A 136,369-nucleotide genomic window follows, 5' to 3' on the forward strand; every position below is an offset into this window, starting at 1 on the left:
ATCATAGAGATGTATGGAGAGGACATCCCACATGTGCAAAATGTGGCACCAAAGAAATAAATCATAATTAACAAGAATGCCAGGAGACAAAATGCATTAACTGCCAAGGTGAACTGCCCACTTTTTCAAAAAAAAAAAAAGATGAAAAAGAAATTCTAACCACTAAATACAAACGTAACATCTATCCAGAGGCAAAACAAATAGCACTCACCAAAAACCAAACCTATGCAAAATTACTGCAAAATCAAACACTACCAATCAACTCGACAAATACCTTAAACTTTTTGAAAAACTTATAAACCTAGAATCTAACGAATTGCCTAGTTTCCAAAAGAAACTAAAATTCATTCACAAAAATAGAAAAAAACTAAAACAATATACTTCCACACAAACCCAAACCACCCCTCTTCAAAACCAAAACTTAAAAGAATAAACCTTCCCAAAACCAAAAAACAAACCACCAAATCAAAAAACCGAAATATCCCCCCCCCCCCACACACAAAAAATCAAACTGAACAGGAAGACGAAACGGAACAGAAATCGCAAAACAAGAAACCCCTCATCACTACCCAAACAAAACAATAAACGGGTCCCGTTCAAATTTCAGATCCAGAACCCCAAATAAAGCCAAAATGAAAGACCAAACAGGAGATAAATCAAAAACGGAAAAAACAAAAATTAGAGCCAAACAGAAACCCTCAACAACCTACACATAGATCCCAACTTTCACCAACTTCAAGACTAAAAACCAAATCGAAGTAACAGAAAAAACGATTAGATACTCAAAACGTCAACATAAATGACCCATAAACCAATGGAATAGAGGTAAAAAGGCGAACCTTGATGAACTACACCTTCTCATTGCATCTTATCACCCAGCAGTTATATCCCTCCAAGAAACCTACAGAAAACAATATACCTCATATGACTAAACATAAACAAGGAAATAGGGCATCTGGTGGAGTATCCATTTTAATAAACAATATAACTCCGTGAAATCAAGTTGAATACATCTCTCCGAGCAGTTGCAGTTACCATCAACCAAAAAAATCACTAACAATCTGCTCCCTATATCTACCACCAAATGAAAACCTAAATAAACTAACTCAACAGCTACCCAAGCCATTCATTCTCATGGGCGATTTCAACAGCCACAGTGAACTAACGGGAAATGAAAAAACAAGCAGAAAAGGCCAAATTATTGAAAATTTCTTAGATGAAAACCATTTATGCGTCCTCAATAATGGAGCAAACCCTTATCTACACCCAGCTACTGGAACATCCTCTGCCATCGACCTCACTATATGCTACCCATCCATTTTCCTAGATTTTAACTGGAGTCTGAGGATACGAAAAAAAAACACGCTGGAATATCCATAAAGCTAACTGGGAAAAATTTCAAAAATTATGCTCATCAAAACTAAACCTCGAATCTAATCCCAGTAATGAAGACCATCTTCTCTATTTCACTAAAACCTTAACATCTATAGCAGAGGAATGCATACCTAAATCTTCTCCCTCAACAGAATTTAACAAACCCTGGTTTAATGACCAATGTAAATAAGCTATAAGAGCACAGCGTGCAGCTCTAAGAAAATTCAACTTTCACCCAACCAAAGAAAATTTATATTTCTTCAAAAACTGTAGAACCAAAGCCAGACAAATTATCAAAGAATCCAAAAAAAACTACTTGGAAAAATTATATTTTAAAATTAAATTCAAACACTAAAACTAAAACAATATGGGACATGATCAGAAAGATATCAGGAAAATATGACAGTAATCCAATAAAACACCTCACCATAAACAATGTAAAACTCACAAATAAAAAGGACATTGCAAACCACATAGCAGATACCTTCTCACAAATTTCATCCCCCCCAAAATTTAGAAAGAACTTTCCAAAATATTAAACAAGAAAAAAGAAAAATATCAACTTTCAATCATAATATATGGAAAACTATAACCTGCCTTTTTCGATTACAGAACTCCAAGTCTCACTAGCCAAAACCCATAACACAGCTGCTTGTCCAGATGAAATTCCCTATGAATTTATAAAACAATTGCCAAAATTTTCTCTTACATACCTACTAATATATACAATAATCTATGGATAACTAGCAACATTCTTACACTCTGGAAACAGGCCACTATTATCCCTATTCCAAAACAACAGATCACCCAAACCAAACAAACTTCCGACCAATTGCTTTAACCAGCTGTATTAGCAAAATACTAGAACGTATGATCAATAAAAGATTAACATGGTACCTTGAAACCAACAATCTAATAATCAACCTACAAACAGGATTCAGAAAAGAAAGAGGGACAATTGACCACCTTGTCCGACTCAAAACATACGTGAAACTTTCCTCCAAAAAGAACATCTTACTGCAATTTTCTTTGACCTTGCAAAAGCTTATGATATCACATGGAGATATGGTATAATGAGGGACTTAAAAACACTTGGCTTAAAAGGAAGATTACCCCTGTTTGACAACTTCCTAAAAAAAAAAAAAACAGAACTTTTAGAGTCCTTTTAAATGACGCTTTCTCAGACTCGAAAGAACAAAGAATGGGAGTTCCGCAAGGATGCATCTTTTCTACCACATTATTTAACATTAAAATTAATAACATCACAAAATGTCTTACCCCTGGTATAAAAGGCTCACTATATGTGAATGATTTCTTGATCTGCTATAGATCAAAGCACATCCATACTATAGAAGGTCAACTCCAACAATGCCTAAGCAAATGGACCACAGAAAACGGCTTTAAACTATCAAAAGAAAAAACCAAATGTCTACATTTCTGCCATATACACAAAATGCATAATGACCCAACTCTCAAACGCTATGATACAGAAATCCCAATAGTCAAATAACATAAATTCCTTGGTGTTATATTTGATCATAAACTCTCCTTTATCCCACAAATAAATCACCTGAGGACCAAATGCAACAAAGCCATCTATCTCAAAGACTATAGCCCACACTGAATGGGGAGCCGACAAAAAAACTCATTAAATTTTACCAAACATTAATACGCTCCAAACTAGATTATGCATGTTTCATTTACGGATCAACTAGAAAATCTTACCTACTAAAATTAGATACAATACACCATCAAGGTCTGAGACTCACAACAGGGGCTTTCACTACCTCCCCAGTAGAAAGCTTATATACAGAAACAAATGAGCTCCCACTAAACCTAAGGAAAAAATTGGGAACACTACTATATAAGACTTCCTTCAAACCCCGCTTACAAACTCTTTGAATCCCAATTTAACCTACCCCTCAACATAAAAGAAAACACTATTAAACCTTTCAGCTTTCGCATAAAAGAACTCCTCTCTGAGACACAAATAAACATTACCCACATACACAAAACTGTCACTTCAAAAAAACCCCATGGCTACAAAAATCTCCAACAATTATATTAGACGTCGCTAAACATCCCAAAACTAAAACAAACCCGATCACCCAAGAAAAAACTGAATCCATCATAAATGTTTTTTGTAACTACTTACACATATATGCTGATGGATCCAAAAATAAAGACAAAGTAGGGTGTGTTGCTGTACTTAATAACACACAATTGCAACAACAAATTCCGAACAATGCTTCAATATATAGTGCTGAAATCCTGGCCATCAACTTAGCCCTAGACATCATCACAGCAAACCAATCCAACAAGTTCATCATCTTCTCAGACTCCAAATCAACACTCTTATCCTTATTAAACCAAGAATCGACAAACCCATTAATCATCAAACTCTTACATAGAATAAACCAATTATCCACAAGCAAAACCATCATATTCTGCTGGATACTTAGTCATGTTGGCATCCCCGGCAACGAAAAAGCTGACAAAGCAGCAAAAAAATCACTACACCTAAATATTTCTGATTTCAAAATCCCCCATTCAGACCTCAAACCAACAATCAACAAGTTTGTTGGAAATAAATGGCAAAAAATATGGAACAAACAAGCAAACAACAAACTTCAAAATATCCAACCTAATATCGACGAATGGTATCCAGGATACCAGAAAATAAGGAAAGAAGTAGTACTAACCAAACTCAGAATAGGACATACCCATATTACTCATTCTCATCTCCTAAAAAATGAAGTACCCCCAACATGCATTACCTGTCATGAACCATTTACAGTAAAACACATTTTAATCTACTGCCATGTTTTTAACTCAATTCGATCAAAATACTACCAATCCAAAGACCTGAAAGACTTATTCAACAATACAGACCCAAACAAAATCTTGAAATTCTTAAAAGTAATAAAATTATACAACAAAATTTAAACCTTCCCATCCTATAGAAACATTAATTACTACACCATTGACCAATATTTAATCTAAAACTAAACATATCACCAATAGCCAAACAGAACCCGGCAGTAAATAACCTCTAATGGTTGATATGCCGTTAAACAAACCAATCAATCACTTCTTAGATTCTTTTTAGAAATCTCAAAAATAACTTTCTCTGGTTCACACTCATGATTTGATGTCAATGGGATTAATTTCTCGGCTGGGACATTCTGATGTGCTGTGTTGCTCTTTGGTGAGGAATTAAAAGACTCTGTCTCTCTAGTTTTAGCTGCGTAGCACGTTTTTATACTCGAGTAAGTGGGGTGGTTTGAGCGACCCCCCTCCCTCCATGAAGACCAATCATTGAATTCCACTTCGTCTGTTAGCCCTCAGATAATCCTAATCAAACAGGAGAATTCACCCGTGCAGTACAATTCTTGGAGTCTCCCAACAGGCATGGGGTTATCCTTAACACCAACTTGATGTCATTACATCGACTGTTAATGATAATAATTCTAAGTGCACCTGGTTAGGATTTTTGGCATCATTCAGAATTTCTGCCGATCAGCAATCTATACTCCTATAAGTAGGAGTATAGATATATTATATATATAAAAAAATACGACTTTGTTATATTTGTTGTAAAATTGCATTCATCTGACAAAAGGATCTAGCTAATTTGCATATTCTTTTAAGCATTTTAATTCCCTATTTCTTTGGTTTTCTTATGGGATCATCTTTAGTTAACTATTACATGTAATTATATTCATGCATATATTTTACATGACTTAAACTTGCATAAAGTTTACAGCAAATACAAAACTTTCTATATGTATGTGTATATATTATAAAAAAAAAATTGCCTCAAACTGTCAGTTTTTGATCCACAGACATGAAATGTAATATAGGGTATCCGAGCCCATGTGAAACTTTATATTTGAATTTTAGCTGGGGAAAATTGGTGCAAAAATGAAAATTAAAAACCATGGAATTTGCCAGGTGAAGATCAAATTATAAATATGCATGCATAACGTAATAGCTATTGGTTCATGCTTTAATTTTAGCCTTGCAGCAAACATGTCTTCATAGTTCAGGCATTAACGTCAAATTAAATCATAAGCTAAACGTTTTGGATTCGATTTTTGGTGGTTCTCAAGTCTTAAATTTTTTAAAATATTGGGTCAAATCTGAAGCATATTTTATGACCAGGCAAGGCCAGGCGGCCCGCTAGTTTATAAAAGTAATTGAAAATTGTAAGTTATCTAAGAACAATCCACTAAGTTTAATCTACCAAATGGGGTTGATTTAAAAGTTAATTTGACTTTTATCCATGAATTATTGGTCTACCCTGCTAAATTGAAGTGATTGTCACAAGACCCTAATCACAGCAGCCTCTTGTTTCTCAAATGCAATAGGCATGATTTTTTTTTGTCCTTCAAAACCAACTCTTCTCTGTGAGCTCAACAAGTCCAATAGTGATAAATTAATCTGATCCAACCCCCTCATACACACACACATACACACACACATACTAAAAAAAAAAAAACTCTAATGCCCATATTCATTAAATTTCATAAGAATCTAATGACGTGATTATACCAATGTAATTCTTTGTCAAATTGCACTCTGAAGTGGTTCCTATTTACCTGCCTTCCTTGCAAGAGCAAAATTAAACACAAGATCATTTGGAGAGAATGTTCAGCCACACACAATGCGTATTTAAAAAAAAAAATTTTATACTGCTTCTTCACTCCACCCCCACCAAAAGAAAACCAAGGCACAGTACCACTTGGATGTAAGGGGCAATTGGGAAAATTTGCAGAAATACTAAGTGGGAGTTGAGCAGCAAGATGTCTGTTTACATTGCACTTTAACTTCTGCATGTCAGTACAATTGGAAGGAGGGAATTTCAAAGTAGAAGTTCGAGGGCAGAAACTATTTGAGTAGAAGGCTCTCTGGCATCTAGAAATCTCTAGTGTAGGGTGGGATTCTGCTGCCTTTGGAGGAAGTATAAGGGCTTAGAGTTTCAGAGCACATTCCATTAAAATACTTATATTGCCCCCCCCCCCAGTGCCTATTTTATTCCATCAATATTTACCAAAACTTCATAAGTTTGGGTTTCAATTTAGGCTGATGCACCAAAGTCATATGGATATTTATTTTTAGTCGCGTACAAGCGACTCTATAAGTCACTCCGTCGGTGGGTCGGGCGGTCTGTCCGTAACACTTTTGTGCATGGCCTTTTTGGTTAAGATCAAAGGTCTGTTGTTAATAGCTGATTGTCTGTACTTCCTCTCCCTGCACAACGCCTAACTCGCTTACAAAAGCGCCTCAACTCACTTCTGTGGGACGAGGGTAAGCATTATGTGTGCAGAGAGGTCTGTGTCCAACGCCCGAGCGAGGGAGGCTTGGGTTGTTCGCTAGAGGAGAACACTCCTTGGGTCCTTGTGGTTGAGAACTTGTTTCCCAATCTCAAACCCGACCCCTCAGTAGAAGGTCATCATAAACCGAGGGGGGAGTCCAAGTTCTTTGCCGAATGCTGGACTGCACTTAGAGCTTTGCCGGGGACCAGTGTCCTCGAACAGCCTAGAAAGAGACTTTATCGGGAGTTAGTCGTGGGTACCGCGAAGGATCCTCTTTGTAGGCGGTTAGGTTGGTCGATGGAGGTTATCCGCTCTCAATGGAGTTGGGCGCCGGATCGGGATTTTCTGACAAACTCAGAATTCTCCCTGACCTGGCGACTGATCCAAAAAGCACTGCCACTCTTCGATGAATTCAGCATGTACAAAGAACAAACGAGGGCCTGGTGTCTGCGCTGCGACGAGCACAAGATCGAATGGGTCGAGCATGCGTTTTTCAGTCGCAGCCGGATCCAGGCCCTATCGGAGTACGTCAGAGAGGTAATGGCTCGCATCGATGGCGAGTGGCCGCTCAATCTCGACATAGGATATTTTGTGTACAACATGGAGCTGCCATTCCCCAGGGAGGAAAGAATGGTTTTCCTGGTGATCCTAGGAGTAGCACGTATGGTGATCTGGATCACGCGCTTTAAGTTGGTCCGCGAAGGGACATCTGTTCCAGATTGGGATCTGATTGTTTACTTTAAACATTTGCTTAAAGTAAAGATCAGATGCGATTGGAGGAGGTTGCCTAGAGGGGAGTTTAACAAGAGGTGGGTGCATAGTTTGTGCATCCATCGAGGAGCCAAGTTTGAATACGTGTTCCCTCCTTAAGCATAGCACGGGCTGTGCTGGATCCTTCGGAACCCATCCCGCTTAGGTTTTAGCTAAGAAAAACTTAAGAAGACTTTTGGCTGGTGGTACAAATAAGATCCTGTTCCTATTTTTATTTTCTGGTGCTAGAGAACCTCTGAGTCGGCCCACCCCCTATTACACCACTTGTTTGTTTTTTGAACATCCCCGGTTACTTCCCTACTCAGAGGTCACCTTCCAACCCCCTCCACCCATTGCTTTATTTTCGCCCACTTACACTAAGGCTTCTCCCCAACCCCCCAATAGGGGTCTCCTTGCTTGTTTTCGGTTCCCCGGGGAAACAGTGGGGGGGGGGGGTCTAGTCACTTAGAGGAGCACAGGGGGGTCAATACTAACAACCCAGTAGGTTTTATATTTTATTTTTGAAAAGAACTTTTTTCTCTAGTTTTTTCCCCACTCCACGAATTTTTATACACTTAATTTAAGAACATTTTATTTTCCAATGAAATTGAACATTTTTATCATAATACAAATGCACATACACACATTTAATTTGTTTTTATTTAAAAAAAAAAAAAAATGCATACACAAACATACAGACAAGTTTTTACAAATTGTATAATGTTTTGATTCTTAATGCTGGGGGATTTATTAGTTAGACTAGCGGGGGTACCCGGCGTTGCCAGAGTGTTTGTTTCCGGGACGGGGGGGGGGGTTTAAAAAATGTTATGGTAGGTAAGTAGGAAGGATCAAACCCGGAGTCATGAGTAAAAGTAGGAAAATAAAGTGTGAAAAAAAAACAAAAAAAACATCTGCAACGTTAACAGTTTGGCCACCAAGAAAAGTCCATTCCAGTTGTTTAGGAAAAAAAAAAAAAAAAAAGCGACTACTGTAGGTCGGCGCGAACGTGAAAATATAATGTGAATTGTCCAGCACGCTAACCGCTACGCCACAGAGCACTGCAGCTTAGTTTAGTGATTTTAAATAACTTCACATGAAAGAACTAAGAAGCCAAACCGGTGTTCTCTTCTCAACTGTTCCTTGTGAACGATCCCCAAACGGTGTTAAGTGGTGGCAGGGGGAGGAGGAATTTATTAGAGAGAAAATATTTTACCACTTCCATTGATCTTAACCGATTTTGGCCGTGACTTCTCAGCAGAAAAAGTATAGAAATCTAAGATTATCGAGGAATTTGAGAAATAATAAGCCTATAACACACCTCAGATATTGTTCTGCCGTTTGTGCATATTATATTTGCATGAAATATCTTGATTTTTAATCCTATTAATGTCAAAATCAGACGGGAAAAAATGAGTTCATTTTATTTATATAGAGAAGAGAAGATTAAGATCCATAGAGTGAATGAGGTAAATGTTGCCAGTCAAGAGTAAGACTCCAAAGTCTACATTTATTACTTTTATTTATTTTAGACACAAAGACCCTGCACCCTTCCCCTCCCCAATTTCTTATAGGGCTTTGTGCCTAATTTTGTTGTTAAAAATTTTTTTGTTTGTACGTAATTGTATTTTCAAATTTTTTGAAACAATAAAATATATGAATAGGATCAAAGTGTAGTATCTGTTCTCTGATACATACACCGCACTAGGCAGTGCTGTTCTGGCGACACATTCTCATGCCCGGAACACCTGACGAGCTTGTTGGGTAGCGTTCTGTCCGCACCCCCACTTGGTCTGTCTTTCTCTGCTCCCCCCCCCGTGAGGGGGGGGGGATCCGAGCTGATAATTTACGACCTTCCCACGAGGGAGGGTTGGAAACACTTTTTTTCTTCCCTCCACTAACTTCCCACTCCCTCTCTCAGTTCTATCTCCCCTCTTGCCGCCTTTGGCGCCACTTCTTTTTGGCGCCAAAGTCGACTCCCCACTTTGGACGATGACTCCACGTCACTTATTTTGGCGATTTTCAATACAGGGAAGAGAGCCTTTTTTTAAAAAATGGATACCCCCAGCCCGGGGCCACCAATACAGATACCCCCAGCCAGGGTGCTACCACAGGAAAAACTCCTCCTCAAGAGGACGACTCCCCAACAGAGGGAGCAAAAAGCAATGGGGCATACCGCCACGATAATAAACCAAAGGACGCCCCCTCTCCAGAAGGGAGAAAATTCACCAGCAGCTCCCCAAGAAGGCGACTCCCCACAAAGGGGAGAAAAAGACAATGTTGGACGGGGCATCCTGCTCTGACAACAAAAATCAAGAGGCAGTAGTCCCAAAGGACGATAAGGGGGATAGTGCTCCCCAGGAGGGCTACTGCCCCAAAAGGGGAGTAAATCAAGAAAACGAGGGGGCATACAGCCTGAACCTTCCCAAAACAAAAGGGGCAAAAGCTCCCAAGGACAATAAAGAGAACAATGCTCCCCAGGAGGCCGACTCCCCAAAAAGGGAAGCGTTTCCTGGAAGAAGCATAGAGCAAGGAGAGTCGGTCCCAAAGGAAAGCAGAAAGGGAAATGCCCCCCAAAATAGCAACCCTTCCGCAAAGGAACAGCAAGAACAGTCCAACCCCACCAAAGATTCAACACCAACAAGAGGGTCGGCATGGGGGAAGACTGTAGAGAAGCAACTGTCCCCTCAAGAGTATAGAGACTTGTACTTGATCAAGTACAGACAATACATAGAGGGGGTAGAAATTAAACCAGTGCCAGGCGCTTGGGAGGCAATTGAAGGCAGAGTCCTCTCCCTCATCATCTCCGATATGCCGGAAAACCGCTTCCTAGGGATGAAAAAGGAAGACATGGCAGGGCTCCTACACAAGCTAAACATCCTGGTACTATACCTGTACCAGAGGAGCTACGCCATGTGGGACATCATCCTACCCACCAAGGAAGATGCGGAGAGACTCTTCCTACAAGAAATTAAGCATGGGAGAATAAAACTAAAGCCCGAATACCAGGGCAGGACAAGGACCTGGGTGCAGGTATTCAATGTACCTATGCAAATATCAGCAGAAATCCTGGGATCCTTCTTCACACAGTTCGGCGAGGTGGAAAAAATAACCCCAGTGCGGTCGAAAACCGGTATGTACTTGGGCAGCTACACTGTAGCCATGAGGCTAAAGAAAGGTTTCCAAGCTATACCAGCACAGCTGACATTTAAGGAGGCAACTATGACGGTGGTGGTGGAGGGCTGTCGTCCGTACTGCTGGTTCTGCGAAAAGCAGGGTCACATGGCCAAGAGCTGCCCTCAAAGGTCAACTCCTACTCAAGTGACACCAAAGGCGGTCCCAACCTCTAAGACAGCACTAGTTTCCAAACAGGCTGTCACAACTCGTGCAACCGGAGCACCAACCCCAGCACCGAGGAAACCCAAAACCACGCAGGAGACCAAGGGGAAGGAATGGAGCACGGTAATGAGGCGGAAACGGAAGCCCACAATCCCATCTGCCACCGTCCCACCACCAACCCAACAACCGAGGCAACAACAACAATAGCAGCCTCCACAACAGCCGCAGCAACAGCCATGGCAGCAGACACAGCAGCAGCAGCTGAACCAGCCATTGAACCAGCCGCAGCAACAACATCAGCTGCCGCGGCCAATTCCACAACCAATGCCATGAAAACAGTGGCAACAACAAAAACAACAGCAGCCAAAGCAGCAGCAGCAACAGCCAGAACAGGAGCAGCAGCAACAAAAATGGCTCCAGCAACCAGAGCAGCAACAGCATCAACCGGAGAAACAGCAATTAGAGGAGCAGCAACAACCAACAGTCCCCACACCAATTGAGACGGGGACCAAACGAAGAAAACACTGCTCCTCTGAGGATGAATCCGCTAGTGAGAGGGAGAGGAACTCAACCTCACCACTCCCCGGTTCATTCAAAAGAATAAAAAAGAAAAGCAAAAAAAGGAAAGGGGAAGAAAAGGCAGCCCCCACTCCATGTGAGCATACACCACCCCTAACAACAACACAACCCACTTCCACCCCCAAACCACATACTGCACCAACACTATACACCGCACCAACACCAACACCAGACACCGCACTAACACCAGACACTGCACCAGCACCAACACCAGAAACCACACAGACACTCATCCCCATACCAATGCAAATTGAGCTGCCATTCCAGAAAGAATGAACCCGGGAGGGGGAGAGACCCTTCAGATTCTCCCACTTACGGACTCACTCCAACAGGGACCCTTGCCCTCGAAACGAGGGAGGAACTTTGTTTTGTAGACCCCCTGTCTGTGGCAATGGACTTACCACATCAGCAGAGAAAAAATTTAAAACCTCTGCTGGACTGCCAACAGATAGGGGGAAAAGACGTTAATGTCCCTTCTAATTTCCCGGACGCCCCACGGCTAACAACTTTCATCAGGCTTCCAGAGGCCTGCAAGACCAACATGTGGACAATGCTGGAGGCCGCTGAAGGGGCTGGTCCAGGAATTGAACTGATTAGGAAAAATGACCCTTCCCTTGAGGAACTCACAAAACAATGCAAGGGAAGGGTCCCAGTGTTGGTCCATCCGTCACTCTATAGGGACCTTAAATTGACTTACCCTTTGGACATTGGCGGCATTGTGAGAGAAGGTCAGGATATGAAAAACCTGACCACCTTGAGCATTTCATACAACATCGGTGTCCTTTCCCCAGCTGACTTCAGAGCTGAGTGTAACACACCTTAAGGTAGGTACCATGGCTTTGAATTTGGCTAGTCTGAATGCGAGGGGTTTGAGATCATTGGGCCGGGCGGCTCGCCTCCGTCATGACCTCTCGTCCTTGGGAGTGGATGTGGCTGCGATTCAGGAGACGCATTTCGTTTCTTCTGTGGACTGTCAGGTGCTGGCTCGAGACTTTGAGGTTTTCTCAGCATATGCTGTGAAGGGGAGATCAATTTAGAACAACTTGCACCTGATGCGCATGATCCTAGAGGGAGGGATATATGACGACATGGAAGCCGCACTGATCAACTTAGATCAGTCCAAAGGTTTCAATAGGGTCGACCATCATTTCTTGGCATCTGTCTTAGAGGCCGCTGGTTTTAAACCGGACTTCTGAAAGTAGTCTCCATGATGTATCGACAGTCCACAGCTGTCGTGCAAGTCAACGGAAAGCGCTCAAAACCCTTTGTTATCTCTCAGTCGGTTCGTCAGGGATGTCCGCTGTCACCCCTGCTCTATGTCCTGGCTTTGGAGCCCCTACTCCACAAGCTTAGACGTGGGGAGGCAAATTCGGCCCTGCGTGGAATTGCAATACCCGGTAGCTCAGCTGCCAAGGTATCCGCATTCGCCGATGATGTCACGGTCTTTGTGTCGAGCTTCAGAGACATCGAAATCGTGTCGGAGGCGCTCGCTCAGTATGAAAGAATAACAGGGACCAAGATAAATTGCAGCAAGTCGGTAGGACTGCGGTTAGGTGCCTGGAGTGGCAACGCCAACCTCCCCGCGCCCTTCAGCTGGACGGATGGCCCAGTTCGGATCCTCGGTGTGTGGTTCGGACTGGGTCCCTCGCTTGACAAAATTGGTTGGTGGTATGGTCAAAGGTGGAGGCTGCAGTCAATTCGTGGCTTCCTAGGAAACTTTCCTTAAAGGGTAGAGCTGAGGCGTGCGCCACTTACGTCTTTCCTCTCATCCTTTACCGACTGGTCGTACTTCCCCTGCCTGCACAACACCTAACAGCTCTTGTCGAACTCTTGTCCTCGCTTCTTTGGGACAGAGGAAGACACTGGGTGAGCAGACAGGTCTGTATTCAACATCCATGTGAGAGAGGCTTGGGAATGCCGGACTTGAAGTGTCATCGAGATGCTGAGAGGCTGGCTTTTCTGAGCTACTATATGCAAGATGACCAACCGTGGCACCCCGTGGTTACTGCTGCCTTCCCCGACCTTGTTCTCGACCTTTCTATCAAGAGCCACCGCAGGTCGCCGGGAGAATCTGCCTATATGAAAGAGTGCCGAGCCACACTAAAACGACTACCAAAGTCCAGCGACCTTGTGACTGCTACCCGTAGGGAACTCCACAGGGATCTAGTGAAGGGGGCCGCCGACGACCCGCGTTTGGGTTGGCAGCAGAGTGAGATCTGCGCCGCATGGAGCTGGGTGCCAGGTTCGAGTCATCTGAACAATTCAGAGTTATCTCTGACCTGGCGATTGACCTGAAATGCACTTCCACTCAACAACATACAATGCAATTCTGGGTTTTTGGAGTCGTCTGATTGTCCCCGTTGTAGGACAACGGCCGTAGAAACGACTGTTCATGCTTTCTTCAATTGCTGCAAACTCCGCCAGTACATACACTTACTGCCTGGACCTGTGAATTTTTTTTTACATAGGCATCCCCACTTATCAAGGCCAAGAGGCCACTCGAGGAAAAAGGGCTAAAGAGTGTACAGTAGAAATTGGACAATATAGTAATCGTTAGTAATGGAAATTCAGTAAATTTGTTAACAAGTGGAACGGCTCATCAAGAACTTGTTTACGTTAGACTTGAAGACAACCATATTGTAGTCAGCTGGAAAGCAGGAAAACGGAAGACAATTCCACAGGCGTGCAGTTCTAAGAAAGAAGCTTTGTTTATGGAATTTAGGTTTAGGCACAGATAATGAGTGGGAGGAATTATTGATAGTGTTTTCAGCTAAACGAGTGTTTCTTGTGAAAGTTAGGCGAGGGGGGACCATAGACTGAAGCTCAGTCGAACACTTTCCATGAAAATAACAATACAGTAGAACAAACTCGCAACATCTCTTCCGTGAGACAGAGGTTGCAGGGAAGAGAAAAGGATATCTCCTACGAGGCTACAAAGTCTATTTTGAACTCTATCAAGACAGGACAAGTCCTTTCTAGTAGCTCCTGCCCAGATGTGGCAACAGTATTCCATCCTTGGACGTACCTGGCTCTTATATAAATAGAGAAATTTATATAAACAAAACACGAAATCAGCACGAGCAGTGATAGTGACAACAATGGCGGTGCTAAAACGAACTAAACGATCATACCAAACGCATAGGACAGTATTAAAGCATATTTATTTCTATGTATACGTCAACGGCATAATTTGCAAATCATCCCAGCAAAGAAAACTACTAGAGGAAGCCATTATAAAAAAAAACAACAAAAAAAAAACAAATTCAAAGCATGAACATCAGTTGACGTTCTTCCGGCATGTACAACGACACAAATAATTAACCAATGGAACACTATAAGGGTACAATTCCGACTTGAATACATCCACAACTTAATCCGCTTCAATTTGATCCAGACAAGTGAAAACAATCCCCAGACAGATGACTCCAAGCTGTACGTTAAAACATGAAATCTAACATGAAAATGGCATATTAATGCCGGGAGCAATTCATGTCTACAACTACGTCTGTTGGATGAGTTTAAGTACAGCTGGTTTTTCGACAAGCAGCCAGAACAGGCTAGACCACTGAACAGTAAAGTTCGTTCTGTCAGCAGCAGCCAGTCACTACCGATTCACTTAATACCAGCAGCTTAAGCCAGCAGTAGCCAGCCATCCATCACTGACATCATCCAAGATAGCGTCCATAACAGTTATCAGGACTACCCCTCATTTCCCACCGATTCCCAGAGTTTTGTTTCAAGCAGCTGACCAACGTTCACGTCACTGCTGCCACTATCACCTATTAATTAGATTCAAACCTTAATGTTAATAAATGCTGCCATATTGAAGTAGGTTCTCCTTTCTACTTGTCTACGAGTGAAAGACTAGTAGCAGATGTGGCAACAATACTCCATGCACGGGCAAATGATGGCCTTATAGATGTACAGAATACTTATAGGCATAAATAACTTTCTAATATAGAGGAGAGAGCCTTATTTGCAGCAGCCTTAAGAATACCCTCGATGTATTCGTTCCAATTCATGTTCCCTGTGAATATTAAGCCAGGGAGTTTGAATGAAGAGCTTTCAGGTAGTGTACAATTAAGTATAGCTCTCAGTATCTAATACGAGATATCCAGCATTTGGAGAAAGTTCAAAGACTGGTTATTCTAATGCTGCAGGGTCTATTGCCAACGATTACATGGTGATCTGATTTTGGCCTACAATCTCTTCAATGGGCATTATCATATACTTTATGATATACCTCATTATGATATACTTTATGATATACCTTTTTTTTTTATTTTATTACATTTTCATCCCAAACAAGGCACATTGCCACTTTGATGTAGGGGACTACTATCAGGGACATAAGCTACAGGGGTACTATGTGGGGAGTTGGGCAGCAAGATGTCTGTTCGCGTTACACTTGAAGTTCTGCATGTCAGTACAGTTGAGGAAGCAGGAACCTGGGAGGGAATTTCAAAGTCTAGCAGTTCTGGGGAAGAAACTACTGGAGTAGAATGCTCTCTTACATCTAGGGATCTCTACTGTGAAGGGGTGGGATTTTGCTGCTTGTTGGGTTTGTCGGGGGTATTTATGTCGAGGGGGTACAAGTGCTTGCAGTTCGTCAGAGCATTCACCATTAAAGCACTTATAAAACAAGCAGAGGGATGCAATATTTCGTCGATGGGACAAAGGCTGAAGCTTAGATGACAGTCCATGACTCATCAGGTTGGCAACTCTCTTTTGAACCTTGTCTAAGAGTGAGAGACTAGTAGCAGATGCACCAGCCCAAATATGACAACAATACTCCATACATGGGCAAATGGTGGCCTTATAGAGGTACAGAATACTTTCAGGCGTTAGTAGTTTTCTAGCACGGTAGAGAGAACCTACCTTATTTGCAGCGGTTCTGGCAATGCTTTCAATGTAATTGTTCCAACTCATGTTTCCTGTGAACGTTAGGCCAAGCAGTTTGAAAGATATACTTTCAGATAAAGAGTCTTTGGCCATTGCTATTGGTCGTAAAGAAGGTTTCTTGTAGTTATTGAAGGAAACAAATTTAGTCTTGGCAGCATTGAATGTGACCATCCATTTTTGTCCCCATTCCACTACAGATTGGAGGTCATCCTCTAGTGTTTCTGCTATTTCTCTAGATATGTGTTCATTTGTTTTCCTGACGTGTCTGTTATAGAGCGTGGTGTCATCAGCATATATACCCATCTCACAGACAATTTTGTCAGGGAGGTCACTTATAAATATTAGGAATAATAGAGGTCCAAGGATAGACCCCTGAGGCACTCCCGCATTTATATTGTATTGTTTAGATTTAAGACCATCGAGGACAACCTGAATTTTTCTCTTATCTAAGAAGGATTTAATTATGTTAAGTATTCTTCCAGTGATACCGTATGATCTGATTTTCCTGAGAAGACCTTCATGCCATATCCTGTCAAAAACCTTAGATATATCTAGAGCTACCACTCTACCCTCTCCTGCTTTGTCAAGTAAATGGTATATATGCTCAGAGATTACAGTTAGGATGTCTGCTGTGGAACGGGCTTGCCTAAATCCATATTGTTGGTCGGTCAGAAGTTTAGCATCTGTAAGGTGATGGACTAGAGCTTGGTTAAGGGATTCTGCTTTCCCAACTATACTGACATGCAGAAGTTCAAGTGTAATATGAACAGACATCTTCCAGCTCATCTCCCTTCATAATGTCCCTGCAACTTATTCCCTCTACTTCAAAGTGACACTGTGCCTTGTTTGGGGAGAAAGTTGAATAATAAAAAAAAACAATTCCTCTTCATCATCTTGGAAAACTTTGTCTTGTGTTTAAAAATTCTGGAGATCGATCATCTGCCTGTTAGTACAGACCAATCAGGCTTGTGTGCATCATAAGTTGCTTGAATAGAAAACTAGTCAACTTACTCAGAAAAAACAACCTACTCGGTGATGTGCAATATGGTTTCCATCCTACGAGATCCACAGTTGATGTGCTCACTGTAACATCACACAAGGCTTTTGAAAAGCTATGGCATATTGGGCTATTTCACAAGATTTTCAGTAATATTTTCTGTAATATCTGAAAATGTACTCTCACTATTAACTCCATTCTCTCCGATAGGTTTATTAGGGTAGCATAAATCAAAAGCTTATTGTATTAACGCTGGTGTCGGGTTAGGGTTTTGCTCTGGACTCAACTCTCTTCTTGATCTTTATCAATGATTTCCTAAATTACATTCTGAGATCAATCACAGACATTTATGCAGACAAAACTACAATCTATGGCAACACCTAAAAGGCCAGCAATAACCAAGATTTTTTTTTATTCTGACCTGGAACATGTGGTGCAATAGGGAAAAAGATGGCTGGTTAATTTTAATGCATCCAAAATCAAGCTTCTCAATTTCAATCACCAACACTCTGATCTCCACCTGGCCTCAATTGAAACAAATCTTTGAGCGCTTGAGGAAATACTATGTTTTGACAAGCTTCTGGGACTGACCTTCACTCTTAATTGTAAATGGAATATCACATCCGTTGCTAAAGGTAACCAGAAAACTGCTTGGATCATTCTACTGATCCAGAAAGTATCTCATTCCCAATGCAATTATCTGTATAAAAGCTAAATATGCTCTAAGATGGAGTACTATTCACATCTGGGAAGAGCTGTGCAGAAAACCCTGTTTTGTCTTGACAAGGTACAAACTTCAAAATCTGGTGGGCGATATTCTTTTCTCCTCCCTGCTACTTCATTTTCAAAGAAGAGATGTTGCGAGCCTCTATTGTTAATTTTATGGCAATTACTCGACTGAGCTTCACTCCATGGTTTCTCCTTCTAAACCATTCGTGGCAAACACCAAATTAGCCACAACTACTATCAGCAATTTTTCTTACTCTTCATCTGTGCCTAAAATTAAATGAAAATTTCATGATAAGAGCATTTTTTCAAGAACTGCTCGTTTGTGGAACACAGTACCATGAAAATGCTTCCTGGCTGACTATAACACGACTGTATTTAAGTCCAACGTAAACTCTTAATGTGCCCTCCTCTAAAATAAATGAACTCGTCCATTTTCCATCATCATCGATTATCATGATGTTGTCTCATCTGACACCCAATAAACCTTATCAAGTGGCTATCGGACGTTGATAAGCAGTGACTATAAAAAAGTAGACTTTTTGTCAGCTGGCCTTGTAACCATTCTCTTTCCTATTGCACATTTGAAGAACTTAGTTTTTGGTTAGTCTGTTTTGAGGCAAGCATATTAAATGCTAGCAGTGAACTTTCTTTCAAGCTTGGTTTGTCTTGAAGTGCTTCTATCTTGCTCTCCTTTTGTATTATCATGATTGGCGACAAGTTCCCCCTATGCTATCAATCTGAGTCACTTTGATTCTCTCCAAGCATTTTTTCACACCTTTCTTTACAATTTTCTACAAATTTAGTATCAGACCATGTAGGTAGTACTGTTGTCATATTTGGATCATTGAATCTCTGTTTTTTTAAGGGTTCTTGATAAAGTGCAGAAAGTATCTGTAATTTGATTGGCCCACCACCTTTTCTTCTTCTTTGAAGCCTTTTATCTCACATATGTGATGTTGCTAGTCTCAGTCTTTTCTATAAATACTACTATGGCATGTGTTCTTCAGAATTGTCTTATCTATTTCCTGCTTCCTTTGTTCCAGCTCGTTTTATTCGTTAGTCTAATCGTCTTCATCAATTCATTGTTATGATACCTCGTTTTAATACAGCTTCCTATCTTAGTGGCTTCTTTCAAAGAACTGCAGGCTCCTGGAACTCTTTTCCTGCTGACTGTTTTTCTTCTATCTATAGCATTGGTCATTCATTTCTTGTCTGCGATAATCATCTCTTGCTCTTTTTTTTTTTTTTACATTGGAGTTACCACTTATCAAAGCCCAGAGGCCACTCGAGGATAAGGGCTATTGAGTGTACAGTAGTCAATGGGATAAAATCGTAGTAATCGTTAGTATTGGAAATTTGGTAAATTGGATTACTTAAGGGGACGGTTCATCAAGAATTTGTTTACGTTTACGCAGGCTCCTGGAACTCTTTTCCTGCTGCCTGTTTTCCTCCTACCTATAGCTTTGGTCTTTCATTTCCTGCCTGTGGTAATTATCTCTCGTTCTTGTAAACTCCTTACATCAAGTGGCTTCACGTCTTGTCTGGAATGATTTTCATAAAATAAAGAATTCCAGATAACAGATTGATAATAATTTTGACTGGTTGTATAAACAGGGAGGCTTCTGGAAAATGTGTTTTTTCCTCAAATCTCATATGTGAATTCCATCTGGAGACTCAGCTGCTCTCTGAATGGTTCATCCAGATTTCTTTGATTTGTAGAATGGAAAGTCAAAGTCTTATACTAACATTAATGCAACGACACTATAATAGCGAAATTTGATATCTACTTAATTGGCATGTCAGAAATACTTAAATATTATTACATTATTTAAAAAAAAAACATGAGTTTTTGAGCTTTATCTAAAAAAAAAAAACACTCGCCATGAACTGGAAAACTGTAATTTTTAATTTGTTCAAGTCTTTTTACTCCTCGAGTTTTGAATATTTAGTTTACGCTTTTCCTGACTGTCGTTGGAAGCGAACATTTTATTTTATGAAACGAGGACATTCTTTTTTTTTTTTGTAGCAGGCAAAGAAGCCATTTTTCTGCAGTAAATTCTTGGGAAAAACTCTGCCCCCCCCCCACGTTAGTTTGACTTTAAAGTTTTGTACATGGAAATACTAAGTTGAGATCTGACAGCCTTCTCTCTCTCTCTCTCTCTCTCTCTCTCTCTCTCTCTCTCTCTCTCTCTCTCTCTCTCTAACACACACACAACATTTTTGCCTCCTCGAGATTCTTTTTTTCCCAGTTTCAGAAAAAAAAAAGGTAATTTTTTTTTGTTCGTCTGAGAAGGATATTTAATATGAAGAACTTTTAGGCCATAATCACGCAATTACTAAGGGCGTAAATGGATCACCAGCAAAAGTAGGCGGAAAGTTTTGAAGACAAAATGCAACAACCAGCACAGCGGCAACATATGTTAGAGGAGAAATTGCTTCTTCAACAGAAGGAACAAAACAAGAAAATGCTACTTCAACTGAAGAGACACAGGGAATTGTTTTTAACACATTGATGATAGCACCGCATTTTCTCAAGACACCATATGGAATTCCATCGATATGTTTAACTACCTACTGCTCGGGTAGGTAGTTAAACGTATTCCGAAATTTGTTCCTGGTCATCAATAACAATCTGCACATTGATCGATGATTCCTGTGATTATTATTCTAATTTTTATTGATTATTGTATTAGCAATGGTATGATACATTGACTAACTTGATTTATAGTTGTTACTGTTCCCATTCGATCGACAGTGTAGAGTTTTGTTGAATAAACTTTATGATTAGTCAATTATTTATTTTCACTTGAATTATGTACTACCACTATATGTAAAGCAATCACATGTTCGAACATATAATCTCACCCTTCATTCCTTTTAAAAAGATAAAGATTCAATACAAAAAACAATATTTTTTTAAATCTCATCTAATGTCACTGTTGCGTTGAAGATGAAAATTTATCTAAAATAAACTCTTGGCATTCATACACACAATAACCCTTATCCCCGAGTGGCCATTGGGCCTTGATAAGTGGTGAACTTCATGTAGAAAAAAAAATGCTTGGATCAAAGTTTAGCGCCTGTTTTATCTAGGGTTAGAATAAATATTCGGTACTACTGGAGATATTATGTCTATTTATATAATTATATATAATAGAAAAATGTCAGAAAATCATACAAGAGTCTTTTTAGATAGATCCTCAATTCCATTTACCAGAACAAAATTAATGCTGTTATGTAATAGGTCGAACACAAGAAAGTGTCGATCTATCTATTTAGTTACCTATTTCTGTATCTATCCATCTCGGTCTATCTATCTAATTGGAGAGATGGGTGTGAGATGAATATGAAGAATATTTATAAAATCTGTCAAAATATGGTAAAATTATATTATAGATGAAGTTTACCGGAAGGTCTGGTCAGCTGATCGGATCTGCATATGAGTTATGTGATCAGGTTAGCTGGAGATCATCGGAGAGTTGGAATTTAGACGTTGAGCAGAGCAGACAGTTTAACAGGTAACCCCGCAAGCAAAGACATTCACTTCCATTCTTCTGCGATCGACACCTGGAAAGTGAATAAAAACTATAAAACCAATCATCGTCTTGGAGTCAATGTGTTTCGTCCAAACATGTTCCAGCCCCACCCCCTCCAAGAACAAGATGAATTTCAGATGGACAAGATCAACAATGCATGAAGTTAAGGTATGTCCACATGTATACATGTATCACACACACACACACACACACACACACACACACACACACACACACACACACACACACACACACAAATAATTAGATATGAATATATCATAAATAGACAGCAACAACATAATTCTAGGGTTCAAATAGTGAAGAAGCAACGACAGACACTAAGTGACATGAATATACACATCAGGATGAACCCTTCGTCTCAAGTATGCATATTAACATTTAGACAATTATACAACATATACCGTTTTTGTGCCTTTTTTTAGTACCCCACAATATAACGGCGTTTTTTGGTACACAATAATATAACAATACACTAGTATTTATATATACAAATAATAAGTAAAACATTAATATATCTATATATATATATATATATATATATATATATATATATATATATAGATAGATAGATAGATAGATATACGTTAATATATAGTAATAATTAGTAATAAATAGTGATATTTACAACTAGAAATAAAATAGGTTTAAGGCTCAGTGGTTACATTACTTGGAAAAAATCAATTGTAGAAAGTGATATTTTCCTGAAGGTTTAAGGTTCAATCTTCAGTGTGGGCGACTGAAAAATACAATTGCGAATTACTTAGGACCTCTATTCAGTCATGGCTGACGGAACAAGAGCATGCTACCTCCGGGAAGTAAATAAAGGGTTCCGCTCAAAATTCCGTCCAAATTCCTGAGTTCAAAAGAAACATTCCTGAGTTCGACAAGATACACCTAAAGAAGGTCGGAGGTTACATCGACCAAAACGTTGTGAAAATAAAAAAATAAAAAAAAAGAATTGTGAGAACAGTAGGTCGATGAGTTCAAATAATATGAATAACCAATCCTCATCTCAAAAATTCAGAAACGTATTCTTCACAACAGACTTCCATAGAATAATGATGGAGTTTTGCCTGATGAAGATGACCGTCATCACTTTCTATATCAGCTTCACCACAATTTCTAAACAAAGGTTAAACTTAAGGTTAATATGCAATGATTCTGGTGGGTGTTAAAAAGCTTAGGGGCTAGAAGATATGGTGTACATTTATGTAGACAAATGGTCCTTAATTGACGCAGGGAGATAATTTCCTGATGCCCCCTCCGATGTATGTACTTATGCCGTCATAAAAAGGTCGCATTATTGGTGATGTAATACTAAAAAGAATAAACTTGTTGCATGTGTCTTATTTTTGTTCCTAATCATATTGTTAAAAGTAAAAAACAATGATCTCGCAATAACAATGATAATGTTTAACACAAGTTTAAAAATCTTTTTAAATTTGAAATATTTTTTAAATCAAATTAAAAAAAGACATTTTATTTAACAAAAATACAGATTTATGAATTTAATTAGGAAAAATAGACATCTTTTCAAATTTTCTACGAAATAAAAAATAAAATGTAAAATAGAAAATAAAAAATTACAGTTTTGTGGATTTTATTCATAAAGATACAAATTAAAATATTTTATAAATGTTTATAAGTGTTATAGAAATTAAAATAATCAGTCAAATATTATGCAAATTAAAACGTTTTATAAATGTTTATAAGTGTTATAGAAATTAAAATAATCAGTCAAATATTATGCAAATTAAAACGTTTTATAAATGTTTATAAGTGTTATAGAAATTAAAATAATCAGTCAAATATTATGCAAATTAAAACGTTTTATAAATGTTTATAAGTGTTATAGAAATTAAAATAATCAGTCAAATATTATGCAAATTAAAACGTTTTATAAGTGTTTATAAGTGTTATAGAAATTAAAATAATCAGTCAAATATGCAAATTAGACCAAAAATCTGATAAAATAAATTTGGACGAAAAGTTTTTTATAAAAAGAATAAATTTGTTGCATATTTTCTTATTTCTGTTCCTAATCTTATTGTTAAAATAAAATTAATTTGAAAATCTTTTATTTCAAAGTTAAAATATTTTTTAAATCAAATTAGAAAACATTTTATTTAACAAAAATACAGATTTTACGGATTTCATTAGGAAAAATAGACATCTTTTCAAATTTACTATGGAAATAAAAAAGTATTTTTTTAAAGTCGTACAAATTAAATGTATATTTATATTTACTAGGAATTAAAAAGTATTAAGTTATTATTTTTTAAAGTCATTAAATATGATTTTCAAATTAATTTTTTAAGTCACAAATTGTGCATTTATATTTGACAGAAAAATTTGATAAAATAATAAATGAGAATGACTTTTTAAAGGAATTAAAGAACACATTCTATGGTGTGTGTGTGTGGGGGGTATTGTTTTTGAATAAAAGTTAGTTTGAATCTCAAGCAATATTTTCTCCAAGGCCTGCACAAAGGCAGCAAGCAAAACAGATCAGGATAATCTGAAAAAGCAAAAAAAAAAAAAATTGATCAGCATTTTATTTTAGAAAACAATGTAGAATAAGAAAAAAGTGAAAAGTTTGCATTTTAAATAATTGAAAATTTGTTCTTTTATTATTAGGAAACTTCGAGATGAGTAATTTGTATATTTATTTGCGGACTGTTATCTTCATTTTCATAGTTGTTTCCCAACGTTTCGGCCAACTATTCCTTTTGCCTTCTTCATGTGGTTAACCGGAACAGGATATATATGCCAAGTCTTAACTGTATCCTAATTAATTACTGCCTTCCATAGTTGTCTCCCCACGTTTTTCGTCAACTAATTCTCTGGCCGGCTTTGAGTAGGATTGAAACCGCTATCTTCAGACAATACTCACCTGAAACCGTAGAGATTCAATAGCTCTATCCACTGACGAAGGCCAAAGAATTAATTGGCTAAAACGTCGTGAAACAACTATGAAGATGAGGATAACAGTCCACAAATAAATATGAAAGTTTGTTATAAAAAATTCTTTAAATACAGAACATTTTATAATTGAAAAGGAAAGTCTGAATAGAGAAAGTGTATAAATGTTTTTATTTACCTCAATGATGGCTGTGATTATACCAACTGCCAAGACAACTGGGTAGATTTCCTTGAGAATGTTTTCAATTTTATTATAGCAACCAATTTTTGGTCCCAGCTGAAAAACAAAATATATATTTTTGGTTGTAGCTCAATAGTGCACAACTAGAACTCTTAATTTAACATTATGTCAAACTTTATTGATTTAGAGAACAGCATTGCATATATTCATCCAAAATAAATTTATTTACATACAATTGTTTCAGCCCACCTCAAGAACATACAGTTTTATGATATACAAGATATCTATTTTTCATGATTACGATAATGTTACAGTGATGCATTCCAAACAGGAATTTCAATTAACACATATCCCGGAATCGCATATTTCATTAGTAAAAAAGAAATAATTGTGTATCGGACATGAAATTCACAATAATTATGACACGTGATCACTCATGAGATAACTCAGCATGTTGCACGTTTGGCAAAAGCAGATGAAATGAAAAATGACATAACACCGAGAATTATATATATATATATATATATATATATATATATATATATATTTTTTTTTGCAAGGTGGTCACCACTTATCAAGGCCCGGAAGCCACTCAGGGATAAGGGTTATTGTAAGTACAGTTAGTGTGGATATTTAAAGTGTCTACTTAAGGGGGCGGTTCATCAGGAATTTGTTTACGTTGGACTTGAAGACATCCAAGTTGCAGTCAGGAGGGAAACAGGCAGATGGAACAGAGTTCCACAGGCGTGCAGTTCTAAGAATATATATATATGTTGTGGATTCTCATCGAAGATGATGAATGAGGGTTCAGTATGCAATCTTCAGCAGCTCCTAAGCTCTGTGACACCACATGCATAATTGCAATCCTGTAGACGTCCAGCACACTCTCCACAGATGATGAACCTGCATATGCTTTTCGGTCAAAGATACCTTCTCGAGTGAACGGATAACCCTGCTTTGCTGCGTGCTTTGAAACCACAGTGGCATACATATTAATTTTTAGGTGGATTTTTCTTGTGTTTTGCCTTCATATTGGCATGAAGGGCATCCCTATGATGAAGGTGGTTATGTTCAAATTCTTTGGTCCCTAGGAAACATATCTTCCTCCATTCTCTGCGATCCCCTGCTGCGCTCTCCCAGGAACTCAGAGAAATTTCACAACGTTTCAGGTTGTCTTTTAGTTTATCTTTGTAATGAAGCAGGGGACGCCCTATTGGACGGCAAGAATTTGTCAGTTGCTCATAAAAAAGTTGCTTAGGAACTCTTGAGTCATCCATTCTTACAAGATGACCCCATTTGTATCCTGATCAAAAATGATTCAATACCATTGATTTCACATCTCTCCAATAAGTCACTATTTGGAACACAGTCCTGCCATCCAACATTGCAAATAGAATGCAGGCATCTCATATGGAAGGCATCAAGCAGATTTATATACTTGCAGTACAAGGTCCACATTTCGGCAGCAGACAGAAGAGTAGGCAGAACAACAGATTTGTAGACTGCCACCTTCACTTTTAGAGATACATCGTGGCTGTTCCAGAATCTGTGTCTCAACCTACCAAATGTCTCACTAGCTTTATTAATTTTACTTTGGATGTCCTTTTCAAATTTAGCATCATCATATACAACAGATCCGAGGTATGTAAAAGAAGATACTGTTTTCAAAGCTTTACCTTAACATATACCACTGGTTGTGAAGAGGACGCAGCATTTGGTTTTGGCTGGTGAATAATTTTGGTACTAATTTTAAGACTGAAGGCCTTACATGCACCAGAAAAGCTATTAAGAATGTTCTGCATGTCATCAAGACTATGGGTGACAAGAGCACAGTCATCAGCATAAAGGAGGTCAAGAACAGTCTGCACAGAAGTTTTGGTTTTGGCCTTGAACTGTTGCTGGTTAAATAATCCTCCACTTGATCGATACTCAACACCTATGCCTCCTGAGGCATTCTTGAAAGCTGCCTCAAGCATTACCGAAAAGAAAAGAGCAAATAGGATCGGAGCAAGGACATATCCTTGCTTAATTCCATTTGACACTTCAAATGGTTCACTTTGTTCACAGCCAGATCGTACTGTCACCACCATTCCCCAGTGAAAGGAGACAATCACATTCATCATCTTGTCTGGAATACCAAGCCTCCTCAAAACAGTCCACAGGGCATCCCTAGAGACGATATCAAATGCCTTTGTGAGGTCAATGAATGTAACGAACAAGTCCTTATACTGCTCCCTCGCTTTCTCCTGTAGTTTCCGAAGGCTGAAGATCATGTCCACAGTACCTCTTCCTGCCCTAAAACCACACTGGGTTTCTGGGAGCAGAGTTTTGCAGATTGAACCATTGAGTCTGTTTAAGATTACACGAGCTAGAATCTTGCCAACAACAAATAAAAGAGAAATTCCTCTATGGTTATCACACTCACACTTATTTCCTTTGTGCTTAAACAGGTGAATAATTAACACATCTTTGAACTGTTGTGGCACGGTACCAAGTTCCCATATTAATGAAAACAGGGCACTTAGTTTCCTGATTAACAGCTGACTTCCACATTTGTATACTTCTGCAGGTATGCCGTCATTACCTAGAGCCTTACCATCTGAAAGTTGATTTACAGCCCATTCAATCTCCGACATGGATGGACTATCAGCAAGCAACTAGATGGTTGGCCTCTGAGGAATATCATCAATCACTCCTCGATCCACTGTTGATTCTCTGTTTAAAATATTTGAAAAGCGTTCAGCCTAGCGCTTAGTAATTTCTTTCTTATCAGTGAGGAGAATGTCATCCGACGAAAATATTGGAGATGTCCCCCTTAAAATGGGACCAAACACCCCCTTAAGGTTTTGGTAGAATAATTTAAAATCACACCTATCCGCCACATCTTGTAAGCCCCTAAATTTCTGCTTCCACCAGTTTTATTTCATTTTCCGGGGCTGAGATTGTGTCAACCTTTTGGCCATTCTGAAAGCTTTGTGTTTCACTGAAGAATTTTTGTCAGTAATCCATACTTGATGGGTTTGATGCATGTTATTGGGAAGAGGGACGATAGTTGGATCATTTTCATCAAACCAATCTTGGTTTTTCCTTTGAACATATCCTAATGACTCTTTAGCAGAGTCATACACTGCAGTTTTAAACTCTCTCCAAGATGCCTCAATATCATTCTCACATACAACGGAGGACAGCTTTTCATCAGTAGCCTTTTGAAATGAGTGCATTATCTCCTTAATGTTCAACTTGCCTACATCAATTCTCTTGATGGAAGAATTACGTTGGTTTTGAATAGGGTGCTTGATTTTCATCCTAACTGTGAAGCAGATCAATTTATGGTCTGACCAACATTCCCCGATGCTGTAAGCACGTGTAACATTTATATCTTGTCTATCAGAACGGCGTACAATGACATAATTAATGAGATGATAATGATTAGACCAGGGATGTTTCCAACTGATTTTCTTGCAATTAGGCAGCTGAAACACTGTATTAGTGACAAGAGATCGAATTCACTGCAAAGCGGCAATAAGAGAACACCATTTGAGTTGTCTTTACTAATCCATGACATTTCTCCAATATTGTGTATCACTACCCATGTAACACCAAAGAGAGGCAGCGTGAAATCGTCAGTGGCCATTAACTTTTAGTTAAGACGCAGTAGTATTAGTTGGGAGAACTTCTTTGGTTGTTGAGGACATGGGGCGTCGTCCTCATATTGAGAACTGCCACCCCATGTAGGGGCGAATGTAACACCAAAGAGAGGCAGCGTCAGACCATTAGGGTTGATGTGACGCTTTTATTCAACGTTAATATTTTATCCCGGGCAATATCGGTTAATCGAAAGATAGATGTTAAGATTTTATTCCGGGCAACACCGGTTAACTAAAGGATAAATGTTAATATCTTGTGCCGGGCACTACCAAAGAACCTTGCTGGCTTCAATTCTGCCAAAGTATTTTTTTTTCTATTTTCTTTAAAGCTAAACAATAATAATGATCTAGTCAAAATGGACAGAATGATAATTTCAAAAACATACGTTTTGTTTTCAAGTCGAGCGATGGTGACAAATTCCGATACAGTCATATCCAGTGCAAAAAGGGAAATATTTTTTTCCTTTGATAAAACTGAGGATAAGAGAAATGAATCCAAAATATTAATTGAACCCGAGGTCGATTTCGGTACAACGATGGTGACAAATTCAAGGACACAATTCATGTGTCAGCTAGAAACAACAAAAAGGTAGATTATGTTTTTGCTTTGAACTAAAAAACTGCCTTTGTTGGCGTCACAAAATATATTTGTGACAAGATCAAAACAAAGATAAATAATTTCTTTGGAGTTAAAATTTCACACACGCATTTGTCGGCTTCAAAGAATGTTTTTTCGAATCAAATATTAAATGATTTGGTGTGACTCTGATAAAACCATTTGAACCCAAAATGACCTTCCTAATGTTTTCATTCTCAGGCCGAATCGCAGTTTTGAAATTTAGATCAAGAGATTTTTTTTTGCCACCCGACAATTTTCAATAACATATTTTGTCGAGATGTTAACAGAATAATAAACGGTTTATTTCCTTTGATAATGACAAGTGTCACATCTAAGGGCAGAATTCACGAAGCATTTTTTTTCTGGACACAGTTTTCTTACTTACGCGGTTATCGCGTATTACGCAGTTTCCGAATTATCCAATGAGAGAAAACTGGTTATTTTCCATCAGGCGTTTTTGGTTGATCAGGGAGGAGTTAGAATTATTCTTGGATTGTGGGAGGTGGCCAATTTTTGGTCATCAGTCAAATTATCCAATGAGAGAGAATCAGACGATTTGGTTATTGAGCATTCTGATTGGTCGGGAAGGAATTGGTAATTGTCGCCCCGCCCAGTGCTCTACTATATAAAGACCAAGAAAGTCAGAGCAAAACAGAACAGAAGTCGGAGCAAAACAGAGCGAGTCCGAGAGTCAAGCCACCTCACCTCTCCTCTCTCTCTCCCCCCTCGCCTATTGCCCGATAACTAAAAAGGGTTAAGTTAATAGACTTGTGAATTCCAGCAAGTGGAAGCCCCACTTAGAAGTTTAAATGCTTGCTTACAAATCCATACTCCAAACTGTACATATGTTTGTATATATTGCTTTTATGGTTTTCTTTTAATACATTCTATATAACCCAATCTCTGGAGTCTTTGTTATTCAAAATTCTTTGATGTGCTGATGTTTTCATTATTATTTTTTTTTTACTTGTGAAACTGCTTCCGTCAACGAGCACCCGGTATCTCCGAAGACGAAATCTCTAGACGATCACAGAAGATCCGGCCTTGTGGACATTGCAGCAAAGACGATTCCACCAACGCACTGAAGAAGGGCTTACTGGGTGACGCGATGTACCGGCGCGGTTTCATATCCACACGAGCATTGAAGTCACCAAAGACAAACAGCTTATCCTGCATACAGACCTTGTTAATCTGTTCACATAAAGAGGAGTAAAACCTCTCTTTTAGCTCATCAGATGAATTAAGTGTAGGTGCCCAGCAACTCAAAAATGTAGCATATTTGTCACACAATTACTTGAGGGTGTTGTGTAAAATGGCCATCTACCTTTCACCTGGTCTGTACAGGTGCACACTGTGCCACACGTCAGATGATAAAACGATCGCAGGATTTTCTTGTAAGAGTGTTCCATCTCCTAGATCAGTTATGAGCTAACACTAAAGGGCCTGAACCACCCTGGTAAGCTTTTTGTGCAGCTGGGTACCATACCAGCTATTTCTGGATCCTTGACTCTAACTGCTAGTTCAGTCTAGTGGACACATTGCTTAGCGATGCTGTACCAACATAGTCCTCTCACAAGGTTTGGCAGGCCTGCTGAGACCAGTACCCAGGGTATAGTTCTTGGAACTAGCAAATGAGAGATTTAGATGAGTGAGGACCAGTGATCTCTGTATATATATATATATATATATATATATATATATATATATATACATATAACTACTTAATTTACTCACATAAAATTAATATACAAAAGTATAGATTTATGCGTAAACTTTAAGTATTTACTTCAAAAGTACTCAATACAGCTAGTTAGTAATTTATAAAATATACATGGTGATTAAGCTACACTGAATATTCCGCGTTTCATCCACTCTAGGACTCTTCAGGCTTATCTTATATAAGCCTGAAGAGTCCTAGAGTGGATGAAACATGGAATATTCAGTGTAGCTTAATTGCCATATATATTTTATAAATTACTATATATATATATATATATATATATATATATATATATATATTGATATGTTATGTATAACGCTAAGTAAGCGTTCAACAACCAACCTGCTCTAGTTGGTGTCAGTTTATAAATATGAGCTATCTGCTCATATATAAATTATAGTTAATTTGCATATCACTACATTTCCTATAACAGAGAGGCTTTATGCCACGAGTACTTCTTGTACTTCTTCTTGTGCCTTCCTAAACATCTTCCTTTATCTGTCTCCTTTTCCTTGGAGATCTAGATCTATCATGTCTTTCCCTATGATCGCACTGTTCCTCCTGCATATTCTGATCTTCCTCTTCTGACTTGTCCCATTCTACTTCTTCCTCTTCTAACTCGTCCCTCTCTACTTCTTCCTCTTCTAACTCGTCCCTCTCTACTTCTTCCTCTTCTAACTCGTCCCTCTCTACTTCTTCCTCTTCTAACTCGTCCCTCTCTACTTCTTCCTCTTCTAACTCGTCCCTCTCTACTTCTTCCTCTTCTAACTCGTCCCTCTCTACTTCTTCCTCTTCTAACTCGTCCCTCTCTACTTCTTCCTCTTCTAACTCGTCCCTCTCTACTTCTTCCTCTTCTAATTCGTCCCTCTCTACTTCTTCCTCTTCTAACTCGTCCCTCTCTACTTCTTCCTCTTCTAACTCGTCCCTCTCTACTTCTTCCTCTTCTAACTCGTCCCTCTCTACTTCTTCCTCCATAGTCTCATTCTGCATTAACTCTTCTGTTACGTCAATAATGGGCAGCTTTGAAGGCATTTCCTCATCTGATTGTTCTCCTTTGGATTTTATTTGGTCAGCATAAGCTAGAACACTATTCCCATTTTCTTTATTTAATAAAGTACGTATTTTGTCCTTTCTGCATAATAAATTCTGCTGCCTTGGCTTCCGTATTCCTATTTCTTTTGTACCACATCTTTTGATTTGTGGCATATGACATAGTCAAAGGGGATCTTAATTGTCTGCCCATTAAAGCAGATGAACTTTCTGGCCTGCTTGCATGCGGAATTGTTCTATAACTGAGTAATAGTCTTGGTAGGAAAGCATCGATTTTCTCCTGTTGAAAACATGCTTTTATGCCCTTCTTTACCATCTAAACCATCCTTTCCACTACCCCGTTACTTTGAGGGGTGTAGGGAGGGGTCTTCTAAAATCTGCATCCTATTTTTCTTATCCATTCATGCAAATCAGCATATGCAAATTTTGGTGCATTATCAATCACTAATGTTCTTGGTATCCCATTTCTCGAAAATCTTACTCATAATATATTTTACAGTGGTACTTTTTTTTTATCAGGTACTCTCACCACTTCAGGCCAATCTGAATATGTGTCTACTAATATTAATAATAGTCCTATCCCACTGACATAGGCATGATTCATGTGTACTCTGCTTCATGGTTCTGCTTCTTGGGGTCACACATGTATTTTCTTTTGCTTAAAATTCCTGGGTTCTGTGCATTTTTTACATCTTTTACACAGTCTTCTATGTCTCTTGAGTACCCCGGCCACCATACTTCCAATTTTAATCTTCTTTGCGTAGCTGTCACTCCACAATGTACGTCATCGTGTACACTTTTTATAACCTGTCTCCTCTGTGTTTCTGGGGGAACCACAAAGTCTCCATTACATATTACCCCGTTTTCTATAGTCAGTTTATGTCTTATTTCTTTGAATGGTCTTTCAGCTATTGAACAATTTCCCCAGCGATTCTCTTTTATTCTCAACATTATTCTGTTTAACACTGGATCATTTGTAGTTTCAGTAGTAATTTTATCTACAGGTATTACATCGGTTTCTACAGGGTGCAGGAATGTGTCTTCAAATTCCTCATCGTTTTTGTCCTTATCCTCTCTATAAAACCTCAATCTAGATAAGGCATCATTGTTTCCCTTTAACATACTCAATGTTGAAGTCGAACGCCATCAGTCTAATTGCGCAACGTAATATTCTGGATGTTGTAACTTTCGGTAGTTCTTTTCTTGGGTTGAAAATAAATTCCAGTGGTGTGTGATCACTTTTCAACAAGAATTTTTTTCCTACAAAGAACTGTCTTGTTCTGTCTGTTATCCACACTATGGCTAGTGCCTCCCTTTCTATGTTAGAATAATTGTGTTCAGTCGTTGTTAATTTCCTCGATAAGTACATCACGGGATGACCATCTTGTGACAAAATACCGGATACAGAATACTCACTAGCGTCAGGAGTTAGAGTTATGTCCTTCTTAGGGTAAAAAAATTGTACTATTGGCTTTTTCGCCAAAATCTGTTTTAAGTTTTCAAAGGGTTTCTGTTGGTGTTCTAACCAAATGAACTCCGCATTTTTTTTCTTAACTTCGCAAATGGTTCTCTCAACGCATCATATTTTGGTAATATTTTCTATAAAAATTTACCAAACCTAAGAAGGACTCCAACTCTTTTTTTATTTTTTGGTGTAGCTACTTTTAGAATTTTCTCTATTAGTACTTGGAGAAATCCCTTCCTTTGATATTGAGTAACCCAAAAATGATATTTCATTACTGTTGGTTACACACTTTTTTGTATAGTATCTCTTAGCCGGTTCAGTATATTTTCAATTTTTTTCTTTAAATTATCTTCATTTAAATCTCCAACACATATATCGTCTTGATAACAGATGGTATTTTCAACATTTCCTATTACTTTTTCAATAGCTTTTTGGAAAATTGCACTTGCCGTTTTTATGCCATACGGCATCCTTTTCCACTTTAACAGGCCTATAGGTGTGTTTATGGTTGTCACTTCTTTAAAATTTTCATCTATGTGTATTTGGTGGTAAGCTGATTTTAGGTCTATCTTGGAAAATACTTTCATTCTGACAAGTTTATGTAGAGTTACTTCCACATTTAGAATAGGGTACGAGTTTATGGTTCACCCCTATTTTATAATCTCCACAAATTCTCAAATCACCGTCTTTTTTTTAATACCACAATAAATGATGCCCATTTACTTCCTCCTGAAAGGGTAGGTTCTAATAAATCTTCCTTTATTAACTTTCGCAACTTAGCTATTACTAACGGTAATAAATGCACTGGTATTTTTCTCTTTTCGTAGTAGGAGGGGGGGGGGGAGAACATTTTCTTTTAATTTCAGACTAGCTTCATAATTTTTTAATTTTTCTATTTTTTTCATTTCTATCTCATTAATCAACTTCGTTGAATTCATTTTTAATACGTCATTCCCCAATAGTCCATGCGTTTTTCGGCAATTTCTAACTATAATGGGTACTACTTCATATTTTTCTTTTAGTTCTATTGAACCTTCAAAGTAACCCATAATTGCTATAATCGAGCCATTAAACTGACTTAATTGTACGTTGCTTTTTTTTTAAACAGTTTTCACATTTTTTCACACAAGTTTCTGGGTATTATAGTCACTTTACTGACAGTGTCTATTTGCAGTTCACCAATACAATCGTTGATTTTCAGTTTTATTTTTGTATCTCCGTTATTAGATCCAGTATTTTGTATATTATCCCTCTTTACATTAAAGATTTGTTTATTTTTATCCTCTATTCTTTCCACATTTTTCATTTTACATACTTCATCGAAGTGATTCTCTTTTAAACACTTTGAACATGTTTTTCCAAATGCTAGCCATTTTTTTTTTTCATTTCATGAATTTTTTCACAGTATGTATAATTTTTTCTTTTCCTTTTTACCGTATATGTTTCAGCCATTATTTCTTCGTAGAAGTTATTCTTATTTTGGTTGTAGGTATGTATTAATTCCTGTTGTTGTATAAATGTAGTGAAGTAGAAAAAAAAAAGAAATTAAAAAAAATATATAAGACACAGCTGTTCCTTCCAAAAGGTTGAGCTCTTCAACGTCCAAAAATAATTCACCGTCACAAAAAGAATTCACCGTCACTTCTTCCAACAGTCGTTTCACTCTCTGCACTCTTCAAGCCTGCTTAAAAAAAAGTACCGTTTATATGCTGCCCATTTCTCCACTTATGCAAATTGACTATCAACCAGAGCCATCTAGTTTTCCATTTCTCCAAACAGCCAATTTGCAAAGGGGGACAACTCAAACCACACGCCCCCTTGATCTACACAATTATCACATGTCAACCCATCACGTAGTCGCTCGACCAACATGGCGGCCGTCTCTCTCGCTGCGATCTCCGCGGAGCCTCTTTGTGAACGTTGCTACTTGGCTCGACGTCGCTGTCTTCCTCTGATGACACTACTACCGGCCGCACATCAAGGATGTGTCGAGGGATGCAGTCGATAGATACATTGTTCGGGGACTGGACACTTGTCACAATGCCCCTCCATCAGCGTGTGGTACAGCGAGCATCAGGCGGTTTGATCCACACTTCCTCTCCCACTCGCGCAGTCGCTCGCTTCTCGCCTTCCTCCGCGGGTACCTGTGCAGTTCGGGGATGCCGCCACTCGTACTTGAAGACTGCCCTCTGCGGCACTGACTCCACTTTAAGCCCTGACTTTGGAGCCATATTATACCAGAAGACAGCTTCTGGCGGCGAAATCTGGCCCCTTTCAGCTATAGCCTTAATGGTCCTGTGATGCTGCTCCACAATTCTGTTTCCGCCTGGTCTATATGTAGCCCTGAAATAGTGCCGCACTTCCCACTTATCCAACATATTCTTCATGGCAGCTGAGCGAAAGGCAGTTCCATTGTCCATTAGCACTTCTGTCACAGGATCCCTCTCCAAAAACACCTCTTCCAAGACCTTTGCAAGTTCACCTGCATTTTTCGCCTTGATCTCCCTCCAAATGGCTACTCTTCCTGGTCCACAGTCGACCATTGTCAGATACGGCCTCTGTCGATCGTGCGTTATGTCTATCGCCAACCTGTTCCAGTTCTCTGCCACCTGAACCTCACCAGCTTCGTGTCTACTCGGCGCAGGGTCGATTGATTGACACCGGCTGCATCTCTCAACCACTGTCCTAACGGCCTCCTTTGTGATTCTGGGGTCCACCTTCCTGGCCAAGAACAAGGTTCTATCCACTCCAAAATGGTGCATGTCATGCAAATCCTTCAGAGTGTCTTCATTCAAACAACATATTGCAACAGCCGCCTCATTCGGCACCTTTAGCCAGGTCTTCCGCACCCTCGTCATCACATCTGCTCTGTTCTTCGCTGAAGGAACGATAGTGACCCTAAGTTGAAGATCAACTTCCCTAATCAGCTCCCTTAACATCATCAATCGACAGGCTCTCCAGTCCACACCATACGGCTTAGTTTGCCATATGCCACAAACGGTCCTTCGGTAAATGCTTCCTTCAACTTTTCCTCAATGGTTTCAGCAGACAGTCGATCCTCCTCCCGCATCTCCAGATATAGGGCCAGAGCATCACCATCAAGATACAGCAGTATCAAGCTGGCTACATCCGCGATGTCCCGCAACTTAGCGACAAGTTTAACCTTGGTCAGCCAGGTTATAACATCTCCCTCGCCAGAGAACGTCTTAAGCATTTCACTGCTAATCCTCTTTGCTTCCATAGTTCCCGCCGGAATAGCTTGTAGTGAAGTAGAAAAAAAAAGAAATTTTAAAAAAATATATAATACACAGCTGTTCCTTCCAAAAGGTTGAGCTCTTCAACGTCCAAAAATAATTCACCGTCACAAAAAGAATTCACCGTCACTTCTTCCAACCGTCGTTTCACTCTCTGCGCTCTTCATCTCTGCTTATAAAAAAGTACCGTTTATATGCTGCCCATTTCTCCACTTATGCAAATTGACTATCAACCAGAGCCATCTAGTTTTCCATTTCTCCAAACAGCCAATTTGCAAAGGGGGACAACTCAAATCACAATAAATTCTAGACACATATTCAAGGGCATGTTTTTAAGTTGTAACTGTTCCATTAGTTTATATCTATGTGCCGAATTATGCATACCTCCAATTAATCTTAGTTGGATTAACTCTTCTTCTGTTGTCTGTTCTTCTGTTCCTAGTTTTTCGAATTCACAGTATTTACTCGCACTTCTTAACTGGTGTAAATATTTTACTATCGGTTCATCCACTTCCTGCTTCATTGCCATAAACTTGGTCCTTTCTGCAATCACCAGTCTTTTCTTCGGCGTCATGTTTCCTTGATAGCCTGAACTATTTATTCGAAAGTCATTTCTTCGAGTTCTCGAGAGCAAACCATTGCAGCAACCTTCATAATTGCTTCACAACCAGCGTTAGCCATGAACAAGTCGGTGATTTCATTTCCCCTCCTAAGGATCAGAGAGTATCCTATCAGTGACGCGATTGATACGTCGTGTATAACACTAAGTAAGCGTTCAACAACCAACTTGTTCTTGTTGGTGTCAGTTTATAAATATGAGCTATCTGCTCATATGCAAATTATACTTAATTTGCATATCACTATATATATATATATATATATATATATATATATATATATATATAATATTTTATTACACCACAAGAATTAATGATTTCAAAAGGATATGCAGACAACACCCAATGGGTAAGAGAAAAGTCGAACGAAAGAAAGATCAGCCAAAAAAATTATGTCTTTCCCTGATGTCTTATATATATATATATATATATATATATATATATATATATATATAATATAAAGCTGAGTGTGTGTGTGTGTGTTTTTGCTTTTTTTTACACAGTGGTCACCACTTATCAAGACCCGGAAGCCACTCAGGGATAAGGGTTATTGCAAGTACATTACATTAGTGTGGAGATTTGATGAAGTGTTTACTTAAGGGGGCGGTTCACTAGGAATTTGTTAACGTTGGACTTGAACACATCCAAGTTGTAGTCAGGTGGGAAGCAGGCAGATGGAACAGAGTTCCGTGTACGTGTGTGTGTCTGTGTCTGGTCACAAATAGGCTCCTATATGGTTGACTGTTATAAAAAACTGATCACATATAATGATAGAAGATGCATCGAAACACAAGAATGGGTATGTTTGATCTGGCATAATGATGATTCATTAAAATTGTGAGGTCTGCGTTCGCGCCTGGTCCACAAAGTATGGAAATAAAAAATTTAAAAATTAAAAAAAAACGTTTACAAGTGTTTTTTATATAGATGTACATAAGAATACTTTGATAAGTATGTTTTAACTTAAATAGGGATGATATAAAAAAATTGTGGGGTCTGCGTTCGCACCTGGCCTCCATAAAATGGAAATAGGCACAAATTTTAATAAAGACTTTTCATATCCATCTGCGTAAGTATACTTTGATTATTATGCTTTAATTTGAAGAAATATGGTATAATAAAATTATGGGGTGTTCGTTTGCACATGACCTCAGTAGAATGGAAATATGTCGCAAAGTTTAACAAGGTTTTTTAATATAGATCCACAGAATATTGTGATAAGTGTTTCAGTGTGAACAGGTATGGTATAATAAATTATGGGGTTTATCTATTTTATTTTTACTTTCATCATATTTTGCTTTGGTTTTGATACCCCCACGTTCAAAGCTATCTCTTTACAACCCTTCCTCTTCATAACCTATCATACTTTCATAAATCAGAGTCCATTTTCTGTAGGCTGTTTTTGAACCCAGTCAACAACGGATACTTTTGCTAGTATATATATATATATATATATATATATATATATATATATATATATATATATATATATAAAATAAAAATTACAATTAAATTTACCAAAATGATCCAAGATGGTAAAACTAACGTACGTATGTGGATTCCAACATGCTTGATGAATCTTGTAGAGGTAGAGACCTCCATATCGCAAATCATGAAGGACCACAATCAATGAATGTAAGATAGTGATCACTGGCATAATGAGTGATGTCCACACCCAATATGTTTCAATTGTCTCCACATCAAGTCTGCCTTTGTACAAGTATACAGGCACAGAATCGTCTGAAAGGGTCATAGTGATTTGTGTATGTGCACCTGAAGATAGGTCTTCTTTAGGACCAGTATGACAACGTTAGAGCTTCATGCTGCCATTCCCACAACTTCTGTGTACATACATCTTCATTTGCTGTAAATGCGTCAACAAGGTCATTAAGCTCTCTGTAGTCCATCACAGATCTCATCTTGTTTGTATTTGTCTGTATTACCAACATTAATGGAATTAAGGCTTTAACTGGACCCAGCTCTTCTTGTGGATATAGCACTAACAATCAATTTTTTAGCCATAAATCTAGCTTTTTACTCTCTTGATACTCTGATATTTTATTCTTCAGTTGCCCCGATGTTTGTCCACTCATCCATTTCCATACGGCAGTCCATTCTTTCTTTTGTTGGTCAAATACAGCACTGAATTCTGGCTCATTGATGTTAATCGCATCACACCTAACTACATTTTCCATGAGGAAGTTAACCTCACCAGATTCAGTCAAAAGCACTCCCCCAACTTCTTGAGGGCATCAAATCCAAGTAAAAGGTCAAACCAAACAGTTTTCCTTCGACAGCTAAGACCTCCAATCATAAAGGGCACAAGCGGTCCACTAGTAAGCTCGACTTAGCCAGTCCCACAGCATCTCATAACCTTTCCATCTGTGGTCATCTCCTTCACAGCTTGGCATCTCCATGGACAACATACTGCCTTGTTCATCAGGGTTTTCAAACAATCAATACAACTAAGGTCATGCCTTTTTCTCTGTCAACAAGTATGTGGATGACTGGATTCACCTCTTTTTTCACTTGAATAGGCGCTGGCGTCTTTTCCTGAGTCGTTTCCCTGGCATTTTGCAGCAAAGTGGCCGATCTCATTGCACTTAAAACATCATAATTTATGTCACGACCTTTGAATATCAGGGCATCCCGTTGTGCAGTCTTTCGTTATATGACCCTGGCTACTGCATCTATCACAGATGATCTCTGTTTGTGGGTGGAATTTTGACCTCACTTTGAAGTATCTGCATGGCCCAAGACACGGGAGCCATTCTCCAAACATTCTGGGTCCTTGCAAGTCAAACCAAACTCAGCCAGTTTGGACCTTACACGTGATGATGACACAATGTCTTCATTCACATATATGCCATAAAGGTACGCCTATGTCCCAACTGTTATTGTTTCTTCCTGTGACAACACAGCATTAATGATGGTCTTCATTATTTAGGGTGCCAAGTTCAGCCTGAAGCCTAGTCTGGTGAGACAGTACCTCCTGCCAGCAAACACCACCGTCTGAAATAGCCACATTGTTTCACTGATTCGGACTTGCAAGTATGCTTTTCTTAGATCCAGCAGAGGCACATTGGAACCCTGCTGGCGCCACTCTTGTAGCTTGCTGGCACAAACGTCAGCATCTGCCGTGAACACATCAACATGCGCGTTCAGTTCGCGATAGTCCATCACTGGCCTCACCTTTGCTTTGTTGTGCTGAGCGACTGCCATCAGCAGAATCAGGCCTCTGGGAGGTCCAAGTTTCTCATAGGGGTAGGGAACTAACCAGCCATCCTTGATCCTATCACGAAGTTCCTTTTCGTATGCAGGTTTCATTTGGTCGGGCACATGGTACTCTGTTACCTCATTTTGCAGTTTGGTTGGTTCTTGGTTTTCCGACCACTTCCAGGCTGTCCAAGCTTTCTGCTGCTGGTCAAATTCGACAATAATGTCTGGCTGGTCAATCTTCAAAGCAGCACACACTGGAACCTTCTCCTGAAACTGTACCGCCCCTGTCTGTGTTATGTAAGCACCACCTAGGGCTCTAATGGCATCATAGCCTAGAAGCAGGTCAAAGCTCAGCGGTTTCTCAAGTACTACCTGTGCTTTGACATAAGCCGAATTTCCAGTTCTAGTGCAAATGTTCACAACGCCCACCCTGCAACATGTCCGCATCGCTCCACTGAGGGTGGTTACTTTAGTAGTCTTCTTCTTCCAAGTGCGGCAGAGATCTGCGCTCATTATGGTGCGAGAGCATCCCGAGTCAAGGAGTGCTGAGCACAATGTCTCATTGATATAGACCTGAATGGTCGGAAGCGCCTCGTCTAATTTCTGTTTGGAGAAGAGGTTGACACTGGCACCTTGTCCCTGATCCCGTTTCCCGCACGATCCCAGGCCATATGACCAGTCTCATTACATTGGTAGCAGCAAACAGCTGTCAGTCACTGCCGGCAGTTCCTTACAATGTGGCCCTGTCCATTGTACCTATAACATACGACTTCACCAAGCAGGCCGGTCCCCTGGGATGGTCTATCATCACTTGGTGTTGGCTGTGCAGCAGTGACTACTGATTCTCTCATCTCATAAGTATTCTTCATCACGGTCCTAGCCCAGTCTATCAGGCCATTAAGGGACAATGAAGCTATGCTGTAGCTAACCTGTAGGAGTTGCTTTGCTCTGGTTGGGAGCCCTGCCAAAAATTTGCATGGCAAGGCCTGCTCATGCAGCCCACCAAACAACACCGTCAACTTTATCAGCTCAGTCAAATAAACGTTGACAGTTTCGTTGGGATGTAAGGTTCTTGCCTCAAATTGCTCCCAAGCAGTGGCGTGGTTGATAGTGAATGCCTTGTATAATGCTGCCTTGATCCTTTCATAATCCTGTTTTTCCTCAGGACTAAGCTGTTGATATACCGTGAAAGCCCCGCCAGACAAACGTAGAGGAACCATGTGTTCAATGCTCTTCACACTAAACAACAAGCAATGCAGTTCCACCTTCTCCACCCAGTCAACTACCAAGGTCGAACTGTCGAATTCTGGTATTAATTTAAGGTCGAACTTGCCCCCCCCCCCATTATGTCGAAATAGCTTGCAGTTAAATGGGCTGGTAAACAGCAAAACAAAATAAAATAAATACAAAAAGCAAAAGTTCAGCTAGAATTCGTCACTGTCAACTTTCTAAACTTCCAGCACGTGTTCTCCCAACCACTTCTGCCAACAGGTATTTTATTAGAAAACTAACTCCATTCCATTTGCATACATGTGCAGTGGAAGATGAGATCTCGTTAGATTCCACGAGACAATACCTTATAAATCCATGGCTGCCATCTTTAATCTCTCTCTCTCTCTCTCTCTCTCTCTCTCAGATCCCATCTGAAGGTAAGTTGTATAACCACACAATACACACACATGCGGGCGCTTTCTTCTTTGATTATTACGTTCAACTCTACATATATATATATATAGACATTAAAACGTTCCTTACATACATATGTACATGCATATTTACTAAACCGATTTTTTTTAATACCTTATTTATTTTGTTGAAATTATATGTGGAAAAACAGTTAAGGACATATAGATTAACTACCCAGGATCCGTATTCATATTTTGCTCTCTGATTATTATATTTCCTATAATATGGGCTAAATTGTAGAAACCTTTTCTTTGCGTGATGGTGCTAGTACCCGAAATAAGTGCTGATTCTAGAAGTCTTCGTTTAGCAACAACGAATTTGATGATTTTTGCATGATCAAAGTTAAACGAGCGATCATGTTCAGCACAGTGGAAGAAAAGTGCATTTAAGGGGTTGCCGTTTTTTATGTTTCTTCTATGTTCATTAAGTCTTATTTCTAACTTACATTGTGTTTCTCCTATATATGTCTGGTGGCAGTCAATACAAGGGATAGAGTATATACTGGCGTTGGATATGAGGGCCTTGGGGGAATTCTTAGTGGTTTTTAATATTTGTTTTATTTTTGAAGAAGTTGTTTGTATCGTATGTATACCAAGTCTGTTGAGAGTGTTGCAAATTTTTGTATCATTAGTATGTGTAGGTATGAGGAGATATCTGTTTAGGGAGGTATCTGTTGTTTCATATTTTTGTTTGTTTATATTAGAATATATTTTTGTGGCTTTTTTCTTCACATTAGGAATTAAATAAGTCGGATATTGTAATGTCTTTAAAGCGTTCGTGATATGTTGAATTTCATCATCAAGATATTGGGGACTACATATTCTAAAGGCACGTAAGAAAAAAAAACAATGATCATACCAGTTTTTATTCTATCATTGTGGTGCGAGTAGTAGTGAATATGTGGGCAGTGGCTTGTGCTACCTTATGTGCGAAATTACCGATCGATGCACGAGCCATTGCCCACATCCTAACTCCATTAATGGGCACCATTAGTACTTCATATATTACAAACTCTGGCGACTTCCTAAATAAAATAAAAAACATTGACATACGAAACAAAACCATGCACAGTTTAGACATAGTTTCCCTATATACCAATGTCCCAATTAAAATATTACCATCGATCTACCTTTTTCCCCCCGGACACATTGATACAAATAATTAAACTTATTACTGATATAACCTATTTCCAATTCAATAATTCCTATTACAGACAAAAATTCGAACTCCCTATGGGAAATCCCGTAAGTGGAGTACTATCTTGCCTATTTTTAGAATTCTTAGAAACCAGCTCCTTCAAATTTAGGTTACCTGAAAACTCCACATACTTTAGATACATCAACGATATCCTTATTTTTCTCCCCGTAAATGCACAAATAGAACAACTAAAAAATAAACTAAATTCAGTTGAACCCTCTATAAAATTTACACACGAATCCGAAGACAACTCCCTAGCTTTTCTAGATGTACTTTTTTTTTTTTAACACAGTGGTCATCACTTATCAAGGCCCGGAAGCCACTCAGGGATAAGGGTTATTGCAAGTACATTACGTTAGTGTGGAGATTTGATGAAGTGTTTACTTAAGGGGGCGGTTCATTAGGAATTTGTTAACGTTGGACTTGAACACATCCAAGTTGTAGGCAGGTGGGAAGCAGGCAGACGGAACAGAGTTCCACAGGCGTGCAGTTTAAAGACAGAAGCTTTGTTCATGGAATCTACATTTGGATTTAGGCACAGATAAAGAGTGGGGAAAGTTTTTGACAGTAGATTCAGTTAGATGGGTGTTTTTCATGAAAGATTGGCGAGGGGGGACCAGAGATTGGAGTTTAGACGAGCACCTGCCATGGAAATAACGATAAAACAAGGATAGGCTCGCAACGTCTCTTCTGTGGGAGAGAGGTTGCAGAGTAGAGAAAAGGGCATCCCCCACTAAGCCACGAAGTCTATTTTGTACTCTGTCAAGGCAGGATAGGCTGTTTTTAGCAGCTCCTGCCCAGATATGGCAGCAGTATTCCATCCTTGGACGTACTTGGCTTTTATATAGATAGAGAATTGCATCATCAGTAGTGAGATATCTTCTGGAGCGGTAGAAGGATCCCACCATCAGATCAGAAAACGATCGGATGTTCAAAGTACACAGAAAAACTACACATAAGACTGATTACATTCACTACTACTCGCACCACAATGATAGAATAAAAACTGGCATGATCATTGTTTTTTTCTTACGTGCCTTTAGAATATGTAGTCCCCAATATCTTGATGATGAAATTCTGGGTAGTTAATCTATATATCCTTAACTGTTTCTCCACATATAATTTCAACAAAATAAATAAGGTATTAAAAAAAATCGGTTCAGTAAATATGCATGTACATATGTATATATGGGCCACCCTAAAAATAACTAAATAAATATATAGATGTTATTTGTTTTCGCTTTACGTTTTGAATGAATTCAGTTATTTACAAAAGTGCATTTTTACCTAAATGTGAGTTGGGAATAATTTTCCTTTTAACCAATTTGGTACCCTCATATGGGGAGCGGCATATATATTGTTTTTAAAATATAATTATCCACTGACACATGTTTCGTCCTCTACGACTCATCAGAGTGGCTGAATCTAGCGAGATTCGAAATCGGACCCCGCGATAATGATCATTAATTATCATTCCAAAACCAGAAGATGTATTTAATTCACACTCTTAAGTTTTTATTAATTTTCTTTATGAAATGTATCTTACACGTGTTTTGTTGAATAGTGGAAGACCACTAAACAACTCTTCAGAGACAAATGTATGTTCCTCAAAAAACTGGTGTAAATTTTTTATATGGAATAAATCGTAAAAATATATGTAGAGAGAGAGAAAGAAAGATACATATACACACTTACACTTATTAATTTGATTAGAATTATAGCCTCAACCTTGTTTCAGAAAGAACGATGAGGAAATTTTTTACTTTATCTATATTTTGTCAGGGGAAAAAATGCCATGAATTAAGCCAAAGAAAACAATAAATAAATGAATCGCACATGTTGTCTTCGGTACATGTGATGATCAAAAAGGAAGCAAAGTGTATAAAAGAATTTGCTGCAAGTGTTGGTTGGGTCTTTCCTGAAGGTACCAGGTTACGTTTGTGAAGAAGAGTTGATGGTTTGGGAGAAAATGGATCCAATGCGTTTTAGAGGAATGGTTCTGTGAGCTGCAGGATCTCGATAAGGAAGAAAAATGTATTCCCACATCTTTAACTAGGTGAAAAAGAGATTTTTGACCCACCACAGATGTAGGAAAATTTCACACTTAGATGTGGTGAAACCTTTATAGTCTAATAGCTTCTTTCCTTCTACCAATTGCCATTGCAATTCCTTTTTTGACCTCATCTATACCAGAATTCTGAAATTTAAATATAATTTGAACTAACTTCTTACTACCACACTCCCCACTTGGGTTTCCTCTATCCTAAAATTATTGCCCTTCGCATAGTAGCCTCTGATATCTTAGTGACAATATACTTTGTTTGGGGTAGAAAAGAAAGAAATGCAATTGTTGTTAGAGACATAAAATAAAAAGTATGCAAATGCATAAAAATGTCAAGTTACTATTGTGGTGCCCACCTTACGGATAACAATGAACTCAAAGTTGATTTGGACAAAATCTGATCAGTTTAAATATTGTTTCATTAAATTCTTTTTTCTGAATTCCTCACCACACACATAATGAGAATATAAAATATTGCAACAGTGGCGCCACCTCACATTTAAATCAAATATCAACAAGAGAGATAACTCGAACCGAAATATGATGAGTCAAACACTACTCACTACCCCACCCACCTGTATTTTCTATTTTTCTAAATTGCTTTATAAATTCCGTGATTGTTGTGCATTTCGATTTATGTGTGCGGTTTTGACCTATTTTAAATTGTAAGTTTTTAAAAAAGAAACTGCACACAAATTGGTTTTTTCTTTTTTTCTATCTTATTTAAAAGATTGACTTCTATCACAATTATCAAAATGTTAATATTTATTCATATAAAATTTTATTTAAAATATTTAAAATATTTTCTAAGTAGAAAATTTTGTGAAATGATAGCCACCTCGTTTAACAAATATAAAAGATGAAACTCTTTAGCAAAGTTGGTTTGAACAAACTCTGATCATTAGATTGTGTGTGTGTTTTTTTTCTGAATTAACCAGCACACTGGTAACGAGAATATAAAAATTTTTCACCAGTGGTACCACCTGGCATTTTAATCAAATATAATCAAGGGAAATTACCGACACAAACACTTTCATCTATAAGACAAATACGAAAGTTTATCTTAAATTTGTTTTCATGCACCAAATATGAAGATAAAATGTACTTTTTAACGCAAGAACTTTTTTTTATTCACTTTTCACCCCAAACAAGGCACAGTGCCACTTTGAAGTAGGGGGCTACTATCTGGAACATAAGTTGCAGGGGCATTATGAAGGGAGATAAGTAGCAAGATGTTGGTTCACATTACACTTGCACTTCTGCATGTCAGTACAGTTGGGAAAGCAGAATTCCGGAAGGGAGTTTCAAAGTCTAGCAGTTCTGGGGAAGAAACTATTGGAGTAGAAGGCTTTCTTACACCTAGGGATCTCTGCTATGAAGGGGTGGGACTTAACTGCTTGTCAGGTTTGTCGGGGGTATTCACGTCGAGGGGGTACCAGTGCTTGTAGTTCGTTAGAGCATTCACCATTAAAGTACTTGTAGAACAGACAGAGGGATGCAACATTTCGTCGATGGGACAGAGGTTGAAACCTAGATGACAGTTCAGGATCTATCAGGTTGGCGACTCTCTTTTGAACCCTGTCCAGGAGTGAGAGAGAAGCAGCAGATGCATCAGCCCAAATGTGACAACAATACTCCATACATGGGCGAACGGTGGCCTTGAAAAAATATCTTAGAATAAATAGCAATATTTAGTACAAAGCAAACGAATTAAGTCGAAGAAAAAATTCCTAACAATAAATAAATCACACATCTTGAACTACAAGGAAGACAACTGTATCCTTACATCTTTAACAGGTAACTAAGATTAATAGGTGTTTACTGGAGTGTTAGTCAAGCTGAACTATAAGAGATTAAGCAAACATTGCATCAAAACTTACCAATTTTGGAGTTACGCAAAAATCGCCATCTTCCACACCACAACATCCCAGCTAGAAAAAAAAAATGAAAACTTTTAGATCAAGTCTCAAATTAGGTTTTAAAATTTTACATTTATTTTCTAAATGCGTATTTTATGATGGTTTCCAAAATTAAAAAAAAAAATGAACTATCATTATGTTTGGCTAAATGAAATGGATATTCAGAGATAATGAAAACAGGGTAAATTTGTAGATTTAAAGAAAAATGTGAGCACAATCAGTTTTGTATATAAATTTATTTATATTGTTAGGAGAAACATATACACCCCCACTCCTTATATCATAATGGATATATAGATATGAGCCAGACAGACCCCCCCCCTTCCAAGTTAAGCAGCAGACCTCCCCTTCCTAAGTTGAACAGCGAACAGTCGAACGACACAACCCCCCTCTCTCCCTCACTGATCAACTATAAGCAGCAGTAAAACACTCACGCAAACATAGGTAACCATGACAGCCGACATCAGGCGGTCGTGACATAAGCGCCGAGGAAAGCGCGTGAAGTTCAGTTTCGAGTTGACAGCCGTTGGGAAACGACGACAATATTTTCTGCTCCCCAAAAAGCAGAAATATGCACCCGCGTGGACGACGCATGGTGACCGGCAAATGATCAACTCAACTTGGCGGACGGCCATGAGACCAAAAAAGGGACATTTACTCCAACACGGAATTACCTTGGTCTATATAATTCAATGCGAGAACTTTTTCAGGACAAACCGCATATCGAAGATGACAAAGAAAGAAAAAGAAGTGATAAGGAAAAACTAAGGACATTATCACATCATCGAAATGCGCGCGTCAGGAGAGAAATTCCCATCAAAAAGCTAAGTATCGTTCGATATCCATTCTCTCATATTTCACCTCCCCCAGCCCACTCAGTGACAGTTGAGTTCTTTCCGTGAAATAAATTCGTCCCTCACCAAGCATAAAGGTGAAAGAATTGGAAAAGAAAAGAAGGATAAGGAAAGAAAGAATATTGTTACCTAACTTTAACTTTGATTGTTCTAATGTTTGTGTCAACTGTAACTTTACGCATTATCAAAAGAAAAGAGAAACCGTAACCCCATCCCCACCTGATATTGTCTGCGACCCGACTTTCATTTTGATTATCCTAATATTTTGTTTGGTCTGTGTCTTTATGTTTTGCCAAGTCTGTGACCCGACTTTCATTTTGAACATTCTAATATTTTGTTTTAACTGTGACTCTGTGTTTTATCAAAAAAGAAAAGAAAGAAAAGGAGAGAAAAGAAAGAGAGAAAAATAATATATCTCCACCAATGACCCCCCCCCCCATCCTGATCTGATGTTGTCTGTGACTGGACTCTCATTATGACTGTTTTATTATTTTTATTTCCTTCATTTGTTTTTTTGTTTAAATAATAAATTTATATATTTTAACGTTATTCATTTGGTGTCCGACCTTTTTCATTCTCTGCCATCTTTATTATTAAATGTGAATGTTATCGGGTAGTCCATGACGATTCCACTGAATCGAAACTTGGGAGATGCCATGCAGTTGTGATATTCTTACGACTGGCAAAATTCCACACTTTTACTTTTCTTACGACGTGTACTTGGGTATAGAATTCTTGCGAAATTCCTAACCCCTAGACTAGACCCGGGTCACGTCACAATATGTATACGAGAGATGTATGAAAAGTTTGATTGATTGGTTAGTTGTTTTTGTTTTATGGCATATCAACCCTTTGTCAGGTTATTTAATGCCGAATATAGTTATTTTGAAGAACAATTTTTTAATAGAATATATTGGTTTTGCTTTTTTCAAGTCGGTTTCTATTTAACCCATAGTTGGGACCCTTACAGGTACTACCACTCCGGGTCAGAGTAGACCTGGGAGCAATGGCAATTAAAGGGTGGCTCCACACACCTCAAGGCCTGCAAGCTGGGGCCTCACCATCAGATTTAGTTTAAGGTCATATCCAGGACCATGAAAAGTTTGAAGCATCATGTAGAAAGTGTTGATGTATGATGAAACCTATTGGGTTTTTTTTAAACCAACTATTTTGTATGTATTTCTGCCAAATTTTTAATATTCTAACATATCTTTTATATTTTTACAGATTTTTGAATAAGCAAGGGTGAAGGATTCAGTGAAAAATATAGAAAACATAAATTTGTGCTCTTATAAAGTATCAGCATTCAAAAAGCATGGCTGCCCAAGAAATTCATGATGACATGTTGAGATTATTTGCATATGTTGAGATGATCCAAAGTCAGTACGATCTCCAACAACAACAAACAAGATTAACCTTGTCCTTGCTCTGCAGATGATTATACAGGATCGTTGAGTATTATGTCGTCAGAGAGTAAAGAACCTTGGGTATCTATTGAGCGAACAGTAAAAATTTAGACCAAAAATAAGGATTCAAAAAGGTTTCTGCTGTGTAGAGTCCTTTCAGAAACACACCTGGTGCACTGTGTATTGAATTATTTGAAGGACATGAAGATGATTTTCTTGCTCGAGTAATCACTCTCAATGAAAACTGGGTTCATGACTACCAACCAGAAACTAGAGAGCAATCAAAGCAATGGAAACACACGTGATCTCTGACCTCAAAGAAAGCCAAGGTCATGGTTTCTGTTTTCTGAGATTTTCAGTGTTTTACTGCCTTTAGAAGGACCACTCAGTGACTAACAGTATTATTCTGGACATCTAAAGCGCATCTATAGGAAGAAATGGAAGAAAGTTAACACTAAAAATTCTCTTCTACCAAGCTCTTATTATAAACCTCTGTGGACCGTCCGACTACCTTTGCTTGCATCTTGTCTATCAAAAACAGTATTGTCATGGAAACCAGCTTGTATTGAATAAAATTCACACTCCTTTGCACAGTCCAACCATATTGAGTACAAATAAAGTTCAGTCTTTACTTAACTCGTAAACATAGTTTCAATCATAAAACTATGTTTTTTGATTTCGGTTTCGATTCTTTCTGACGGCACTTAAATCATATATATTTTTTTTACTTTTGAAATCATGACTAAATATTGCATACAATATAATATGAAGTAATTTTCTTTATAATGATAAATAAGAAATCTGCGTAAATTAAAATATCACACTTAATTGTATTTTACGACGTCGGGCGCCCCTATGTCCAAAACTAAATAATCTTAATATAAAAATATCATGAATGATACGGAATATTTAGTTATAACGATATACATTCATGAAACAAATTTAAATAAATAAACGTATTGGACATAATTTTAAGATATTAAATAAACATAGAAAGGTAAAAGGGGGGTATATTCGAGTTTAATAGATTAGATTAGTGAAAATATATTTATATGAAGTAAATTTGATAGACATATCAGGTAATCACTGAAGTGAATATAATACTTAAGGTTATAATAGAAATGTATAAAACTTGTATATAATATGAATTAGTTTATATTGAGATTGTTTTAAAATATTAAGGTTTGAATGAGTAATATAATCAAAAAATGATTTTTTAAAAATTAAATAAATTGATAAAATAAAGTAAAACTACTAAATTAGAAAATAATAACATTTAATTAGTACAGTTAAACTCATAAAATCTAAGGAATAAAATTAGGAAATGTAAGGGAGACAATTCAGTATACTTCTGAAAGTAAATAGCTTCCCTTTATCGGAGAAAATAAACAAATGTATTGGAAAAAATTAAGAAATCTCTCATATTAATGAAAATAAATGGTTAATTTGTCCTAATTTAATAGCAATAACAGAAATCTGTTAAACGTAGAAATATACTTAATAAAAATATTTATTCATGTAATATACAATGTTATACTTCAGCAAAGTTTAATCTAACTAAATAACTAAATTATCGTAGACAAATACAATAAATTTTAAAATTAGTTTCATATAAAATAAACCTAAATACATTATGGATTTGACCCTCATCAATATTATCTAAGAAAATAAATACGACCTAATTATAAATATTGAATTAATAATATATTAAATAAGATATTTTTTTATTTAATTATAACAATATAACCACAATTTATTAATACGTACATCATTGACTCTACATTAAAATTCTAAGATGACATAACTAAAAGAAAATACAATTGCAACTTCTCTTCCGATTTTCAGATTTTATAATCATGCCTATGTTCATTCATTTTCTTTTAAAGTTGATGAGTTCCTATTTTTCTGATGAGTTAAGGGCGGAATAAATTCAAAAATTGACATAATAATTGCATGAATGATTCTGCTCAACAAAACAGGTGCTGTCAAGAATTGAACATTTTAACATGCTGAAAAAAATAAACAGTAAAATGGACAATATTTTGAAATTTGGAATATAAACTTATATATATATATATATATATATATATATATATATATATATATATAAAGTTATAAAATGTATATGGCGATTAAGCTACACTGAATATTCCGCGTTTCATCCGCTCTAGGACTCTTCAGGCTTATGCGCGAATTCTGTGGTTGTTTGTCGTCTTTATATGCGCATCTTCTATTGAGATTTTAGTTAGCCAATCAGCTTTCTAGTATCCACCGCGCCCTTCCTATCAGCCAATGAGCATGCATTTATCGGACAAAGACCTATTTGACCTCTGGTTGACCTGTTCCTTTGTGTGTGCTCTATTTAGCCTGGATATTAGTTTCTTAATCTGTTTTAAATCTAGGTTAGTGTTTTTTTTTTAAATTAAGACTGTAAGTTGAAATTTACAATCCAAATTTATTGTTCGACTGAATACTCCAAAAAACAATTTACAAAGTCCTTATTTAGCGAAGTTTCAAAGAATGCTATTCTTGTTAGTATTCTCATCAGAGGACATAAAGAAATCAGCAAATTATATTTGTAACATTGCTAGAATTTGCTAGTAATGGCATTAAGTGAAACCGCAATTTATTGTAGTTTTAAATTGTCAAGAAAAGAGGTGAAAAAATGTTGTATATGTAAAAAGATATAAAAACAAACCACGCATAATATTTCAGCTTGCATGAAAATTCTTTCAAGTTTATCCAAAATGGAAAAATAGTTCTTTAGAGAGAATGGAGTCCAAAATTAAGTCCAGCGTGACGATGCATATAATCTGATTGGAAAACTTTCAAAACAGCTGAAATAATTATTCGGTTGAGATTAAATTATCTATATATAAATACTGTCATTTATATTAGTTTAAACTTTGACAGTGTGTATATCAGGTAAGCACTACATCCCTTTGATTTCATTTATATATATATATATATATATATATATATATATATATATAATTATTTTTTTTTACTATAATAATTATTAAATATTAATAATCATTAAATAAAGTATTGTAATCCCTATATACGAGATAGCCTATTTAATAATTCGGATATATATATATATATAGCCTATATAATAATTCGGATATATATATATAGATAGCCTATTTAATAATTCGGATATATATATATATATACGAATATTGGCTGAAGAGAGCTCGATAAGGATACCTTAAACGGGCCTTATTATCGGGCTTGAAACCGACGGTACCAATGACCTGTCTCAACTAACAACTTTCTGTACACAAAATATAAGTACGCTCTTAAAATTTGGATTTTCCTTTTAATTGAGCACTCTGCTGGAATTCTTTTTCCAAAAAAACTAATCATATATATATATATATATATATATATATATGAACAAATGATTAATAAAACATGTTAAAAGACATCTTGAAAAAGAGTTTTTTTATTATATATATATATATATATATATATATATATATATATATATATATATCCGAATTATTATCCGAATTATTAAATAGGCTATCTCGTATATAGGCATTACAATACTGTTTTTTACCAGAGTGGATATGTGTGTATGTGTGTCTGTGTATGCATATATGTATATTGTCTATGTATATATACACCTGTGTAAACTATAATAATACGCTGTTTCTAAAAAAAAAGGGGGGGTTACCACACTACTGAAGTTAGAAGGCATCTTATTAAATAAAGATTTTGGTTTTGTACTTGTATGGCTGTGTATTTATGCTTTATGAGTACGCAGGTATCTGTGTGTATATGTAAGTATGTATGTAAGTGTATACGAATATGTATATGGATATCTATATGTCTATGTGTCTCGTGTGTGTATTGTATATATCTGTGTGGATTTGGGGACACGTGTGTATGGGGATATGTGTACGCCTGTGGATGGTCTGATTATGTGTGTATGTAGGAATATATACTGTGTGTATAAATACTCGTATGGGTGTATATATATATATGTTTTATTGAGGCATGTATCCGGTTGACGGATTTTAAGGTTCCCAATTTGATAGCCTTATTAATATTAGTATAATAACAGACAGTATATAATATGCGAGTATATATATTGCTGGTTGTATTGAGGGTGCATGTGTTGATATAAATGCGTGTATGAGTATGAATATAAATATCTGATAACTGTTTGTGTGCATTATACGTATGTGTGTGTATGTTTGTATATGTGTATGTATACATGGGTGTATCAAAGTGTGGGTGTTTGTACGTGTATTTATCTATATGTGTACATGCCGAGATTGGTAACTTTCAGGATATTTTGTTTTATTTTAATTTTATTTTAATTTTAATTTTATTTTAAATTAATTTTAATTTTAATTTTTATATTCATTGTCTGTATTTCTGTGCGCGTGTATGCGTAAAATATACCTTAGCGGTGTATATCCACTCCTAAGTAAAAGTATATGTGTATATTTGCTTCTAAAGTGTGTGCGCGCGCGTGTGTGTGTGTGTGTGGATTGAGGATACCGACCCCGAAGTGGATAGCCAACATATATGTCTATAATGTTTGACCACCGACCAGGGGGAGACAAGATTCTGAATTCTCAAGTGCTTTATAGCGTAAAACCAAAAGATGAGATTGATAAAAATAAAAATAATATAAAGGGGAAGAGAGAATAAAAGGTTAAGATTTAGAAAGATAAAAGCCAGGGAGGGATGCATCGGCGATGCATCCCTCAAAGACCTTACTTGTCCTCTCCCACACATATTAGATGACGAGACTCTAATTTTGTAAACGAAATAAGAAAATGTTTTTGTCTTGAAATGTCAGTTATCGAGGATAATTCTTGGCCTGAAGACGTAATCTCTCCAATGTGGGTGATTACAGAAACATGTATGCATATATGTAGCCATCAATGTTTGTATAAATAAATTATATATATATAAATATATATATATAAATATATATAAATATATTATATATATATATATATATATAAATATATATATATATAAATATATATATATAAATATATATATATAAATATATATATAAATATATATATAAATATATATATATATATATATATCAGTTTTTCTCTCAATCTACAGTTTCAACAGAAAAATAACAGATCATTTCATTAAAAAAATATTCAAACTAACCACTTATATAATTGCTGATGTGTGTTTTAAGGAACTATGCGTACATTTCATCTCCTTTTAAAAGTTATTGCATTCGTTCTGAGGAAACTGCTTTTCTCAAATATGTAGTCCCACAAAGTAGCAAAACTTTTATTCGCTATCCATAGAGTCCTCCCCCCTCCCTTACATCACCATGTTACATGCTTAAGTAAGTATTTTTACATCACAAATTATTTCATGCTTGGTTTCCATTACAGCTCCCTGTCTACTAATACTTAGAATGCTTGATTAAATCAATGAACACATCGGATCATATTCAAAATGGCCTTTGCATGATTGCTACGATCAATATTAGTTCATTATTTACAAAAACACTGACAGACATAGTATGTTTTCAGTTAAACCAGTAACGATTTCCTTCCGGATATGTACATAATAATCTTCATGAAACTCGACTGACTTTTTTCTCAAACTATTACATAAACACGTGCACATTCCGTTATGGTTTGTTCCAGCAAATAATGTTTAAAAAAAATGTTAAATTAAAAACAAATGAACGTTATTAGTTTATACTCTTCTGAGCTATTTTATTTTTTTTAAAAGTCGTTAACTAACAAAACAAATTGGTTAACTGCTCTGAGACGCTATAATGGCTCAATAAGTGATTATTTTAGGTTAACTTTATATGCAAAACTTATTCTGCATTATAAATTCTACAATAACTCGGAAGGCTGGAAAATCACGCCATCACTTATAACCCCCCCCCCCAAAAAAAAAGCTATGAGCAGAATTTATCTTCTGTAGAGAAAAAAAAAGAAAAGAAATTGTTTAACTACTTTAAAACTCTATAGTGGTTCCGAAATGGGGGATCCATTTACGTTAAATTTATATTCTAAAAAATTCATTCTAAAAATACAAACCAAGGTTTTCTACTTTATTTGTCGATTTTTTTTTTTTTTTTTGCCAAGTTTTGTTTTTTCCAAGTTTGCTAAGAATATAATCGCCCCTAAAAGTAGAATCTCAGTTTTTTCAGGGGATGATTTAATGGCAAGTGTTTATCTTCAATAATGGTAAAAAAAAAAAAAAAAAAAAAATTATAAATTGGCTTCAATTTTGACAAAATATTTTAATTGGAGATTTTTGTCGACGAAAGGGTTACATTTACAAATCAAGAAAGAGAAAAGAGAATAAATTTTTAATAAATGACGAATCTAATTTTTTAACCCTCATTTAAAAATTTCTGAAACTTGTTTAATTAATAAGTGTAAAAAATTCCAAAGATACTTACCATTTTTTCAAACTCTCCATAAGTGGTACTTTGCAACTTTTTTACAACAGTCAAAGCATTTTTCACATGACTTTCAACCTAAAAAAATGTCGAGTACAAAAAAAAAAAAAAAGAAAATAGTTAAAAACAAAAGAAGCAGCACACAAGATTTTTTTTGTAAAATTATTTTTTTTTTATTGATTCAATGTTACTTTCTTCATGTCAAGGGAGTCAGAGGTTTTTCGATACTTCAACCAACTTTTTCAAAAAAAATCTTTGCTCCTATTTACTTTGCCTTTCCACGGGGGGCAGAGTTAGACACTAGGGTCGTTTTTTGGTATTATTATACAAACACCGTGACAGCGTTAGGGTTAGGGTTAGGGGGTTAGGGTTAGGGTTAATTCGCTGTCACGGTGTTTGTATAATATTACCCGTTTTTCAATGTCGGGAAAAGAACAAAAATAAAAATTGTCTCAGTCGTGAAGGATTTCTCCTCCACTAACTGAGAACAAAAAAATTAAAGATATTTCACTTTGATCTTGGCCCGAATATCAGAAGAACTGTAAGTTAACATGGCCGCCATCTTTGCTCTCAGCCACAAATCTTTCCACTTATTTTTCTTTGCTTATCTATTTAATGTCACTTTGTTGGTTGTGAACAAATAGCCGGGCCAGTTGACTAATCCGTAGCACCAGAAAAAGAGTCGTTTCACCATAACTGCATTTGCCTAATATTGCACAACAGACAAATAGAGATTGTAAAGTTAACTTCACAATCCAAATAATAAACTTAAGAGGTCATCAGAATTTAGGGTAACTATGCAAAATACGGACCGTACTGAAATCATAATGTTATTATTTAGAAATCTATTCTTAATATAGGGAGGGCGGTTTGTAATTATTATGTACTTTCACCTAACAAGTTGATAAAAAATATAGACTGCAAAAATTGAATTTAACTTAAAAATCCTACCTAAAAAAATAGTCCGGTCAGTATCTGTATCTTTCCTTACATATAAAAGGCACTTTGTGCGTGTGTGTATGTATGTATGTGTGTGTGTGTGTGTGTGTGTGTGAGAGAGAGAGAGAGAGAGAGAGAGAGAGAGAGAGAGAGTTCCAAATGGATTTTGAAACTGCTGGGTCGATTGCATTGACTTTTTTTAAAAATTCACACAAATGTGTCTGGGTACGTTCTTAGGTTTTGTATCAAAATACCTGTGTTAAGTATTGATAATCGAAAACATCCAATTAAAGAAGGAACAGACTAATATTGGCCAAAGTTAACACTCTTATACAGCCTAACATCACAAACGCATTTAAGAAGTTTTATCACCACAAAAGCAGTAGGACCCGGGGTATAAAAGCAGCAATATATTTTTGATACGACAAAAACACATTTGGAATGGATGGGTCGATTAAGAGCACAACTGAACGATGAATTGAACACTTCCTTTTACATTTTGAACTTTAATTCAATCTATTATATAAAAACATTTTATAAAATTAACAGTAGGTTTTCTACAGTGCAATGTAGACTACAATGTATGGGGAGACATGTGAAGCTGAAGCTTTCTCCCAGTGCACGCACCGCAGTACCGCACTGGGTCCCCAACTAGAGCAGGCAATCAATTGATTTGATTGAAAAATGGGCGATTTCACCGATTCTGATGACAATAAAATATTGCAAGTGTGAACCATTTATTGATACTCATTCAATCCCAGGCAACGTCGGGTTTCCCTGCTAGTTTTGTATAAGTACCCGATGTAGTTATCGTTTATGCCCGATAGATTCCTCGCCATTCAAGAAAGAAACAAAAGGCAGGATACAGTAATGTTACAACTGGTTGTCATGATACACAAAATAATATTTACCTTATCTTTGAAAACAATCGCCACCACAAAAACTGCAACTTCAACAGCGAAGATGATAAACAAAAGTGTTGCATACTAAAAACAAAAAAAAATATTGAGAAAAAACAAAAATATTTGCAAAAACAAAAACATATTTGCAAAAACAAAAATATTTACAAAGACAAAAAAATTTAAATAAAATTTACAAAAAAACAAAAACAAAAAATATTTACAAAAATAAATTTTCAAAAGCAAAATCAAATTTACAAAAATAAAAACAAAAAAATATTTACAAAACAAAAAATTACAAAACCAAAATAAAATTTACAAAAATAAAAAATATTTACAAAAACAAAAAAAATTACAAAAACAAAATAAAATTTACAAAAATAAAAAAAAAATAACGAAAATCGAAAACTTTGAATTTCAACAAAAAGCAATGTTATCTACTTTTGGCCTTTTGGTCAAGATCAAAGTGTAGTATCTGTTCTTCAGATGCTGCACTTCCATTTCTTGTTCTCTTTTGGTGGAGGATCAGTCCTTCACGACTGAGACAATTTTTTATTTTTGTACCTTTTCTCCACGTTAAAAAACGACCCTGGTGTCTAACTCTGTCCCGTAGGTACTTAATTATGATTAGTAACATATACAAAAATTACGAAAATGATAAAATATATAATTAATTATAAATAAAATTACTTTCCAGAAAGATGCAAGTTTTACTTAAATAATTAGCAGATTATAAACTATGAGTTACTCCTCTTGTTAAAGTTACATTTACAAAATAATAATGCTGGATCGCTGGATCATAAAAGTAAATGTTTTATACAATAATGTAGCGATATGTTACTAATTTCGACATAAAAATGAAATAGATTACATTGCTTCCATTATTTGAACAGTAGATATCTCACTGCTGATGCAATTCTCTACCTGTATAAGAGCCAAGTACGTCCAAGGATGGAGTACTGTTGCCACATCTAGAGAGGAGCTTTTAGAAGCAGCCTATCCTGCCTTGACAGAGTACAAAGTAGACCTTTTAGCCTAGTGGGGGTGCCCTTTTCTCTTCCCTGCATCCTTTTTCTCACAGAAGAGACATTGGGAGCCTGTCGTATTTTATTGTTATCGTCTGAGCTCCAGTCTCTGGTCCCCTCTGTCCTGACTTTCATGAAAAACATTCGTTTAACTAAAACTACTCTTAATAATCCCGCCTCTTTATCTGTGCTCAACCTAAACGTAGATTCCATGAACAAAGCTTCTTTCTTAGAACTGCACGCCTGTGGAACTCTATTCCTTTTTCCTGCTTTCCAACTGACTACAATATGGTTGTCTTAAAGTCCAACGTAAACAAATTCTTGATGAGTTACCCCCTTAAGTAATCCAATTTACCAAATTTCCACTACTAACGATTACTACGACATTTTCCCGTTGACTATTATATGCTCATTAACTCTTATCCCCGAGTGACCTCCGGGCCTTAATAAGTGGTAACTGACTTTGTGAAAAAAAAAAAATTTAGTAAATAAAAAAATAAATTAAATTACTTAAACAAAAACAAATGGCAAATTTTGGAAAGACTCCCGACATAGAGTTAAAGTAATAATTTGAAGAACGATTTTTGTAAGACTTGTCACAAATATGGAATTTAAGAGAAATAGTAATGTATTCCTTAACTTTTCACCGGTTAAAAACGGACAAAAGTTATAGCCCGTTGTTATAGCCATTGACAATGAGTGCTTTCTGCTAAATTGATGGTTGAATATGGTTAAATTTGTGCTCATTATTGCATTAAACATTAATCCTTATTAATCCCTAACTGTGCATCGAACTGATACCATAATACTTAGTTTGCTGCACCTTATCATAACAAAGGTCCATACTAAATTTCAGCCAGATCGTCCCAGTGGTTTCCAAGAAAAATGAAATGGAATGTACAGACAAACAGGAATATCACAGATTTTTTACCCCCACCAATGAGGTTATGTTTTCAGTAGAGTTTGTTAGTTTGTTGATATTTTTTGTATACAGCCTAGCGTCCACATCAGTCGATACATCACCGCCCAAACCTGATCAAACAATCGGCCAGGGTTTAACTTAGAACTGATTTAATTTATAGATATCTAGAGAAAACGTTAAGGGCACAGAAAAGTTTAGTCATTTCTGGCGATAACTTTGGTTTTATTCATTATAGAGACTCGCTACTTGGCCCATATTGTAGCCAATGAAATCTTGCACCTTAAATAATCTTGAGAAGTTTTTTCTTACTTGACAATCACTACTTATCAAGGCCCGAAGGCCACTCGAGGATAAGAGTTAATGAATATAAGGTGTAGTTAGTGGTATAAATTGGGTAGAATTTAATTATTTATGGGGACGGTTCAACAAGAACTTGTTTACATTAGATTTGAAAGCTACCATATTGTATTCAATCGGGAAGCAGACCAGCGGAATAGTGTTCCAAAGGTGGCCAGTTCTGGGAAAGAAGCTTTATTCGTGGAATTTACATTTAGATTTAGGCACAGATAGAGAGTATGGAAAATCATATATAGTGGTTTTAGCTAGTCGAGCGTTTTTTGTGAAAGTTTGGCAAGGAGAGACCAGAGATTGTATTTCACTCGAGCACTTGCCATGAAAATAGCGATAGAGCAGAAACAGGCTCATGACGTCTTTTCTGTGGGAAAAAGAGGTTGCAGAGAAGAGAAAAGGCCATCACCTACTAGGTTTCAAAGCAATTTCGTATTCTATCAAAGCAGGTTATGGCACGCCGAGCAGCTCCAGCCAATATATACCAACTTTTTAGGGTGAACCTGGATCTTATACAGATAGAGGATTGCATTGGCAGTGAGGTACTTACTAGAACTGTAGTTGGTCAAGTTTTAAATTTACATACTTTCAACTTCCGCTTTTTTCTAATTTGACGATAGAACTGATGCTCTTTGATAACAATAACCTCCATACAAAATTTCAGCTTGATGAGATAAATAGTTTTTTAGTTATCAAAGTCAAAGTTTCTATGGCATCGTACCTCTCAGAATGCATCGCAAGTGTTGCCAGAATTCTTGCCAATCAGCCAATCAATGAAAGCTTGGAAAACTATTGTATGTGTTTTACATGATAAGTACTTTCTTTTTAAAAATTATTTCTAATCTTATCCTCAATTTCTTTTAATTTTTTACAAAGGAGTCACTACTTATCAAGGTCTGGAGGCCACTCAAGGATAAGGGTTAATGAGTGTACAATATTCGATGAGACAATATCATAGTAATCATTAGTAGTGGAAAATTGGTAAATTGGATTACCTCATGGGACAGCTCAACAATAAATAAATAAAAAAAAGATCAAAAACAATATATAACAAATAAATATTACCAAAGGCAAGATAAGTTACTTTCTGCCTACCTGGATAAGAGTTAACCTACACTCATCAATCCCCTCTAATTACTTTGATGTGGCTGGATAGCTTTCACTCATGAAGACTTAGTCTATATTCTTAACACCCTCCTCTCAACTAGGGAGTGAAATCTAGAATCATACCTTCAATTGTATATATGTAGTACTCTTTAGATATTAGTGCCTAAATATATATATTTAGTGATTTTAATATCCACCGCTGTAATTAGCTTGTGTTTTTTAACTGCACAGATGCAGTTAGCAACAGAACGTATAGTTTCTCTATATTGCATTCCCTTTGACAGAGTGTGACTTTCTTGACCAGTTTCTCAGATTAAGAGAATCAGCAAGCGTCACTTCTTGATCTATTCTTAGCTACATTGGCTTATGTGACGAATGCCTACAGCTGACTTGAAAATCCTGATCACGTTGTGATATTAACTTCTGATCACAAAACGATATTTTAAAAAGGCTGATTGGGAACCATATTATAGATAACCATGGAATAATTTCAGCTACCATTGTGAAAAAGCAGAGAGAGTTTCACCAACATGGCCGCCATAAGGTAGGTACAAATAGGCAAAAATTTATAGAAGTTAGAAATCATTATAAGAGTGAAATAGATTCAACTAAGAGAAGATATACTAAAATGACCAGAAAATCTATTGAGTTGCAGAAATTAGACCTTCACAATTTCTGAAAAATTTTAAGTCGTGTAGTCAATAATGGGTAATCAACAATTCCCCACGGCAACTGAGGAGGCTGAACTGCTTTCCCGGTGATATATCTCTAACTCCACCTTAGACATTACAAACCACTCTTTCCCAAGGTTTTCATTTATGGGCAGAAATAAAACTCAATGATTTGATAATCACACCTCCCCTCACATGCACACTTTCCATTTCTGTGATAAAAATCTAAACATCTATCCTTACTATACTCATAAAGAAATGTTCTGGTGAGCTAACTCCTGTTTTCTCCAAACTCTACAACAAATGTCTTATGTAATCTTTCTTCCCCAACATTGTGTACTAATATCCTAGAATGCTGGTGAAAGAATTATCGCTCAATTAGTCTCTTCTCTCTTCATTAAAATCTTTGAGTCGTTTATTAACCAAGCATAAGTCCACCACCTTGTAAATCTTAAACTTCTTTCTGACAGATTTAGGAAAACCCGTTCTACTAACAATCATCTCTGAACGCATATACCATGCATTGAACAAGGCGGGTGAAGCAAGCCTGATAATGTTTGATATAACCAAAGCATTCGACAAAGTTTAGTATGAAAGTCTTCTCATGAAAATTAAATCATGCGGTATTACTGGCCAAATGCTTAACATAATCAGATCCTTTTTAGACAAGAGAAAAATTCAGGTTGTCCTTGATGGCCGTACGTCCAAACCAACATTAATGCAGGTGTGCCCCGGGGGTCGATCCTTATAACTTTATTGCTTCTGATAGTCATAAACCACACCCCTGATGCAATTATGTCCGTTCAAGGTTAGGTATCAAATTTCTTGTGTTAATAACTAAATATTCAATATTTTCTCTAAAAATGAGTTGAATTTAATTCTCAATTTTATAATAATTATACATTTAATAAGTTTTAAAAATTTAGTTAAACTTTCAACCTAAAGTATCTGAAACTAGCAGGGCTTCCCAGTATTGTCCACATGTCTTTATTTTATTGCATTTTCACCTCAAACAAGGCACAGTGCCACTTTGATGTAGGGGGCTACAATCTGGGACATAATTGCAAGAATGCTATGTAGGGAGTTGAGCAGCGATATGTCTTTTTACATTATACTTGAACTTTTGCATGTCAGTACAGTCTGGAAAGCAGGAACTCAGAAGGGAATTTCAAAGTTTAACAATCCTAGGGAAGAAACTATTAGAGTAGAAGTCTTTTTTACATCTAGGGGTTTCTAATGTGTAAAGGTGGGATTTTGCCGCTTGTCGAGTTTGTCGGGGGTATTTACGTCAAGGAGGTACAAGGGCTTGTATTTCGTCGGAGCACCTACCACTAGCATACTTGTAAAACAGGCAGAGGGATTCAAAATTTCGTTGATGGAACAGTGGTTGAAGCCTAGCTGATAGAGTGGGACTTATTAGGTTGGCAACTCTTTTGGACCCTGTTTAAAAGGATAAGACTAGTAGCACATGCACCATCCCAAATGTGACAACAATACTTCATACATGGGCGAATGGTGGCTTTGTAGAAGTACAGGATACTGTCAAGCATAAGTAACTTTCTAGCATGGTAGAGAGAGCCCACCTTCTTCGCAGCAACTTTGGCAATGCCCTCAATGTATCTGTTCTAACTCATTTTCCCATGAACGTTAAGCCGAGGAGTTTGAATGAAGTACTTTCAGGTAATGTATCATTAGCCATAGCTATTAGTGGTTGAGAAAGTTTCTTGTAATTATTAAAGAAAAGAAGCTTAGTATTGACAACATTGAATGTGACCATCCATTTTTGTGCCCATTCCACTACAGACTGAAGGTCTTCCTCTAGGGTTTTTGCCATTTCCTTGGATACGTGTTGGATAAGAAAATAGAAGAGTTAAAAAAATATAACATCCTTCGAAATTACATTAACATCTTCTCTGTACTGTGCTCCAATGGTATGACCAAGGTAATAAAACCTCTTAAAAATCGTAGTAGCTATACCATCGATATATATATATATATTTTTTTTTGCATAGGCATCACCACTTATCATGGCCGAGGGGCCACTCGAGGATAAGAGTTAAAGAGTGTACAGTAGTCAATTGGACAATATAGTAATTGTCAGTAATGGAAATTCAGTAAATTTGTTAACTTAAGTGGAACAGCTTATCAAGAACTTGTTTACGTTGGACTTGAAGACAACCATGTTGTAGCATGCTGGAAAGCAGAAAAACAGAAGACAATTCCACAGGCGTGCAGTTCTAAGAAAGAAATTTTTTTCATGGAATCTACGTTTAGGTTTAGGCACAGATAAAGAGTGGGAGAATTATTGATAGGGTTTTCAGCTAGACGAGTGTTTCTTGTGAAAGTTTGACGAGGGGGGGGACCATAGAGTGAAGCTTAGTCGATCACTTACCATGAAAATAACGATAAAACAAAGACAAACTCGCTACATCTCTTCTGTGAGATAGAGGTTGCAGGGAAGAGAAAAGGACATCTTCTACAAGGCTACGAAGTCTATTTTGAACTCTATCAAGGCAGGATAAGTCCTTTCTAGCAGCTCCTGCCCAGATGTGGCAACAGTATTCCATCCTTGGACATACCTGGCTCTTATATAGATAGAGAATTGCATCAGTAGTGAGATATCTACTGGATTGATAGAAGGATCCCACCATTTTTCCAGTGGTTTTTGCAACAGATTTGATGTATGTGTTCCATTTCAGATCAGGAGTAAAGGTCAAGCCCAGAAGCTTGTCAAAACTTGAGGCCTCCTGAAGACGAGAGCCATTCATTTCAATTGATGCCAGATAGGGATCAGAGCGTTGATGATGTAAAGATAAAAGCTTGGTTTTAGATGCATTAAAAGTAACCAGCCATTCCTTTCCCCATTGTACCACTTGCTCAAGATCAGAGGAGAGAGAATCGGAGAGAACTTGGTCATTTACAATCTTAGATGTGCTACCATAGATCGTAGTGTCATCAGCATAAATGTCTATGAATGATGTAAGGATGTAATTTGGAAGATCATTAATGTAAATCAGGAAGAGAGTTGAGCACAAAATGGAACCCTGAGGGACGCCAACATTAATACTGTGAGCTTCTGATTTCTGCCCATCAACTACTACTCTTATGAACCTATCAGAGAGAAATGATTTGATAATTGAGAAGACATTTCCAGCTATACCATAGCTGGAGATCTTGTGAAGTAAACCTTTATGCCATACGCTATCAAAGGCCTTTGATATGTCAAGAGCAATTGCCCTAGACAGGTTGCCTCTATCGAAAGATTCACTAATCCTATGAGATATAATTGTAAGCACATCTGCTGTAGATCTAGCAAAACGGAAACTATATTGTGTGTCACTAAGAAAGTTATTTTTTGCTGAGATGGTTGATTACTTCTCTATTTAACACATATTCCAGCAATTTACTCATGACACACAGGAGGCTTATTGGCCTGTACTGAAAGGGAGATTAGCGATCACCTGAATTCTTAAGGGCAAACTGATGAGATTTTCCAGGGTGATGAGAAGCAATTCTCCTTAAGACAACGTTTAAACAGTTTTGTAAGTATGGGCGCTAGTTCTGGTTGAAGATTTTTGTAGTACTATAATTGGAATACCATCAGGGCCAGTTGCTTTACTGGAATCAAGGTTTTTGATTAGCTTGGCAACATCACATACAGATATTTGTATATCACATAGTGTGTTTTCTGATACAGGAGGAAATATTGGGGGTTGGCGGCCTTGGTCGCAAAAGGTAGTATTAGCTGCAAAGTTCTTGGCAAAGAGTTTGGCTTTGTTTGATGCTGACGAGATTACCTCAGGTGCATTGATGATAGTTGGGATAGAGCACACGTTTCTGTTTAGGATTCTGTTTGCTATTTGCCAAAACTGGTGGGAACCAAGCCGCTGCTCAGCTACTTTGGACCTGACACACTGAGCATACAACTCGCTTGCGTTCTTTATTTCTTTTTTACAATGGTTGCTGGCAGTTCTGAAAGCAGCTTTAGTCTCCGTACATCTATTACGTTGGAAGTAATGGAAAAAGTGATTTCTGTGCACAATGGCAGCAGCACATTCTGGAGAGAACCATGGCTGGCTGTTAAGTTTTCGCTGGAACTTTTTTCGAGGATATAAAACGGTCAATACCTACAATTAACCATTCTTTCAGGTCTGATACTAAAGAGTTCACATCCTCTTTAAACATGGAACGCAGAGGTAGATCTGATATAAATGTACGGAAGCTATCCCAGTCAGCCATAGAGTATCGATATACTGTACAATAGAGAGGTATGTCTGGAGACTTTTTACATTTCATTTTTATCTTAATTGATACAACAGAGTGGTCGGAAGATCCAAGTGAAGACATAACGGAAACTGAACATAGTTCAGGGCAAGTTGTGTGAAAAAGGTCTAGGAGACTTGCATACTGGCTGTCAGAGTCGGGCACACGAGTGGGTTCGTGAACAATCTGAGTGAGGTCATTAGCAATGGAGAAATCGTGACAGAACCTCCCCTCATCATCGGTCTTGTTTGAGTGAGTTAAACATTCTACATTGTGAACATTAAAGTCTCCACATACGTGAAGGTTAGCTGAAAGATAAGCAGATAGGACGTGGTCAATTTTCTCAGATATGCTTTTAAAGATAGTAACTCTGCTGTTGTGGGGGCGATAGAGAGTAAATATAAATGCAGTAGTGTCAGCAAGTGCAACTCAGAAGCACATATAGGGTATGTTAGGATCTTATCTGGGGATGTCCCTACCACATGGAAAGCCATCTTTAATATAGACACATATTCCATGCCCATGGCGATCTTGAGGGTCAGATTTGGAAGTTACGTTAGAGTATCCTTTAATCACGAACTCATCTAGGAGAATATCTGTCCAATGCCAGTTTTGCTTAGGAATAATAGGTCTGGTTTAGTCTCCTGTAATTGCGTTTCAACCTCTGGAAGGTTAGAACGTAGACCCCTGATGTTGGAGAAGGAGACACGGTAGTGGGGGGTTTATGATGGAAGTTGAAAATCCGGGTTTAATCATGTATTTTTTCTTGAAACTTTTCATATACTTATAAAAAAAACTATATAACATCTTTTGAAAGGTTCCTATTGACACCTAAGAATAAATATATAATCTTTTTAAACTACAACCAACTCAGGATCTTAAAGAATGTGAATATGTAATGTTTATAAGGGTTTATATTTTTATAACTTGGTAATTTATGAAGTTTATATTTTCTGGTAATTTATGAGTTTTATAAATATTTCTTTACATAAATTTTCAATGTGCTACTTGTACAAGTTATAAAAAATCGAAACTTTACAAAACTTTAAAAAAATATTTATTTATTTTATTTATGGAAATCACTTAATGTAAGGAACTTTTAGAAATAAAATATAACTAAAGATCGCAAAAGGTCATCCAGCGATAAGTGCAAAATAGATTCCGACACAGAAAACAATAATTTTTTCCCTTTTGTCATAAACATCGCTCATGAAATGTGGGGATTAAAAGACAAAATAAGGGGGAAGAAGCCCCCCCCCCTCCAATAAAAAGAAAATCAATTTAACTTACCAATATCAAGAGACATTTGATTTCTTTCCATGCCGCACACCAACCAAGGAAAGAAATTATAAGCATAAGAACGCTGACAGCAAGAATGACATACAGGCCGATACGTATTGAGGCAGGTGACAAGAAAGAAGTTACGTCCTGAGCTTCCGTGATAATATCACTTAGTTTTGTCAAGATTTCAGGTTTAGCAAGTAAAACTGCACTACCGATCACACCAGACAATGCCGACAGCTTCAAAGAGGAAACAAACATTTATTTTATAGAATTATAAATGAGAAAATTTAGTAAAAAAATGTAAAACAAAAAGAAAAAGAAAAAGAAAAACAAAACACACATATACGTAAATCTTCTGTAAGCATAGTAATGGTCTTCAAGCTATTTTATCTTCAGCTGATCTTTTTTCCTCATCTTTTTACTAACAATTCTGCATTCAACAGCTGATGTGCTGGTTGTAATATCACACAGAATAAGTAAATCTATAGATAAGGGCGTTGTTTCTTGAGTAATAGCTCTTGACATATCAAAGGCCTTTGATAGAGTTCGGCATAAAGGTCTACGCCACAAGCTTTCAAGCTTTCTAGCTATAAATTTAGAAATGCCCTCTTAACCATCAACTCCTTGCTTTCTGATTAGTCCATAAAAGTAGTCATTGATGTATAAAAGCTTAAGCCTCATAGAATCGATGCAGCGGTGCCTCAAGGATTTATTCTGGGCCCAACCTTTTTCCTGATCTAACTAAAAATTTGTCCACATTTGTGGCGGTCTAAATCCCTGGATCTTTGTGAAACCTTGAAGTGGCTTGATCAGATTTTTTTTTATCAACCCAATTTAAGGTTATTTTATGCCGAATTGAGTAATTTGGATGAAAAAACGTTTATGCTTGAAGTTATTTATATTTTCAAATATTCATTCATTGTGTTTTGTTTGATGACCCGATAAGGACTAAATTTAACATACAAACGAAATTAAATGCGTGTTTTGGGGGAGGTGTGTAAAGATAAAGAAAAAAATCAACTCACAAAAGCTGGAAAGTTCAAGGAAACTAGAATGTATTTCAATATCTTTTTATTAGAATCGGCCACCATCTTGATTTTGTTCCTAAAAAATATATTTTTCATATTTATTTCAATTACAACTTGCAAAATATTTTGAAACATAAAAGCACAATGAGATAATGATTTATTGTAAAAGTGATAGAAAACATTTTTAAGGTGCAAGAAAAAAAAAAAAAGATAAAAATGTCAATCTCCGTTAACTATGGCATTAAAATCATTTACTGCGTAAGAAAGAAGTTTCTTTTTTATCATCTTTGGTTCACACCCAACAAGGTAAATTACTACTAAGACGTAAGAGTAGAGAATTAAAAGACAATGCAATTGGTAAAGTTTTGCATTTTATAGTTTGTTTATTTCCTATTTCTCGGCTGTTAACTATACTGCATGATTGTCCAATGAATATAAACAATCTTCCAACCTAATTACAGCACGTGTGTGTCCTGCATATGTGTTAACAATTCCAGTCGAATCTGATGTGTATATGGCGGGAGGGCAGAATTCATTAAGTAAATTAAAATTGTCCTCTAAACATTTACTTTCGACAAAAATTTGCAGTTTTTGGTAATGATAAAACTGAAAAGAAAACAATAAGAAAAACAATAAAAGAATTTCTTTTTTATGTGTTAAAAACTTTTAAATCAAAAACTTTTCATGTTCAAAGTTTTATGTACTTCAAACAAAGCATGTTGCCATTGAAACATTAGGGGCTACTGTGATTAGGGGTCAGATTTATAGAGTACATCCTAAGTGGAGGATTACACAGCAAGATGCTTCTTCACATTACATTTAAATCTATGCATGTTATTACACTCAATAAAGCAGAGAGAATTCTAAAGTGAAGTGGTTCGAGAACAAAGCTATTAGAGTAGAATGCTTTCTGGAATCTGAGGACTTTTTATAGTAAAGGGGTGGAATTTTGCTGCTAAAATAGACTTTGTAGCCTCGTAGGGGATGCCCTTTTCTCTTTCCTGCAACCTCTTTTTCACAGAAGAGACGTTGCAAGCCTGTCTTTGCTCTATCGATATTATGGCAAGTGCTCATCTGAACTCCAATCTATGGTCCCTCCTCGCCAAACTTTCATGAAAAAATACTCGTCTAGTTAAAACCACTATCAATAATTTCCCCATTCTTCATTTGTGCCTAAACCTAAACGTAGATTCCATGAACAAAGCTTCTTTCTTAGAACTACACACCTGTGAAACTGTCTTCCATTTCTCTGCTTTCCAGTTGACTACAATATGGTCGTCTTCAAGTCCAACATAAACAAGTTCTTGATGAGCCGTCCCCTTAAGTAATCCAATTTACCAATTTTCCACTACTAACGATTACTATGATATTGTCCCACACTATTACACTCATTAACCCTTATCCTCGAATGGCTTACGGGCTTCGATAAGTTTTGACGCCTTTGTAAAAAAAAGATATATGAATTGTCATGGGGGCTTTGTCTTCTTTACATGAAAAAAAATTAAACTAAATATAGTCCACATTTAAACTTCTTATGTCTAACAGTTGTGTTCATGTCAGTGCGATTTACACAAATGAACGTCAGCACAGGCTTAATCCAAAAAATGGACACAGAAGAACCAATTAGGCCAAATTTTCAGGATTACAAGACAAATGTTTTGATTTCCATTTGAATTTTATAAAAGAGCATACCTAAAACAGGCTGAGTCATCTAACATTTGGGAGGCTCTACTCTTTAGTTTGTCGAGTATTTAAAAATGATAGAGATTGGTCTTCTGCATCTCAGTGTACACCAATTAGTCTTCCATATGTCATGAATAAGTTGTTTGAATCCGTGGCAACACTTTAAAGGCCAACAACGACCAAGTTAAAGCCAAGTACGTCCAAGGATGGAGTACTGCTGCCACATCTAGGCAGGAGCTGCTAAAAGCAGCCTATCCTGCCTTGACAGAGTACAAAATAGACTTCGTAGCTTAGTGGGAGATGCCCTTTTCTCTTCCCTGCAGCCTCTCTCCCACAGAAGAGACGTTGCGAGCCTGTCTTTGTTTTATCGTCATTTCCATGGCAAGTGCTTGTCTGAGCTCTAATCTCTGGTTCCTCCTCGCCAATCTTTCATGAAAAACACCCGTCTAGCTGAAACTACTATCATTAATTTTCCCCATGCTTTATCTGTGCCTAAATCCAAATGTAGATTCCATGAGCAGAGCTTCTTTCTTAGAAGTTCACGACTGTGGAACTCTCTTCCGTCTGCCTGTTTCCCACCTGACTACAACTTGGATCTCTTCAAGTCCAACATAAAAAAATCCTGACCCTCTTAAGTAAGACACCCTATTAAATATCCAATACTAATGATTACTACAATACTATCTCATTGATTACTGTAAACGCACTAACCCTCATCCTCGAGTGGCTTCCGGGCCTTGATAAGTGGTGACCTCCATGTAAAAAAAAAAGAAGATCTCTCTGAGTTTCTCTCATCTAACCTTGAGCTTGTGATGCAATGGAGCAAGGAGTGGCTGGTTAATTTTAACGTATCATACCAAGCTTCTATCTTTTTACAATAGACGTTTTGATCCCCACTTGGTCCCAATTGATATGAATGGCTCTGGTCTTAAAGAAACTCCCTGCTTTTACAAGCTTTTGTATCTGACTTTCACTCCTGGCTTGAAATAGGAACTTATATCAAATCTGTTGCCAAAGTCGCCATAAAAATGGTTGCATCTTTTTACCACTTTAGAAGTTATCTCACTCCCAACGCAATACTCTACCTGTATAAGAACCAGATATGTTCTAAAATACAGTACTGTTGTCAAATCTGGGCAGGAGTGATAGCGATCATATAACGCGTGCCGACATCTATTCTGCAAGTTTGTCAAAACTAATTTTTTGTAGATCTAAAGTTTTTGTGAAACTCACGGAGACGGATGGGCTCACAACGTACTTTGTAAATGAAATTGTCTGCAAACCATTGGGAATATTTCAAGTAGAGTAGTTCATCGTTCAACTTTTACTTTCTTTTCAACTCAACACTCACCTTTAAAACTTTAAAATGACGACTTTATAGGTTTTCAGGTCTGCTAAAAACGAATATCACATTTAAAACTGATGTAGACAAATGGTTTTTCTGATATTAAGATTTTTATTATCCAATGCAATCCCCAATGTTTTGAGAGTTTATCAAAAATAGTGTAGATCAAAGATTATATCTTTGCAAAATTCAAAGTGAATGAAGGGAGAACTATGGGTTAAAATATGTTTAGTCAACAACAGAATAAACAGAGAATGCCTTAGATCCCACATAATTTTGATGATCTTGTGAGAAAAAATATCAAAGTCATATGACATTTTTTTAATCAAGTCGCTTACAATGTGCGCTGCGATTGAATAATAAAAAAAAAAAACAATCACAGGCCACATTTTTTAACCTTCACTGAACCCTAAGTGAACATTAATTCCTTTTTTTTTTGTGCTGTGAATCCGAGACGTGAAGTTCGACTCTTGATATCTCTATTGACAACACAATTTATCATTTATATACAAAGGTATTTATCAGCACAGACAAACCAGCAAAACAAACAGAGAACATGAAAACTAAACACTGATATAAAGACGAATCTCTTGAGATAAGTTTCTGCAAATACCAGTTATTTGCAAAACATTTCTTTCTTTTGTAACGGCCACAAAAGCACAAATATGTAAGACGTTTTCGTATTCAAACTAAAACTACTACCTTTACATTAGCTTTGCTTATCCCTCCTCTCTCTCCCTCTTTTCTCTCTCTCTCTCTCTCTCTCTCTCTCTCTCTCTCTCTCTCTCTAATTAAATAACTCAAGTGTTATTTATTCTGCACTTCAAATCACCAATTTCTCGGTTAAATTCGACACTGTTGTCAAAACTTCTGACTTCCAAACGCAACAATCTTTCCAGCTGACTTCCACACGTCTGCATAAGTAGCACGCCTTCTCTCAACTCGCTTCATGTTCACTTCACATCGGCTTTTATAGACCAATCTCATTTGCATAAAAATTCACAGTCACATGATTATTCACCATAAAACAAACTGTCTTGTCATGTTAGTTTTCCTTTCTTTCTCTTTCATTTCGTTACAGGACCGACCCTTTGAATCATGCATGCGTTTCCCTACACTCCCTCTCCCTCTCCCTGTCTGTCTGTCTGTCTGTCTGTCTGTCTCTCTCTCTCTCTCTTTCTCTCTCTCTCTCTCTCTCTCTCTCTCTCTCTCTCTCTCTGTTTCCACTGACTAGCTGTCTGGTAAGAGTTTCCAACACTGACTAGCTATAATAATTGCAACAGGAGAAATATAATTTCTTTTCTCTTGTCGCGGTGTGCTTACATCATAGTTTGTACTTTGCTACGCCGGGCAAACAACACTTTTCTTGTTATGAAGTGAGAAGAAAAGAACCTAAATGCAACTCTTTCTCCATCAAACATAATAGAAGAAACTTTGATTCCAAGCTGAATCGAACATAAACACAATAAAGTTACGTTGGAAATCCTATTTATTGTGATTCAGTGAGATAAACATCGATAAATGCATTTTTGGCCAACCAGAGATTAATTTTCTTTTGGCACTCGATTGAGAAGAATGAAATATCCCCACTACCTGAGAAAGTAAGTGCTATTTTAGATTTCCCACAACCCACATCTGTCAGACAAGTACGCCGATCCATAGGCGTAATTAACTACTACAGACGATTCTTACCCAACTGTTCTACAATATTGCACCGTTGACATGCCAGTTAAAAAATAAAGTAAAGAAACCAACCAACCAACCGATCCTAGAAACCTTCAAACAAGCTTGAACTACTTTGACCAACTTTACAAAATTGAATTACATAAAAGACAGTGAAGGCACAAAACATACACTTACAACAGATGCATCAGATATAGCTGTAGGAGCAGTCATTCACCAACTGGTCACCAACACAATGACTCCTCTATCATTTTTTTCTGCTAAATTAAGCAAGACGCAAACAAAACACAGCATTTTTTCAAAAGAACTACTAGCAATTTACCTTGCAGTTAAACATTTTAAACATTTGCTGGAAGGAAGGAATTTTTGCGCTTATACCGATCATAACACATATATATACACATGTAGATAAATACGGTCCACGAGAAATCAGACATCTCGATTATATAGCTCAGTTCTCCACAGACATCCGATATGTTAAAACAAGAGAACATTATAGCAGACACGCTTTATTAGTTGTTGTTTCACAACTTTCCAGCCAACTATTCCTCTGGCCTTCATGAAAAGAAGTAAGTACGTGAGAAATTATTTTTTTCCTTTTATAAATGTTTAGTAACTTTTTCCTTTTATTATTCTTAAAGAGTAAAACTTTTCTTATTCATGAAAAGAGTTATGCCTACGTAAATAAATAAATAAATAAATAAATGTTTGTACACGTGACAAATTATCAATAAATGGTTTAGTTACTTCTTTTTAAAATTATTTATGAAAAGAGTTAACGTAAATAATGTTTGTAAAAGTGCGAAAGGCGACGCAAGTGGCGTAGTTGTACAACCATCACTCCCATGCTTAATTTCTATACTTATAGGTTTTTGGAATTTTTTTTCACTGGATTATTATTGATTGGACACTAATTAAACAGATTATTAAAAAAAAAAATTAAAAAAAGAAATCATTATTTCGACATTTGAAAGTGGTGCTCACTTTTTAGTTACAACGTTCTGATAAATCAGTCACCCATTTTGTAAGCAATAAAAACGCGGTATATCAAAACCATAGAAAGTAAAATAATATGAGCCTCTACCGCATTTGTAAGTCAGAAATATATTTGTTTCTCAAAGAAAAAAAATAGATTGAACATGACTTTTTTTAATTGTTTTTATGAAAATAAAGTTTCGAGTTTTTTTTGTTTTTCTTTTTACTTATTTAGTTAAAAGTCAGTTTGTGGGTGTTTTTTTGTTGTTTTTTTTGTTTGTTTTTTTAAATTGTTTTTATGAAAGGTGAGTTTTTTGTTTTGTTTTTTTCAAAACTTTGTTGTTTTTTTTTTTAATTTTTTAAAGTATTATAAATTTCACTAACATGCTGGAGAAATGTTTAATAATTTGGTATTTTTTTAGATTAGGTCCACCTCCACAATTTTCCTTTAAATGACGATATTTAGAGGTTTCCGAGTATTGAACACGCAAATCGCATTTAAATTTTGCGGAAATAAATAGTCATCAAGATATAAAAAGTTGTATTATGCATTGTATTCTTTGGCGGACATCTTTTTACGTGCACACGCGCCATAAACAAATACACGCGCGTAAAAAAGATGGCCGCCAAAGATTACAATGCATAATACAACTTTTTATATCTTGATAACTACTTATTTCTGCAAAATTTCAATGCGATTTTCGTATTCAGCATAGTCGAAAACCATTACATGTTGCCATTTAAAAGAAAATTGAGGAGGTGGACCTAATCTAAAACTTTACCAATAATTTTCCATCCCGTACGCCTCCCGATACATTGCTTCGTCAACATGCGACCATTTTATATCTCCCGAAGACTCTTCCGTATTTAGAAAAAAAAAAAAAAATGAGTGACCGATTTACCAGAACGTGGTAACTAAAAAGTGAGTACCCCTTTCAAATGTTGAAATGATTTTTTTTTTTCAATTTTTTTTCATAATCTGGTTAGTGTTCAATCAATAGTAATCCAGTGAAAAAATTTCAAAAAACCTATCAGTATAGAAACTCCGCCACGTAAGTAAATAAATAAAAAATGTTACGTGCGCATGCGTTAGCCTTGACTAGGGGGGGGTAAGGAAACGACCATTAAATAATTCTGCAGGTCGCCATGGAACTCAACGCCCAAGGAGTACCAAAATAGTTTTCATGATCTGAAGAAATTTTTTTTCGAAAAGTGGGTGATCACTTTTCCATGTAAATGTAACTTAAAATGAGCACCCACTTTCTGGCCACCTGAGGAAGGGGCATTTATTTTCGTGTTTATTGGCTTAAAGGTTTTTTGACAACGCAGTTTGGTACGCGAGTGCATATTTAACAGTTTTCGTTTATGCTCACGCGTAGCATAAACAAAGGCTACGTCTGTGAAATGGAAAATAGTCCCATAGTTCAGGGGTTATTACCATGCAAAAGAAATCAAACAAAAAACTTTTTAGCTAAGAAACACACAGAAAAATGCCCCTCTCTCAGGTGGCCAGGAAGTGGGTGCTCATTCTAAGTTGAATTTACATTGAAAAGTGATCACCCACTTTTTGAAAAAGTAATTTCATGAATATCATGAAAACTTTCTTTTTGCTACGGAAACGATTTGCAGATTCGTTTTTAGCACACCGAAATCTACAATAAAATATTTCGTTATATATGAACGCGAAACAGGCCTTAAAGTAAAATAATACCGGATTTTTTGGAGCAGATTTGCCGTTTAGTTGTACAAATATCCTCAAACCAGGTAATCACTAAAAGGGACTTTTAAAAGTCGTCACCTGTATCGAGCAAAAGTTTAAACCCACCGATTATATGCCAGCCTACGTCATGGTAACATATATTGAGTGAGTTCCTAACAGTATTTTGTATAGTTTTTTAGTTTAAACTCATTTTCCCAAAATTTCCCCAAACTTAACGTGTTCGATACAGTCTGCCGCCATTTGTATTTTTCAGATATACCGATAAACATTGAATGTTTTTGAATCGATTATACATTACATAAAAACACTAAAATCTTATCCAGTTAGGTAGAAAGAACATTTACTTTTCTTGCCTTTGATAACATTTATTTGTTATATATTTATTTTTTGACAACTTCTTTGTATCTGTGTTTAGTAATACAAACCCTTTTCATTTAATGTTTAGTCGGCTTGAAAAACAATGTTTATCGGTGTATTTGAAAGCTACAAATGGTGACGGACACTGTTGATTACTTTAAGTTAGAGAAAGTGAGTTAAAACTATACAAAATACTGTCAGAAACCCACCGATTATGCCAGCCTATGCCATGGTAACATATATTCGGTGAGTTAAGACGGTCTTGGTTTAAGACACTATTTTGTATAGTTTTTAGTTTTCAACTTACTTTCACAAACTTAACGTATTCAACAGAGTCCGCAACCATTTCTGTTTTTCGAGCCGATTAAACATTTTAAATTACATAAAAACACTAAACAATTATCCAGTTAGGTAGAAACGTAACTTACCTTACCTTTGCTTTCATTTATTTGTTTTTGGACAACTTTTTCGAATCTGTGTATAGTAACTATGCTGTACTGTCTGTCGATTGGTTTCATCACTAGCCGCCCCACTCTACAACACTCTTTTTTCTTTCTTCGAAATATAAGCTTTTCTTACACTGTCATTTTTGCTGTTTCCGTTTCTTCGCGCTGACGTCACAATATATCTCGTACCACTAGTGGCGTAGCTAAGGGAGCCGGCGAGGGGGAAGGGGGCGGTCCGCCCCGGGAGACAATCAAAGAGGGGTGACAAAATTTCACCCCCCCAAAAAAAAAGATTTTTTCAGCTAGGCTAAGGTGCGAAAATAGTCGGAAATAGAATTTATTTATTATGCATTATGTAATTTTTAACTTTTTAATTAAAAAAAAAAGCTTTTCTAAAATATTACAAACTCTTTAAAAAAAATAATTAGTCATTGAAGAATCTTTTTGCCGATTTTTATTAAAACTCTGAACCCTGTATTTTTGAAGTTTTTAATAATACATTTGAAACCATTTGATGACACTCATTTCATTTTTTTTAATTGTGAAAAAAAAATTGAAAGAAAGGATTAAGTGGTTATATATATATATATATATATATATATATATATATATATATATATATACGTTTTATTTTTTTATTACTGTTTTTTTTTCTGTTTAGTTACATTGTTATTTCACCTAACAGAAAAAAACCGTAATAAAAAAATAAAACGCATATTTGCTCTACAACAGTATTGAGCACTTTCTTCAGGTTTTTATTAATTACTATTCCTTTTTTTTTTTTTTTTTTTTACAGAGATCACCACTTATCAAGGCCCGGAAGCCACTCAGGGATAAGGGTTATTGCAAGTACATTACGTTAGTGAGGAGATTTGATGAAGTGTTTACTTAAGGGGGCGGTTCATTAGGAATTTGTTAACATTAGACTTGAAGACATCCAAGTTGTAGTCCGGAGGGAAGCAGGCAGACGGAACATATATATATATATATATATATATATATATATATTTTTTTTTTTTTTTTTTTTTACACAGTGATCACCACTTATCAAGGCCCGGAAGCCACTCAGGGATAAGGGTTATTGCAAGTACATCACGTTAGTGAGGAGATTTTATGAAGTGTTTAATTAGGGGGGCGGTTCATTAGGAATTTGTTAACATTAGACTTGAAGACATCCAAGTTGTAGTCCGGAGGGAAGCAGGCAGACGGAACAGAGTTCCACAGGCGTGCAGTTCTAAGAAAGAAGCTTTGCTCATGAAATCCGCGTTTTGATTTAGGCACAGATATAGAGTGGGGGAAATTTTTCACAGTGGATTCAGCTAGACGGGTGTTTTTCGTGAAAGTTTGGCGAGGGGGGACCAGGGATTGGAGTTCAGACGAGCACCTGCCATGAAAATAACGATAAAACAAGGATAGGCTCGCAACGTCTCTTCTGTGGGAGAGGGGTTGCAGGGTAGAGAAAAGGGCGTCCCCCACTAAACCACGAAGTCTATTTTCTACTCTGTCAAGGCATGATAGGCTGTTTTTGGCAGCTCCTGCCCAGATATGGCAACAGTATTCCATCCTTGGCCGTACTTGGCTTTTATATAGATAGAGAATTGCATCAGTAGTGAGATATCTTCTGGAGCGGTAGAAGGATCCCACCATCTTTCCTGCGACCTTGGCAACAGACTTGATGTACGTGTTCCATTTCAGATCAGGAGTAAAGGTCAAACCCAGAAGCTTGTCAAAACACGGGGCCTCACCCAGACGAGAGCCATCCATCACAATTGATGCCAGCTGGGGATCAGAGCGTTGATGATGTAAGGATAGGAGTTTGGTTTTAGATGCATTAAAGGTAACTAGCCACATCTTCCCCCACTGAACCACGCGCTCGAGATCAGAGGAGAGAGAATCCGAGAGAACTTCGTCATTTACAGCCTTTGATGTGTTGCCGTAGATGGTCGTGTCATCAGCATAGATGTCAACGAATGATTTAAGTATGTGTTTAGGGAGGTCATTGATGTAGATCAGGAAGAGAGTTGGGCCGAGGATTGACCCCTGAGGGACTCCAGCATTTATATTGCAGGCCTCCGATTTTTGTCCATCTACCACTACTCTTATGAGCCTATCGGAGAGAAATGATTTAATGATTGAGAAAACATTTCCAGTTATACCGTAGCTGGAAATCTTGTGAAGTAGACCCTTATGCCATACTTTGTCAAAGGCCTTTGATATGTCAAGAGCAATTGCCCTAGAAAGGAAGCCTTTGTCAAGAGATTCACTAATCCTGTGGGATATAACCGTCAGCACATCTGCGGTAGATCTTGCAGAGCGGAAACCATATTGTGTGTCACTAAGAAGGTTGTTTCTGCTGAGGTGGTTGACTATTTCTCTATTTAATATTGATTCCAGTAACTTACTCATAACACAGAGAAGACTTATTGGTCTGTATTGAGAGGGAGATGACTTATCACCTGAATTCTTAAATACAGGGCAAACTGATGAGGTATATATATATATATATATATATATATATAGAGAGAGAGAGAGAGAGAGAGAGATGTGTGCTTGTATGTCCGGAGTATCTTAGCCAGCATTGGCAAACCTTACAAGTGTGAAAAAAAAGAACTTCTAACAATTTCAAAGTTTTGGCGTTAAATAAATTGGGAATTAATGGAATTACTGAATTCCAAACTTTTTCACAACTCTATGCAAAAATACTTTGTGGTGACATTTTTTTTTTTTTTTTTTTGGTTTCAGTTTATGTGTGTGTACGGGGAGTGGGTATGAGGCAATAAAATCCCAGACTATTATGTTGGCTAATTGCTATCTTTGATATCGTTTGACAATTTAGTTTTCACGTTTTTCAGCTACTGACAAAACACACGAAAGACAGCGTAAATTTGCCAAGATAAAAATGTAAGTGTACATTTATAGAAATATTTTAAAGACAGTTAAAATGTGCTTCTGCTTCACGAATTGAAAATTAATTATGGTTTGATTTTACAAAGCACATAGGTACGAAAAAGTGATCAAAAACATATATATATATATATATATATAAGTGAAAGTGTCTCTGTGTGTCTGTGTCTGTGTGTCTGTGTACATTTCCCTACGCAATAACTCTGTCAATTTTCAGTCTACAGACTCGAAATTTGATATAAAGGGTACTGAGATTTGAGAAAATCGATGTGATCGGTTGTTGGCCAGAAATTTAGCGATTAAGGGGTCAAAGTTCAACGATTTGACATTTGAGAACTCTACCAAACTCCTCCGACAATTTTTGGTCTACACACTTGAAATTTTAGATATAGGTTCCTTGGACATGGATCTAACTTAATAACTTGATTTGAGCCAAAAACAATAAAATTTAAGGGGTCATAATAGGGGTCAAAGTTTTAAAAAATTGACCTCTGCGCCGCGGTCTCTTCCAAATTACTCAGATAATTTCTGGTCTAAATATTTGAAATTTTACATAAAGTGTATTCGGAGATAGGGCAATTTTTTTCATCAGTTTGGGTCGAAAATGTTTAGTTACCAATATATAAATGTATGTATGTATGTATGTTTGCATGTCTGCCTTAAACTTTCAATAGAGGCGACGGATTTTACCAAGATCACTATGGTTTTAAAATTCGACCTTTCATACGACAAATATCGAAAAATTGGCTAAAAACATTAATATCTCCCCCTTCAACTAGGCACTTTTCTACAGGGGGGGGGGTCACTTTTTTCGCCGATATTTTTTAAAGTTATCCTCTCCTTTAGATTGTCTAGCCTTAATTTTAAAAAATGCCGCTTCCGGTTTAGCGGTGGTCGTAACAGCATAAACGTTAGGTTTTACTCCGTTATTTTCCTCCTTTGCGGTATGGGTTTGAGTCTGCCTTCCTACTACCACTTTTTTTTTTTGCTCAACATACACATCCAAACACCCGGGCAACGCCGGGCGCCCATGCTAGTATATATATAAAAGTGAACGTCTGTGTGTGTGTGTGTCTGTGTGTGTGTATGTGTGTGTCTCTGTGTACATTTCCCTACGCAATAACTCTCTCAATTTTTAGTCTACAGACTCAGACGACAAATATTGAAAAATTGGCTAAAAACATTAATAGCTTCCCCTTCAACTAGGCACTTTTCTACAGGGGGGGGGCTAACTTTTTTCGCCGATATTTTTTAAAGTTATCCTCTCCTTTAGATTGTCTAGTCTTAATTTTAAAAAATGTTGCTTCCGGTTTGGCGGTGGTCGTAACAGCATAAACGTTAGGTTTTACCCCGTTCTTTTCCTCCTTTGCGGTACGGGTTCGAGCCTGCCTTCCTACTACCACTTTTTTTTTTTGCTCAACATACACATCCAAACACCCGGGCAACGCCGGGCGCCCATGCTTGTAACAAGTGGCGGCTATTTTTCCTTATTCTCACCTAAAGCTCGATAAAATAATTACAACACCACTGATAATATTAACCCGCCCTAAACTCTAGAGCCAAAACTGAAGAGCCAGTACTCAAAACAACAAGATATTATAAAAAGGCTGACTGGGAAGCCATCAGAGATCTTATCAGAGATGCCCCATGGGGAAATATTTTTTCTCTTCCTGCTGAACAGTGCGCAAATGAGACCACGGAATGGTTCAAAACTGTAATCGAAGCGCATGTTCCCATGCGGAAATTTCATAGCAAGCCCCACTCTCCCCAATGGTTTACTTTGACTTGCGCAACGCCCATTGCTCAAAGGCAGCATGCATACCACAGATTTAACCAACATAAGTCCAGTTCAAACAGACAGAAGTACATAGAAGCTAGAAGTAACGTTAAGAAAGAAATAGCGACAGCTAAGAGAGAATTTACGGAAGCCACTAAAAAACGCATCAAAGCACAAAAACTAGGAACTCGTGACTTCTGGAAAATCTACAACAGTGTAGTAAATAATGGGCAGTCAACAATTCCCCCACTATCCAACAATCACGATGTTGTTTGCTCAGAAACCGAGAAGGCTAACATGCTTACCAGTCGATTTGCCTCAAACTCCACACTGGACCCTACCAACCACCCCCTACCTGAATTTCCTATGCGGACAGACGCCACGCTAGACGATCTGAAAATCACCCCTGCTCAAGTGCATGCTATTAGAAAATAAACTTGACACTTCAAAAGCATGTGAACCCGATCTCATCCCAGCTGTGCTATTAAAAAAGTGCTCAGCCGAAGTAACTCCAGTTCTCTCTAAACTCTACAACAAATGTCTTAATGAATCTTGCTTTCCAGGCTGTTGGAAAACTGCTTCTGTGGTACCAGTATTCAAGAATTCTGGCAAAAGAACTGACCCATCAAATTATCGCCCCATTACACTCCTCCCACTTTTTGCCAAAATATTTGAGATCTTAATTAATCATGCTCTAGTCCATCACCTTACAGATGCTAAACTTCGACTGACCAACAATATGGATTTAGACAAGCCCGTTCCATAGCAGACATCCTAACTGTAATCTCTGAATGTATATACCATTCACTGGACAAAGCGGGGGAGGGCAGAGCGGTAACTCTAGATATATCTAAGGCTTTTGACAGGGTGTGGCATGAGGGTCTCCTCAGGAAAATTAGATCATATGGGATCACTGGTAGAATACTTAACATAATTAAATCCTTCTTAGATAAGAGAAAAATCCAGGTTATCCTTGACAATCGTACATCTAAACAATATGATATAAATGCGGGAGTGCCTCAGGGGTCTATCCTTGGACCTCTATTGTTCCTGATATTCATAAATGACCTCCCCGACAAAATTGCCTCTGAGATGGGTATATATGCTGATGACACTACACTCTATAAGAGGCAAGACAGGAAAACAAATGAACACATATCTAAAGAAATGACAGAAACACTAGAGGATGACCTCCAATCTGTAGTGGAATGGGGACAAGAATAGATGGTCACGTTCAATGCTGCCAAGACTAAACTAGTTTCATTCAATAATTACAAGAAACCTTCTCTACCACCTATAGCAATGGCAAACAACTCTTTATCTGAGAGTACATCTTTCAAACTCCTTGGCCTAACGTTCACAGGAAACATGAGTTGGAACAATTACATTGAAGGCATTGCCAGGGCCGCTGCAAGGAAGTTGGGCTCTCTCTACCATGCTAGAAAACTATTACCACCCGAAATATCCTGTACCTCTATAAGGCCACCATTTGCCCATGTATGGAGTATTGCTGTCATATTTGGGCTGGTGCATCTGCTACTAGTCTCTCGCTCCTTGACAAGGTTCAAACGAGAGTTGCCAATCTGATAGGCCCTGAACTGGCATCTAAGCTTCAGCCTCTGTCCCATCGACGAAACGTTGCATCCCTCTGCCTGTTCTACAAGTATTTTAATGGTGAATGCTCTGACGAACTGCAAGCACTTGTGCCCCCACGATGTGAACACCCTCGACAAACCCGACAGGCTGCTAAATCCCACCCCCACACTGTAGAGATCCCTTGACATAAAAGATCTTTCTACTCTAGTAGTTTCTTCCCCAGAACCGCTAGACTTTGGAATTCCATTCCAGGTCACTGCTTCCCCAACTGTACTGACGTGCAGAAATTCAAGTGCAACGTGAACCAACATCTTGCTGCCCAAATCCCTACATAGTACCCCAGGAGTTGTTGCTCCTGATAATAGCCCCCTACACCAAAGTGGCAATGTGCCTTGTTTGGGGTGAAAATGTAATAAAACAAAAAATATTAAACTTTTATTTTAACAAGAAAACGAAAACGAAGTAAAACAAGATATGAAATCTTTTTGTAGATGTCGTTTTATGAAAACTTTTAATTAATTTTTTTATTTATTGTTGTTTGGGAGAGCAATTGTTGGTTTTTTTTTGGGGGGGGAGGGACATTGTTCTGAACTTTTTCTTGTTAGTTATTATTTTTTTGCCGATGAGAATCTAATATTATTCAATTTCCTGAATTAAGGTAAATAACTTTCTCTTCTTAGATGGAGTAGTCCTTCTCGAGCGGGTCAATATTTTTTTATCCAAAATCCAGAATGTTTCTTGAATGATTGAATTATTAATAGTCGCGAGGAAGAGGTGGGGGTTATTTAATTTTAAAAGAATTGTAGGGGGCTAAGATATATAAATCCTAATCCTGTTACAAAAGAATAATGAAACGAATGGAATTGAAGGAAACAAAGACTCAATTGATGGATAAGATAAACGTGTCGTTTATTTACTGTTGAAAGAATGAATGTTTTTGATATAACATGTGTTCCTGTCCGCGCGGGTGTAACCATCGTTTGTTGCGGGATTGGTATTATAGAAGGAAAAAGGAAATGTGTTTTCATCTCACGTTCGTGTCACTATCGTTTGTTCGCGCGTGGGAAGAGAAGTGAGTAATGTAATAGAACGAGAAATGGCAGTCCATCGTGTAGACAAAGAAAAGGATAGAGGGTTGACGTCAGTTAGCAGTCAGCTACGCGAAGGTGTTCTCACGGACCAGTAGTAGATAGAGAGAAAAAGAGTGAGAATGTGTACGTACGGTCTGTTAGCTTTTTGTCCCATATAGTAGCAAGTGGTGTGAGGTACGCGCCTCCCGAAAGGGAGGCGACGGTTCGTCGAACCTCTCAGCCCGAGAGCTGGTCCTAAAAGGAAGAAGCCGGTTGTTATTCTTTCTTTTATAGGTGTTTCCGCTGGTCTTTTGCGCATGTGTGGATTTCCTTTGAAAAGGGAAGTGATGTTGTCCTTGTGTGCGTATGTGTGCACGTGTGTGAGTACATGTGTGTACGTTAGTGTGTGTGTATATACACGTGAATGTGAGTGTATATACACGAACGTGAATATATGTACGTGTGTGGACGTGGGCGCGTATGTTTGTGTGCGCGTATGTATATGACGAGTAATATAGCTTGAAATGTGAACGTGTTTTTGTGTGAGACTAGGAAAGGCTCGCACAGAATATACAAAAACATAAAATAAAAAACAAAGAAAGAAAAAACACTTTAGTTCATCCCAAACAAGGCATATTGCCACTGAAACGTAGAGGTTACAGATTTATAATAGGTAAAAAAAGAAAACTACTGTGAATTAATGCCATTCTCAGTGGGGAATTATGCAGCAAGTAATGCGACTTTGTAGCAATTGGGTAGACAATGCAAGACGCATTAGTCTCTTTTGCATCTTGTCTAAGAATATTGGTTGGTTCCATAAAAATCGATAGTTTGAAAGACCTTCCTGTCAGATCTTCTCAAAGTGTTATCGCCGTTTGGCGAAATTGAAAAATATTTTCAACTTACCTGAGTTAATAGCGAGCTCGGCATAAAGACGTGATACTCCTTCCTTCAGAAGAGCAGGAATGACTCTTTATACGACAAATTAATTGAAGCTTTACTTTCTAGTTTTTACGCATGAATTACGTTTTAGTTTCGCCCAAAAGGAGGGATACTTTATTTTTTTCAATTTCATTTTACGCAACTTTTATATATTTGTCTATTTAAGTTATAATATCATTCAAATTATTATTTATTAGCAGGGTGCCCAGCGTTGTCCGCTTATAAAATACTCTTACATATGATATTTTAATTTATGCTGATTCAGTATTTATTATTATAGAGCCAATTCTCTATCGATTATTATATTGTACTTTATATATCGTAGTGATTTTTAAGAAATACGACTTAGGTGCCATCAGATAGAATCGAAAACAAACTTTCTAGCCTTATTCATTACTCTCTGAGCCACGTTTATGTGCATATAAAAACTTATAAAATGAGGTCGTTTAATCTATAAATGTAGAAACACTTTAAGTCGACTTATGCCTGCTAAGTTCCACTTATTTTTCAATTTTGACTCCTTAGCAGCTTTTTTTACCGGCTAAAAACCACACAGATTGGTTCACAGAAAATGCAATCTTTTAATCTGCCTTGCATCGCGCTGCGATCTTGAGTCTCGGAGATGCATTTTGCAAAGAATAAGACAGACAGACACACCAACATAGTGAGTTTTATATATTAGATTTTGTTTTTAAAGGTATGTGAAAGATTAGGAGGGGTTGCTTTGTTTTGTTTTAGTGTTACTTTTCTTTCTTTTTTATTTAAAAATGCCTGCCGTTGCTCGCTAAGTTTGTAGCTTAATAGTCTCTATTGAATCAGCCTCAAACCCAAAATGAGATTTTTATTTTTGTCCCATATAGAATAGCCCATTTTGCAAGCTGAACCCTTCCCTCTTAAAGTCGACCTTGTGACTAACTTTGTTTGTTTGGGTAGGATAAGTAAATAGAATTAAAGTTTAAGATTCGTCAGCATAATACAGACCAGGGAGAAACTGGTTAAAAACGGCAGAGAGATTGGAAAGGGACGGCAAGGTATATCACTACCTTTCCCTCTTATAATCGACATTGTGTCTAACTTTGCTTCAGGGTAAATAAATAGATGTAAAGTTTAAGGCTAGGGAGTGACTAACTAAAAGCAATGGAGAGTGGAAGTGGAGAAAATAATATCGCAATGTCATTTGATTTCTGAGAAAATAGCTTACGTCACTACACCGTTCCGCATGACTGAGTTTTGTACTGAAACGACAAAGTTAAATTCAGGTGGTCATCGTTAAAGTAATAAAAAAAATACGTAACAACCCCATAAAAAAAAAAAAGATCTTAACAACCTGATTTTCATTCATATTCATGTAAATTCTTCTTCTTCTTCTTCTTCTTCTTCTTCTTCTTCTTCTTCTTCTTCTTCAGTACTTAACCAAAGTCGCTCAAAGGTAAAAAAATAACGCGAGAAAGATTTTCACTTTGAAGTTAAGATATTAAAAAAAAACTAATAAAATGAGTATTATTCATGAATATTATTCAACTTTTGTTTTTTTTACAAGGTGGTCACCACTTATCAAGGCCCGGAAGCCACTCAGGGATAACGGTTATTGTACCTATTTACTATGCCTCCCCACGGGACAGAGTTAGACACCAGGGTCGTTTTTTAACGTGGAGAAAAGGTACAAAAATAAAAATTGTCTCAGTTGTGAAGGATTTCTCCTCCACCGAAAGAGAACAAGAAATAGAAGTGCAGCATCTGAAGAACAGATACTACACTTTGATCTTGTCCCGAAGGCCACGTTAGTGTGGATATTTTAGAGTGCCTACTTAAAGGGGCGGTTCATCAAGAATTTGTTTACGTTGGACCTGAAGACATCCAAGTTGTAGTCAGGAGGGAAGAGAGTTCCACAGGCATGCAGTTCTAAGAAAGAAGCTTTGTTCATGGAATCTACGTTTGGATTTAGGCATAGATAAAGAGTGGGGAAAGTTTTTGACAGTAGATTCAGCTAGACGGGTGTTTTTTGTAAAAGATTGGCGAGGGGGGGACCAGAGATTGGAGTTCAGACGAGCACCTGCCATGGAAATAACGATAAAACAAGGATAGGCTTGCAACGTCTCTTCTGTGGGAGAGAGGTTGCAGGGTAGAGAAAAGGGCATCCCCTACTAAGCCACGAAGTCTATTTTGTACTCTGTCAAGGCAGGATAGGCTGTTTTTAGCAGCTTCTGCCCAGATATGGCAGCAGTATTCCATACTTAGACGTGCTTGGCTTTTATATAGATAGAGAATAGCATCAGTAGTGAGATATCTTCTGGAGCGGTAGAAGGATCTCACTATCTTTCCAGCGACCTTGGCAACAGACTTGATGTACATGTTCCCTTTCAGATCAGGAGTGAAGGTCAAGCCCAGAAGCTTGTCAAAACATGGGGCTTCTCCTAGACGAGAGCCATCCATTTCAATTGATGCCAGATGGAGGTCAGAGCGTTGATGATGTAAAGATAGGAGTTTGGTTTTGGATACATTAAAAGTAACCAGCCACGTCTTCCCCCACTGAACCACTCGTTCGAGATCAGAGGAGAGAGAATCAGAGAGAGCTTTGTCATTTACAGCCTTTGATGTGTTGCTGTAGATGGTCGTGTCATCAGCATAGATGTCAACGAATGATTTAAGTATGTGTTTAGGGAGATCATTGATGTAGATCAGGAAGAGAGTTGGGCCCAGGATGGACCCTTGAGGGACTCTAGCATTAATATTGTGGGCCTCTGATTTTTGTCCATCAACCACTACTCTTATGAGCTTATCAGAGAGAAATGATTTAATGATAGAGAGAATATTTCCAGTTATACCGTAGCTGGAAATCTTGTGAAGTAGGCCTTTATGCCATGCCTTGTCGAAGGCCTTTGATATGTCAAGTGCAATTGCCCTGGAAAGGAAGCTTTTGTCGAGAGATTCACTAATCCTATGAGATATAACCGCTAGCACATCTGCAGTAGATCTTGCAGAACGGAAACCATATTGCGTGTCACTAAGAAGGTTATTTCTGCTGAGGTTGTTGACTATTTCTCTATTTAATATGGATTCCAGCAACTTACTCATAACACACAGGAGACTTATTGGTCTGTACTGAGAGGGGGATGACTTATCATCTGAATTCTTAAATACAGGGCATACTGATGAGTTTTGAAGTGTGTTGAAAAGCACTTCTCCTTAAGGCAATGTTTAAACAGTTTCGTAAGTATGGGAGCAAGTTCTGGTTGAAGCTTTTTTAACACTATAATTGGGATGCCGTCAGGGCCAGTAGCTTTACTGGAATCAAAGTTCTTGATTAGCTTGGCGAACTCATGCACAGATATTTGTATGTTACCTAGCGTGTTCTGTGTTATAGAAGGAAATATGGGGAGTTGATGGCCTTGGTCGCATAGGGTAGAATTAGCTGCAAAGTTCTTTGCAAATAGTTTGGCCTTGTCTGAAGCTGAGGAGATGACCTCTGGTCCGTTGATAATGGTTGGGATAGAATGCACACTTCTATTCAGAATCCTATTTGTTATTTGCCAAAACTGGTGGGAACCAAGCCGCTGATCAGCTACTTTGGATTTAACAGACTGGGCATATAGCTCTCTTGCATTTTTTATTACTCTTTTACAGTGGTTTAACTTTAAATTATTGAATAATATTCAAAATGAATATTATTACTTACATATATATTCCTATATATATATATATATATATATATATATATATATGTAAATGTAGATGTGTATATTCCTATCTCGATAGAACTTACTATAAAATTTAAATATATTATCATATATATATATATATTTGTAGTCGACCTAATATTCGGATTCTGGAGTTGAGCACTGACTAGCTTTCTGTCTTTGTGCTCTTGCCTCTACCTTATATACAAAACTTACCTTTACATTCCCGTGGTACTTCTTAGTGGCCTGGGAGTCGAATAGGGGAACCTGAGGCAAAACGAGATACTTAAGGGAAAAAGAACTGTCGAGTCAAAGGTAGCATTGGCATATAAGCCATAATCTGTGTACTGAACATTCAAAGTATTGGAAAACAATGCCACAACAAAAAAAAGATGAGAAATTATTTTCAAAATAAATACAGATAATTTATTCAGCTAACTGTATTGTCCCGTTTTGCCCCATGCTTTGGGGCAAAACGAGACGGATCTTGGTCTGAATAAGTCAGTCTTCACAGAGCTCACAAATGCCAGGCTTGCATAGGTCAAACTGATTAAGCTATTAATCACATAGAAATATCTGTCAGAATGTTAATTCTTGTTTGACAAATCTGTATCTTTTTCGGAAAGAACACGATTTTAGCAGAACCATAAAAATAGATCAAAATAGGTACATTTTGAATACTTACCTCTTTTCGATGTACAGGGCTGAATAAAACAATGGTAGACGTTGGCGGCAAGGCGTTACCACGTGATCTCTTGATCAGACTCCTCGCGAAAGAGCTCTCTCTCTCTCTCTCTCTCTCTCTCTCTCTCTCTATTTCAGTTATCTGTGGTGTCTCGTTTTACCCCGCTATCTCGTTTTACCCCAGGTTCCCCCTACCGAACCGGCGAACCGCACGGTCATAGGTGACTTTGTAACTGGGATCGAATTCTTCGACCGGCAGTAATTATCACTTCCCCTACTAATGACTGTAAACACAATTATTGAATAATATTCAAAATTTTCCCAGCGACTTGGCCACAGACTTGATGTATGTGTTCCATTTACGATCGGGTGTAAAGGTCAAGCCCAGGAGCTTATCAAATCCTGGGGCCTCCCTTAGACGAGAGCCATCCATTTCAATTGTTACATCGTTTATGATGTAGAGATAGGAGCTTGATCTTAGATGCATTAAAGGTAACCAGTCACCTCTTTCCCTACTGTACCACGCGCTCAAGATTAGAGGAGAGAGAATCAGAGAGAACATCATCATTTACGGCCTTTGATGTGTTGCTGTAGATGGTCGTGTCATCAGCATAGATGTCAACGAATAATTTTAGTATGTGTTTTGGGAGATCATTGATGTAGATCAGGAAGAGAGTTGGGCCCAGTATGGACCCCTGAGGGACTTCAGCATTAATACTGTGGGCCTCTGATTTCTGCCCATCAACCACTACTCTTATGAGCCTATCAGATAGAAATGATTTAATGATAGAGAAAACATTTCTAGTTATACCGTAGCTGGAACTCTGGTGTAGTAGGCCTTTATGCCAAACCTTATCGAAGGCCTTTGATATGTCGAGAGCAATTGCCCTAGAAAGGAAGCCTTTGTCGAGAGATTCACTAATCCTATGAGATATAACCGTTAGCACATCTGCTGTAGATCTAGCAGAGCGGAAACCATATTGCGTGTCGCTAAGAAGGTTATTTCTGCTGAGGTGGTTGACTACTTCTCTATTTATTGTGGATTCCAGTAACTTACTCATGACACACAGGAGACTTATTGGTCTGTACTGAGAGGGGGATGACTTATCATCTGAATTCTTAAATACAGGGCATACTGATGAGGTTTTCCAGGATGTTGGAAAGCACTTTTTCTTAAGGCAACGCTTAAACAGTTTGGAAAGTATGGGGGTAAGTTCTGGTTGTAATTTTTTTAACACTATAATTGGAATACCGTCGGGACCAGTTGCTTTACTGGAGTCAAGGTTCTTGATTAGCTTGGCGACCTCACGCACAGATATTTGTATGTTGCATAGTGTGTTGTCTGTTATAGGAGGGAATATGGGGAGTTGATGGCCTTCGTCACACAGGGTAGAATTTGCCGCAAAGTTTTTGGCAAATAGTTTGGCCTTGTTGGATGCTGTCGAGATGACCTCTGGTCCGTTGATAATGGTTGGGATAGAGCGCACGTTTCTGTTCAAGATCCTATTTGCTATTTGCCAGAACTAGTGGGAACCAAGCCACTGCTCGGCTACTTAATCAAATCGACTCGAAATAACTGGTTGCCTTTATGAATAAGTGGAATTATTTGAAATCCAGGTACTTATATTATAATATTTTTGCATATTCTCATAGAAAATTACCCTAAATCTTAGTTAGACAAGAAATAAACAAATTAATTCTTTCAAAAACCTTTTTTTTTTTTAATTATTTATATACGTTTTTTGTGCAAAACAAAAAACGCCCATTGTTAACTTTTGGGGAAAATTTAACATTTAAAATTTAATTAAAAATAATAGAAAAAGTTTTACATTATTCTGCTTTCTATATGATAAAATTCAGGGTTTTATCTTCTGGGAAAAAAAAGTTACTCAGAAATAATGGATTTTAATAAATGTAATTTCGTTTTAAAAAACAACAACAACAACAACTTGATTTTTCGGCCATTTTTGGCGGTGCCTAATCTTTATCAATCGTTTTCATATACTGTAGATTATTTTTATTTTATATTTATATAGTAACAAGTCAGTGTTTATCCAAAATTCGAGGGTGTGGGTGAATCGAGGGGGGATTGATTCGCGAGAGAAAGTGGGTGTTTATTTTGTGATTGCTACAAAGGGCATTCTGGGTGGGGAGTTATGCAGCAAGTAATACATAGGTATGCGACTTTGTAGCAATGAGTAAATAATGCAGGACCAATTACGTTAAAGATTATTTTGTAACTTGTCTACAACTACTGGTTGATGCACTGTAGCAACAATACTTCGCGCATGGTTAAATGGTGGAGTTATAAAATATATGATACTGGCAAGTGTGAAATTTTTTCTAGTCAGATAGAGGGAGCCCACTTTCCTTGCAGCACATTTGGTATTATCTTCCATGTATTTATTCCAAATTATGTTGTCTTTGAATGTGAGACTGGAAAGTTTGGACGTTTAATCGATGGTTGAAAGACCTTCATACCAGACTTTGTTAAAGTGATACCGCCTTCGACGAAATTTAAAAATAAACTCTTCAACTTACCTGTAAGGTGTGTTACCTGAGAGCCCGATGTAAAGACGTGATACTCCTTCCCTAAGAAAAGCAGCAATGACCTTTTATGCAGTGCACTTGTTGAAGTTTTACTTTCTGTTTTGTTACACATTAATTGCGTGTTAGCTTCGCCCAATCTATTTGTGTTTGACTAAAGTTTTTTTTTCTTTTTTTTTAAATACTATGCTGATTCTACTTTTTGGGTAATTACAAGCCTTTCTAGAGTTTTAGAAGAGTTAACCAATTTTATTTATTCATTTATTTATTTATTTATTTTAGTTATTGGAGATGAAAACTTGTACATTTTGAAGGTTAGTGTTAAAAATGTTTTAACTGTTCTTAAAGGTTTGCATGACCCAGAAATGAAGGATCATTTTACATTTAATTCATATGTGAAACTGATTCTCCACTCAAATTCTAAAAGAATTTTTTCCATGAAATTTTTCAGGGTCTTTACACTTAATCGCCTATAAAGATAGAATATTGTTGTTTTTTTTTAATTTTATTTATTTATTTATTTTTTTTTTGGAGATCTTCATTTAACTGAGAGTGTTGAGCTACAATAATATCCGTTTTTCTGGCAGGTGCATTTTTTAAAAATCTTTTTACATAGTATTTTGAACGCTACATTTAATTATTACTGCATCTGTTGGATAGCTGGAGTCTCTCTCTCTCTCTCTTTCTCTCTCTCTCTCTCTCTCTCTCTCTCTCCATATATATATATATATATATATATATATATATATATGTATGTATGTATATATATATATATATATATATATAAATGTAACTCTTGGTTCGTTTGCAATTAATAGTCTAAAAAACCACTGGACGGATGGCTTCCACGTTTTGGTATAATATGTTTACTATATCCATGTGTGTTTTTATATATTTCTTTTTAATTATAACATTATACTTAATTTTTCTATGATAAATAGGTGGTTTTCTTTGTACCGGTAGGCCATGTTTTTATTTAGGGACAATTATTTATTACCGCTTCCTGTCACGTGACCAGTGTGTCCAATTTAGCGGTTTTCCTGCTAGATCTGGAGATTTCGTTTGCAATCTAGTGGGGAATTCTAGAAAATCTGGAGATATTTCGCACCCACCCACCCGCAATTTTAGATTAAAAAATAAAGAAAAGCGCTTGAAAATACTTTAAAACATAAAATAAACTCATTCATGTAAGTAAAAGAAAGTAGCATTTATTTATTGCCTTTGGTAACAATTATTTATTGATTATTGGTTTTGTTTTTCACCTTTTTTCGGCTAACCATTCTTAAATCTCGCTATAAAATCGATTTTTCCAATTACATTTTAGGTAGGGAGGGCATTCCAACCTCCGAAGTTTAGTTTAAAATACGATCTAAGCAATCCCGCTTAATTTAGAAGTATTTAGTCGAAAATTGTAAAAAGCAAGAAACAACAGCAAAAAAAAAAAAAAACTTATACTAATACAGTAGAATTTAATTATCTACCAACCTAAATACTTTTAACATGCTAAAACAAAGTTTTTTTTTTTTTTTTTTCTAATTTCAAAATATGTTGCACCATTATTGTGATGTTTAATTTGCAGTATATTTCAATTTAACTTTTATTATAAAAAGTTTGAGCTTATGATTTGTTTCTTGCAAAAAAAAAAATACCCTCTCTGAAAAAAACAGGTAAAACTAGCTTCATAAAATATGTAAGCCTTCTGGGGAGCTAACCGCTTCAATATAATTCCAGAAACATATAGTGAGAAAACACGGAACATTTTATATATTGAATATACTATATTTATAATTTTTTTATTGTAGGAAGTTAAAATATGGAGTTTTTTTTGGGGGGGGGGGTGAATTAGCGATTTTGGAAAATTTCAGATGATAAAAGTTAAAAATCTAGCGATTTTCTGGACATTTCTTTCTCCTGATCTCGCGGGTTTTTTTTTTAAATCTCAGAAAAAGATATTTTGGTCTCAGAGGCTTAATGTAAACATAATGTGTTTACAATATCGGTAAATTTTCAATGGGTTTAATTACATGATTATTGATAATGTAACCATGTGATTGAAATTTGATTTAAATTAACCACACGTGGTCGCTTTGCTATCAAATATTCATCAAAAAATGGTAGGGACAGACAATGAATGCCGACGCTCAAAGTGTATAAACATTTTAACCCTTCCCTTTACTTAAAAATTCACCAAAAATCAGGAAATGAACCAATTTTAATGAAATTTCAATATTTATCAAATAATGATCGCAGAATATAATGAACTAATTATTTTTACTTAACTCTTAGTGCAAATGTTTTATTTTGCTTAAACAAAAAATACCTAAAGTTATGGTTTTCAGTAGTAAATAAAAAACGCAAGAATTTATTTATTTTTTTTTTTTATATAAATAAAGCATCGTAATTTGTAACAATAAAAAATAATTTTTACAGGAACATTCCGAAAAAAGCCCCTAAAGTCCGTATTAATGAATTCGATATAACTCGAAGAAAAATAAATTTCTCACATACTATCAGGAAATTAAAGATTCAATTAGATTCCTATTTCAGTCACCTAAATTATTTAGGGTGAAATGAGTTTAGGAATTTATAGCCAAACCTAAATATTTTTTTTTTTTTTTTGCTTAAAAAAAAATAGCATTAATACAGTAAGTTATGTAAAATTTGCATAGAATGCTCTGCTTTACGGTTGTTGTAAAAATGGAACGAAAATTTGAATTTCGTTCCCTTTTAAATTCGGTACATTTTTATATTACGTCCAACTCATCGTTCACATTTGACACGTCAACTTTTATAGCTTTTCGGGTATGCTGGCAAGGTTAGGGGTGTCTATTCCGAAAGCCGTTCTAACATGGGTAGATTCGTAGGTGTGTCAGAAATTTCGTGAAAAATAGTGAATAATTCCACCCCGTTTTTCCAAGCTTATAACTCCTCGAAAAATGTACCTCCAGCCCTAATTGTTTTTTTTTCAATTAAAGGAGCAAGGACCAAGGTTTCATTAAAAAAAAAAAAAAACAAAAAAAAAACGTGTTTTTAAAAAAAAAAGAAGGTTTTAAACTTTTGACTTTACAGGTAAATTTCTAAAAACACTACTTTTTTTGTTTTTAATTTGAATATATTATTTATTGACCTTTTCTCTTCAATTTGTGATATATAACACTTTGGTGAGTAAATTAATTATTTACTTTTTAATAGACATTTCAAAATGGGAGGCGTGAATTATTCGACCCCCTGTCTTTCCAAGCTTATAACTACTCGAAAAATGTAATTCAAGCCCTAATTTTTTTTCAATTAAAGGAGCAAGGACCAAGGTTTCATTTAAAAAAAAACGAAAAAACAAACAACGTGGTTTAAAAAAAAAAACTTCGAACTTTACAGGTAAATTTCTAAAAATACTACTTTTTTTGTTTTAAATTTGAATATATTATTTATTGACCTTTTCTCTTCCATTTATGATATATAAAACTTTGGTGCGTAAATTAATTATTTACTTTTTAATAGACACTTGAAAATGGGGGGCGTGAATTAAGAAAAAACGTTCGTCTAAAATATTATATTCGGTTTATTGGAAAGAGCATAAAATTTCACATTGATCCTGAAAATATCGTAAAAATAGAATCAATAGAAAAATTTTGATAGATTTTTAAAGTTTAAAAATTGAAAAATATTGAGTTCGTAAAATTCATTACTGTTTTTTTTTTAAATAAAAAAATATATTTCTATTACTTTTAAAACAACTTTAATAGTTTATTTTGGAAGTATAATCCATAAAGAAAATAAACAACCCACTTTTAAAAGAGAAATTACGAGTTTTTTATATTTTATTCGCAGTTTCGTGATAGGGGTGTCAAAAATTCCTACAAAAATTCTGATGCATCTACTAGATTGGAGTGTTTATTCGTTGTAAACGTACCCGACAACCTATAAATGTCGACATTTCCAATGTGAAAGCTGGACTTATGTAAAAAATAACAAAAAGATATACCAAACTGACTTTTTCGTTTAAAAATGGAATTATTTCCCTTTCGTTATTAACTTTTTTTTTTTTTTTTATATTTTGTATTTTATATACATAAAGTACAATTATTGAATGTTACTGTTTTCATTATATTCGTTTGGGGGGCACAATTAAAAAATTAAGAAAGATTAAAAGGAAGCGAAATTTAAGTTTCTGTTCCATTTTTACAACAACCGTAAAACAGCGCATACTCAGCAAGTTTTATCATAATTTATAAGCATGATGTTGAAACACTAAATCAACATCTTATTTATTTTCTGCATAATTAATGATGGAAGTATTTTTCTATTTATTTTCTGAACATCTGCTAAAAAAAATAATTTGTACATTCTCATGAAAAAAAGAATCACACTTTTCTCTACATTCACATAACTATTTACAGTGTTCATGTAAAGCATTCATCTGTTCTTTTTATAATAAAATTTCCGTTTTCAAAGAGAAACGTTTACTGCCAAATTTCTTTTTAAAAAAAAAGTGCAAGTTTTCCTGAAAAAAAAACTTTCACCTAACAATTTATGGTAAAAAATTAATCTTTTTTGGGGGAAAAAATAACTTTTATTGATTAAAAAAATTGCAAAAAATAATAAAAGTAAATAAACGAACAAAATGCAATTTTTCTTGAGGAATGTGTTCCATTTTAACAAACTGAGCCACAGCAACGCGTGGCCGGGTACAGCTAGTATAATATAAAGCTGAATGTGTGTGTGTGTGTGTGTGTGTGTGTGTGTGTGTGTGTGTGTGTGTGTGTGTGTGTGTGTGTGTGTGTGTGTGTGTCTGTGTGTCTGTGTCTGTGTCTGTGTGTCTGTGTCTGTGTGTCTGTGTCTGTGTGTCTGGTCACGAATAGGCTCCTATATGGTTGACTATTTTAAAAAACTGATTACATATAATGATAGAAGATGTACAGAGACACAGGAATGGGTATGTTTGATCAGGCAGAACGGTGGTTCATTAAAATTGTGGGGTCTGCATTGCGCCTGGTCCACAAAGTATGAGAAATAAAAATTTTGAAAATTAAAAAAAAAAAACGTTTACAAGTGTTTTTGATATAGATGTTACCCCTGCTTCGACGAACACATTATCCGTGTATATAAAATAACACACGCAGACGCACATAATTCGACCTAACATCGGTTTAAACATTCTATTGGAATTACAAAAGAGCAATTGGCTCAAACAAACAAAAAATTTCGGACGAACAGATTATTCATTGTTGTAAGTCTTAACTTAAACTACATTGAATATTTTGCTTTAGTTTTGATTCCTTTTAATATTGCTCAAATAAAATGATTGCCTCTTTTAATATTGTTCAAATAAAATGAGTGGTCCACTCTTTAAATAAAATATTTGTTCCTTATAATATTGTTCAAATAAAATGAGTGTTCCCTATAATATTGTTAAACAAAATGTGTTTTCTTCATAATATTGTTCAAGTGTTCCTTATTAAATTGTTTGCAATCTTGCATTCCGAACTTGAGCAGAATTTTTTCAATGTACTGCGATTGATTCATTGTTATAGCTTCATTTTCACAGGTAAACTTTATACTGAGAACCCATCGCAACTGTCCAAGACCGGCCATTTAAAAAATTTTATTTCATTTATTTTTAACATCTTTTAAAGTGTTGTCACAATTTGAGATGAGTAACTAAAATTAACAATTTATTACCTATATTTTTGTTAATTTTTGTAGGAATTTTTGACACCCCTAACACGAAACTGCGAATACAATATAAAAATCTCGTAATTTCTCTGTTAAAAGTGGGTTATTTATTTTCTTTATGGATTATACTTCCAAAATAAACTATTACAGTTGTTTTAAAAGTAATAAAAATATTTTTATTTTTTTTTTAAACAGTAATGAATTTTCCGAACTCAATATTTTTAAATTTTTAAACTCAATATTTTTAAATTTTTAAATTTTAAAAATCTATCAAAATTTTTCTATTGATTCTATTTTTACGATATTTTCAGGGTCAATGTGAAATTTTATGCTCTTTCCAATAAACCGAATATAATATTTTAGACAAACGTTTTTTTTTTTTTTATTCACGGTTCCCCCCCCCCCAGTGTCTATTACAAAGAAAATACTTAATTTAGTCCCGGATAAGTACATAATTATTTACTCACAAATTGAAGAGAAAAGGTCAATACATAATATATTCAAATTTAAAAAAAAACGGACATCGTGTTCTTGTAGAATTTTACCTGTAAAGTTTGAAGTTTAAAACCTTTTTTTAAACCACGTTATTTGTTTTTTCTTTTTTCTTTTTTTTTTTTTTAATGGAACCTTGGTCCTTGCTCCTTTAATTGAAAAAAAAATTAGGGCTTGAATTACATTTTTCGAGGAGTTATAAGCTTGGAAAGACAGGGGGTCGAATAATTCACGCCTCCAATTTTGTAAATGTCTAATAATAATTAATTTCGACTCGGATAAGTACATAATTATTTACTCACAAATTGAAGAGAAAAGGTCAATACATAATATATTCAAATTTAAAAAAAAACGGACATCGTGTTCTCGTCGAATTTTACCTGTAAAGTCCGAAGTTTAAAACCTTTTTAAAAAAAAAACACGTTTTTTTTTTTTTTTTTTTTTTTTTTAATGAAATCTTGGTCCTTGCTCCTTTAATTGAAAAAAAAAATTAGGGCTTGAATTGCATTTTTCGAGGAGTTATAAGCTTGGAAAGATGGGGTGGAATTATTCGCTATTTTCACAAAAAATTCTGATACTGCTACGCGTCTATGGGACATTGCTTGAATTCTTCTATTAAATAATTATGGAGTGTTAAATGCACTTTGTTTTAAACCATACAATGACTTTTGCAACAAATCTTGCTTTTAAAAGTGCCAGGGGCCGTGATTTATTTTTGGTAAAAACCCAGCGAGAAGAAATTACATTCTTATCCTTTGGTTTTTATTTATTTATTTATTTTTCTTTTTTTTTTTCTTTTTTTATATTCTTATTCTTATTCTTATTCTTATTCTTATTATTATTATTGTTATTATTATTATTGTTGTTGTTGTTGTTATTATTATTGTTGTTGTTGTTGTTGTTGCTGCTGCTGCTCAGCAGTGCTGACTGCTGCTGCTGTTATTATTATTATTATTATTATATTATTGTTATTGTTATTGTTATTATTATTATTATTATTATTATTGTTGTTGTTGTTATTATTATTATTATTATTATTATTATTATTATTATTATTATTGTTGTTGCTGCTGTTGTTTTTGCTGCTGCTGCTGCTGCTATTATTATTATTATTATTATTATTTTATTATTATTATTGGCGGCACACATGGAGCTTTCACACAAGTCAACAAACGATCTGATTGGAAACCTGTGGTATTCTCGGGAAGCTGAGTGACAACAAGTCTCCCCAGACGTCCAGACCTCTCCACCTCCTTCGATAGCATTTGCAAATGAATTTGCATCATCGCAACAGCCGTTTACCATTGATTTCTCGCTTGTAGTGGCCATTGGTTTATGTTGGAATTTGAGTGGCACTCAGCCTCCCCCAGGTCCCAGTTCTCTTTGTGCTTGTCCAACCGAGGTCTGGTTGGCGCTCGCTCCTCGGTCTTTCAGTCCTTATTGACCCTTCTCGGCCCTTTGGTATCATTTTTTTTTGGGGGGGGGGGTGATCGGTGATGAAACAATGGGGGGGAGTGCATTATGGGGGGTGTAGAACTTGTAAATATGCAGTTTTGGTGTTCTTCATTCCCTGTAACGCTTATTCGTTATATTGTCTTGTATTATTCTCCGCATTCAAGGGTTTTCCTTAATATTTCAGTCGTTTTCATTATCGTTAGTCGTTGTACTTTTGCAGTTATTCCTCTGATTCCAATTTCTGACATTCTTTTTTCAAAGTTTTTCGGAATTGTTCCTAGTGCTCCTACTATTATCGGTACTATTTGGACTTTCTTCATCATCCAAATCCCTTTTAACTCTCTGGCTAGCTCTGTGTATTTGCTTCGTTTCTCCTTTTCTTTCATACTCACCCTGTGATCTGCTGGGACTGCAAAATCCACGATTAGACAGGATTTTTCTTTCTTGTTAATTATTACGACATCTGGTCTTCTTGCTTGGATGGGTTTGTCCGTCTGTATGTCCATGTCCCATACGATTTTGTGGTTCTCGTTTTCGAGTGCTGTTGCAGGTTTATGTTTGTACCATTTGTCTGTTCGCTCAAAATGCAGTCGTTTACACAATTCCCAGTGTACCACCCTCCCCACTTGGTCATGCCTGTTTTTGTATTCCTTTTGGGCAAGTTTGCTGCATTCGCTTACTATATGGTTTATCGTTTCGTCTCTTTGTCCACAGAGTCTGCATTTGCTGTTTTCTTGTGTTTTATCGATTCTTGCTTTAATATGGTTGGTTCTTATCGAGTTATCTTGTGCTGCAGTTATTAGAGATTCAGTTTCTCGGTTTATATGTCCTTTTCGCATCCATGTCCAGGTGTTTTCGTTATTCTCATCTTTTGTCATTATTATTATTATTATTATTATTATTATAACAACAACAACAATAATAATAATTTCGTTTATGAACGTCTCTCTGGAAAGGGATGGGATTCATTTCCAGAGGATTTCCCTTAATTCCGGCTTCAAACCAGGAGCTTCAAAGATCAAGGGTTTTCCTAAGGGTGTTGGTGGTACCTATAATTGCAGGGGTTTGAAGGCCGCCTAAAACTTCCAGATGACTTGATACTACTCCTAGTGTACCAACTACGACCGGGATTATTTGTGTTTTAACCCCGTGTATACGCCTTATCTTCAAGGCTAATAGAGCATAATTGCTCCACTTCTCATTCTCCTAATAATAATAATAATAATAATAATAATGTTAATGATAATAATAATAATGATAATAATAATAATAATAATAACAACAACAATAACAACAACAATAATAATAATAATAATAATAATAATAATAATAATAATAATAATAATGATGATAATAATAATAATAATAAAAATAATAATAATAATAATAATAATAATAATAATAATAATAATAATAATAATAATAATAATAATAGATTGTAAATTTGGTTAGTAAGACAAAAATGTCACAATACAGTAACCGGTAAAAATCTTCTTGTAGACTGCGGCGCTACAGCACATATTATCACCAATGGAATCTGATTTTATTAATTTTGATTCAAACTTTAATCCACAGTCATTTTGTCGAACTGGCCGTCGTTAGTCAAATAAATGATATAGTCTTGAAAAAAGGCGATGCTAAAATAATAATTTTTTTTTTAAAGTTTTATCTATATTTAAATGTATCTATTTCAAAAGTATATTTGTATATATATATATATATATATATATATATATATATATATATATATATATAATTTGAAAAGTATATTTATTTGTATGCATTGTCAAAGTTACATGTGAATAGAAATGTATGTTCTCCCTCAAAGTTCTCAACGTTTTTGATGGAATCCATTTTTGAACTTTTATATCGTCATTAGAAACTTTTGTGATTGGGTCGTCCATAATTATAATATTGTTCAAATAAAATGATTTTTTTTTAATATAATATTGTTCAAATACTGTGTTTGTTTCTTATAATATTGTTGAAAAAATTGACTGTTCCTTATATCATTGTTCAAATAAAAATGAGTATTTTTTAATATTGTTCAAATAAAGTAGGCATTTATTACAATACTGTTTTAAAAAAAATGAGTGCTCCTTATATGTTATTTAATGAAATGAGTGACTATTTTTATATTGTTAAAAAAATAAGTGTTCCTTATAATATTGTTTAAATAAAATGCGTGTCCCTTATAATATTGTTCAAACAAAGTGAGTGTGTTCCTTAAAATATTCATAAAATAAAATGATTGTTCGTCATAACATTGTTCAAATAAAGTGTTTCATTAGATATTATTCAAATACAATGTTTGTTCCTAGTAATATTGCTCAAATTAAAACGAGTTTTCTTAACGATATTGTAACAATAAGATGTGTGCTGATGTGTGCTAAAATAAAATATGTGTTTCTTATAATATTATTCAATTAAAATGCTTGTTCTTTTAATATTGTTTAAATAAAAGATGTGTTCCTTTTAATATTTTTTAAATAAAATGTGTGCTCCTGGTTAAAATAAAATAAGCCTTCCTTATAGTATTGACAAAGAAATTTTGTTCCGAATTATATTGTTGAAATAAAATGAGAATTATTTATAATATTATTGAAATAAAATGCGTGTTCCTCATAATATTTTTTAAATAAAATTATTGTTACTTATAATATTGTCCAAATCAAATGTTTTTTCCTTATAATATTGTCCTTATAATATTGTTGAAATAAAATGAAAGTTTTATCATTTTTTTTTTTTTTTACATGGAGGTCACCACTTATCAAGGCCCGAAGGCCACTCAGGGATAAGGGTTATAGCGTGTACAGTAGTCAATGAGATAGTATTGTAGTAATCATTAGTATTGGGGGTTTTGATAGAGTGTCTTACTTAAGGTGACGGTTTGTCAGGAGTTTGTTTATGTTGGACTTGAAGATGTCCAAGTTGTAGTCAGGTGGGAAACAGGCAAGCGGCAGAGAGTTCCACTGGTGTGCAGTTCTAAGAAAGAAGCTTTGCTCATGGAATCTACGTTTGGATTTAGACACAGATAAAGAGTGGGGAAAATTGTTGACAGTAATTTCAGCCAGACGGGTGTTTCTCGTGAAAGATTGGCGAGGGGGGGGGATTGGAGCTCAGACGAGCACCTGCCATGGAAATAACGATAGAACAATGACAGGCTCGGTACGTCTCTTCTGTGGGAAAGAGGTTGCAGGGTAGAGAAAAGGGCATCCCCCACCAAGCCACGGAGTCTATTTTGTACTCTGTCAAGGCAGGATAGGCTGTTTTTTGCAGCCCCCGCCCAGATGTGGCAGCAGAACTCCATCTTTGGACGTACTTGGCTCTTATATAGATAGAGAATTGCATCATTAGTAAGATATCTTCTGGAGCGGTAGAAGGATCCCACCATTTTCCCAGCGACCTTGGCCACAGACTTGATGTATGTGTTCCATTTAAGATCGGGTGTAAAGGTCAAACCCAGGAGCTTATCAAATCCTGGCGCCTTCCTTAGACGAGAGCCATCCATTTCAATTGATGCCAGATGGGGATCAGAGCGTTGATGATGTACAGATAGAAGCTTGGTTTTAGATGCATTAAAAGTGACCAGCCACCTCTTCCCCCACTGTACCACGTGCTCAAGATCAGAGGAGAGAGAATTAGAGAGAACTTTGTCATTTACGGCCTTTGATGTGTTGCCATAGATGGTCATGTCATCAGCATAGATGTCAACGAATGATTTAAGTATGTGTTTTGGGAGATCATTGATGTAGATCAGAAAGAGAGTTGGGCCCAGGATGGACCCCTGGGGAACTCCAGCATTAAAACTGTGGGCCTCAGATTTCTGCCCATCAACCACTACTCTTATGAACCTATTGGAGAGAAATGATTCAATAATTGAGAAAACATTTCCAGTTATACCGTAGCTGGAAATCTTGTGAAGTAGGGCTTTATGCCATACCTTATCGAAGGTCTTCGATATGTCAAGAGCAATTGCCCTGGAAAGGAAACCTTTGTCAAGAGATTCACTAATCCTATGTGATATAACCGTTAGCACATCTTCTGTAGATCTTGCAGAACGGAAACCATATTGCATGTCACTAAGAAGGTTGTTTCTGTTGAGGTGGTTGACTACTTCTTTATTTAATATGGATTCCAACGACTTACTCATGACACACAGGAGACTTATTGGTCTGTACTGAAAGGGAGATGACTTTTCACCTGAGTTCTTAAATACAGGGCATACTGATGAGGTCTTCCAGGGTGTTGGAAAGCACTTCTCCTTAAGGCAACGTTTAAACAGTTTCGTAAGTATGGTGGCAAGTTCTGGTTGGAGCTTTTTCAGCATTATAACTGGAATGCCATCAGGGCCAGTTGCTTTACTGGAATCAAGGTTCTTGATTAACTTGGCGACCTGATGCACAGATATTTGTATGTTGCATAGCGTGTTGTCTGTTATAGGAGGAAATACAGGGAGTTGATGGTCATTGTCGCATAGGGTAGAATTAGCTGCAAAGTTCTTGGCAAATAGTCTGGCCTTGTCTGATGCTGACGAGATGACCTCAGGTCCATTGATGATAGTTGGGATAGAACACACACTTCTGTTCAAGATCCTATTTGCTATTTGCCAGAACTGGTGGGAACCAAGCCGCTGCTCAGCTACTTTGGATTTAACAGACTGAGCATATAGCTCTCTTGCATGTTTTATTACTCTTTTACAGTGGTTGCTGGTAGTCCTGAAAGCAGCTTTAGTCTCAGTACATCTATTACGTTGGTAGCTATGGAAAAAGTGATTTCTGTGTGTGATGGCAGCAGCACATTCTGGGGAGAACCATGGCTGGCTGTTAGGTTTTTGTTGGAATTTTTTGGAAGGTATGTATCGGTCGATGCCTATAATTAACAATTCGGTCAGGTCTGATACTATAGAGGAGGCATCCTTTTTAAACATGGAATGCAGAGGTAGATCAGATATGAATGTACGGAAGCTATCCCAGTCAGCCATAGAGTATCGATATACAGTACGGTGGAGAGGTATGTCTGAAGACTTATTACATTTCATTTTTATCTTAACTGCTACAACAGAATGGTCAGAGGATCCCAGAGGAGATAGAACGGAACATGAACACAGCTCAGGGGAAGTTGTGAGGAAAAGGTCTAGAAGGCTTGCATATTGACCGGGTGTATCGGGCCCACGGGTGGGTTCGTGAACAATCTGAGTGAGGTCATAGGTAATGGCAAAATCATGACAAAACCTCCCCTCGTTATCGGTTTTATTTGAGTGGGTCAGCCATTCCACATTATGGACATTTAAGTCACCGCAAATGTGAATGTTAGCCGGAGGATGAGCAGACAGGATGTGGTCAATTTTCTCAGATATAATATTGTTCAAATATAATTAGTGTTCCTTATAATATTGTTAAAATAAAACGTGTGTTCTTTTTATATTGTTCATAAAATGAGTGTTTCTTATAATACTGTTTTCAAAGAAATAAGTGTTCTTTATAATATTGTTCAAATAAAATGTATGTTACTTATAATATTGTTAAAATATATTCAAGTGTTTCTTATAATATTGTTAAAATAAATCAAATGTTTCTTATAATATTGTTAAAATAAATCGACTGTTTCTTATAATATTGTTAAAATAAATCAAATGTTTCTTATTGTTGTGGCCTTATTTTAGGGGTTCACAATATCAAACAGGAGAGTCTGTAAAGTCATGTCAACGATTAGGCTGGCATGGAATCTCTGATTAAAGAGTCCAAAATGGCTGCCTTTCACAGCGATGGGAGAGTCCATGTGAAGACAGGAATAGGGGTGTCAGTTACCCCAGAACACCCCCCCTCCGAAGATTTATTTCCCTGAAATATAATTTTTTCTCTTAGGGTTGACTTCCAAGGGGTCCGTCAGCTTCCTTTTTCTAGTGGAACGATGTATTTCCGTACTGGTTTGAGGAGGTTCCAGATCAAATGCCTCATATAGGAGGTACATCGTCTCTTCTTCAGATGGAATTTCACTTGGCTCGTCTGAAGTGCGTTTGCGAATTTGGTTTAAGTGTTTCTTATGTGTGGAGTGTGGTCCTTCCACCATATAGACCATACGACCGATCCTGTTAATGATCGTTCCCCGCTCCCAGAAGGTACTATTATCTTTATGCATTTGGAAAAATATCTTTTCTCCCAGCATGTAGTTCTTGGGTATCGTCAGCTTGGTGTGTTTTACCTGCTTTGGTAATAACTTATCAAAAACTGGCGGTATTTTCCTTGCAAACATTACTTCCGCTGGAGACATCTGGGATGGTGTGTTTTCGTTGGGCGTTATGCGGTACACCTGAAGAAATTGTTGTAGGGCTTTTTTGGATGGCATGTCCTTAGCCTTCTTCAAAGCTCTCTTCAGTGTGTCCACAAATCTTTCCGCCTGGCCGTTTGACCTGGGGTGGTATGTCGGAGTTGTAATGTGGTCCACTTGGAAGTCTCTAATGAACTCTTTAAAGTCCCCGGACGTAAACTGAGTGCCGTTATCTGACACTAAACAGTCGACCACTCCGAATCGTGCAAATAACTCATGAAGAGTTTTTATGGTGAAGTCCGTAGTTGGGCTCTTACATCTAAAGACTTCGGACCACTTGGAAAAACTGTCCACTATTATAAGGTAGTAGTGTCCATCAAGTGGTCCTGCATAGTCCACATGTATTCGTGACCATGGATAGTCGGCTTTGGGCCATGGACTGAATTGAATAGGTGGTGCTTTCGCAGCTAGAGCACATCCTCTGCATGATTTCACTTTTTCTTCAATGTCCTTGTCCATGCTTTTCCAGTACACATATGAACGCATGAGGCTCTTCATTCTGGTGGCGCCAAGGTGTCCTGTGTGAAAATCCTTGAGGATTTTTTTATGTAGGGTTGCTGGAATAACTACTCTATCTCTGTATAGTAGAACCTGGTCGCACACTGAGAAAGCTTCTGCTACTTGTTTATCCGATTCCAGTTTTGCTTTGGTTTCTTTTATAAAATCGTCACTCTCGGCTTCTTTTCTTATGTCGTCTAGGGTAACCAGAAGTTCTTTAACTGTGTTACATAGAATCAAACTGTAGTCCTTCTCTGATTGAAGTGATGCGATAACAGAATCCTCAAGCGGTTCTCCAGTTTTTGGTATTAACTGGGATAGGCCGTCAGCATGTCCTAACTTCTTTGATGGTAGAAACTCCATTTCGAAGTCGTAATTGAGTAGGATTGTTCCCCATCTTTGCAGTCTGTTTGCCGTATGTGTAGGCAATCCTTTTCTTGAACCAAAGATAGCGATGAGCGGCTTATGGTCCGTTTGAAGCTTAAAATGTCTTCCATGTAAAAATCTATTGAATTTAGTCACAGCGAAAATAATACTTAGAGATTCTTTCTCTATTTGGGAATAATTCTTTTCCGCTGATAGTAGGGTTCTAGACGCATGTGCTATCGGTTTCGTTGAACCATCAGGCATTTTATGTAGGATGCATGCGCCGATTCCATATGCGCTAGCATCACTAGCGACGATTATGTCCAGTTTCGGATTATAATGGGTCAGGAACAGTTCTGATGTGAGCACGTTTTTTAGCTTTTCGAATGCAGTCTAGCATTCTGTGGTCCAATCCCAAACTTTGTCCTTCCTAAGTAGCTCGTTTAGGGGTGCACGTAAAGTATGCAGGTTTGGAATAAAAGCTTGATAATAGTTGGCTAAGCCTAAGAAACTTTGCAAAGTTGTTAAATCATGTGGCTCAGGCATATTTCTTATCGCTGTGGACCTTTCAGGATCGGGCCGTCTACTGTTCTTGTCTATTATCTGACCAAGGTATTTAATTTGGTCCAGGAAAAATTCGCATTTGGTGTCTTTCAGTGTGAAGCCATACTCACTTATTTTTTCAAATACCCGAAAAACATGTCTTTTATGTTCTTCTACAGATTCACTTTTTACTAGAATGTCATCTAGGTATCCTATAGAAAAATCAAAGCCGCTCAACATAGTGTCGATTATTTGCTGAAAGATAGCCGGGGCGACCTTGATCCTGAAAGCTAACCTATTAAACTTGAACAGTCCCCTGTGGGTGGTAATACACAAGAGTCTGGAGCTTTCTTCTTCCACGGGAATTTGTAGGTATGCTTCGCTTAAATCTAGTTTTGAGAAAATTTTTCCTCCATTGAGTTTCGTAAATACTTCCTCGGGGCTAGGTAGCGGGTAGTGGTGATCCCTTAGTGCTGCATTCAACCCTATCGAGAAGTCTGCGCAGACTCTAATATCCATTGATTTTTTCTTTACGTATACAGTGGGGGCAACCCACTCACTGTAGTCGACTTGGGTCAATATTCCTGCCTTGACGAGTCTATCTAGCTCCTTGTCAATTTTTTGTATGGAGGCAAATGGTATGCTGCGTTTCTTTTTAAAAACCAGGGTGATGTTATCTTTTAATTCGAACTTTGCCTTCATTTTTGTGCAGCAGCCTAATTTGCCCGAAAAAACATTAGGAAATGACTCCATCAAGTCTTCCTTAAGTTTTTTTGCTTCGGCTGTAGGGCTGTCTATTTTCTGACAAAAATCGCTCATGGGCGAGTCCCAGAGTTCAAATTGTTGAATCCAGTCTGTCCCGAAAAGATTATTTGATTTCTTTAACACAAACATTTTTAGTGTTAAAGTTTTGCCCTTCAATGTTACATTTGTAGTGACTTCGCCTTCAAACCTAATGCGTTCTCCCGTTACCGAGTGAGCCACTCTGTTGGTTTGTCTCATTTTTGGTTTGCCAATTTTACACCAAGTATTATAGTTTATTATGGACAAATCTGAGCCACTGTCAAGTTGAAGCTTTACGTTTTTGTACCCGATTTTGACTATTACGTACTTCCGTACATTTTCATTTTTCCCTAGAATTCTCGTCGTTTTGACGTAACGCTTGCGAGGTCCTTTTACTCTGCAATGCGAGGCTTTGTGGCCATTGCGTCTGCATAGATCGCATTTACGGGACCGGTAAGGACAATCTTTCTGCCAGTGGAGTTCTCCACATCCTCGGCATGGGTAACATGGTAAATCAGGCTTATTTTGGTATGTTTCCTGAGTATTGCGTTTGGTTTTCACTTGACTTTTTGGGAAGAACGGTTTTTTATTTTGCACTTTCTTGATGTATGATACATTTGCCTCTTCTATATTTCTGGAGTCCTGTTTCTCAGAAATAATTCTTTGGCATTCCTCAGCCAATTTTTGAAGGGTAATGTCCGGTTCCTTTTCGAGTGTGTTCAATGCCCTGCGTCTGATTTCAGCGTCCTTGGTTGAGACTAAACCTTGAATAAAAATCAAGACCTTGAAATTGTCGGCCGTTAACGAAGATAATTTAAAATTATCACAATGCCTGTTCACGACTGACGCAAATGTTGTGTAGTCTTGGTCTTCTTTGCGAGTCAGGTTTATACATTTCCATCTCTTATGGAATAAACTAGTTTTCGGGCAGTATAACTCCATTAAGGATTTTACAGCCTCGTCAAATGACAATTCGTTCGTCTGTTTTGGCAGTATATAGTCCACGAACTTACTATGTTCCATAGCTCCCAATTTTTGTAATAAGAGACGAACCTTCATCTGCTCGCTCCAAGTTTTACAATCAATTCTGAACACGTCGCCGAATCTGCGGAAATAGGCTTCAAAAGTTAATTCTTCATCAGGCCGGTACTGAAAAGTTTCCAACGCTGACCAGATTGCAGTTTGGGAAAAAACGTCCATGTCTGACTTTCTACTGTCTTGATATAACCTTAGATAATATTTCCAACTTTCTCTTTGCTTGTTCTTGCATTTCAAGTATTTGGGCATTAAATTGTTTTCTTTCTTCTTCTCTTTCTTCTTCTCTTCGTTTTCTTTCTTCTCTTTCTTCGAACCTTTCTGCTTCTCTTTGTCGTTTTTCCTCCTCCATTTGCTTTCTTTCTTCTTCTCTTTGCTTTTGTATTTCGTTTTCTTTCTTCTCTTTCTTCGAACCTTTCTGCTTCTGTTTTTATTTTTCTCATTCACCGTAACAGAGAAAAAAAAATGGTTGCTTGCCAGCTAACCACACGTGTGTTCAAAAATACAAAAGCGTAAATTCAAGTTCACCAATAACTTTTTTTTTCTTGTTGTTGAAAAAAAGAAGTAAACTTGTTGAACTTTTTAAAGTTGAATCAGAAAAATAGGAAACACGTGTGTTCAAAAATACAAAAGCGTAAACTCAAGTTCACTAATAACTTTTTTTTCCAGCATAGAATGTAATCTATTTCGTTTTAAAACAAGAAATTGATTAGGACAGCAATATATTTTTTTTTCTACTCACAGTTTTGGTTTGGAGATAACTTTCTTTTTTTTTTCTTGTTGTTGAAAAAAAGAAGTAAACTTGTTGAACTTTTCAAAGCTGGTAGAAAAATTTAAAGTTGAGTCAGAAAAATAGGAAAATAGACGTTTTTGATTATTAGTCCAAAGGAAAGGGTCCTTGTGAGGTTTTTTCATTCCTACGTCGCCAGATGTTGTGGCCTTATTTTAGGGGTTCACAATATCAAACAGGAGAGTCTGTAAAGTCATGTCAACGATTAGGCTGGCATGGAATCTCTGATTAAAGAGTCCAAAATGGCTGCCTTTCACAGCGATGGGAGAGTCCATGTGAAGACAGGAATAGGGGTGTCAGTTACCCCAGAACACTTATAATATTGTTAAAATAAATCAAATGTTTCTTATAATATTGTTCCAATTAACTATTGTCAAAAAATGTGTTTTTCATAATATTATTCAAATAAAATAAGTGTTCCCACAAAAAAATGTTTCTTCAATATATATTGTCCAAATTAAAATGAATGTTCCATATAATATTGTTTAAACAAAATATATGTTCTTATAATATTGTTCAAAGGAAATTAGTGTTTATTATAATATTGTCCGATAAAAATGTTTGTTCCTTGTAATTTATGTCAAATAAAATGAGTGTTTCTTACAATATTGCAAAAAAGTATAAGTGTTCCTTATAATATTGTTAAAATAAAATGTTTGTTCCTTATAATACGGTTAACAAAAAACGAGTGTTCCTTATAATATTTTCCTAATAAAACCAGCGTTTCTCAGAACATTGTTCAAATTGAAATAAGTGTTCCGTATAATATTGTAAAGTTTAAATAAGTGTTCTTTATATTATTGTTCAAATAACATGACTGTTCCTTATAATATTGTTTAAATAAAACGTGAGTGGTCCTTTTTATATTGTTTAAAACATATTTGTTTCTTATAATATTGTTCATATATAGTGAGTGCTCCTTATGATATTGTTCAAATAAAATGGGCGCTCCTTATAATATTGTTCAAATAAAATGAGTGTTCCTTATAATATTGCTGAAATAAAACGTGTACACCTTATAATATTCTTCAATAAAAATGTGTTCCTCAAAATATTATTCAAATAAAATGAGGGGTTCTTTTGAGATTGTTCAAATAAAATGTGTGTTCACTTAAATATTGTTGAAATAAAATGTGTGTTCACTTAAATATTGTTGAAATAAAATGTGTGTTCCTAATAGCAATGTTCAAAACATGAGTTTTCCTTATAATATTGTTTGAATAAAATTAGTTTTCCATATAATATTGTCCAATAATAATGATTGTTCTTTATAATATTACTGAAATAAAAAAAAATTGTGCTCCTTATAATATTGATTAAATAAAATGTTTGTTCCTTATAATATCAACACAGTTTGCAATTTGGAGACGGAATTGTTTTTGTTGAGATAAGTGATTTCAATCATGCTTTTTATTTTAGATTTAAAATATTAACAACTCCATTTTATTTCAGTATTTAATTTGTGTATTTCTGTTTTATTAAATGCTAGCTTTTTTTCTAGTCCAATACCGGCTTCCATCTTATCTCGAAATTACTTATAACGGCACCAACTTACTTTCGGAAGAACCCCCCCCCCCCCCATCAGCCTTTTCTTTTATATCGTAAGCTTCTTAAAACGTTACTAGCTTAAGTTCAGAATAAAATCACGATTTTCTATTAACGGCTAATTTAAAAAAAAAATGTTTTGAACGCTACTAACTGAAGTTCTTTCAACACAGTTTGCAATTTGGAGACGGAATTGTTTTTGTTGAGATAAGTGATTTCAATCATGCTTTTTATTTTAGATTTAAAATATTAACAACTCCATTTTATTTCAGTATTTAATTTGTGTATTTCTGTTTTATTAAATGCTAGCTTTTTTTCTAGTCCAATACCGGCTTCCATCTTATCTCGAAATTACTTATAACGGCACCAACTTACTTTCGGAAGAACCCCCCCCCATCAGCCTTTTCTTTTATATCGTAAGCTTCTTAAAACGTTACTAGCTTAAGTTCAGAATAAAATCACGATTTTCTATTAACGGCTAATTTAAAAAAAAAAATGTTTTGAACGCTACTAACTGAAGTTCTTTCAACACAGTTTGCAATTTGGAGACGGAATTGTTTTTGTTGAGATAAGTGATTTCAATCATGCTTTTTATTTTAGATTTAAAATATTAACAACTCCATTTTATTTCAGTATTTAATTTGTGTATTTCTGTTTTATTAAATGCTAGCTTTTTTTCTAGTCCAATACCGGCTTCCATCTTATCTCGAAATTACTTATAACGGCACCAACTTACTTTCGGAAGAACCCCCCCCCCCATCAGCCTTTTCTTTTATATCGTAAGCTTCTTAAAACGTTACTAGCTTAAGTTCAGAATAAAATCACGATTTTCTATTAACGGCTAATTTAAAAAAAAAAAATGTTTTGAACGCTACTAACTGAAGTTCTTTCAACACAGTTTGCAATTTGGAGACGGAATTGTTTTTGTTGAGATAAGTGATTTCAATCATGCTTTTTATTTTAGATTTAAAATATTAACAACTCCATTTTATTTCAGTATTTAATTTGTGTATTTCTGTTTTATTAAATGCTAGCTTTTTTTCTAGTCCAATACCGGCTTCCATCTTATCTCGAAATTACTTATAACGGCACCAACTTACTTTCGGAAGAACCCCCCCCCATCAGCCTTTTCTTTTATATCGTAAGCTTCTTAAAACGTTACTAGCTTAAGTTCAGAATAAAATCACGATTTTCTATTAACGGCTAATTTAAAAAAAAAAAATGTTTTGAACGCTACTAACTGAAGTTCTTTCAACACAGTTTGCAATTTGGAGACGGAATTGTTTTTGTTGAGATAAGTGATTTCAATCATGCTTTTTATTTTAGATTTAAAATATTAACAACTCCATTTTATTTCAGTATTTAATTTGTGTATTTCTGTTTTATTAAATGCTAGCCTTTTTTTTTTTTTTTTTTCCTCGTACATATGTTTATTTATCCACCGAGTTGATAGCAAAAATTACGAATTATACTCATTTTTAGTTCGTGTGAGGGGAATCTATCACCATACTTTCCCTTAAACACGTCCGTTGGACTTTTATTAAGTACAATACTTAATAGTTTTTTTTTTTTTTTTTTTTTTTTTAATGGAGAGTAGAAAACGCATTGTGGATGCGTTATCGGCAGCTCCTGTTACTCTCGCTTCTTCTTATTTGTCCCTCAGTCCTCATTTTTTTTAAATGAGTGATTTTTCGGACAAAGGGAGAAGAAAAAGCTGTTTTCTAGGTTGGCAGTATTTTTGCGAACAGTTGGCTGAGATGGCGGAAATTTTCTGTTTCTATGTCTATCCTTGTAGCCATGTCACTAGTAAGGGTGCTGGAGGTAAACGTTTTGTCTGGGCTGACGTTATCCGCCTGATAGTCAGGGACCCGAACCTTGGATTAACCACTAAGGAGGCTGTCCTATCAGCAGGTGCAAAGTACTGGGGCTGCTGTATTGCCATTTGGTGAATGGATTCTGGACCATGCAGTAGCTTCTGGTGGGGCCTCTCGATGCCATACTAGTGGGTAATTGTTACGGCTTTACCTTATCATTAACTACAAATAAAAAATAAAAAAAAATTCTTCGTTTCTTTTTCTCTCTTAATTTCCCCTCTCTGTCCTGCTCTAAGTAAATCTGTCGACCTAGTCCACAAATTCCAAAATTTCATCATGACAAGTTTCAAGAAAAAATACACGATTAAACCCGGTTCCCCAACTTCCAACGTAGACCCCTACTACCATGTCTCCTTCTCCAACATCAGGGGTCTTCGTTCTAACCTTCCAGAGGTTGAAACCCAATTACAGGAGACTAAACCAGACTTTTTATTTTTAAGTGAAACTGGCATTGGACAGGCTATTTCCCTAGATGAGTTTGCAATTTCAGGATACTCTAACTTAACTTCTAAATCTGACCCCCAAGATCGCCATGGGCATGGAATATGTGCCTATATTAAAGATAGCTTTCCATGTGGGAGGGACATCTCCAGGGAAGATCCTAACTTACCCTATATGTGCTTCCGGGTTGCTTTAGCTCACACTACTGCATTTATATTTACTCTCTATCGCCCCCACAACAGTGGAGTTACTATCTTTCAAAGCATATCTGAGAAAATTGACCAAGTCCTTTCTACTTATCCTTCAGCTAACATTCACGTATGTGGAGACTTCAATGTTCACAACGTTGAATGGTTGACCCACTCAAACAAGACCGATGATGAGGGGAGGTTCTGTCATGATTTCTCCATTGCCTATGACCTCACTCAGATTGTTCAGGAACTTACCCGTGTGCCCGATAATGATGGCCAGTATGCGAGCCTACTAGACCTTTTTCTCACAACTTGCCCTGAACTATGTTCAGTTTCTGTTCTGTCGCCTCTTGGATCTTCCGACCACTCTGTTGTATCAATTAAGATAAAAATGAAATGTAATAAGTCCCCAGATGTACCTCTTCATCGTACAGTATATCGATACACTAAGGCTGACTGGGATAGCTTCCGTACATTTATATCTGATCTACCTCTGCATTCCATGTTTAAAAAGGATGTGTCCTCTATAGTATTAGACCTAACTGAATGGTTAATTGTAGGTATTGACCATTTCATACCCTCTAAAAAGTTTCAGAAAAAACCTAACAGCCAGCCATGGTTCTCTCCAGAATGTGCTGCTGCCATTGCGCACAGAAATCACTTTTTCCACTGCTTCAAACGTAATAGATGTATGGAAACTAAAGCCGTTTTCAGGACTGCCAGCAACCATTGTAAGAAAGTAATAAGGAACGCAAGAGAGTTGTATGCTCAATCTGTTAAGTCCAAAGTAGCTGAGCAGCGGCTTGGTTCCCACCAGTTTTGGCAAATAGCAAACAGAATCCTGAACAGAAGCGTGTGCTCCATCCCAACTATTATCAATGGACCTGAGGTAATCTCGTCAGCATCAGACAAAGCCAAACTCTTTGTCAAGAACTTTGCAGCAAATTCTACCCTTTGCGACCAAGACCGCCAACCCCCAATATTTCCTCCTGTATCAGAAAACACGCTATGTGATATACGTATATCTGTACGTGATGTTGCGAAGCTAATCAAAAACCTTGATTCGAGTAAAGCAACTGGCCCTGATGGTATTCCAATTATAGTACTCAAAAAACTTCAACCTGAATTAGCGCCCATACTTACAAAACTGTTTAAACGTTGTCTTAAGGAGAATAGTTTCCCATCTCCCTGGAAAACCTCATCAGTATGCCCTGTATTTAAGAATTCAGGTGATCGCTCATCCCCCTCTCAGTACAGGCCAATAAGTCTCCTGTGCGTCATGAGTAAGTTGCTAGAATCTGTGTTAAATACAGAAGTAATCAAACATCTCAACAAAAATAACCTTCTTAGTGACACTCAATATGGTTTCCGTTCTGCTAGATCTACAGCAGATGTCATTACAGTTATATCGCATATGATTAGCAAATCTCTCGACGGTGGCAATCTTTCTAGAGCAATTGCTCTTGACATATCTAAGGCCTTTGATAGGGTATGGCATAAAGGTTTACTTCATAAGATCGCTAGCTATGGTATAGCTGGAAAAGTCTTCTCAATTATTAAATCATTTCTTTCTGATAGGTTCATAAGAGTAGTAGTTGAGGGGCAAAAATCAGAAGCTCACAGTATTAATGCCGGTGTCCCTCAGGGATCCATCCTGGGCCCAACTCTTTTCCTGATCTACATTAATGATCTTCCAAATCATATCCTTACATCATTTGTAGACATTTATGCTGACGACACTACCATTTATGGTACCACATCTAAGACAGTAAACGAGCAAGTTCTCTCCAATTCTCTCTCCTCTGATCTTGAGCACGTAGTACAATGGGGAAAGGAGTGGCTGGTTACTTTTAATGCATCTAAAACCAAGCTTCTCTCTTTACATCATCAACATTCTAATCCACATTTGTCATCAATTGAAATGAATGGCTCTCGTCTTCAGGAGGCCTCAAGTTTTGACAAGCTTCTGGGCTTGACCATTACTCCTGATCTTAAATGGAACACGTATATCAAATCTGTTGCCAAGGCCGCTGGAAAAATGGTGGGATCTTTCTATCGATCCAGTAGATATCTCACTGCTGATGCTATTCTCTACCTATATAAGAGCCAGGTACGTCCAAGGATGGAATACTGTTGCCACATCTGGGCAGGAGCTGCTAGAAAGGACTTGTCCTGCCTTGATAGAGTTCAAAATAGACTTCGTAGCCTCGTAGGAGATGTCCTTTTCTCCTCCTTGCAACCTCTATCTCACAGAAGAGATGTTGCGAGTTTGTCTCTGATGTATCGTTATTTTCATGGAAAGTGTTCAACTGAGCTTCAATCTTTGGTCCCCCCTCGCCAAACTTTCACAAGAAACACTCGTCTAGCTGTAAACACTATCAATAATTTCCCCCACTCTTTATCTGTGGCTAAACCTAAACGTAGATTCCATGAACAAAGCTTCTTTCTTAGAACTGCACGCCTGTGGAATTGTCTTCCGTTTTCCTGCTTTCCGGCTGACTACAATATGGTTGTGTTCAAGTCTAAAGTAAATAAGTTCTTGATGAGCCGTTCCATATAAGTTATTAAATTTACCAAATTTTCATTACTAATGATTACTATATTGACCAATTTCTACTGTACACTCTTTAACCCTTATCCTTGAGTGGCCTCTGGGCCTTGATAATGTGGTGATGCCTTTGTAAAAAAAAAAAAAAAAAAAAAAAAAAAAAAAAAAAATATTGTCTAAAAGAAAAGTGTAATTCTCATAATATTGTCCTAATTGAAATAAGTGTTCGTAATAATATTATTCAAATAACATGACTGTTCCATATATTGTTCAAATAAAATATTTGCTTCTTATAATATTGTTAAGTTAAAATAAGTGTTTCTAATAATATTGTTTAAATAACATACTTGTTCCTTATAATATTGTTCAAATAAAATACTTGTTCCTTATAATATTGTTCAAATAGAATTTGTATTCCTTACTGAATTGTTCAAATTTAATGAGTTTTCCTTTTAATATTGTTAAAATAAAGCGGGGTTTCCTTATAATATTTTTTTAAAATGAGTGTTCCATATAATATTTTTTGAATAAAATGAGTGGCTCTTGTAATATTATTCAAATAAAATGTTGGTTCCTTATAAAATAGTTTTAAAAAATGAGTGTTTCTTACAATATTGTTCAATTAAAAGAGTGCTGCTTATAATATTGTTCAAATAAAATGAGTATTCCTTATAGTATTGTCCAAATTAAATGAGATTTCCCTTTAATATTGTTCAAATAAAATTATTTTACCTTCAAATACTGTTCAAATAATATGATTGTTGGTTATCATGTTGTTTAAAAACAATGTGCGTTCATATAAGATGTTCAAATAAACTAATTGTTCTCCAATTAAAATGAGTGTTCCTTAGAATATTGTTAAAATTAAAATGAGTGACTCTCATAATATTGTTGAATAAAATGTGTTCCTTATTAAATTGTTCAAATTAAATATGCTTTCCTTATAATATTATTCAAATATAATGAATGTATCTTATAATATTGTTGAAATAAAATGAGTGTTACATATAATTTTGCTCAGATAAAACGAGTGTTCCCTAAAATATTGTTCAATTAAAATGAGTGATCCTTATAATATTATTCAAATAAAATTAGTGTCTCTTTTGAATATTGTACAAGTGAAATGAGTGATACTTACATTATTGTTTAAATAAAATATTTGTTCCGTAGAATATTGTTGAAATAAAATGGGTGTTCATTATAATATTCTTCAAATAAAATGAGTATTCCTTACAATATTGTTCAAATTAAATGTTTGTTCCTTATAATATTGTTCAAATTAAATGTTTGTTCCTTATAATATTGTTCAAATTAAATGTTTGTTCCTTACAATATTGTTCAAATTAAATGTTTGTTCCTTATAATATTGTTCAAATTAAATGTTTGTTCCTTACAATATTGTTCAAATTAAATGTTTGTTCCTTACAATATTGTTCAAATTAAATGTTTGCTCCTTACAATATTGGTCAAATTAAATGTTTGTTCCTTATAATATTGTTCAAATTAAATGTTTGTTCCTTACAATATTGTTCAAATTAAATGTTTGTTCCTTACAATATTGTTCAAATTAAATGTTTGTTCCTTACAATATTGTTCAAATTAAATGTTTGCTCCTTACAATATTGGTCAAATTAAATGTTTGTTCCTTATAATATTGTTCAAATTAAATGTTTGTTCCTTACAATATTGTTCAAATAAAATATTTGTTCCTTATAATATTCTTCAAATAAAATGAGTATTCCTTATAATATTGTTCAAATAAAATGTTTGTTCCTTATAATATTGTTCAAATTAAATGTTTGTTCCTTATAATATTGTTCAAATTAAATGTTTGTTCCTTATAATGTTGTTCAAATTAAATGTTTGTTCCTTATAATATTGTTCAAATTAAATGTTTGTTCCTTACAATATTGTTCAAATTAAATGTTTGCTCCTTACAATATTGTTCAAATTAAATGTTTGTTCCTTATAATATTGTTCAAATTAAATGTTTGTTCCTTATAATATTGTTCAAATTAAATGTTTGTTCCTTACAATATTGTTCAAATTAAATGTTTGTTCCTTACAATATTGTTCAAATTAAATGTTTGTTCCTTATAATATTGTTCAAATTAAATGTTTGTTCCTTACAATATTGTTCAAATTAAATGTTTGTTCCTTACAATATTGTTCAAATTAAATGTTTGTTCCTTACAATATTGTTCAAATTAAATGTTTGCTCCTTACAATATTGGTCAAATTAAATGTTTGTTCCTTATAATATTGTTCAAATTAAATGTTTGTTCCTTACAATATTGTTCAAATAAAATATTTGTTCCTTATAATATTCTTCAAATAAAATGAGTATTCCTTATAATATTGTTCAAATAAAATGTTTGTTCCTTATAATATTGTTCAAATTAAATGTTTGTTCCTTATAATATTGTTCAAATTAAATGTTTGTTCCTTATAATGTTGTTCAAATTAAATGTTTGTTCCTTATAATATTGTTCAAATTAAATGTTTGTTCCTTACAATATTGTTCAAATTAAATGTTTGCTCCTTACAATATTGTTCAAATTAAATGTTTGTTCCTTATAATATTGTTCAAATTAAATGTTTGTTCCTTATAATATTGTTCAAATTAAATGTTTGTTCCTTACAATATTGTTCAAATTAAATGTTTGTTCCTTACAATATTGTTCAAATTGAATGTTTGTTCCTTATAATATTGTTCAAATTAAATGTTTGTTCCTTACAATATTGTTCAAATTAAATGTTTGTTCCTTACAATATTGTTCAAATTAAATGTTTGTTCCTTATAATATTGTTCAAATTAAATGTTTGTTCCTTACAATATTGTTCAAATTAAATGTTTGTTCCTTACAATATTGTTCAAATTAAATGTTTGCTCCTTACAATATTGGTCAAATTAAATGTTTGTTCCTTATAATATTGTTCAAATTAAATGTTTGTTCCTTACAATATTGTTCAAATTAAATGTTTGTTCCTTACAATATTGTTCAAATTAAATGTTTGTTCCTTACAATATTGTTCAAATTAAATGTTTGCTCCTTACAATATTGGTCAAATTAAATGTTTGTTCCTTATAATATTGTTCAAATTAAATGTTTGTTCCTTACAATATTGTTCAAATAAAATATTTGTTCCTTATAATATTCTTCAAATAAAATGAGTATTCCTTATAATATTGTTCAAATAAAATGTTTGTTCCTTATAATATTGTTCAAATTAAATGTTTGTTCCTTATAATATTGTTCAAATTAAATGTTTGTTCCTTATAATGTTGTTCAAATTAAATGTTTGTTCCTTATAATATTGTTCAAATTAAATGTTTGTTCCTTACAATATTGTTCAAATTAAATGTTTGCTCCTTACAATATTGTTCAAATTAAATGTTTGTTCCTTATAATATTGTTCAAATTAAATGTTTGTTCCTTATAATATTGTTCAAATTAAATGTTTGTTCCTTATAATATTGTTCAAATAAAATATTTGTTCATTATAATATTCTTCAAATAAAATGAGTATTCCTTATAATATTGTTCAAATTAAATGTTTGTTCCTTATAATATTGTTCAAATTAAATGTTTGTTCCTTATAATATTGTTCAAATTAAATGTTTGTTCCTTATAATATTGTTCAAATTAAATGTTTGTTCCTTACAATATTGTTCAAATTAAATGTTTGTTCCTTACAATATTGTTCAAATTAAATGTTTGTTCCTTACAATATTGTTCAAATTAAATGTTTGTTCCTTACAATATTGTTCAAATTAAATGTTTGTTCCTTATAATATTGTTCAAATTAAATGTTTGTTCCTTATAATATTGTTCAAATTAAATGTTTGTTCCTTACAATATTGTTCAAATTAAATGTTTGCTCCTTACAATATTGTTCAAATTAAATGTTTGCTCCTTACAATATTGTTCAAATTAAATGTTTGTTCCTTACAATATTGTTCAAATTAAATGTTTGCTCCTTACAATATTGTTCAAATTAAATGTTTGTTCCTTACAATATTGTTCAAATTAAATGTTTGTTCCTTACAATATTGTTCAAATTAAATGTTTGTTCCTTATAATATTGTTCAAATTAAATGTTTGTTCCTTACAATATTGTTCAAATTAAATGTTTGTTCCTTATAATATTGTTCAAATTAAATGTTTGTTCCTTATAATATTGTTCAAATAAAATATTTGTTCATTATAATATTCTTCAAATAAAATGAGTATTCCTTATAATATTGTTCAAATTAAATGTTTGTTCCTTATAATATTGTTCAAATAAAATGTTTGTTCCTTATAATATTGTTCAAATTAAATGTTTGTTCCTTATAATATTGTTCAAATTAAATGTTTGTTCCTTATAATGTTGTTCAAATTAAATGTTTGTTCCTTATAATATTGTTCAAATAAAATATTTGTTCCTTATAATATTGTTCAAATAAAATGATTTTTTCTTATAATATTGTTTGATTATAATGTGGGTTTCTTATAATAATTTTCAAATCAAACTAGTGTTCCTTATAATATTGTTGAAATGAAATGTGTGTTCCTTATAATATTGCCCCAAATGAAATTAGTGTTCCTAATAATATTGTTCAAAATACGTGTTCGTTATAATATTGTTAAAATAAAATGAGTGTTCCTCATAATATTGTTCAAATTAAATGAGTGTTTTTATAATATTATTAAATCAAAATGTTATTTCCTTATAATATTGTTCAAATTAAACGAGCGTTTTAAAATAAAATGAGTGTTACTTATAATAGTATTCAAATAAAATTAGTGTTCTTTATAATAGTGCCAAAAAAGGTGTGTTTCTTATAGTATATTTCAAATAAAATATTTATTTCATATATTATTCAAATTAAAATGAGTGGTCCTCATAATATTATTCTAATAAAATGTTGGTTCCTTATATTTTTCAGTTAAAAGTAGCGTTTCTTATAGTATTGTTGAAATAAAATGTTTGGTCTTTATAATGTTTTCTAAATAAAATGTTTTTCCTTATAATATTGCTTAATTAAAATGAGTGTTCCTTATAATATTGTAAAAATTATAATGAGTATCCCTTATAATATTGTTGAAATAAAATGTGTATTCCTTATAATATTGTTGAAATAAAATGCGTATTCCTTATAATATTGTTGAAATAAAATGCGTATTCCTTATAATATTGTTCAAATAAAATGCATGTACCTTACAATATTGTTCAAATAAAATAAGTGTTACTTATAATATTGCTCAAATAAAATGAGTGTTTCCTAACATATTGTTAATTTAAAATGAGTGCTCACTAAAATATTGTTTAATTAAGATGAATGCTCCTCATAATAACGAGTCTTTATAAATATTGTACAAATGAAATGAGCGGTCCTTATATTATTGTTTAAATAGAATATTTGTTCCTTATAAGATTTTAGAAAATAAAATGAGTGTATATAACATAGTTCAAATAAAATGTTAGCTTCTCCTGATATTGTTCAAATAAAATGAGTGTTCCTTATAATATTGTTGAAATAAAATGTTTGTTTCTTATAATATCGTTTAAATAAAACATGTGTTCCTTATAATATTGTTCCTATAAAATGAGTGTTCCTTATAATATTGTTTTGAATAAAATATTTGTTCCTTATATTATTATTTAAATAAAATGAGTGGTTTTATAATATTATTCAAATTAAATGAGTGATCTCGTAATAACATATTTGACTGAAGTTTAAAACGGGATTTTGCATCAACATGACCCTGTGAGATAAAAAAAATATTTTAATTTCCAATTTTAAAACTTATAAATCATAGTAAGAAAAACATTTTATTTAACAAAAATACAATTTTATGAATTTCATTAAGAAAAATAACAATGTATAAGATTTTTTAATTATTAAGGTATTACAGAAATTAAATTATCAGTTATATATGTATGCAAATTAGATAGAAAACCTGATAAGATAAGTTTGATTAAGTTTTACATAAACAGAAAATCTTGTAAAAAAATGTAATAATCGGAAAACTAATACAATCAGTCCGAAGATTCATCTTCTTCTGTTGTTTTTTCTCGATTTCCAGTATAAAATAAAAGAGGCAGCTCCATTATCTGAAAAAAAGGTTATTACCATTTTATTTTAGAAATCAAATTATTTAGAGTAAGAAAATAGAAAAAGTAAAAAAATATGAAGTTTAAATAATTGAAAATCTAAATAAGTCTAAATGCGTGTATAAAATTATTTTATTAGTTTGAAAAATGTGAATAAATATTGCTTACTATAATGGCGATATCAATATAAAAAACATTCGTGAAAACTGTATCTTGTTTGTCGAAAATGCTGCTGTAACAACCACGTATTGGTGCTGGTGACATCTGGGGAAAAATGATTAATCTTTAAAAGGAATTAGAGAAATACATACACAAAATAAGAAAAATGTATCCCAAAGAATGATACTTATTCCATCAAAATGCAGCAAACGCAATTGTTGTTTAAGAGGCAAAATAAAAAGCAAACATAATTGTTGTTAAAGAGGCAAAATAAAAAGCAAACATAATTGTTGTTTAAAAGGCAAAATAAAAAGCAAACATAATTGTTGTTTAAGAGGCAAAATAAAAAGCAAACATAATTGTTGTTTAAAAGGCAAAATAAAAAGCAAACATAATTGTTGTTTAAAAGGCAAAATAAAAAGCAAACATAATTGTTGTTTAAGAGGCAAAATAAAAAGCAAACATAATTGTTGTTTAAAAGGCAAAATAAAAAGCAAACATAATTGTTGTTTAAAAGGCAAAATAAAAAGCAAACATAATTGTTGTTTAAGAGGCAAAATAAAAAGCAAACATAATTGTTGTTTAAAAGGCAAAATAAAAAGCAAACATAATTGTTGTTTAAGAGGCAAAATAAAAAGCAAACATAATTGTTGTTTAAAAGGCAAAATAAAAAGCAAACATAATTGTTGTTTAAAAGGCAAAATAAAAAGCAAACATAATTGTTGTTTAAGAGGCAAAATAAAAAGCAAACATAATTGTTGTTTAAAAGGCAAAATAAAAAGCAAACATAATTGTTGTTTAAGAGGCAAAATAAAAAGCAAACATAATTGTTGTTTAAAAGGCAAAATAAAAAGCAAACATAATTGTTGTTTAAGAGGCAAAATAAAAAGCAAACATAATTGTTGTTTAAAAGGCAAAATAAAAAGCAAACATAATTGTTGTTTAAGAGGCAAAATAAAAAGCAAACATAATTGTTGTTTAAAAGGCAAAATAAAAAGCAAACATAATTGTTGTTTAAGAGGCAAAATAAAAAGCAAACATAATTGTTGTTTAAGAGGCAAAATAAAAAGCAAACATAATTGTTGTTTAAGAGGCAAAATAAAAAGCAAACATAATTGTTGTTTAAGAGGCAAAATAAAAAGCAAACGCAATTGTTGTTTAAGAGGCAAAATAAAAAGCAAACATAATTGTTGTTTAAAAGGCAAAATAAAAAGCAAACATAATTGTTGTTTAAAAGGCAAAATAAAAAGCAAACATAATTGTTGTTTAAGAGGCAAAATAAAAAGCAAACATAATTGTTGTTTAAGAGGCAAAATAAAAAGCAAACATAATTGTTGTTTAAAAGGCAAAATAAAAAGCAAACATAATTGTTGTTTAAGAGGCAAAATAAAAAGCAAACATAATTGTTGTTTAAAAGGCAAAATAAAAAGCAAACATAATTGTTGTTTAAGAGGCAAAATAAAAAGCAAACATAATTGTTGTTTAAAAGGCAAAATAAAAAGCAAACATAATTGTTGTTTAAGAGGCAAAATAAAAAGCAAACATAATTGTTGTTTAAGAGGCAAAATAAAAAGCAAACATAATTGTTGTTTAAGAGGCAAAATAAAAAGCAAACATAATTGTTGTTTAAGAGGCAAAATAAAAAGCAAACATAATTGTTGTTTAAGAGGCAAAATAAAAAGCAAACGCAATTGTTGTTTAAGAGGCAAAATAAAAAGCAAACATAATTGTTGTTTAAAAGGCAAAATAAAAAGCAAACATAATTGTTGTTTAAAAGGCAAAATAAAAAGCAAACATAATTGTTGTTTAAGAGGCAAAATAAAAAGCAAACATAATTGTTGTTTAAGAGGCAAAATAAAAAGCAAACATAATTGTTGTTTAAAAGGCAAAATAAAAAGCAAACATAATTGTTGTTTAAGAGGCAAAATAAAAAGCAAACATAATTGTTGTTTAAAAGGCAAAATAAAAAGCAAACATAATTGTTGTTTAAGAGGCAAAATAAAAAGCAAACATAATTGTTGTTTAAAAGGCAAAATAAAAAGCAAACATAATTGTTGTTTAAGAGGCAAAATAAAAAGCAAACATAATTGTTGTTTAAGAGGCAAAATAAAAAGCAAACATAATTGTTGTTTAAGAGGCAAAATAAAAAGCAAACATAATTGTTGTTTAAGAGGCAAAATAAAAAGCAAACGCAATTGTTGTTTAAGAGGCAAAATAAAAAGCAAACATAATTGTTGTTTAAGAGGCAAAATAAAAAGCAAACGCAATTGTTGTTTAAGAGGCAAAATAAAAAGCAAACATAATTGTTGTTTAAGAGGCAAAATAAAAAGCAAACGCAATTGTTGTTTAAGAGGCAAAATAAAAAGCAAACATAATTGTTGTTTAAAAGGCAAAATAAAAAGCAAACATAATTGTTGTTTAAAAGGCAAAATAAAAAGCAAACATAATTGTTGTTTAAGAGGCAAAATAAAAAGCAAACATAATTGTTGTTTAAGAGGCAAAATAAAAAGCAAACATAATTGTTGTTTAAAAGGCAAAATAAAAAGCAAACATAATTGTTGTTTAAGAGGCAAAATAAAAAGCAAACATAATTGTTGTTTAAAAGGCAAAATAAAAAACAAACATAATTGTTGTTTAAGAGGCAAAATAAAAAGCAAACATAATTGTTGTTTAAAAGGCAAAATAAAAAGCAAACATAATTGTTGTTTAAGAGGCAAAATAAAAAGCAAACATAATTGTTGTTTAAGAGGCAAAATAAAAAGCAAACATAATTGTTGTTTAAGAGGCAAAATAAAAAGCAAACATAATTGTTGTTAAAGAGGCATAATAAAAGGCAAATGCACGAAAATGTCAAGTTACTAATGTAGTGTTCACCTTACGGATAACAATAAACTCTTCCTCTTACAATAAAGACCGGAAGAATATGCGTCTCGTTGTTATGCATAAGTTATGCACACTTAACAGTCAGAATGATGTGTAATCACTTCTGTTTATTTGTTGTATTTATTTTTCTTTTCAAAATATTTTGTTTCCACTAAATACCGAGTTGTGTCTTTCTTCCAGACGCTTCGTTCCAGACTTTTGCCGGTTCAAAACATTTATAGAGTGTGAACATTGGTGACACGCCATACGATTGCGAGATAAATATACAAAATAGATTTTCCGACAATTTATTCATAGAAGCAAGAATGTGTATTGTTTGGATACATCGGACCAGTGGCGGCTCGTGCATGGAGCTGTAGGACTGTAGCACCCCCAAGTTATTTCTACACAATATTAATGATAACATTAAAAATAATACGTTTGTTTATTATTATTATTATTATTATTATTATTATTATTATTATTATTTTATTTTTTCTATGTGTACATTATAAAATCATTAACTTTAATGTCGGTATCTCCAAATTCATATAATAACAAAAATAAAACTTGCTTGGGAGCTGTGAAATTCACAGTTACACTTTCTTAATGAAATTCTCTTGTACGCATGCGCGGATTAGACGCTTTAGACAGCAGATGAAAGCCTCTTGAGGAACTGTCGCTTGGCGCAGCTCCGTGTTGTGAAATTCGTTGTTTGCTTAGAGTGTGCGCCTGTATAGATATGATAACATTGTTATTGAAAAAAAAGGAGGTTTACTTATGTTTTTTAAAATTACTATTAAAATCTGCACATAACGTGTTCTTGTACATAAAATATTGTGCTATTTTTTTTTTAATATGCACACTTTTAGCGTTGCGATTTAAGTCGGTAGCAGACGGAAATATATAATATGCAGAAACTGTTTATTTTTATTTATTAAAAGTATTCGGGAATTTAGCAGTGAAGCTAACACGCGGCCAAAGGTAAAAACCATATATACAATAAATAAATCTTACCATAAAAATAAAGTTACTTTTCCATCTACCTGCTTTTTTGTTTGTTTCTTTAAAGTAGTTTTAAATGCTATTTATTTTGCAACAACTAAACTTTACAAAAAAACCTGTTTACATTTTTTCCTAGAAGCAAAAAAGCGAAGAAACAGTTTATGTTGAAAATACATTTTAGTTAGAAATCTTTTTAACGTGTATGTTTTAGATATAAAAAAAATTAGCATTTATTTACCTCCGACAAGGACAATGTTAGAAGTTTTACACTTTGAAAAATGGATTTTTTACACAAGATTTTTTAATTAAAATGTGTTTGTAAGTAAAAAAAAACCCACAGTTTTTTTTTATAATTATGCATTTTTAAACTTGACATTGAATTTGTTAGTAGATGGGTCAGATAATACGCATTAAAAAAAGTAATTAGAAATCCTTCTGGACTGAGACAATTTTAATTTTTTGTTTTTTGGGGAAGAAAGCTACATTAAAATTCGATGTTTTATAATGCTTATATATGACATCCTATTTTCTTATAATAAATCTCCACTTTATGTCGATCTTTACCAGCATGGGAAGGTCAGTAAATAGCCAAGTTTGTTCTTTTTATATAAAAAGCAAGTTGTTAAAAGATTTGTAAATAAAATTTTGTATCTTTAAATATTTTTGTTTGTTTGCTCACTATATAAAAATGTAAACTTTTTTTATTTTGCATTTTATTTACAAATACGTTTTGTTATAAATACATCTTTAAAAATAAATTTTGTAAATAAAACTGTTATTAAATAAAACGCTATTTTCAAATAGTAAACTCCTAAATTAACCCTCGTAGGGAGGCAGGTAAATTTCAAAGTTTTCTTTTTTGTTTTTATAAAAAATAAGTTATTTTTAAAAATGTTTTTCGTTTGTTTGCAAAAAAAAAAAAAAAAAAAAACCCAAACTTTTATTTAATCTGAAAAGTTTAAAAGGAATATATATATATATTATTTTTATTTTGTAAAGTGTACATAATTTAAAAAAATCTTTTTAATAAAAAAGTTTTTGCGTATTATCCATTTCTGATTGATTATTTGTCTTTGTTATATATTTGAATATTTATTTGAATGTTTATTATTTGATTAAATATTTATTTATATATTCGAATTCCTTTACACGATATTAAAAAAATACGTAAAATTTTTGAAGCAGCACCCCTACTAATCTCAGGCAAGAGCCGCCACTGCATCGGAATACCGTTCTCATCTTGAGTGTGATTTTCACGTTTCGGTCGATGTAACCTTCGACCTTTTTCAGGTGTATCTTGTTGAACTCGGAAGTGTTTCTGTCGAACTCGGGGATTTGGACGGAATTTCGAACAGAAACCCTTTATTTACTTCATGGAGGTAACATGCTCTTGTTTCGTCAGCCATGATTGGATAGAGGTCCTATTTTGTATTTTCGGTCACCCACACTGAGAATTAAACGTTCAACCTTCAGAAGAATATCACTTTTTACAATTGAATTCTCCAAGTACTCTAACTACTGCGCCATGGGTTCTTGCAGACAATTTTAGTATGAATTTTACAAACCTTAAACCTATTTTATTTCTCGCTGTAAATATCACTATTTTATTACTAATTATTACTATATATGGTGTATCTCTCTCTCTCTCTCTCTCTCTCTCTATATATATATATATATATATATATATATATATATATATATAAGAGAGAGAAAGAGAGAGAGAGAGAGAGAGATTTACAACGAGAAATAAAAATAGGTTTAAAAATTCGTACTAGAATTGTCTGCAAGGATCCGTGGCACAATTGTTAGAGTACTTGGAAAATTCAATTGTAAAAAGTGATATTCTCCTGAAGGTTGAAGGTTTAATCCTCAATGTGGGCGACTGAAAAATACAATTGTGAATTGCTTAGTGACGGAACAAGAGCAGGCTACCCCCATGAAGTAAATAAAGGATTCCAAGATTCCGTCCGAGTTCGACAGAAACACCTGAATAAGGTCGAAGGTTACATAGACCGAAACGTTGTGAAAATCACACTCAAGATGAGAACAGTAGTCCGATGAATCCAAATAATATGAATGACTAATCATCATCTCAAAAATTCAGGAAAGCAAGAATATATTTTAAAGTTTAGTTTCAAGTAGAAAATTTTGCAAGGATAGTTTTTTTGTTATGCCAGTCGGTCTATCAAAGATAAAAGATAAAATATACTTTTCGACGCAGACTTATAGGCGGAAATGCAATGAATAAAATCGAAGAAAACAAAATTCCCAACAATAAATGAATCGCACATCTTTAACAGGTAACTAAGATTGATAGGTGTTTACTGGAATCAAGCTGAATTATAAGAGATTAAGGAACCATTTCATCAAAACTTACGGTGGCAGGTGTACTTGTAGTATTTACACAAGGATCGCCATCTTCCACACCACAACATTTCAACTAAGAAAAACAAAAATAAAACTTTATATCAAGTCTTATATTAGTTTTGAAAATTTTTAATTTATGTTAAAATTGGAGAAAAAGCTGGTTTTATTATAGTTTACGGCGCTTTCATTCTGTTTGCTGGGGTAGTTACTCGCACAGAGACCTCTCCCCTTGCTTATTTCTCTGAAGGTGAGGACAGTACTTTGCAATGTGCCCAAATTTTCAATCTTTTGTTTGTATTGACATAAACATTTACTGATTCTCCTGTTCACCTGAACCATTTTAATTTTTCATGTGCTTCAAAATGTCTCATTAATCCCAAGGTAGAGAGCAAGCGCATCTCCATGCAGGGGGAAAGTGGTATAAAACAAACACTTGCACATTTTGTAGCTTATCCATTAATTTCACCATCGTAATCCACCCGACTACATCACCTTCTCCACTAAAAGGTGGTATCACATCTTTGCCTAATCTCATGATCGCCTCTTCTCACCAAAACAGCTTATAATCAACCGCCCCCCCCGAATTCACAGAACTCCTTTTCACTAGTGCCGTAATTCACAACACCAACACTTAACTTCGATGTTTTCTCTCGGCTGTCAAATACTCAATTCACTTTCCACTCCAATTCGTCCCTCTTAAAGCAGCTATTCTCCTCATATGCAAATTAATGCCACATCTAAAAAGAATTTATCTTCGAACCCAAGTCTTTTAGTTCTCTTTTCCTTCACCTGACAGGCCAAGCAGATGTGCTGCCACTTTTGTGAGTAGTTTCTCATACTACAACATTTAATTACTCTTTATATTTTGAAACCAAAAAAATTTTCATGTTCACCGATTCTTTTGTTCCTCTATCCACTTGTTCATTTCTGTGAATCGGATTAGTTTTGTTCTTTGAAGATATTGGCAAATCGAAGATACAAGATTGTTGCTTTAATTCTCATGATGGAATTTTGGAAATTAATAATTGATGTATGGAACTAGAGTTCAATTCCAGCTGGTTCATAAGTTCTTGGATACGGTAACTAAATCGCTTAATGGATTTTCTCATAAGCAGAGTTTTATACAATGTATAAAACACGCAGCCATAGATTTAGTGGACATGATGACAACTTTATTACATATTGAAATGCCATTTTTCTCTTCTTAGATGAAACGCAAATGTATGTGTATAGCTTTTATTCTTTCCTTTTTACCGATCTCCATCTTGTCCTCAACTGCTAGACCAAAGTCATTTCCAATTATTCCTCTAAACATTCAATTTGTCATGAATTGAGTTCAATAACCATAACTTGTCGCACAAGAACATCAAACAGTTTTTAAAACCTAAACTAGGATACAAATAAATACTTCAGATAGTTAAGCTCAATGGTTTAACATTAAAGTCAAACAGAGCTGATAATATTATAACTAAATAGAATGCTAATTCACACTCAATAATATTTGTACTTTTGTACATATGTTTCATAAATTTCAATTTTATTATCATCCGTAGCTGGGTAGAAGGTCGTCAATTATATAAATCTTTTAATCAGCATAAAGAAAATATTCCTATAATTATATAACTGTGTATTAAAACTGTGTGGTTAAAACAATCGATGGTTAACTATTCTACACTTGCCCTGATGGAATTGTTAACTATACTGTGCTTCTAAGTAACAATTTCTGAGGATAAATTCGACACGCTACTATCAATATTTACTACGCAAAATTCGACACACTATTGTCAAAACCTCGCTACTCAAAACCTCGCTACTCAAAATCTCGCTACTCAAAACCTCGTTACTCAAAACTTCGATAATCTGCTGCAAAACTCAACTCCAAAACACAACACATTGCTAATAAAACTTGCTACTCCAACATCCGAATCAAACCTATCTCTGAACAATTTTTTGCCGCCGCTTAAAGAACCAAATCCGTTGCCATTCTTCATCAACGCTGCTTAATTGCAGTCAAGAGTTTCTAAGAAAACTTTATTCCGCCAGTCAACCACAATCACTCCCATTGCGTGGTGTTTGAAGATTGTGTTAATAAACGTTGTTATTGTTTATAACAAACGCTTTCAGACATTTTTCTTTGATTGCTTGGCAACTTTTCTTCCCTCCAGCAACAAATTCAACCTTCGTCGACTGGGCCATACTCATCTCTTCTTTCTACGGATCTTAAAGCAACGTAGGCGTGGAAGGAAACAGAGAAAGACCAGTCAACGTATGTGGTAATCACGAAACCATCGGCCAACTCGGGTTCGTGAAGATATCGTACCACATTTATATCTCAAACCGAAAGCATCTAATTTACATATTAGATGACAATATCACAAGCATATAAAAAGAAAAGGCGGGCATTTTTTTTTTTTCTTCATTCTTTTTGTCTGCACGGGACCTTACAGGCTGTACAAAAACAAGTTTGTGCCAATTTTTTAAGTGCTTAATCATAAAAGATTAATTATTTTACCTTTGGTAACATTTTAGAACCCCCCCCCCTTCCGATCATTAAAGATCATTTTGCATTACATGATCCCATGCCCAGATTGGCTCAGTAGGTCTCCCTGTGGTATGTGCCTTGCCACTAGTCCATCTCCATTGCCCTTTCGCCCAGCATTTACATTTTCATTATCTACATGAACTATGCGCCTTAAATCTAAAATATGCTGTGCCATTCCATCTACACCCAAGTTGTTAGGGGATTGCACTCCATAATCACTCCTCTTTCCCATTGCATTGTACATCACACATTTTGTGGTTTCACTCAGACCTCTTCTCCTATTTGGAGTCTGGAGGATCCTTGCTGATTGCTTTTTGGGGATTAGGTATCTCTTGGGTGCCTCCATTCATAATTAAAAAACTGATCTATGAGGCACTGTGTCTTCTCTCTGTCCAACCTTGGGAGCTATGCTGGACCAGAATGTGGCTTCTTCAGGTGATATTCTTTCTCTTTCTGTTATCGCTTTCACCGTCTGATGATGTTGCTCCACTATTCAATTTTATCCGGGCATATAGGCTGCCTTGTAATAGTTTCTTATCTTCCATTTTTTAACATCATCCGGAGAACTTCCCAGTGAAAAATAGTGTCATTTGTCCATTATCACCTCTTGTACTGGACCTCGTTCAAGAATCACCTTTTTCAATTTCTCTGCAACTGCAGATGTCGATTCCACATGTAACTCCCTACATCTTCGCATGAATGCTCCTCGACGATAGTGTGTTATGTCTATAGCTAACCTTGTCCAATTCTTTGAAGTCTTAATTTCCCTAGGATAATGTATGTTTGGGTAGAATCAACCAATTAACATCAAAACACAATTCTTAACCACCTTCTGAACTTCTTTTCTTTCTATATGTGGATCAACTTTCTGAACCAAATATAATATTCTTTTCACTCCCACGTGGTGTATATAACATGCAACTCTTCTAGTTTACCAATTCTTAGACAGCAACTTTCTCAACTAACCATTGTTTTAATGTATCTGCTTTGTTTCTCTCTGAAGGTACAAACTTTAAATTCAAATACTAACTCTGCAAACATTCCTTAATCTCCATTTTACAATCATTTCCCGAACGCTCTTTGTTTGTATTCTTCCATTCGCTTCCACTGTGGAGTTCGCCCAACTTAGTAATGTGGCTGAATTAGTTTTTATTTCGATTTCTCTCAACTCCCATTTCATAGTTAAATTGGTGCCTTTCAGAACACCATGTAATTTGGCCACATTAATATGAATTACAATAACTGCATAATCTAACTGTAAAATATTGTTTGTTTGTTTTTTGTTGTTTTTATTTTGCATGAAGCCTAACTGTATTTGCCATTTGATTTAGTTTTCAGTCATCGACCAGGAAGTCCAACTAATTAAAAACTAATCTATGTGGCAGTGTGTCTTTCTGTCCGATCTTTGACCGAAAGTCTAATCATACATATTGTCTGCATATATTAAACTCACTACGACAAATATGCTGATCACCTATCTGCATTATATAATAAAAGCTATACTCCTCGTATATAATAGAGATAAATTTAGTTCCCCAAAAGAGGCTAAATAATTTATTTCGCTCCTAATGTAACTATCGCTAGAGATCACATCCCTATTGTGCTACATAGCATCTTCTCTCCTCTTCTGATGAGAAGCATAAAGCTTTGAAATATCATGGTATACGGTGTTCCCGCTTACCATACACCCCTAATTGATGTATACTCTTAGAGAATAAGTGAACAAATGTCTATATATTAATATATAGTTTTATATCGTCATTTTCTTTCCGTATTGATTTCTATATAAGCTTCAAAACAATTTGTTGAGCATTGCATTATCCCGCTAAGTCTTCTCTGTAACAATCGATATTATTCTATTCCTTTAACTCTCCCATATATATATATATATATATATATATATATATATATATATATATATATATATATATATATATATATATAAGAGAAAAAAATTTAAACTATAAGTTGAAACTGAAAATCAAATTTATTGTTCGACAATACTGCAAAAAACAATTTACATTATATATATATATATATATATATATATATATATATATATATATATATATATATATATAAGAGAAAAAAATTTAAACTATAAGTGGAAACTGAAAATCAAATTTATTGTTCGACAATACTGCAAAAAACAATTTACATTATATATATATATATATATATATATATATATATATATATATATATATATATATATATATTATTATTATTATTATTATTATTATTATTTAGGGTAAACAGTTACATATGGTCGCTACAAATAGCCATCTGTTTCAATCGCCTGATGAAGTCTCTTTGACTGAAACAGATGGCTATTTGTAGCGACCATATGTAATTGTTTACCCAAAATAATAAAAAAAATATTTTGCTCTTTTTATCGAGCACTATTTAACAACCTCGTTGTCTTCACTAGTTCTGACTTTTGAACACCTCAGACCTATATATATATATATATATATATATATATATATATATATATATATATAGTCATCTACATACAGTACTGTTTCGCTGTTTCACAGCTCATCAGTGCGGCTAGACAGGCAACTACCTCAAGCCAGGATTGAAACCCGACCGTTTATACGGCAGTCAAGGCTTCTAACCATTACGCTATTGGCGGCTGCTTGAACGAGTAGTGAGTTTAACGATGTTTTGATATCGTCCGAAATACCTCCGCTCGATTTGTTTACACAAAGAGCGTCGCTTATATGCTAATGGTAATTCGTTTTTCACTTCTCAATATGCTCAACTCAAGGTGAGGAGCACTATAGTCATCCACATACAGTACTGTTTCGCTGTTTCACAGCTCATCAGTGCGGCTAGACATATATATATATATATTAATAATTATTTTATTCAATTTAAACAAATTACTATGAGTCAATTAAATAAATTTACGATTTTAATATATATATATATATATATATATATATATATATATATATATATATAAATATATATATATATATATATATATTTATATATAAACAGAGTAAACCACCTAAAATCTAAGAAGAAAGAAAATATATGTTTTATTCTCCACATAAGTATAACGTTAAAAACTAACATCCCGAGAGAACTGTTTAAATTGTGGAAAATTTCTTTAAATATCTGCAGAATTGTAATACAATAGTAAATTAAAATACTGCGGATTTCTTTGTATTTCTTCTACATTGGATTTCTTTTTTCAGCTAGATCGGATTATTTTCACTCTGATTTACCTTCACTTTTTTGCTGACATTAAAATTTCGAATATTCTTTTCTTCGCTTCTTGAATTTATCATCAAGTCTTCACGCATTCTGGACTTCCTTTATTTTGTTCGTCTTCCCATTTTCACATGTCATATCCGATATAAACGTATTATTTTTTTTTTCATTTTATAACTAACTATTATAAAGTGCTGTTTCATCTGGTGCCATAACAAGTAAATCATTAGCTCAGTTATACTAGTAATTTTCTAATATGTTTCTTTCCTCGGGAAAGCAGAATAGCATTTTTTAAAATTCTGGATTAATGATTTTTTGATAATTTTTTTTAGTATTCTGTGGAACAATAAATTTTCTCGTAAATTTTAAATTTACGGTCTTGATTTCTTTTCCTTATATCTTCTGAAAGAAGTGGCAAAGTCTGTTAAGCCTGTGGCAAAGCCTCCATTAAAGCAACATCACATACAAAACCGATTGAAATGGGCAGAGGACAACATGAAAACGGATTTTTCCAAAGTTTTGTTCACGGATCAAGTGCGTGTCACTCGTGATGGCCCAGATGGCTGGAGCAAGGGATGGGTCCTAGATGGACGACATCGTCATCAGCGTTTAAGGCGCCAACAAAGTGGTGGTGGGATAATGATTTGGGCTGGGATTATCGCAGGTACTTTACTTGACCCATGGAGAGTCCCAGAAGGCGTAAAAATGACGTCAAATGCTTACATAGCTTTTCTGAAAGACACTTTGAAACATGGCTGAAGAATCAAAGGTTGACGTTCAGAAGAACCATTATTTTTATGCATGATAATGCTCCATCGTATGCAGCAAACAGAAGCAAAGAGTATTTGCAACAACTGGGGTTTTCTGGGCTACGGAAGATGGAGTGGCCTGCAAATTCACCAGATTTTAACCCAATTGAGAACATTTGGAGTATCATGAAGCAACGCCTCTATGCAAATGGACGCCAATTTAAGAGCAAAGATGAGTTGTGGGATGTTCTCCAAGAGGTATCGCGAGGAATAACTGTAATGAAATCACAAATTTTACTAATTCTGTGGACCAACGTCTTTTACAAGTCATTCATAAAAAAGGGTCGCATATCCCCTACTAGTTATGTCAATGTAGAAATCACTATGTTGTTATTGTGTTCTAAGCGTTTTTCCTAGTTCATTTAATATTTGAAAATTATTTTAATAAACAAGTTATGGGTATATTGTGTTTTTTCTCAACCTCGTTAATAATTTGACACAATGAAATTAACAGATATTCCTGTCTTCAGCCATAGTTTCGCTAATACTGCTTTAAATACTTTTATTTTCTGACTAGAGTCGCTAAATAGTATTGTAAGCAATTTTCTCAAAGTTTCATGGATTTTTATTCACTCGTTCATTAAATGTTTTAAAAATGTAAACTCGTTAATAATTTGATACGCAGATATGCATGCGTAGATCATCGTATAACGATTTGATCACTGTCTGTCTGACGTAATGAACATTTAAATTAAAATGTTTAAAATTCAACGCTATTTCACACGGTTAATAGTAGCCGAATGGATACGGCCTCCGCTAATCGAGCCAGAGATGTCTCGTGTCGCGGGGTTCGAATCGTTCGACTGGTAGTAATCGTGACACCCTGCACTGAGGAATCCCGAAAGGATGAAACACTAGTGTCTGTAGGTATTTAATTATTATAGTAAAAAAATAATTATATATATATATATATATATATATATATATATATATATATATATAGACGATGATCCCCGTTTTCTATTTACAAAATTTTAGTTAAGGTTTTCTCTTTTCACTCTTTTCATCCTGCTTTAAAATTGAAGACTTTTGCGAAATCAGTTTATGCAAGTGAGAAGTCTATT

General features: G+C 35.2%; 2 protein-coding genes across 12 annotated transcripts in view; both read right to left on the reverse strand.

The window, feature by feature from the left end:
• Positions 1–22,949: 22,949 nt before the first annotated feature.
• Positions 22,950–91,801, reverse strand: LOC145293678 (CD9 antigen-like). Of its 6 annotated transcripts, none has more exons than XM_080140063.1 (9): positions 91,665–91,800; positions 83,973–84,075; positions 68,262–68,340; positions 67,243–67,473; positions 57,629–57,703; positions 55,779–55,856; positions 47,062–47,112; positions 24,643–24,741; positions 22,950–24,060 (listed from the first exon to the last, which is right to left on the reverse strand). In XM_080140063.1, exons 1-9 carry the CDS (start codon positions 91,783–91,785, stop codon positions 24,001–24,003), a joined length of 897 nt encoding a protein of 298 aa, XP_079996189.1. In that variant the 5' UTR covers positions 91,786–91,800; the 3' UTR covers positions 22,950–24,000. The 6 variants fall into 6 exon arrangements, with proteins under 6 accessions (XP_079996189.1, XP_079996190.1, XP_079996191.1 ...); XM_080140064.1 differs by lacking the exon at positions 83,973–84,075 and adding an exon at positions 68,724–68,870 and having other exon boundaries at positions 91,665–91,754; XM_080140065.1 differs by lacking the exons at positions 83,973–84,075; positions 91,665–91,800 and adding exons at positions 68,724–68,870; positions 84,727–85,887.
• A 30,234-nt stretch (positions 91,802–122,035) lies between these two features.
• Positions 122,036–136,369, reverse strand: part of LOC145293679 (uncharacterized) — an 82,180-nt gene continuing 67,846 nt past the window's right edge. For 5 of the 6 annotated variants that reach the window (XM_080140074.1, XM_080140072.1, XM_080140069.1 and 2 more), the window contains 3 exons: positions 128,740–128,802; positions 122,505–122,600; positions 122,036–122,336 (listed from right to left, as the gene is read on the reverse strand). In XM_080140074.1, coding sequence (XP_079996200.1) covers positions 122,262–122,336; positions 122,505–122,600; positions 128,740–128,802 — 234 coding nt within the window. In that variant the 3' untranslated portion in view covers positions 122,036–122,261. Of the gene's footprint in view, positions 122,337–122,504; positions 122,620–128,739; positions 128,803–136,369 lie in introns of all 6 variants that reach the window. The other variant, XM_080140071.1, reaches the window with a different exon arrangement.

Source organism: Euprymna scolopes, chromosome 15 (genome assembly GCF_053919585.1).
Source record: "Euprymna scolopes isolate OS-2025 chromosome 15, ASM5391958v1, whole genome shotgun sequence".
NCBI classification, from domain to species: Eukaryota; Metazoa; Mollusca; class Cephalopoda; order Sepiida; family Sepiolidae; genus Euprymna; species Euprymna scolopes.

Excerpts from the sequence above, each read along its gene's own strand:
- LOC145293678 (XM_080140063.1), bottom strand. The coding sequence starts at position 91,785 with ATGTGTAACAAAACAGAAAGTAAAACTTCAACAAGTGCACTGCATAAA. Across the intron at positions 47,113-55,778 it reads ATGGAGAGTTTGAAAAAATG|CTGGGATGTTGTGGTGTGGA; the intron begins GTAAGTATCTTT and ends TTTTTTTTCTAG. Across the intron at positions 24,061-24,642 it reads TAATCACAGCCATCATTGAG|ATTATCCTGATCTGTTTTGC; the intron begins GTAAATAAAAAC and ends TTGCTTTTTCAG.